The sequence below is a fragment of the Cupressus sempervirens genome, chromosome 2 (genome assembly GCF_028749045.1).
Source record: "Cupressus sempervirens isolate cs-2001-9-10 chromosome 2, ASM2874904v1, whole genome shotgun sequence".
In the NCBI taxonomy this organism is placed as follows: domain Eukaryota; kingdom Viridiplantae; phylum Streptophyta; class Pinopsida; order Cupressales; family Cupressaceae; genus Cupressus; species Cupressus sempervirens.
In genome coordinates, this window is record NC_143119.1 from 411,686,190 (window position 1) to 411,830,368 (window position 144,179).

A 144,179-nucleotide genomic window follows, 5' to 3' on the forward strand; every position below is an offset into this window, starting at 1 on the left:
GGCTTACATCCACGATTAGTTATATGGTATGGTTTGGGTGTTATTGAGGCTTCTTGGTTGGGTTTTTATGGAGGAGATCATACTTGCACAATTTACTTCTAGAGGTGTGTGTAGAAGGACATGATACAAGTTATGATTTACATGGTTTCTCTTTGGTCTTGGTTATCTTCTTGGATGTTCAGTTTTGCTTACATTGGATTTCAGGTTGGTTAGAGATTGTTATCACTATTTTGTGCTCATGTATGTCATTTGAAAGATGACATGGTTATTTCTTTATCTCTTTCCTCTGTTGGTTGTGGAGATCTTGGGAGACTGTTGGAGATTTTTTATGAGAGTTGTTCTTGCAGGTTATTAGCTTATGTGTTGTAGATGCCCTTGAGACTACATAGATTCACTTCTTTGAGATGTTGTGAGTGGATTGGTTATAGATTTGGCATTATCTTTTGTAGTGGGAACTTCTTGGTATATATGTGGTAGGTATTTCTCTTGAGGCTTGTAATTACAAGTTATAGATTAGATATGTTGATGATGTGAGATTCACTTGGTATACCTTTGGAGGTATCAATAGTTGGAGGGGTTTGGCACTTGTTGTGAGTGTTATTTTATCTATGGATATTTTGACAACTATGGATACATGTGATTACCTTTGGATCAGTCTTTTTGTGCTTGGAATTTCAATTGGTATAGGATTTTATGATCTTCTAATGCGATAGGTTGGGTGGTTTTCTCTTTGGATGGCTTCTATGTATGTATAGTGGTAGTGGCATAATGGGAGGTAAGATCATTCTTGTTTGAGATGCTAGATACTTTGATTTTGTTGCATGTACCAGGATGGAGCACATGGTGTACTTTCATCCATGATGGTGGATGTGCTAGGAGGGATTATTCCCTTTTTCATTTATGTGGCTACATATTGACCCTATGCAATGTATACAACAAGTGAGAAATTGTTGAGATAATGGGTATTGTACACATTGCATAATATTGATATATTGTATTATTTTATTTTACTATGTAATACTAAATCTAGATGCACATGCAACATTGAAAGATTCCCATGGGATATACTTGATGAGTTGTATTGTAACATTGTGCTAATATTAATATTGATGGAGAGAGCAAAACTAGGTGTGGGTGCCTTTGCTCAATGGCCAAGTTATTAGACTAAGCATTTGTAGCATCAATTGCCAGAAAAAATAAATTTCACCAATATGGTCATGACAAGGGGATACTAGGTAATCATTAGCATTGTTAGGGTTTTAGATAGGATTCTATCCATCACATACAGACACAAAGGAAAAAAATTCAAGCAAATTGGTGGGGATAAGGGCACATAGTAGATGTTTGCACCCACTTCAAAGCAATTTGACATCACCCGTATTTTTTCTTCCACACCAATGGTACAGTCGGTTCGACAAAATGATATTACCCACATTTTTTCTTCTACACTAGTGGTCCATCCAAATAGATCTATCTAGCATGGTTTCTCTTTTCAGAAATGTTCTTTTGTATCAAGAAAATTGAACAAGGGTGAACTAGAGCACAGAGATTGCAAATCAATCTTTAAGGGTAAAGCAATAGTTCAACCAGCAAAACCCTTTTTCCTTGATCCACAATTTCATGATCATCACTCAAGATTGAAGCCTCAAGGTGAAGTTAGTAAGAAATCTGCATGCAGCAAGCCTTGGAATGAAGCATCAACATTTGAAAAAGGTGAATCATCTAAAAAAAACCCTAATCATTTCACGTATTGCCAACAAATTTAAAAAACATTTGAGCAGGAGAAAATGCTTTCTCAAAACTTGGTTCATGATTCAAATGCAGTAATTAGAAGAGGCCCTCAATTCAAAGGAAAAAAGAAATTTAGGACATAGAGAAACACCCTTCATGGGCCTATTCATAAGCAACCCATTTTTGATATTTGTGAGGGGGCACCTCCTGGTTCGCCATTACAAATTCAAGGCATTTTGTTACCTACCCATAACAAGGAGGTTAAAGGTGGGCTAGAGATTCCAGTTGTTATGGACTCTACAAGAGCCCCCACTATTCCAAAGTAGATATGGCAAAAGAAAGAATAGGGTAATGTAGACCAGTTGCAAAATCATAGGCATGGACCAAACCAATTGCAAGTTAGTTTTTCCTGTCACCTGTTGCAGTATTCGATTGGAATACTCTATCAATTGACTCTTATAGGTAACTTCTCTTCATCTTCCTTGTCATTTTTGGACATTAAGGATTGGGCATTTTCCACTTGGCCCAGGTTAAAGGATATTTTCTTCACCGACTTGGAATTCAAGTTTCTTATTGCCTTATTTGTGACTAAGGAAGAAAGAAATGTTCTCCACAAATAAAAAGGTTGGTTCTATCAAGGGTTAGGTTTTCACACTATGATATGGGTTCCTAATTTTAATCCTTATGATTCATCCGTTTAGTTTTTTCCACATTGGATTTTTTTTCCTCTTTTGTTGCTTGAGTACCATGACCTGGAGATAATTGAAATTTTAGCTAACAAGTTGGGAATTTTATTAAAGCATGGCCTCATTCCCTTTGAGTGCCCACAATTGGAAGTTAGAGTTTGTTTGTTGATTGATAAGTGCAAACCTTTCCCTACTTCAATATCTCTCACATCTCAATGGGGTGAATGGTGTCAGTTAGTCAAGAGACAAGATGCAGACATAGTTTAAAAATTTCAACATAGACTTGGTCATTTCAATACCCATTGCCAAATATGTGATCTTGATGATATGGTAATCTGCTCGGATTATTTGTCTGATCCAATAAGATGTTCTTAGAAACTCAAAGCATATGAATAGGTATCTCAAGCTATCTTTGTACAAATGGGCAAGCAAGAGTCTTTTGCAATAGCTAGTCAAATGAAAATGTCAAAATTTGTGCACATTCTCAAATGGATTATGGAATTTTTCTTGCAGGTGTATGTTCACCCAAAAATATTACTAATAGCTTCACCTAATTCTCACACATTTTCAGCTTCTTTCTCAATTCAATCTATCATTTTCCATAATAGGAGATTTTCACTACCTATATGCCCCATTGGACTTTTGACTTTTCATCTAGCATCTGCAAAATTGAAGTCTTGCCAAGTAGGAGATCAAATTATCTCAATGATAGCCACTTCTATCATATTTGGAATTGAAAGAGAAGAAGGCATTGTAGATGATAAGTATAATTCACCTATGATTGATAATCTTCTTAGAGAATTTTAGTATTGGAATAGTCTAGTTCAGGTTCAGCCTCCTATTGACAAAATGTCTTTTGATGAAAGTGATGTTTCAATTGTGGATGTACAAAAAGAAACTATACACATGAATACCACTCAAGGGATGCGACAAAGTAATTTAGAAGTGTATGAAGTTTTAGCTTTGGAGGATTCCTTGGGGTTGGAAAATTGTGTTTACCAGCAAGTGCAGAAATTAGTTGATTACTTGTTTCCTCAATTTCCCTACTATTAGATTGAGAATTCACATATATCAAAGGATTTTGAATCCATTAATGAAGGATGGGTATTAATAAGAAGCAATCACTATCAATAATGCAAACCCCATCATAAGCTATTGATATCCCCAAAATGCAAAAGTCTTGAGGCAAGCTAAAGGGCTCTAAGACTAGGACAAAAATAGCAATTGGAATACAAACTACTTTGGATGGCAGATTTTTTGTTATCAAAAGATCAACAAGGAGAACAAGGTGTTCTCCTTGTCCAAAATAAATAAATTCATGGAATGTCGAAGGAATTAATGCTTCTAACAAGAGACATGTAATTAAACAAGTTGTTGATTCTATGTAGGCAAACATAGTCATGCTACAGGAGACCAAGTTATCTCAGGATACATTTGAAAAAACCATTGCTAAATGGCATAAGTGGAAGTCTCTACATGTTCTAGGAATTGGAGCTTCTAGTGGTCTTTCAATTCTATGGAACTCCCTAAAAATTGTTGGACAACTCATCCATCAAGACAACAATTAGCAGATACTGAAAAAAATTCTTCTTTTGACATTACTTGTATTTTGATTAATGTTTATGGCTCATCTTCATCACTAGACAAAGCTTGTTTGTGGGAAAATATTACACACTTCGTTTAGACTCAAGATTCTCAAAATATTATTCTTGGAGGTGAATTTAATGCATTGTTGTCTCAAGAGGAGAAAATCAGGGGTATTGTTCCTCCTCTTAATACTCTACAAGATTTTAATTGTTTTGTAGATAATAATAATCTCATGGATATCCATCTAACAAATAGATCTTTCACTTGGGAAAATAAAGGATCTTGGTTTTTACATATTGTTTCTTGTTTGGATAAGTTCCTTTCATCACAAGACTAGAAGTTGATGAGCACGGACATTTCATCAGATATTCTTTCATTGCTAGGTTCGAACCACTTTGCAATATTATAAACTCTCACAAAAATAGATAAAGGCATTGATAATCATTTCCATTCTTCTTTCAAGTTTGAAAGAATGTGGCTTCATCACCCACAATTCTTGCTTCATATTCAGTAATGGTGGAATGGGGCACCACATGGTGAAGGATTCAAGATGCATCAATTTGCTATGAAACTAAAAATTATTAAAACCCAAATCAGACAATGGAATCAACAAGTGTTCAAGAATGTCTTTACACAAAAAAAAGAAGTCAAATAGCAGTTAGAAGAAGTTTATAACTATAACATTCAAAATGGTATGAATGAAGATACTTATGTAAAGCAAAAAAATCTTTAGTAAGAATGGGAAGAATTGTACAATAGAGAGGAAACTTATTGGAGACAAAATTCAAGAGAGTTATGGCTCCAAGAAGTGACAAAAACACAAAATATTTTCATGCATCAACCAAACAAAAGAGAGTCTCTAAAAGGATTTTCCAAATCAAAGATGTTGGTTTAGGAAATCTTATCACAAATGAAAATCTCATTCAGAATAAAGGGGTAAAATTCTTTAAGAATCTCCTTGCACCTGATATATCGCCTTCTCCTAGTGATTCACAAGTAAATGAGGTCCTAGAGTCCATACCAAATATGGTATCATCTCATGAAAATGACATGTTGATGACATCTTTCACCATCCAATAAATTTTTAAGGTGGTTTTTTCCTTTCCTCTAGATAAAGCTCCTAGGCCAGATGGATTTTCTACTCTATTTTACCAAAGCTTCTGGGATATCACTAGTTGGGATATACTAGCTACTGTAGAGGAGTCTAGGAAGAGAAAGAGTAGGTTAAAGTATTTCAATACTACAAATATCTCAATAATCCCAAAGATCAAAGATCCACAAACATTTTCTAACTTTAGGCCAATTTCTTTATGTAATTTGTCTTATAAGATCATAAATAAGGCTATTTACTTAAGATTGCAGCATCTAATCCCACTCATCATTTCACCGGAGCAAGGTGGATTTGTCTCGGGAAGAGAAACTATGGAAGGAGCTTTAGTGGCACATGAGGTTCTTCATTCTATAAATTCAAACTAGTCATCAAATTTTGTAATCAAATTAGATATGATGAAAGCATATGATAGATTTTGTTGGAAGTTTTTGTTTCAAGTGTTAAAAAAAATGGGGTTTTCTAAAGGATGGAGTAAATGGATTAAGGCATGCATTTTGGGTGCTTGGTTTTCAGTCCTAGTAAATGGAAAGAAAACGAGTTTTTTCTCATCAACCCAAGGAGTTAGGTAGAGAGATCCACTATCTCCAGTTCTTTTCATCATCATGGCTGAAGCATTTAACGAGACCATTACACATCAACATGAGATAAGTGGCATGGTGCAAATATTTTGGGTAAATATCTATTTATCACACATTCCTTGTTTGCAAATGATACATTATTATTTGGATTGTCAAAAGTTCAAGAGGCTCAAAAAATAAAACATGTACTCAAACTTTATTCAGAGGTGTTAGGGAAAACCATCAATGTACAAAAGTCAAAAATCTATTTTTTTAACACTAACAAAGTGATATTTGACAAAATAAATTAGATTTTGTGGATTTCTTACCATCCATATACTTGGAAATTCTTTTTTTTATGGGATCAAATAAATCTTGCTATTGGTCTTCAGTCCTTCAACGTATTTAGAGAAGAATAGTTACTTGGAAAGCTAGATGGTTGTCATTGGCAGGTAATATGAATTATTCACAAAAAAACCACTTATTTCCCTTCAAGATATAGCACATATCCTAACACTTGGAGGGGCAAGAGTGCATGATTTAACTAAAAGAAATGAAGCTTTTGGTGGCAAATTAGTCTGGCAAATGTACAGTATGCCTCATTCCACATGGTGCAAGATTATGCAACAAAAATATCTAGATAACAATGATTCGACAAGAGTTATCTCTATCTTAGATCCTCCAAAAGGGCCTGTTATTTAGGATTTCATGATTGCTTCACGGGATATTGTAGTAAAATTATATTACTTGGGAAGTGAATAATGGTAGTAGGGTAAGTTTTTAGAGGGACTCTTGGAATGGTCGACCTCCTTTATCAAACATCATGATATATCAAACTATCATTAGGGTTTCATTAAATCATTAGGGTACACAACTCAATCAATATGTAGCTAATGTATGTGAAAATTCAGGCAAAGTAAATTGGAAAAGTCCAGATGAGTTACCTTTGACATCTTAGGAAATTACCCAATTCAAAGAAATTTTGGCTTCTAAACAAGTCTTCATATTTGGATTTGAAGATAAGATTATTTGGGCTCCAGCTAAGGATGGCCAATATTCAGTGAAAGAGGGTTATAAAATCTTATAGAAAAATGAAACAAACAAAGTTTCTAGTAGAGCATTTTCATTTTATTGGAATCATGTTGTGCTTCCAAAGGTAGATTTCTTTGCATGGCTTGCATTAAAGCATAGGATCTTGACTAGTGATGGATTGAGTAGATTGCACATTGACCCATCATTTAACTACATTTTTTGTAATGAGTGTGAAGAATTAGTGGATCACCTTCTTATAACATGTCCATTTTCTAGTCAATGTTGGAGTTACATAATGAATAAGTTAAATTATAGTACTCCTCTACAAAATAATTTATGGGACATTTTTCAATCTTGGCCAGTCCTTTACCCGAATTCGTTATTTGCAAATCTTTGGAAGTGTATACTAGCATCAGTTATGTGGGCTATCTGGTGGGAACAAAATAAGAACATTTTAATAAAAGAGGTACCTATAATAGACAAAGTTTAGGAGGGTATTGAGAGAGCAATACCAGAAGTGACTAACACAATTCTGAGAAATTGTAAATTAATCCTGTTGTTACTTCATGGAAATCTAAAGTGATTCAGAATTGGAGGCAGTTAATCATTCCCAATGGTTTGAAAATTAATAACATAACATCATCTTCTATGTCTTGAAGGAAGGTTTATTGGAGATCCCCATCTGTGGGATACTGGAAATTGAATTTTGATGGGGCATCTAGAGGAAACCCAAGAAATTCTAATTTGGAGGCATGCATTAGAGACCCTCATGGAACAATAGTGGCAATTACAACTTCCCCTTTACCTACTAGTACAAATAACATGGTAGAAATTCAAGCTTTACTCATTGGCCTCATTCTAGCTAAGCAAGGTAATTATTGAATGTTGCATATTGAAGGAGATTCATCAGTAATTATAGATGCTTTTATACGGAGAAAAGTATACTCATAGAAATTAAAGTATAACCTCAATCAAGTCTGGAGGCTACTAGACGAATGCCAAGATGTTTGCATCTCACATACATTTTGGGAAGGTAACCAAGTGTTGATTATCTAACAAATTTGGGTTGTGATGGGTTGTTATTTTCATCACTACATCCATTCTCTATGATTGAAAAGTATGATGTTCTTAAACAATTAATAGAAGTTGATAAGATTGCTTGCTTGTGTCCACATCATTACTCTGAGCATGATCTGGTATAGTCAGTATATGTTGAATTTATTAATCAAGGGGATTATTGTTTGTGTTTCATGTGAAATATTTGGGTAATTATGCTTATGTTTGGAAGTACAGAATGCAAACCTTTCAGAGGACACATCTCATGTGATTTTCACATGGCTTTTCTGGTTGAGAACTAAATGTAGATTATCATCTCAAATTAGGTTTATAAAAATAGGGATTCATCATATCCACTAATAAATGCTTTCATCATCGCATACTTCTCCAAATTATTTAGCTTTCTCTAATCAACACTTTCCTCATTTTATATGAAAATGTCAAAAGTAATTGATGTCTCTGCTTCCTATGAATTGTGTCACAAACAACATCGTGTTTTGCTACCAAAGAATTATCACATATGGATTCCTCTGAGACTTGATGAAAATGTGTTATCATCTTATGTAGATGATGTTTGCTCAATTTGATGTTTATTGTCCATTCCCCTACAGTTCAAAGAGCCATCAAAAAATTTACTGAGAAGAATTCCTAGTTTCTTCAGCACCGCATTTCTTATATCCTTCAAACATGGTTTTCATCTTCCTCTCCAATGCTATGGATTTAATGCAATCTCCTCTACTTCTTTAGTCGCTAGCTCACAAGGTAATACAACCTCATTTTATTGTTGATAATAAACTATCTATAGCTATGCAAAACTATGATCTTTGGAGTGGCATGACTCTAGTGGGGGATTTATTTTCACATTCATGGTTGCTTTTCAAGCATGAATGCTTTGTTATGTTTGAAGCCCTTAAAAAGGAAATTGACATGTGTAGCTCTTGCCAAATGAAATGTGTGTTGCAAGCTACTTCTTGTGCTTTAGGCTTTTAGCTAGAAGAGAGAGTAAAGAAAGTTAGGTATGCCTTCTTAGATTTGCAAAGGTTTTCTAACTTGCTTCACAGTCAGGGTCCAAGTATGGGGACTTTGATTTTCCAAACTGATGAAAGGAATGCCTAGGATTCTCTATTTGAACTAGCACTACCGTCCTCCTATAACACAATACAAGTTGGGTCCAAATGGTCCCCCAAATCATCACAGGTGACATGTTCTAGTTGGGATCCTAAGAGCGCTCGTGGTTAGGGTTGGGCTTCAACAGAATGCACAACGGCATGCATGCAAGTTGTCATAGATTGTGGACATAACCATGATAGGGTGGACATGAATGATAAGATAAACAGGGGTTCTCATGGATGTGATGATATGGAGGAGTGAATAGTGAAATGTGTTTGGTTTTTTTTTTTTTGATGGATAATTTGTAATTTTGAACATCAGATGTGATGGTAATTAGTTTTTGAAATTTGAAAGCATACTCTTGCTAGGTAGTTGATACTTCTTAATGTATTTATGTAACATTTTCAATAGTGTTCAAAAATGCAACTTTGGAAACTATATCGATGTAAATAAAAGGGATGATGTTGGGTTTTCTTATTGATTCTTTCCTAATTAACCTATTTGAATTAGATTTATATATAAATATTATAGTGGTTTTCCACTTTTGCCTTAAAAAAAACAAAAAAAACATTGTGATAATATTTCATGTAATTATTTAATATTGGGGAAAAGAATTAAATTTGCAATATTAAATGTGGGGTCAATGGGTTAGGTAGCACATGGTTTATGCAATGTCACTTGGTGGTTTTGTGGGACTTTCTATTGTATAAGCAGCCACAAGGGTAGTTGTTGGAGTGGAGAAGATAGAAGGAAAAAAGGGAAAGAGTCAAGCAAGACAAGGCTTGACAACTTAGCCAAGGGAGAATTTGTGACGGTTGGAAGCATGATATGGGATGTGTGGATTCATGCTTGTTTACATAGATTGCTAGGTAGTGGCTATGACATTGAAGGCTTCCATGATTATATTGCAATAATATTTTTTGTTGAATAATACATGGTGATGGATGCTTTTGGAGGCTGGGTTTTCCCCTCAATGAGGGTTTCCCAGGGTATATCTTGTGTCACAATTTTTTTGGGTATGTTGTCTATTCTCTTGCATGTGGATTTCAATTGAATATTTATTTCAGATTTATTATGGGTTATGTGGAAATGGTTACATTCTTTATTGCAAGTTTCCTTACACTTTGGTAATAGATAATGTCTTCACTTCTTTTAAAGATTGAACTATAGTATATAATTATTGATCACAAAATAGATATTTCATATTGGTATAATTTGATTTATCATCATAAAAAAGCAATAGGTTTACCTCCTTGACTCAACACTACTCCAATTGCATTTTTACCTCCATCACAATCAACTTGGAATGCATTAGTGAAATCTGATAATTCCAATACTAGTTGCTCAGTAAATTTCTATATTAATAATTCAAAAATATTATTAGCTCCATGTGTCCACTTGAAACCTTCTAGATCCCTTCTCATAGTCTCTATCATAGGTTACAAATTGAAGTAAAATTCCTAATAAGATTCCTTTAAAACCCACCCAATCCATTAAATGATATGACTTATCCAACTCTCTCAAGTGTGGGCCATTCAAAAATCACTTTAACCTTCTTAGGGTCCATCTTTAATCCTTCAGTTTTCAATCACAAATCAAAGATACATTGTGTCCTTATGAAAGTATACTTTTTTATGTTAGCCAACAACATCTCTTCAATCTCTACAAAACCTATCTTAGGTGCACACAATTATCATCCTTCCTCTTATAGTTAGGTGAACCCACAATAGTGGGTTACACTTTTTTGCCTAAATAAACACCGAACTATCCATTTTTAAAAAACTTTTACTTTTGGATGCATATTTCCATTAAATGGTTACAAATTTTAAGATGAAGTAAATTAGAGCCTTTTAAGATTATCTCTGTAGATTATATATATATATATATATATATATATATATATATATACCACAAAAGTACTAAATATCCTAATATCATCCAGGTAAACAATCAAAAACTTACCAAAGAATTTATTTAGTACCTCATTCATTATCCCCATAAAGGTACTAAGTGTGTTAGTTAGACCAAAATGCATAATTGAACACAAATAAAAACCCTCATTAGTCTTGAAATTAGAATTCTATTCATCGTCTTCTATGATATTATAGTACAATTCTCTTTTATAGGATCTTTGACTAAATCATATAAGTTAAATCCACCATCATGCATTCTTACCTATCATACTACTATGGTCTACCCAACAAGATATGAAAACAATCCATTTACATAGTATCACAAAGAACTTAATCATGATAAGTCCCAATATTCCACTTCACAAAAAACTATTCACTTAATCAAAATTTATGGTCATCCTTTATCCATACAATTTGATACGACTTAGGGTGCTTCATCCTTGGAAATCATCATTTGTAACCATCTCCTCTAATGCTAAGTTATTTGAACTCCCACTATCAATGATGAATTTGCAATACTTTCCTACAACTTTAAATCTTTTCTTAAATAAAATATTCCTCATTACTAGTTCTTGATATGCTTCTTTATTACACAAGGCTCTTTTCACCATTAAGGATTCTCCATCCTCAGGTTGGTTCAAAGATTCACGTTAATCTTCCTTCATAAATGCATTTCTTCTTCTATGACTAGTAGTCTTCTTGCTTGAATTTCCTTGAATACATTCGAATTCTCTATGATAATATTTTCCACACTTGAAACAAGTTCCTTTAAACCAGTTTATATCCTTTCTTCTATAATTAATACCTCGCGAGTAACCACCTCCTCTTTATCAATATGAGGTATCTTCTTTCATTCCAATTTACCTCTATTTTGTCCCAAATAAGATCTACCTCCTCCTCCAAAGTATATTTTTCTCAAATGATCTTCCTCTTTGAGACCTACCACATCTTCCTCTTGGTGTATTCTCTTTCCTCTTGTTCAACATTTTTATTCTCTTTGGGAAAATTGATATGATTCCTCAATAATTTCCATTTCAACAAAAGTAATCTCATCTTGAATAGATTCCCATATATAATTTATGTACTTTTCAATCTTTTCAAATTCACCATCCTTATATCCAAATCTTATATCGATCCTATATATATCTTTAATATATTCCTTTACAATAGTCTCCTACTACTTTAGGTTCTACAATTTCCTCATCAACCTAAGTTGATAGTCTCATGGTAAAATCTTGGATTTTAACTTATTCACCATCTTATCCCACAATTTTATATTCTCCTTTACTCTCTTTTTCCTATCAACTAAATATGTTCCCACCATAAAAATGCACATCCTTTCAACCTGATATTGGCATGCTTCACGTATTTGTCAATATTAGTGCTTTCATATTCAAAATATTGCTTCGTATCAATGATCCAATCAAGTATTTCATTGAAATTAAACTTTCTACCATAATCAGGAGGGTCAAGATGAGGTTTGGAATTCACTCTAGTTAGGGCCCTAATAAATCTTTCATAGCATTTCTCTAGTACAAGTTCTTCACCCTTAACCACAACTTCTTCAACTTTATCATCACTCACATCCTCTATATGTCTACCCCTTCTTTGGGACATTTCCACAAATTAAAGTCTAGCTATGATTTTTCTTAACATGTCCATTACTATTGGATATGCATCTCTCCTTCTGTGAACTATATTGCAACCCTCTATAATTGTAGGTCAAATATTTACTCTATCATCCTACAATAAATTAACTAGGGCTTTACAACTTCATATTCACAACAACAAAAAAATCCATAGGGAACACAACCTTAGCTATGATACCACTTTGTGCAGTCACAGATGGAGAAACCTCAATGATATCTATCCAAGCATACAAAAAGAGTAAACATAATGGAAACGATAAGAAATTGGAGAGAACAATACAAGATTAGTCTTTTATTCACTAAAAATCAATTATAATTATTTGGCGAATCTCCTTCAATTTTTTCAAGAAAAATAGGTCTTATTACTTAGGAATCTTCAGTTAGAGAGCTTAAATCCACTATCCAACTTCTAATTGTCAGAATTCTTCCTCTAAAGATATATTAAATTGTTTGTGTAGGTATCACAAAAAATAAGTCATCCCAAGAAAGAATCATAGTTTCCAAGAATAGGAAATGTATTACAACATATAGGATTGGGCCTAAATCATAAGGACCAAGTTACATAAATTTTTTATGAACTTATGATCCAATATTTAGGTCCAAACATGATCTTGAAACATTTATATATGTTCCACTAATTATCGTTGATCTTAAATTTCTATTGTAAATCTAAATTCCATGAGTAGGTCCAAGAAATGGCATAAACACAAACACTCTAGAATGAATAAAAAATAACTCAAGAAATAAGGAAACCGATGAGTTATGATCCTAGGAAGATTTCCATGATTAGGTTATGATAAGAAACCCAAGTTTATGAATTCTAACTCAAACAAATGATTTCTCACCCAACCGATCTGTCATATTGTACAAGCCAAAATGAAAGAACAAACTAGGAAAACAATTTTTTTTGGTTGATGTAAGATTTCTCTGGACCCAAGGTTCTCTTGTATCACTCCATATTATGCAATTTATCCCTTCAAATATTCATCAAAAAGTAAAATTTATCTATTAAAATATAATAAATACCATTGAAGATAATGAAAATTTATAAAAAAAAGCTTACAATGGAACATTCTTCTATTCCTTCACCAGTACAAGTTGATACACCATCTCCCACCCCTCAAGAGAACCTATGAGAAGATAAAAAGGGTAATTAGACTTAAAATCATATTTTGTCAAAAATTAAAGATTTATTGATTTTAAAATTGGAACGTTTAAAGGGCCTAGTGTACCATTTGTTCAACCCTCTCCTCCTGGCATTCTAATTCATTATATTGAATATTGTTTATGATGTGCACAAGAAAACCTTAGTAATCATGAGAAACATATATTATCTACTATTTTTACATCTTTTATGCCTTAATTTTACCAAGGTAGCATTCTTCCAACCGTATTCATGTTGATTTGATTATTCAACCTAAATGAAAGAAGCATAGACAAAATCTTGTGAATCTTCCTTTTTGCATGTATCATCAATATCATAACCATTTTAGTAATTAATGAAAAGATTCTTTTTAATAAATTTATAAACTCATTCATAATGACATCATGCATACAACACATAAAAATTATTTGTATTTTAATAATGATGTTTTAAATAACATTTATATTTCTATTATGTTTCTCCAAACTATGTGGCATTGTTAGCCTCTCCTCTAGGGGGCTCATTGTAATTCATGGTGTTACACTTTTAGATGCAATCATACTTTTTGAGAAACATAATATTCCTTCTCATATATATATTTTAATGGTATTATTTCAAATTCTCATCATTAGAAGGACCCATTTCCCTTATTTAAGTGGTATTGATTTATCATGTGATTTTCTCTCCTACATAGAATTATTTATTTTGATTAGGGAATTTGTCTTACATAAGAGGTTTGTGTCCTTGATCATAACCTCTTCTTTGTTTAAAATTGTATGTCAAAATAAAAAATCATTTTTAAAAGATAATTGGTGGGGGTTGGAGGGGGAATGGTGGGAGTGGCTAAAGTGTGTAATACTTCAACAAGAATCCCTTTTATGTTTATTACGTGATATCTATTAATAACTATCTCCTCTCCTCACAAGAATCATGTAATATTTATCTTTGATGATACCTATTCTTATAGAAGTTGTATTCGTGTCCCTTTGCTTTTCCTTGAGATGCCAAAATAGTTCTATTTTTTCATCTTTATGGGGGGCATATAAGGACTCCTTGTTTCCAACATTTTTACTTAACTCAAAACTTTGAGTCTACTAGTATAGTAGACTACTGTATTTGTTAGACCATTTGAGCTTTCCTCTTCATAAATTTTATGGGTTGAATAGCATAATATAAGATGTTAGACTATTTGACCCTTCCTTTGCACAAACTTTATGGGTTGACTAATATAATAAAAGATGCTAGATCATTTGACCCCTCATTTTCACAAACTTTGTGGTTTGACTAGGATAAAAAAAAGGTTCAAGACTTTTATGGGTTGAATAGCTTTTTAGATGATCAATTCTCTTTGCACCAAACACTCTTGATTTTTTGTCCTCTCTTTCATGGATCAGCTAGCATAACATAAATGCTATCTTGTGTCATCATGATTTCCTTTCTCTTTCCTCCGTTATCTTATACTTAACACACTTATCTCTTTTAATGGATTATGAAGTTTTGTTTTGTCTTTGATGTGTGCTATTTCCCTTTACATGTGATCACTTGTGCTTTTGTAATAGATTTCTAAGTTTGATACTAATAGTTGAGATATTTTCTTTCTTAAGACCTTTCAAATAGCTGACTTGGAACCTTAGTAAGGTTTAGTCTTTTGAATTTTTTTAGTTATCCTTGTATGTGGGTATATCAGTTAATTTCTTAGGATTTGGGGGATTTTTACCTTGAAGTTTTGCTAAAGTGGGAGCTAAACATGCCATCCTAAAATTGCACCACTACATATTCATCATTTAACAAAGCACTATTTTATAACATAATTAAGATCCTACATTAATTTATAGTAATCCTACCTTAATTTTACTTTTGAATCCAACACATCCTTCACAATTAAGACTCATGGTCCAAATTTTAATGACTTTTGGAGGTAATAGGTTGAGGTCGACATAATCAGTGACATTTGTCTTGAAATTTGAATCATGTAATGGTCTTCATGGTTGAGTGGAAAATCCAAATTATTGTCACCCATCTTTTATTTTTGAGCTCTAAAATACTTGTGAGGGTTATATAAGAAACCTACCTCTCCTCATTTGGAGATTACATGAAATGACCTCAAGTGGAATTTAATTTCTCTTATACAATTTCACATCTCAATATAGAGAAAACAAAATAAAGAATATCATAGTTCAATTATCCATTTAGAGGAATTCAACCATCGATGTCTTCAAGTATTCAAAGCATTCATCTTCTTCTTCTTCACTTTCATTTTGGAAAGCTTCAACACCTTCATATGATTTAATTTAAGGTTTTTGTGTGGAATGGATCTATTTCATTGAATCTTTTGATCATATTCAAAGGGAATCTATCAACGTATAAGATACTTTATGCTTCAGGTCCAACTTCTACTTGATAGAATCACACTTCCTTTTGTTGATTCCTCAAATAGGATTTGACTAAGGAAAACCCGCCTCTAAAAAAAATTCCTCTATTTTTGTGTAGAAGAAAATATGACACCAATTTTAGAAAAGGATTCAATTAGATCAGGAACTTGGCTATAGTTTGCAACTAAAACTATTAGAAAGTGCATAGAATGGGATGACCTAATCAACCTAGTGTTAGGACTATGAAAACCAAGCTTCCATAGTCCCTATGTTGTTGCTTAAAATTTGGAATAAGAGTGAGTTAAATTATCTGGTTATCAAATCTAGCCCTGCTATTAGTTTTCTAATTCTCATCATCTAATGGATATAGAAACTCATCTTTTCTTTCTTTCTATCCCTAGCTCTTGTACTTATAAATGTTGTTTGCACAATCAAGTCTTGATTAAAGTGAGGTTTCATTGCACCCACACAACCCTTAAGCCTTCTTTATCCTAGTGAGTTATGTTCCTCCCAATGCAATATAGTTGATAGGCCCAAGCTCACTAGTTTATCCATTTGAACTAGTGAACTATTTTTCTATGTTACAATACCATAGAGTATTCCTCATATTATCATGGTTATTGTATACAAGATAATATTTCCTTATATTTTTCTGGTTATGTGGAGTTAAATTAGGTTGAAGATATTGATTTAAGAAGATCAACCAATATATAGTTTTTTTACTTTAAATGGTGGTAGGTTGGATGAGAAAGTGATTGGCTATGGTTTCTTTATTCACTATAGAGGTAGTCTATATAAGAAAAATGAGTGTATAGAAACCAATCATTTGTGTACATAATTCATTTGATTGAAACCATTATATTAAGATATTGTGCTAAATTGTGTGTTACTATTTATCATGATTGTTAGAGTGTGATTTTTCTGGCAAAGAACACAACCTTTTATGCAAGGAATACATAGATAAATGTGAAACATCAATTTGTTAAATATATGGTCACATATGGAAGGTAGAAATTAGATAAAATTCAAACTTTTGTGAATGTTGAAGAGGCTAAAACCACAATTGTGAGCATAGAGAAATTTAGATGGTGTTTAGTTTATGGGTCTTTCAAACCTTATAAATTCAACTCGAGGTGGTTATGTTTCATTTGGCTTTAATAAAGTATTTTATAACAAAAAAAATAAAGGATTAAGAAGTCTCAATCTTGAAAATGCCTATTTATTTATCACCTGTTTAACAAAAAAAAAATTTAATAATATAATTTTAAGAATTTATTCAGTAAAAATAGGTTGTGGAATTTTGATTTAGCATCATACGACATGTGTCAATTCTTTATGAAGTGATGTAAGATGTAATATGTAGTTAAAATGTCCATATTAAAACAATTTGGAGAACTCTATTTAAAAGGATTGCATGACATAATTTTATGACGTATATGAGCCAAGAATAAAGGATTTGTGGAAACTCAACCAGTTATAATAAGATTTATTATTTGTCATGAATTTCCTAATTTTAACTATGAAATAATAAAACATTGGGATTTCTATTAGGTGTACAAAAATAGTTAGTTACAAGAGTTGTAAGAACATATAAGAATATACAAAGTTTAGTCCAAGTGAAAATGTCTAAAGGTAGCATTGGAAACTAGATACCAAACTGTTGGAAATATTCAAGACTATGCTAGGTTACTGAGAGGGGAGGTGTAAATCAGTAACCTCTAAAAACTTTATAAATTTCAGCACTTAATTATAATGTTCCAATTTCACTTAGTTCATCATATATGATCTAATTGCATACATGAAAAACTAAAAACATAAAAGCATTCATAACACTTGAACACAATGAATTGGTGACCCAGAAACCTTCCAAATAGAAAGTAAAACTAGGGTGGGGATGATACCCACAAACTTCAATACTACAGCATAAAGTTGGTTATTTAAGGCTTACATTGATCATTTCTGATGATCTGCCTTGTTAGGAGCAATTAGGACTACTAGGTCCACCTTTTTAGAGGATTTACAAACACACAATGAAGTATGCACTCAGTAAAGAGATTTAAGTAAGATTGTTAAGTCTACCTTGTTAAAGGATTTTGACTGGTCCACCTATTAGGATGAAATGGTAGATCTTTGACTTACAACTAAATTGTTGATACAGATTCCTTGATGTACTAATCACCTTTCTGTGATAGTTTTGGCTCTGCTGCTCCTTTTCTAATATGGCCTTCACAATTCACTTTTTACATGTTGCTTATTCACATTCACATTCTTACACACTTATGTTCATGACATTTCATGTTTGGATATGATACAATACATTACATATATACCAATCCAATTTACATAATTAAAAATTTGATCATCATAAAAGTTAACACCAATATTACAAAGTCGGGCCATATGAAGACACTCAAGTTCTAAAGACTGACTTGGTGAAGTTCTGATACTCGATGCCCACTTTCATTACTCGACATTGTCGTGCACTCGTTAGAAGTAGAAGCTTAGTCCATACTAATCACCTCAAAGTAGTCTTGAACTCTATCTACACCGGTGACTCAGTAGATACTATGTAACTCAACATAAACTGGATTACTTGTTTACCATGACTGTACTCAGTAAACATTGACTTCGCATTACATGATCTACTAGCTCAGTAGAAACTACAATGCTCGGTAACCATTGAAGTGCTCAAGTTGAATTGCTAGACTTCATGCTGACTGAATATACTTGGTAACCACTGGAAGTAGTCTAGAAGACTCGATAGATACTATAATGCTCGATTACTGTTGAATTACATGGAAAACATTGTAGACTATTCAATGAGCTTGGTAGCCATACAAAATCTAAATAAGTGTATGTCACTAATAACAAACTTGACTAATATGTCAACAATCTCCCCCTTTGGCATTAGTGACAAAAATAATTATCAACCAAAAACTTATATACATCACCATGTGATACTAGCTCAGTAGGGTATATTGTTTTTGAGATTTTTCAAATTTTATCTTTGTAAGTATATATAGTATACTATACAATATATCTACAAATTTTGCTCTGTTATATGCATTCTCTCCCTTTGCATGTTTCTCCCCCATATAGTATACTAAATGTTTCTCCATATATAACATACTATGTGTCTCTCCCCCTTTTTGACAGTAATGCCAAATATTTATTCAAAACTTATCTAAATAGAGACACCAAAATGAGATAGAAAACCAGAATGTACTTTAAGAATAACTGCCAAGGTTTTATCCCAATTTTCTTGCAAAATCTTGCATGTATGTAGAGCAATTTGTACTTCTATAGATAGTTGTATCATATGATTTGCAATAGAGAAGTTGTTGTCATGGATCAAGGTTTTTGAGTAAACAATATGTTTCTGCATTGTGTCCATGATAGGAAGGATCATATTCCAAATATCTATCAATGTTGACCAGATCCTTGCTTCTTCTATCAACAACTTTGCTTGCATGTCTTACAAAAATCTAATCTTCATCTAATCTGCAGAGCTTGAACTAGAGTCAAGTTGCAACTGCTGAGCACTGGTTTTCAGATCCTCATCAATTTTTGACAGTTTGCCCTTTATTTCCATTGTGAACTTGGAAACTTCACATAACTTCCCAAAAAGTGATGTCACATTAGAGCAGGATGATTCAAGATTGGTCAAAATTGATGAAAGCTCAACTTGATAAATAGCAATTTGCTGAGCAATGTGCTCCAACACTTTATTGTCAAATTTCTTTTCAACTTTCTCAATTAGCTTATCTTGTCCACTAGTGTCCTCATTGAACTTTTGGATTGCTTCTACTAATTGAAATAAAATAGGTTGAGAAGAATCTACCTCAATACCTATTGCCTCAGACAAATTTTTTTTAGCATCATCTAGAATCTTATATTCTCTATCTCTTTCCTCTCTATCATGCCCAAAAATATAAGGGGCAAAACACACACAATTTTTTTTCTTTTTCTATAATCTAATTTACTAAGTTTAACAAATTTAAACACAACTAAGACCTAGATAAAACTACAAAGTAACAACACGACCCTCCTAACAGTGTCTTGACATCCATTCAAGTTTAAAATTAATGATTATGAAAGGGATCATCAAACTATGGCTTCCATTCTTAAATTGATTAATAAATTTAACAATCAGATCTCAAGTTATAAAAGAATATATCACATTGTTACTTATATATATACTATCAACAAAAGTTAATGGGCTATGAATCTATATCATTCAGATAACATTAGATATTAAAGTTTTAATCAAGTAAATTATTAAGTAATAATATAATTAGGTCGTTGGATAATCATAAGTCTAATTATTTCAAAACATCCAAATAAAAGATCTTCTAGTTAATATATCTTTTCGACCATAATTAAACATGTAAAATTTAATTCTAATCCAAATTTATTTAAATCTATGAGTTATTAGAAATGAACATTTCTAATGTAATAACCATATAATTTAAAACTAAATATAACTAAATAATAAAGAAAAATTAGACTAACATTATCTATCGTCAAATACTGCATTAATATTATAATGCCAAATTAATCTTCTTCGCCACTAACTAATGAGATAAATAAATTACACTTTAAATTATACTACACTAAAAGAATTAATTACATTTCTAATAAAACATTCATAAAAGAAAACTAACTAAAATTTAAACTAAACTCGATTAATAAGAACTAACTACAACATGCTAATACTAAAGCTAAAGGATAAAACTACACTAGCTTAGGTATCTCTCTTTTTATTTTAAATATAATTATAAATTAAAAGTATACTATTACCTTAACAAATTAATTAAATAAAAAAAACTAAACTATCTAATATCCTAAGACAAGATACTACCCTATACTAGCACCAATTTAAATATTAAGTTCAAAGCTTTAACTAAACATATATATATATATATATATTTATTTATTTATTTATTTATTTTATTTTTAAAACCATATTAACTTACACAAACCATAAAAACATTACTTAATTTAAAAGCAGGCTACACTGTCTAATCTCCCTAACATTTAACTAAGCAACTTCTAACTAACAATCCCCTAACTACCCCTTAACTAACCAAGCACTTGAAAATGGGACAAGTGGACTGCCCCATCCACTTTCCCCCATTCTCCCATGCATGCACACACTACCCTAGGATGCTTGGCACACTATCCATGGAGTTGGAGTGCTGCCCCAAACTGTCCACCTCAAAGGAATGATGGAGATCCTAAAATAATTAAGGGAGTGGCAAAAAATTTATGTAAAACTTTGTTCGGGGGGAAGGTTGACCTTCCCACTTGCCTTGGACATCCATCAAGGATGTGACATGCTGCCCCAAGGCTCCAATTCGTAGCCCAGTATAGTCCCCCAGGGAAGTACGCCAGGGATGGTGGAGAGGTAAAAAGAATAAAAGAGTCTTGGTATGATAACAACCTACACACCATTAATGCCCTTTCTCCCATTCAAATTTCCATACCCCATGGTCAAGGTAAGATGTTGACAAGAATTTTGCTGGCTAAGGGGGAAGTGAACTAATTTCTTTGTCTTGAGAAATATGACTAGCCCTCCTTACAAATTTATGTTTGTATAGTCCTAGAAGCCTATGGTTACAAGGGTTAATAGCAATCAAGTCTAGTGGTTAGATTAGGATAGCTATAAGGGGGGGGGGGGGCGGGGGGGGGGGGGGGGGGGGGGTGGTGTGGTGGCGGGGTTAGTAAATGCATAAATTTTTCTTGTTGAGGGGTGTCACAAGGGTTTACATTCAAATGTTTTAAATCTTAAATGTATTCAATTTATATTCCCTTTTTAAAAAAAAAGATTTAATAATGATCTCTTTTTTTTGTTTGAAAATACAAAAAGGATAACTCAGAGAATATTCTTTATAACTTAGGGGAATTAATTTTTTTCCCATACATTTTCCAGAGAGGTTTTTACTTCTGGGAATGCACTTTTTTTTGTGAAGCCAATTTTGTCTAAGTGTTGACATGTCTCTGCTTTAATTTATTTTTGTGATATACTAAGAGTGATCTCTAACCTAATGACAACATTGATTCCTTTTTACAATATACCATTACAAGGATGTGTGTTATGGTTAGTCCTTTCTTTCTTTTCTCCTAAAATTTATGTTTTAACAATCATCATATGCAAGGTGTATGTTCCTTTATATTCAGGATTCAAGGTGATGCATAATTCTTGATCAAATTGATTTTGACAATTATGAAACTTAACAAGGAGAGAGATAACTTAGTGATTGCAATGTAGGAATTTCATTTCATCTTAATGCGTAAACATCGAATTGGAAACCTTAATATATCAAATAGCTTCTCATTAACATAATTGAAAACTTGAACATTTATAATTCAAGGCATTATCTATCATTCTATTTTCTCACATCCATATGCAAAGTTTGAAACCACATAAAAACAATGCAAGGAGATTTTCATCATCTTTTTTTTTCTCTATTATTCATCCTAGTTCAAAGCTCCATCGGGAAAGAACCAGTAAGAAAACCCGATGTCTTTGCCAATACATCAAAATTCAAATACATTTTACATAATATTACAATTCAAATGAAATCTCTTCTAAAACCTTCACAAGTGCATTCTTCCAATATCTTCAATTCTTCAAGGAAAACAAGGAGAAGACAAGAGTTGACCCAAGGTGAAACATCACAACATTAAGAACACAACAAGCATACACCCCAACCCAATTTTACACAATAGAACCAAACATAGGACCTGACTTGGGGGGAGGTGGATTTTCCCAATGGGAGACATCAATCACCATGCCATAACATAGCCCTTTTGGGGCTAAAACTTCAAGAACTTTCGTTCTTCTACAAGGCCCTTTCGAGGCTATTACCACAAGGATTTTCGTTCCTTTCCATATTCAAGAATTCACAATATCAAACAAAGCATGTGATGACAAGTAGGGGCCCATACACCCTACCCTCTTTCCCTCCTTTCACCATGAAAGGAGACTCTTCACCATTGAGGTCCAACTAAGGCCCTACCCCCGTACATGGCCACTTCTTCCCTATCCAAGGGCGAGTAATGCCAAAAAAATCCCCATGAAATCCCCTCATAAACAAATCATCAAGGCAAGCATAAGAATGCATCAAGAACAAACAAAAATCTCCCCAAATCCATCCCAACACACAAGCAAGCAAAAACAAGAACCACACAATACTTTATGCAAGATTCAAGCATGGGCAACATGAAGAACAAAACCAAAAGAGTGAAGAAATCCTACCTTCACAAAGAGTTATGGTAAAATGGTAAGTTGAGAAGAGTTTTTCCCCTTCTTCCTTCAATCTTCAAACTTTCTCTAAAAGTAGAGATTGGGTAACAACCCCAAAACTACTCCAAAATTCCTCTAAGTATGATCCTTAACTCAACTAGACTTCAAGTAACCTCAAGATGGAGTTTGAGTCCAACTCAAGTAGATGACAATCCATTTTCGCAATCAACCAAAAGTAGGGTTTTTGAGTGACCCTAAAAGTCAACCAAGGAGGCTAAAGGGGTGGAAAGTACTCCCAACCCATAACCTTATCCACAGGGTACTTAAATTTGATGATTTTAAGCCTTAAAGACTTAATAGGAACAAATAAAAGCTAGGAGAATAATAAAATCAAATAACAACCTTTTAAAGAAGACAATGCAAAGATAGCACAAATTAACAAGGGGTTTTAGTTCCGTCTTTCCATTTGGTTTCTTGGCTACATATCCTACACACTCATTGCACACATCAGTAGGTTCAAGAAATCACATGCATTAGGAAATTTATGTATCATAAAAATCATATAAATTAAAACATCCATTTTTCTAATAATCAATTATTTATCTAATTCTACTCATACTTTCGACTGTTAAAATTGTATAATAAAAAATGTTAGTTTTGCATTCATTTACTTCATCATCATACATGTTCATAAAGCATTAAATGACGAAATCAAATATCTGAAAGTAAAGCATCACACATCATAAATAGCATAATAATGTTTAGTGCATCAAATAATGTTCTAACATATCAAGTCATGAGTATCAAAATCACAATGTATCATCGATGCTAGGATGGGTCGGGGCAAGGCCTCAAACTCTCTTAATTTTTGTTGTTTTTCCTTTTCCTAGAGGAGTTCACCAATTATTTGCATTTGGTCTGCAGAAAGATTATAAATGTCCCATTTGGGAATTACTATTTCCTCATCTAAATCTATGTCCTCCTCTGTCTTCTTTCCTTTTCCCAAAAATTTTGTACTCGGTTGAGCCTTAGGTTCAACTGTCCTTGTACTTAATGCTTTTGTGTCCGAAATGGAAATGATAGTTGATATATTAGGACTTGTAGTGAAAATTGATATAGTACTAACTAATGGAATACTAACAGGAGTGCTTGTGGAATCCAAAACTAAAGAAGTCATAACTGAAGTATCCAAAACTAAAGTAGACAAAATTGTAGTATCCAAAATTGAAGTACTTATTGTTGAAGAACTCAAAATTGTAGAAGACACTACATCCATTAGTGATGACATCAATTCGGTAGCTGAAGAAGAGGGAGGCTATAGCTTGGTAGATGAAGTGGTAGTCACTTTTGTCAATGATGTACTGAGTTGAGTGGGGGCGAAGAGTGATTGGACATTTGAAGTATTTGTAGTTGTCACAATCAAACTTGTTGAAGCTGTCTCCAAGCTTGATGAGGCTACTGGTTTGGCTGGAGAGTGAGGAAGTGAGGTAATGACTGCATCAACTATCTTAACTGGGTTAGTCTCCTCATCATCTTGCTTTGCTTCCTTGGTAGCTTCTTCCACTATATCTTCTTTATCTTCCTTCATGAATTCTTCATAATCAATTGTGATAAATTGAGTTGATTCTTCATCATTTTCTTCATCCTTGTCACTGTCATCATCATCATCTTTAATTTCAATTAGGTTTTCACTAGGCTTGTGAAGATGACAGACATTTCTCCAAGTGTTTGTGGCATTCTTCACAACATATTCAATGTCTTTCATCAAAACTAAACAAGTATTGAATTTGAGTGTCATTATGTTTTCATTGTCCTTCAATGACTTGTTCACCTCAGCATCTGACATGCTTGGTATCAATTGTCTCAAGGTTTGTGCATAAATATCTTTGATAGTTTGTTTGGTATTCTCCCATCTTATCTTGATTTTGTCTAATAAGACACTGAGAATCTGTTATGCTAGCTGATAAGGTGAGTATTTCCATTGGCCCATTTTATCCATGACCAGGTCTTCAATCTGTTTTTGCTCAGCCTCTGTTCTGGTCTCATATTTGAGAGCTTTGAAGTTGGTTACACCAACTCCTTCTCTCCATACCTTGAGTCTATCTTGGAATGTGGGAGGAGGTTGGCTAAATATGATATCACTACCTTCCTTGTCTGCCTTCTTCCTTGTCCTTCTTGTAAAAACTATAGTGGATGGCTTAGGTGGCTTGGTGATGATCACCTTGCCTTTCTTCTTCACAGGCTCTTCTTCCTTTTTAGACTCATCATCATCCTCTGCTTCTTCTACATCTTCACCTTTTCCCTCAGTTAACATAAGAGGTGTGCTTGATTTTAGTTTAGCTATCCTCCTTTTTCCTTTGTTAACTGTCTGAGGGAGCTTTATTTCTAGCTCTATTCTTGCCTCAGCGTCATCTTAAGTTCCAAAGTATGGTGCCTTTGGATCAACAGGTTCATTGACTAGGGCTTTAATAATATCCTTTGTTTCATCAATATTTACCTCATAAGGAAGAGGTTTCACCCACACAACTCTAGGCTTCACTTCCTGGATGTATACTCTATCACTATCTACCATAAAGCATACATCATCTTTGTAATCTTCAACTAGCTTCTTAGATATCCTGAACCTATTGTTCATTTTCTCTTTGAAAGCATTGAAGTAGTTTTCCATAATGCTAACATAATTCTCACCCATTTATGTAATGTATTCATTAATTTGGTACAATACAAGCACATCTTTTCTCCATACTACCATGCCTTTGGAAGGGAAGAACTTCTAAACATAGAAGAACAAACAGGTCAATAGTGAACCAACTTTATAGGGGTTGTTCTTAGATCTCCTGATACTTTCCATGTTCTTGTTGAATTGCTTTAGCAACAGATCTGCAAGATCATAAGACAAATTGTTCTTTACCACTTTATATGCCAAATGAATAGCTTTACAGGACACACTGTTGAGATGGCTCAAACTGTATATCTTATGTGCTATCACATGAATCCCGAATTTCGACTCTGTATCTATCACACTACTAATTTTCATGCCTCTGTCATCCCACTCAGCTAGGGTTTTCTTTTCCAATTCCACCTAACCTAGGGTTTTCGTAGTTTTAGCCTTGGCAAGCATAGGAAGGCTAGTAATATGATGAATCATTTTCTTTGTGATCACAACTGGTTGCTCAAGCCATAATTGACCATTATGCACCCAACTTAGAATGTACCTAATCCATTTGATTTGAAAATCTTGGGGCATATGTGGAATATGCATTAAACCTTTTTCTTCCAAATGCTTATGCTCGGGTTTAAAAATTCCATCAACACATAATTCACCTAGGGCATCATCCATCTCTAGAGTACCAATTTCTTGAATAGAACACTTAAAATGAGTTCGAATATCATTAATAAAGAGTACCTTAGGAGGGATTTGTGATTGAGCTCGGCTTGGGTCAAGGGTTGCAATCACATGCACAAATTTGAAATCCGACACTTTCCACTCAACTCCTTGGACCAACATCTTAGACCCTTTCTTTTCTTTGCTACTACTCCTTGATGCCATGTTACTCAATAAACTATGAGAACCTTGATAACTTTGCTGGAAATTTTCTTAAGGTCACTTGATCTTACTGTAATTCACTTCTTTGCAATAGCACTTAGATTTCACGGTGAAAAATAAATTCAATTTCATGATTTTGTTAAAACCTTGCCATCAATGCTCAGTACAAAGGTAGCTGAGTTAACATCTTGCTTGACAAGTTGTCATCCACTATTTTGCTGATTACTCGGTGAAGGCTTTGTGACTCGGTAACAATGTGTGTCTTGTTACTTCCGACCTTGCTCAGTAGAGTCCATGACCCGACCTTATTCAGTAGAGAAGATAACTCAGTGATTACTGATATCAATCTCTCTCAGTGATCCCTTTGTATCTTAAATACGAATTTGGATCTTTGTCACCTTTTAATTGGAACTATTTGGATGTGATCTTGATAACCCAGTTCCAATTATTCTTTGAAAACTTAGTTGGAAATGGTGGAGTCACTCACTTCTTGAGTGACATGACCATCATTGCTTGGACTAGCATTCTTAGTAGACTTTGGAATCCATTGTTGTCTCATCTGCTTTCGGATGTTGTCAGCTTTTGCTTTCTTTTCATCTTCAATTCTACCTATATTCATGCAGTTCTTGGCTAGATGACCAAGTTCGATACAGTGAAACATATTATGGTGGTATATTTTCTCCTTATGTGATGTTTAACACAATTCATGCCAATGTGTCCAAATTCTCCACAGTAATGACATCTACACAAGTGTTGTAGTCCCAACCAATTATTGCTTTCACAATTTGCTCTACTAGATTGAATGACTTAGTTCTGCATTCTGATGCCTTGTGACCTTGTTTCTTGCATTTGTGACACTTGCCCTCAAATTTTGGTTTCTCTTTGCATTCATTAGCCCTATGACCATGATGACTGCAATTGTATCATTTTCTATTGAATTTTGCTTTTCCATTACCCCAACATTTTTTTGATGTATGACCTATCTTACCATAGTGATTGCAAGTAGGTTTTTGATTCTTTTGAGCACCTTGTTTGGAGGATTCACCTTCTTCTAAGTATCTAATTCTTTCTTTACCCTTTTGTCTATAGAGATTCTGCTCATTCACTTGATCCAATTGATTCATGTTTGCTTGGGATCTCATTATCCTTTCATTGATTTGCTTTTTAGAATTTAGATCATTCCTCAATCTTTCATTGATTTGTCTTTCAAAATTTAAATCATTCCTTATCTTTTCATTTTCAAATCTTAAGCTAATGATTTCTTCATTTGAATTGAAGAGTTGATCAATAAGGTCTGCTTGCTGAAGGGATTGATTTTGAATTTCATTATTCCTTCCATCCATTTCTTCTTTTATCTTGTTTCTTTGTTTCAAGATTTCACATAATCTTGTTGACTGAATTTCTTGTTCTCTTTTTAGTTTCCTTACTTCTTCTTGTAGGGAACCATTCTTTTCTAGGAGTTCTTTGATTGCATCATTTGCTTCATCTAGGCTGCTTGAAGGGAAAAAGTCTTCAATTCTTTCTTCAATGTACTGATGATCATTCATCTGATTTGCAAGTTCCTTCCTTCTTTTTAGAGATTGGGAAAGATGCTCCTTTTCTATAGATACTATGTAACTCTGCATAAACTAGATTACTTGTTTACCATGACTGTACTTGGTAAACACTGACTTCACATTATGTGATCTGCTAGCTCGGTAGAAACTGCAATGCTTGGTAACCACTGAAGTGCTAGGGTTGAATTGCTAGACTTCACACTAACTGAATACACTTGATAACCACTAGAATTAGTCCAGAAGACTCAGTAGATACTATAATGCTCAATGACTACTGAATTACATGGAAAACACTGTAGACTATTCAATGAGCTTAGTAGCCATACAAAATCTGAATAAGTGTGTGTCACTAATAACAAACTTGACTAATATGTCAGCACAAACTTGTGGGGGGTTTCAAACATGGTATCATAAACCACAAATATTTTCTAACTTGCTCACTTATCTATTAATTAAGAACTTGAGGAGTTGTAATTATGGATAAGTATTGTAAGAACCAGAATCTTATAAAAAAATTGATCTTCATGTTGGTGCAAATCCTATGAAGACTTTCTTTGCAATCATATAATTTAGTATTTTATTTGGTTTTACAATATATATCATAGGTTTTGGAGTGTGGGTGGTTTCTCTCTAGATGACTATTTTTTAAACATAAATCTACTACTAACTCTTCTAAATTAATTGTGCTATTATATGTATTTCTCTATTTTTCTTTAATAGTTTAGATTAGATTTAAAAGTTCTATGTTCACTTCTCTCAAGTTTGATGTCACAAGTTGATTTTTTTATTCCCTTCTTGCTTTTAAGTTTGGATAAAATAAAGGAGTTAAAGAAAATTGTTGTCAATATTGTACACATTGATTTCTTTAAGAACTATGAAAATAGCACATGAATGTATACAAGTGAATGGTGAATATGAGGATGCTAAGGATGATAAAATATCTTGGGATGCAAAGTTGTATATCATTTCTTTATATAGTTATGTTGATAATTTTAGTTTCATTTAAGGATTTTATTTTATTGCTAGGAAAAATAAAAAATATCTTAGGGGATATTGGTGCTCAATTATTACCTTTTGAGCTAGTAGCATATATAGTACCTAGTTACATATAGATAGCCTTTGATAGTTTACACATGTATAATTATAAATAGTGGGTAAGTGCACTAAGATGGTGTGCAAAAAAGGGTATAAGTGGCACCTTTTTTTTCCTAAAATTAGATAAACCTAATCTTGGAAGAGTCATTTGAGTCTCATGCACTCAAAATGAGAAAATGTGTGAAACACAAAATTGTAGTACTTTGAATCTAGTTTCTAAACTTTTTTTTAAAAGACAATGGATAGGATCAAGAGGATCAAACCATCAGTGCACAAAAAAATTGTTCCTATTTTTTGCTAAAAAACATAACATAGATATTTCCATGTGCTCCACAAAAATTATAGTTATATTTAATATTTTTCAAGACCCTTTGGTAGGATGATAGGTAAGATTGAGATCTAGAAGTTGTGCATTCTTTCATAATTTTTTGACAAGTAGTTTTTTTTTTCTATTAATTTTTGAAGTGACCCCATCCTAAAATTCTAGTACCTCTTCGTGCATTGGGAATAACTTGCATCAACATGATGCAAAATCAACACTTTTTAAAAAGTGTATAGAATCAAATGTAGAACAATAATATGTAATTTATTTTTCATTTGATTAAGTAGATCATAAGTTATTAAAAAATGGTAGACGTATGTTTGAGAGGACTATCAAGACACTTATAAAGAAAAATTAACTTCACAATGCTAATGTTGTCCAAAGTTTAAAAAGATACACATGGTTAGAAAGGTAAGAAAATGTGTGAGATTATGGTGGTAATTTTTGAGACACCCACTTCACCATTTTCAAACTTGATGAAGTCAAAGATGAGAATTGATTGTAGAAGATGAATAAACATTTAAGCAATGAAAATGGAGTGAAAACATCAACCCAAGATTTTGGGTCATTTAAAAGGCCTATTAGCTAGCCTAAATGTGATTGTGCTTTTATTTTAACAAAACGTGATTGTGTTATGTATAGTAAAACAAAATAGTCATACTATCCATAAAGCAATTTCGTTATGAGTAAGTAATAACACAATTGAGTTATGAGTAAGTAAAAATGTGATCATGTTATGACTCGTTAATGAGCCAAGCCAATTTTGAAATTTGATGAAAAATATACATAATGCAATCATGTTATGTGTAATTTTGACTTTTTCTTTCATGGTTTCCATTTTTTTTGCACACCATCTTGGTGCACACACCCTAGAAATAAAACACACATGGTTGTATTTAGAGACACATTACAAATTATCACATATGACTTTAAGTTTTCTTTAATGAGTAATTTAAATGCATTTGTACATAGTCTAGTTGGTGCTAAGATATATGCACATAAATAATTCATATATTGCAATACTAATAATAAGTTGATAGAGTTAAGAGAACTTAATAACATACACAATTCTTTCTTTAGTGAGTGTGATTTGTATGAATGCATGAAATTTACAACTTGCAGTGCATAGAGTAGGAAACAGGCATATAGATCAATGTTCTTTAGGCAAGACAAACAATGATAATGCATATGCAATGAACCTGAATATGCAATAAACACACTTAGTAATAGATTTATTGCACACAAGTAGAGTACTTTAACAACAAAAAACCTGAATAAAAACTAGAAGAAAAAGTCTACGAGAAGCCATGATAAATGATGTAACAAATAATGCACAATCTAAGGGTGGAATGGTGAATGGCTGGATAGGGATCAAATATATAACAACGACCAACAAAATTCTAATTAAAATAAAATAATAAAGAAAAATGCAAGGTAGATTTGTAGCCCTTAATTACATCTAAAAAAATGTAAATGAATTAGAAATATTGTAACTAAAACCTTCACGTAGAAGAGAATCCTTTAAAAAAAATTATAAAAGGTGTAGGAATGTAAGTACATCAAGAACTATAAAGAACTAAAAAGTGCCCTTAGCTAAACAGTCTAGAATAGGTAATTAAATCAAAAGATATTTAAATATGATTTAGAGGAAAATGAGCATCAACCAAAAATAATAAATGCTAAAACTAAATGAATTTAAGAAATAAACTTAGATTCGGTGAGGGGAAATTGATGTTGAAGGCATAAGGTATTGATTCACTACACAACATAGTAACACAGGGACACGTCCCCCACCCCCTTCCTTTTTGCCTGACATCCCGGAGAATTGGACACACCAGGGACTTGGGGACTCCATTCCCCCATCCCCAACGACGCCACTAGATTCTCCCACCTTTGCCAAGGATGGGGGTGACGTCCTAGCGCTAACTATTTGTTGATTCAACTATTTATGTTCAATGTTCAATGTTCCAATTCAATGCAATGTTCAAGTATTTACTCTCTTACATCTTTATATCTTATATTCAATACATCTTTTCAGAATGAGCACTTTAAGTGCCATATGTATAGTATATACAACCCCTCTGTCCCCTGCCATCATCCCCCCATGATCCCCAAATTAAGACCCCTCTATCCCGCCATCCTGGAAACTTGATCCCCCATTCTGTTGTCCCCCATTCTCCAAGGCAACGTAACTATGCCACACAATTCTAATGTTTGGACCTTAGTGTCTTAGACTTTATAGATTGATTTTGATTTTCTCTAGTTCAAATTTATGCTTGCAAAAATGATCCTTGTGAGTGTCAAAATGATTTTGTATGCATAATTGAACACATATGCACACAAAAAATTGTTAGAAACTAATTACTTGAATATGTTCACCTTGATATTATGATTTTTTTAAACCTAAGCATTTATAATGTTTACAAATGCCTTTAGAGAGCATTTTGAATTGTGAGGCTCATATTCTTCTTAATCAATTTTTTAATGGAACAACTTTATGGTTTTGAGTGCAGTGAAGTGTAAGATAATGCCACAAACAAATAATGTAGAATAAATTCTGCTTTAAGCTATTTGATCAAGATAATCTTTAATACATTCTCGTATTCATATATGATTTCAAAATTAATGAATATCCTTCTAGACAAAAAAATAACACATACATCAATACAATGTGTGTTAGATCAACTTACAATGTCTAATAGAAAAAGTTGACGTGACTTATTTTGAATTTGAATGTTAAAAATTCAACATTGAAAGTTTAAATGAATGAATATCTTTAGAGAAAATAATATAGCACATAAATAAACATAAAAGTGTTTTAGATTTACTTGCACTGTTCAATAAGAAAAAAGTAGACAAGATATAGTTTGGATTTGAATTTAAAAATTTAAAATTCAGAGATTCTAACTTGACAGGTTCACTCACCTTAGTATTCTCTCAACACATATCAACATCATCAAGACCTCAAACTCAATGATGCAACTTTATTTATATTAAATCTCTCTATCTACCCAAAGAACTTACTAGAATCTCAATATTTTAAAACAATTGTAAAAATGAATTATATCAACTTTACACATCTTCCATCTAGAATAATACAAATGAGACTAGAAATCAAAATCAATTTTTTTAATGAATAATCCTTTCTATTAAATCAAAATATAAAGTATATATTCACAAAAGAAAAAAAAAATACTAGTTAACAATATATACTAGAAAAAAAATAGTATAATATAGATTATTAAAGAAAAAGGTGAAAATGTCATGGATGTGTTCTTTCCTTGTTGGCATTCTATGAATAAAATATTATTATAAAATATAAATATAAATTAACCTTACATAAACTAACACTAAGACAAACTTGTACCATGATGTCACGGTCATTCCTAAGGCTCCGTTTGGTTGCTGGCATAGGAATATAAAATTAGAATAGAAAAATGGAATGGGAATGGAAATGAGGAATGGGAATAGAAATAGGCAATTCCAATCATGTTTGGTGCACTTGGAATTCGACTGAGAATATGTTAATCTATTGTTTGGTTGTACAAAAATAGAATAGGAATAAGGTTAAGTTTTGTATTTTTAAAAACATTTTTCCTAATTTTTTTTTTAATTTATTATTTTTTTAGTTAATTCATTTTCATTTTCATTTTTTTAAACAAATAGATATAATTTAAAAAAATGTTATTAAAAAAAATTTAACAAAAAAAATTCAAAAAGTAAAAGTAAAAAAAAAAAATTCAAAATAAAAAAATCCAAATTTGTTTTTTTTTTTTAAATTTTGAAAAAAAAAAATTTTAAAAAAATTTAAAAATATTTTTTTAATGGAAAATCGGAATGGGAATAGAAATGACCTATTCCAATAACAGATATTTTTTGGCATAGACATATGCTCATTTTAGGGGCAAAATTGAAATATGTCTTCCTATTCCCAATTCCGATTTAGCTTACCAAACAGCGAATATAAAACATATTCTAATTTCGTTTTCCTATTCCACTCATATTCCAGCAACCAAAGGGGGCCTTGGGGTATCCATGGAAGAAAGGAGAGCGTTGTCTATGGAGAGTCCCTCCCGCATAGCTACTCTAGTTGCCTCACAAAATCCTGCTCCCTTATCTGAGCGACAAAACACAAACGTGAGGCCAACAAGTCTCTGTCGTCCCATCATCTGCAATGCCAACACTGCGCAGATTTTGTGCAGAATATTTTATTCCACAAAGATAAATGGTTGGTCCTTTATCCATTTTCCAGGCCATGTCTGCTTGCCACCTGTCAACCGAACAACGAAAAGTAGATCGAATACGTGGCACAATTGGATCCGGTTGGTTGGTCATACTGTACATTCAGAGACCTCAGCTGCTCCATTATCAATTCCTCCTCATAAATCCCTACCGATACTAAATCTGACAGTTCGTCAATGTTGAAAAGCCCAATTGCAGTCTCCAATTTGGTAAATATTCCTCCTAAATAATCTCATTTCTGAGGCAATCCCCAACAGTTTCTTCATTTCTAAGGCATCCATCAACATTCGTCTCTTCTATTTTGAGAATTGGGCATTTCTTAGACAATCTCATTTCCAAGGCATTAATCAACAGTTTCTTCATCTATTTTGAGAATTGGGCATTTCTTAGACAACCTCAATTCCAAGGCATAAATCAATTGTTTCTCCATCTATTTTGAGAATTGGCAATTTCTTCTGGCAGGATGAAATATAATCAACCAAGCTGCAATAGTGAGGAGTCTGGACAATATACATCTCTTGACTTTTAATGTAAGGGTTCATGGGATGGGGTCGCACACTTTTAGCAATTATTGTCTTTAATTCTCTGTGAACCGTCAAGTCTATTCCCTTTAAAACAAAGCATAGATGTCAATCCCTGCTGTAGTCAACAGAATTCCACTGATATCTGTCCACAACAAGAACTGTTACCCACAGCAATGCCTTCCTTCCAAATTTTTTGGCGAAACATTAGTTAGGAACCCAACAGGTTTTACATCAACTAACAAAAATATAGTGTCCTTTGCTAGTCCTAGAAATGACGTTGAAGAGGATGACAAAGAACAGGAGGGAAAGCCGTCCGTCTCTCTTTCACTTGAGGATGTCAATCCTGTTGGGCTTGGTAGGAAATCAAGACAGGTGTTTGATGAAGTATGGAGAAAATTTTCTGAATTGGGTCAATTGTCTCGCACTCCAAGAACTGATGAAGAGTACAATTCAGTGCTCGTGGGAGGACCCATGTGTGAATTCACAATTCCTGGTGCACAAGACACCACTGTACTGGTTGTCGGAGCCACAAGTCGAATTGGTCGGGTTGTTGCCCGAAAGCTTATGCTGAGAGGCTACAAAGTCAAGGTATGATTCAACAATTGTAGTTGTATAGGGTTTTCTGCTTAATCATTACTAGTTATGCAATTTTGGAAGTTGGCCTAAGGCATTTTCTCAATTCAGGCCTTAGTGCGAAACGCAGATCCAGAAATACTAGAGATGCTTCCAAGATCAATAGGGATAGTGGTTGGTGATGTAGGTGAGCCGTCAACACTCAAAGATGCTGTAGAAGGTTGCAATAAAGTTATTTACTGTGCTACCGCACGCTCCACTCTTACTGGAGATCTTAATAGAGTGGATCATTTCGGTGTGTACAACTTGTCAAAAGCTTTCCAGGTTTGTATCTATGACACATTTTAATTTCATGAATCTGACAAATATTTGTTTCCTTAGTTCCGGGTTTTGTTTATTGTTTTCAAAATTTATTTTGTGTTGTTACCTAATAGTGAAGAGAACCCTTTTCTTAATTTCTTAAATTGATCAGTAAATTTTTCTCATGGGTATAGTCTTAGATGGCATGATCACAGGTTGTTTCTCCTTACAATAGTTGGCTTCTTCCACAGAGGTGGCATCTCTACCTAATTTAACATTAACATTTGTGCATTTAAGCATGTGATATGGCTCTAAGGGATTTGTACAGAGGTTTCCATAATTCCCCGTGATTTATCAAAGGAATCTGTCCACCTGACTTACATGCTAGGTTAGTCACTGGGCTAAGGTCTTAGAGAATACAAATATTGTCTTGGGTAATCACTATGGTTATACTCAAACATACCTTAAGGTGCCCCGTGCTGATATGCATTGCCATAAGTTTGATCCCCACCTTAAGGTGATTCCATGGCCACTACTACATGTCCATCCATGGGCATGAAATCTTGAACTCATCATTACTCACTAATCACCCTAAACCCACTGGGCACCCTTTTCTTAATCTTCAGGATTGCAACTACATTTTGCCAAATTCTTTTCACAAGTATGCACTACTGTTTCTTTCAGCGACAAAATTATAATCTTTGAAGCTATTAAATTTGCTTGGCCTTTTGCTATTGAAATCTATTCTTGGGAAACCTATCTTGATGTTTACTCTTGATATGATTTAACATTGTGGTCAAGAAATATGAGCATGTCAGGCAATCACTAATTGAAAAAACAACCATAGTCTATGTGCTTTACATATCCTTCGAGCTTGCAGTGAAATATGCTGTTTGGTTTCGATAGCAAATCCCAGAATTTCTAAACTTGGCAATGAGTAACCACTATATGGCATCTGATTGTGCAGGACTATAACCATAGGTTAGCCCAACTAAGAGCTGGGCGAAGCAGTAAAAGCAAACTTACAATTGCCAAGTTTAACCGTCCAGAAGCACTGGAAGGTTGGGAGGTGGAGCAAGGAAGATATTCTATTGATACATTTGCTTCCAAATATGATGGAGGCATGGATGCAACCTTTGAGTGTAAGGAGACTGGAAATGCAGTATTCTCAGGTTGGCTTACATACTCTGTACTTTGGGTTTCCCAATTTGCAGCATGGCTATCATGACGATTTTGTTGTGCATTCATAAAACTCCTCATTTCAAATCAGTTTGAAGATGTACATGAACTATTTTATTAAGATGTGCATGAAAGAGAGGCTTGCGACAGCAATGCATTTTCATTAATGAGTTTCTGAAATAAGAAATTCAAATGTGCATTTCAGCCAGCATGAGAAACATTATTTTTATCATTGTTATGAACTCAGCTTATGAGTAAAAACTTTGTCTATCATATAGGTTTTAATGTATATATATTTGTAAGAATCCCAACCAGTTCTAACTTGAGAAACACCAATCACTTTACCTTTTTAGATGTTTGACATTTTGTCAAACACTTTGCATGAAACCTTTATCTCACTGTCTTTTACTTGCTTGAAATGATTTAAAATGAAGTTTAAATGCTTGCAAAAGATTACTAGGAAATCAAGGTAAAGAATTGGAGACCAATGCAATCCTGTAAATGTAGAAATTCAACGTGGATCCTTGTTGATCCCAAATGCAGCCTTATCATATCCAAACACTGCTTTAATACAGGAAGCTGCAGCTCACATAAGCATCTCCTAGTGACGTCAATATTCCAAGTGTTGGCAGTAGGGATCACTCCCTATCAGATCGCTACAACAGTGATCGCAAATGCTGCCCAGTAGAGACGATAGCAGCTTCAAATTAACCCTCCAGTAGCTCTGAAAAACCACTATAAATTTGTAATGTTGGACACCCAGCAGTATGGCAAATATCTCCAACAATCTTCAACTTCAGCAGTATAAAACCCTTCTCTTGAATGCTAATTTCAGATCATATGCATTCCAAATTGACATACAACAGCATCAATTTGGTGGCTAAACAAAATCAAAATTCAAACACAAATCACTGTATGTTGCAACAGCTCAAAGTGCAAACCATATGGAGAAATCAGTCCTCCCCCAGCTTCCAATGCTGAAACCCTCAAAACCTTCACCAAATTCATAAAAGAAAAATAACAAGAGATGAATAAATCAAAGCTAGAGCCTTTCTTTTATAACAATTAAAGTCAAAATCTTCTTCAACACACCAATGGCCAATAGCTTCTTCCATACACTTTTCACTTAAATGCGAACTTTTCTTTTGGATTCAAATTTTAATTTGTAATAATAAAAAATGATAACCATTTACTCCAAAACTTTAATTAATTCCTTGGCACAGACTTCCATGGATTAATTAAATAAATGACCCCTTCCAATGATGACTCAACCCTCAACTTAAGTGAAATTATGAAGTTGAAATATAACTTTATAAGAAGTCATTTAATGATTTAATAATAATTTGGCCACTAAATTAATAATAACTCCCAAAATACTTATCCTTTGAATATGTTGTCTAAAGTGTCATGCCTATTATTTTTTCATGTGACCAAATGCACTTTCCTAAAATAGAAAGGGTCTCTTTCAACCATCACCAGACTTGTCATAAATAGTAGGTGCATGAAACTAAGCCCAAATGGAGTCCAATCTGTGTCAAAAGAAGACCAAACTGGAACATACTAAATTGTGAAGAAGAAAAGACCCTCCCATAGCCTATGAGGATCACAATAATAGGCTACTCCCTCAAACTTTGGTGCTAGCAAAAATGGGGACATTACAATACTGTAACTTGTTCACTGAAGTGAACAGTTGAAACCAATTATTCTTTTCTGGAAATCATCTACTTTTGACTGGTAGTCCAGGATGCAATGGGAGTGTGTACCCCTAGGGCAAATTGGCCCCTTTTTAACAACTTGGATTCATTTTATTCTTGTTGGAACAACACAACTACCTTTTTATAGGTTTTTTGAAAGTAACAATTTGCCAAATAAAGTTTCAATATGTAAGGACAAGAATGGAATGCACAACTGATTCTTGGCTGTCATGAAAGTTTCTGACTACATTTTGTTGTTCATGTGAACTGCTGTTCATAGTTTTCTGGATACAAGAAAGTTCTTAAACACATTCTTTGCATGAAGAAGACATTCATATTATTCATAAGTACCTTGAAATTAAGACACTTGGATGGCACATAGATCTGTTTAACTAAGGAAGAACTCAGACACAATGCTGTAACTGCAACTTGGAACTTGTACTTAAGCTTGGAAAATAAATAAATATATAAATTCATCAATAATTTAGACAATATATAGGTCCATTTTTTACAATAGTTGCAGATGAAAGAGATAATAGTGTCATATGATGATTTAGTATCACTAAAATAATCTCTAATCCCTCAAATATTCTCCAACTTATAACATGCTCATAATCATTAACCTCAATCTTGATGGAAAATCGTTTTTCTCAGGAATGAATGCATCAGCAAGTATGTTCTCCTGCAATGCTTCCACTTTTATTGCTTCCCTCTCTATTTTTAGATCTTTGTTGGTAAAATGGGATGTGCATCCTTGGAAATCTAATTAGAATATGGATTATGTCAACCACGTCCATTCTGTCAAGAGCCTTCTTTCCCTACCTTTTTGATGCATTGAACTAAAATAAGTAGTACATGAAAACAAGGTCATGGATGTGCTTTTGGGTCAAGTTGTTTGTCTTCGTGGTTTGAATACTCTCCTAGAAGTTCCAATTGTACATGGAGCGAAAGCATGAATGATACAAAGCATGGATGAGTAGCCTTTGGAGATAACTTGTTCAAGAATTATAATATCCCCACCACAAATATGCAAATAGTACATTTATAACTTTGTAATTTTGAAAGTAATTTATTAAAACTAAAGAATTGTATGATTAAAGGACCTTGTTTTGTATTCAACTGCAACCTGCCTTCACAAGCCTCTGGAAAATAATTCCAAGCACTTTGATTTTTGTTCGATTATTCTTGAAGTGCTTGGGCAAGATGAAGTAACTTTGTTGTTAAATTTAAAACTTATGAGTTACTTGAACTAAAGAAATGTGATTAACTACAGAAATTGTCGATGAAGTAGAAGAGGAAAGAGATAATTCAGCTCTTCATATGAATCCATTTGCATCAGGATCTTCTCATAATGGAGCCCAAACCTAAAGGTTTTTTCTCAAATAATTTCGATATGAACATTGCCCAACTTGGACCGGGATGCTTGGAAAGATCATATCTAGAAGCTCTCAACGAATTGGGGGCTTCTTAGTGGCTCTAAATGATGGTGATGCTCCTGTTGGTCAGCTGGATTTTATGCCATTTTGGTCTTGTTATATTTCATAAGTTTTCTATTTTATTTGAAACTTTGAGGCCTTGGTGCTGCCTGATGGTGCAGTTATTTAGATGTAGTTTTAGTATGCTTTTCTATAATACTGGTAATAATGTAAAGGTCTGCGTGCCTGCTATGGCTTTTATTAGCTATAATGGTTTAACTGCAGATATTGGTGAGAAGTATGGGCAGGGGACTAATAAGTCTTTTAGCGATACCGATACTTTGCTTATGGTTATGATAGTGTTAAATGGGATCTATGGGTTAAGGTTTTTGATAGATCATCTTTTTTATTGTATATTGGGCTATTATATAGTAGGGTGAGGTTTTATGCTTCTGTCCATGTTCTGCCTGCTATTTTTCTATGTTGGTTGTACTGGATATTGTTAGCTGAACTGAACTTGTGAGGGATCAAGGTCATTTCCCAGCTAATTCAATCAAAAACACCGTCCAACATTTAGACAGCACTTCTTCTTGCTCATGACCACTTCATCTCTAAAAGGAGGTCCACTTATTGCAATACTGGACTCCAATCACAATTAACTTTGTTTCTTCTGATCCCTCTTTTTTCTCAATCTTGCAGGACTTTCTAACTTGTATCCTTTGGGATTTATTGCAAATTTCATTTTGTACATAAAAATGATAAGTCACTGCTAATTAAATGCATGATAGATAACCAATTGATAAATAACATTGCAGAACATGCTGAGAAAAGAAAGGAATACGTATTTCATTCTTTATCAAATAACTTCTTGTTGAAGAAATGAAGTGCAAGTGCCCAGACTTATTTCTAAATACAAGACTGTCTTAGGGAAATCTGGGTGCTTCTTTCTTGTTTACAACGGTAATTAATCCAAATAATCAAAGGGGGGTCACCTTTGGAAGTTCTATTTAATGAGAGATCCAGTAACTTTGTAGTTGATTCGATCCTCACTATCACTAAAATAATTGGTTTCTCCATTACAAACAATTGTAACTTGGTTCATTCATGTTTCTATTTAGAACTATCTCGGTAGTCCTTTAGTTTTTAATTTCTTTACAATTGTTCAATGGCATGGTAAATGGATACAATTATAAATTTTCAATTGTTTACTTATCGAATGAATTCCTTGCTATCTCAATTGCCACACAATATCATGACTTAAGTGATGACACCTTCACTAAAAGAGTATTTTCCTTATCAGATTACTCTATTACTTTATAAATATAAATGTCATTTGCAGGATTTGTGTATACCAGAACGGGATATGTGGAGATAACAAAGAAGCTTTCTCTTCCCTTGGGTTTTACGCTTGACAGGTACAAATGTGTGTTATTCAAATTGGATGCTTTTCCTTTTATGGACTATTCATTATAGTATACATGTAAGGAACATGAGGAAAAATCATTACAGATTATAGTAATTATAAAAGTGAGATTAATTGTTAACACTTCTATAAATACATTTATGATCTAACTAGCCAATTAACAGATTCGAAATGGTACGAACAATTTCAGAGCAACTTCTGTATCTGTATATGTTTCTTAAAGAAACTTTTAGCCCCTTAAGTTATATCTTTCCTTGAGGTATTTTTTTGAAGTATCTAATTTCAGAAATAAATTCTTTAAAGTTGATAGGAAATGATTTCGACATAGACTAACTTAAAATATATACCAGTGCATTGCCAATTTCCTTTGAACATTTAATAACTGTAAACTTTTTCTATACTTGTTGTTGACAGATATGAAGGCCTATTATTCTCTGTTGGTGGAGATGGAAAGGCATATACTGTAATACTAGAAACTGGGCCAGCTGGGGATACGTCTCAAAGCAAACTATACTTCACACGGTTTGCAACACGTATAGGCTATGGCAGGGTAAACAACTTTTGGTTTTTGAAATTCAGTGAATTATTACAGCACATACACATATTAATATAATTTAATTGTGATCACAAAATTTCTGAAGATTAAAAACAGTGAACACAAATTACTGAAATTGGTTGCTACTTATTGTCATGCAGTATAGGCTACCTTTCTCCACTTTCCGGCCTGTGAAACCTGATGATCCTGGATTGGATCCATTCCTTGTACATACGATGAGAATTCGCTTTGAGCCAAGAAAGCAGGCAATCCTTTTTTCTGGTTCATGTATTATTTACATTGTTTGTGTCTTATTTCACATTAACAAATAAAAAGCACTTGAAAAGATTTGTATGTGGCCAGACTGCAACTGAATAGGACTTGCTTTTATTTATAACTTGACAGATTATGATTTCTTTCATTGGTAAAATGTAACAGAGAGCAACTACTACAACTTCAAAACAAGGATTACTGGACGGTAACAACTTCAAGATGATTCTAGAGTACATAAAAGCTCTGCCAGTAAGTTTGACTACTATATAACTCTTCTGTATGTTTGACCCGTATAAACATCATAGCAAAGAAAGAAGCCCTTTTTAAGTTTTTTGAGATAGTGCTCTGTCGTTGACTTATTTCTTGCTTAAATTCACATCATAAATGTTTCTGTGAAATTTATTATGGAAAGCTATTTTTATATAATCTTGGATAAATGAATCAGCACAATTTTCAGGACGACTAATTTTTTTTGTCATTGGAACTTTAATATTTTGGTGTTTGAGATGCTAGCTGACAAGATTGTTGCATATCTCCTTTTGATGGGTATATCTCTCCGTTGTATAGAAAATAAGAATCCTTGAAATTCTAGAACGAAAATCCCATTTATACAACATCTTGGAAGGGCTTAAATTAAACAAGGATATAAATGTTGATGGAAATTCATCTTTCCTCCTCAGCCTTCTTGCTAGAATGTAGGATGATTTCCATTCAAATTGACTTACCGACCTTGAATTGTTTGTGTCTTCTCATCATCACCCATGCCATAGAGCACATGTCTTCAAACCATTGCTCATGTATCAAAGTTTTCAAAAATATGATGAGGGCCACAATTATATTAACCAAGAGATTGAAAGATTTTTAGAAAGAATGGATGTAATTATGAACAGATCTTCTAAGCTATTGAGCCAATGCAAGCAATCAAGGTGTATGAGCAATCTTGCATCAACAAAAAATGTTTCCGTTTGCATTTGTATGCAGGTTTTTTATAATTTTCCAACCATCATATGTTCACAGGTTTTTTATAAAGGTGCTTATGATTTTTAGGCTCATTCATAGGCGTATTGGAGTTTTTAGTTTGTGGCAACCATTTAAACTTTGCAGCCACACTTTTAAATATCCAAGCTCACTGGTTCAAAAAAATTTGTGGTTTGAATTTCTTACAGATCCATTTCACATTCTTAGTTACATTTGATTTATAAGATTCCCTTCTACATGTATCACAATTAGATAGTCTATCTTGTATCACAATTAGATAGTCTATCTTGCATCAAGTTTTCTGCCATCTTGTGGCTGATACAAATGATTTTAGAGGCTAAGGATCACTTTATAAACATCATTCCTGAGCAATGTAAAGTAGCATTCTCGATGGATCAAATTGAGAGATTTTAACCTAGAGCTAAGGCTCATAGTTTAGTTTGATAGCATATCAATAGGATTTTATTGTAATATCATACGGTTTTGTGGTTTACAACATATTTGCACCCATATATATCTTTGAAGGTTTAGGCCTTTTGTTGTAAGCCCATACTAACAAACTGTAATGTATTTCATTATTGCTGATCAACAAAGGCCTATCATTGTTTATTTGATATATATTGAGTTCCATTGTATGCTTGTACTTGATTGCATAGTTGGACCCTTTAGCTGTACCAAATGGTATCAAGGCATGACTTTGAATGTTGAGAAAAGATTATGAGAGACAACCAAGTTTCTTTCTTGTAAATAGATTATTGAATTTTTGGCTGTCCACATTGAAAGGTTTTAAATAAAGCAAGACATTAAGGTAGTTTGCAGGGGAGTTTGCAGATATATCGCCGAATTAAAGGATGTTTGCATAAGGTCCAAAGTCAAGGTTCCTCCTTGAAGAATGGGTAGAGGCCAAGCTGTTGCTAATATTGTTGGAAGAACAGAGAAAATGTACTTATCTGGTTAGATGCTAAACATGATAGAAGAAGAGGTCATAAATCTATAAATAAGGAAAGTGATGACAAGGAAATTGAATGAAGAGAGAATGAACAAGTTATCTAACAAGTTGTGGAAGACCTAGAAAAAGAATAAACAAATCAATTGAAGATGTTGAGAGCTATTTTTGACAGAAGTAAAAAATCTAGGATTGACATTGCTAATTAATTTTGTTAGTTTGAATCCAAAGAAATTGATTCATTGAATAAATAATCTTGAAGCAGCCCAGGGCCCTTGCTAGTTTAATGGTTTATCCCTCTGTTTTGGGGTTTTTCTTTGGGCTTGTGTAGTGGGGAGGGGGTTGGTTGGGTGTTAGGGTTTCTCTATTGGTTCTCCTCCATTCCCTCTCTCTTTCTTTCTTTTTTATGTTTCCTTTTGTTGTTATTGTTGTCTTTTCTCGGGCATTGTTTAGTGTCCTTGTTGTGGGCTGGCATCTTGTTTGTTGTTTGGCAATCCCTTAGAGCCTCTTTCTGGTCTTTTCTTGGACATTGATAAATTTATATTATCTTATCTTTAAGAATATTTTGAGTATGAAGAGATTGTAGGTCCTAGGAGTGTCAGATTTTCTAATACCTAAGTAAAAGGACATCTTAATATTTTGGTGATAGAAGTAAAATTGGAAGAAATTTGTGAGGTAATGCAAAGATATATAGATGGGATAAGATATTTATAAAGTTGAAGAACCAATTAATACTTTCTGATTATCAATTAGAATTGTTGAAATTATTGTAAATTTTGAGACAAAAGGAGAAGACTATGAATAAATATACGATAGATGCCCTTGATAAAATAGTCTCCCCACTTGTACTGTTGATCCATACAATACATTCTAAGTAGGTCTTTGAAAATTTGACCAACATTGTCTATTTGGCCATTTATTTTAGGATAATAGGCCAAGCTAATTTCAAGTTGAGTTCCTAAAGTAGAAAAGAGGCTATGGAAAAACCTAGACATCATTTAGGCATCTCTATTAGAGATGATCTTCTCAGGTATACCATGAAGCCTAAAGACCTCTTGCACAAATTTGTGAGCTACTAGAGGAGCTCCGTTTGTGAAATTTCCAAGAATAAAATGTGCCACTTTGATGAGTTTGTCTACTACAAGGATTGCATTATGTTTGTTTTGTGACATGGGTAGACCTTGAACAAAGTCCATATTGATCACCTGCCACTTTCATGCTAGAATGGTACGAGGATGAAGTAATCTGACAGGGTGATGATGTTTAGCCTTGACTCACTAACATTCTAGACAATTGCCCACAAATTTGGCTTCATCTCTTTTCATGTATGTCCAAAAGTATAAGGGTCTAACATCATATAAGAGTTTAGTAACTCTTGGATATCTGGAATAGGGAGCCGAATGAACTTCTTTCCATACTAGGTTCCTTAACTCTGCAACACCCCCTAAATCTGAGCAATCCATCTAGTTCAAAATAGATTCCATCATATCTATGACCTTGAGGATACGTCTGCATTGCTTCTTTAACTTGGTTATAATATTTGTCATTCATAGAGTTCAATAGGATTTGATGTTTAAAATTTGTTTGGAATCTGGATCGAAGCTATTGATGAGATATGTCAATTGTGGCTTAAACCATTTTCGACCTAGTTTTCTTTTCCTTTAATGTAGCTGATTTTGAAGTCATAGTCAAATATCAACTCCAACCACCTTCTTTGTTGGCCATTGAGGTTTTCTTGGATGAATATGTATTTCAACCCTAGGTGGTCTGATCTTAGCTCAAATGTTTTTCTCATAAATAGTGCACCACTTTTGCAAAGCATGCACTATAGTGGCTAACTCTAGATCGTGAGGTGCATAGTTTACTTCATAATTTTTGAGTTTCCATGATTCATATGCAATTACTTGGTCATCTTGCATTAATACCACTCCTTACCATTCTCCTGATACATCAATCACTACAAGAAATCATCCTTCTGGATCCGTTATTTTCAAGATTGGTGTCGAGGTCAATTTCTCCTAAAGTAATTCAAAAGCTTGCTGGCATTTTCTAGATCATTCAAACCTTTTCCCTTTACATTGCAAGGAAATAATAGGGTAAGTGATATGTGAGCAGTTAAGGACAAGTTTCCAATAATATCCTGCTAGCCCCATAAAAATTGACCCCTTGAACTGTTGGCAATTTGGCTAAGAGGAGAATATGGAAATGCATTGAGGTTGTAATTTATTGCAACATTTCATTTGTATAAAGTCAGCATATCATGAAGGCAAAGTTTTGGCTTGAAGACTTAGAAAATTGTCCAAGTATCACAGAGTTTAACTATTAGAACAGCCACCTTTTTGGTTTGCGAAGATCTTAGACAATGAATTAGAACACACGCACTTGATGCCAACAAGAACAGGTTATGACGATCCTACATGCAAGAGTGCAAGTCATTATGATCAGTACGGACGAAGTTATTATTGTTTTACTAGTTAGAGTAGTATACAAGCAAAACATGACAGAGTTAAGGAAAGTGGTATTTTAAGTTAAGAAATTGTTTTGTTTACCAAAACAATTACTTAACCAATAAGGGACGGCATCCTAGATTTTAACCCTAAGTGAGTAAAATGTAGTTTTGCATTTTGGGACACGTGTGAAGATATGAAGGCGGATAGGACAAAATAACTTGGTATAAAGGATATACTTTTAGATGCAAAGTTGTGTAATGTTTTGTGATGTCTTTGGACATTGTTATGCTATTGTATTGTGATGTGAACTTGATGTTAGAGAAGAGAAAGACAGTATATGCGAAGATATGTATGGTAAGCTTCAAAGGACAAATCAGATATAGAAGATATCAACATTGTCAAAAGGTTTTTGTATCTACACCTTTTATGTATAGAATATCATTGTAATTGCATGTTTGGGCAGTGGGCTCATCTTGCAAACTTTTTTATTGTATTATTACAACTCCTAACAGGGTTGAGGTTTCTAACAAGGACAAAGACACTATACAGATGTAATAGACTCCTAACAGGGTCGATATCTTTCACAAGATACTTTTGATTAGTGGATAATTTTGTGGGTACCATACCCATCGGGGTTTTCCCATGGCTAGGGTTTCCCTAGTTAACAAATAATGGTGTCCTGAGTTGCATTGTGTTATTGCTATGTTTACTTTTCAGTATAATCACATGTGCATGTTTTAAGGTTATAAAAGTTATCCATAGTGGGGCAAAAGTTTTTGAAATATAGGTTCACTTCCTCCCCCCCCCCCCCCTCCCCTCTCAGTACTTCCTATTTCTAACAATTGGTATTAGAGCATTGTCACTCAGAAAAGGCCTAGCAACTTGAGCAAGATCTCTATGGATATGGTCAATTGAAGAAGAATTTAGATGAAGCTCTTGTAGAATTTGATGTGATTATTGAAGATAGAGATAGTCTGAAGAAGAAATACAAAGAGGCAAAAACTTACATTCAGAAGTTGAGAAGGAGATTGAATATGCCAACTCACAGAGGAATGAGTCAAATGATCAGATCAATGATAGTGATGTAGTTTCAAGGCTTAACAAGGAGAATGAAATCGTGAACCATGAGCTTGAGATTACCAATATTAAATTGAGTTTGAAGGATGATGACAAGAAGATTGAATTAGATTTGAGGTTTGAGAATGCAAATTTGAAATCCAAACTTGCCAAGGTGACACTAAGTTTGAGACTTCAAAGCTACAATATGCAGAACTCGAGATATATAATACTATTGTGAAAGGAGAACTTACATAGACAAAGCAACATCTTTAGAATTTGTATTCGAGTACTGAGAAACTTGATGAACAAATCATAGCACAAAGACCTAGTTATGACAAGACTGGTATTGGTTACTATGAAGGAGAATCATCAAAAAGATCTGAAGATACCGAGGAACCAAATCTTGTGATCTAACAACCTAAACAACCACAAGAAGATCTGAACAAGGTTGAGACTAATCAATCTGAAGATGTACCAAAACAACTTCAGCAACCTAAAGGAGTAAGAAGGCAATTCATTGGAAAATGTTTCGCATGCAATGAAATTGGTCATATGAAGGACTGTACAGGTAAGTATACTAACCCTATTTTTGGTTATTGTTATAATTGTTATGCTTATGGACATAGAGCTAGTGAATGTAGAAGACCTAGATTTAATAATATGTATCAAGGTACTAACCCTGTAGCTAGTAGACCTATTTGTGCAAATAATGTCATAAGAAATGGAGTTGTATTATAAGTGCAACAACTTTGGACATTTTTCTAGAGATTGCAGATCACAGATAAATCAGTTAGAACCTACATATGGAAACAATCTGATAACATGTCAGATTTGTAACAACATGGGTCATACAACAAGATTTTCTAGGATGAACAATATGAGAATGCCAAACAACATGAGGACACCTAACTTTAGAAAGAATATAAACAATCTCAGAAGCAATGAGAATGGCAATGATAGACAAGAAGAGAATGTGAAAGAACATGTAGAAAACTTTAAGGAAATATTTGTTAAAGCTAAGCCACCAACAAGAACACAAATTTGGGTAGAGAAGACAAGTTACACACATGAAAACAAGTTGAAGTTAGTGATAGTTGCTGATAAACCTCTATCTAATATTTGAGCAATTTATTTCATAGAAGATAAAGGGGAATTAACATCAAAAAATTATTTAACCCCTGTATGATTGAATTAAGGCTTGCGCGGTTAAGAGGAGGTAGATATGGATGAAAGGAAGCTACACCTAAGTGCACATACAATTCTGAGCTCATATATGAGTGCACGAACAAAAAGTTCTTTGGTAAATGAAAACTGCTTTTTGAAGCCTACGTACTTGCGCAATTAATGAAGAAGTAAATTGGAAAGGATGTAAAAGTTGAAATTGATTGTTTGAGTACCATTTGATCGAGTAAAGAGTTAAGGAGCACAAAAAGACAAATTGAGAGCGAATTACCAATAGTTTGGAGAATTTGTCAAAGCATTTTATCTTGATTTTGCAGAAAGCCCTACATCGTGAATTAAAGGTATTTACACTCTTGCGCAATTAATTTGTGAAGTAAGGTTAAGATTGTAAACTGTTGAAATAGAAGAATCTTTGGTTCACAATGTTGAGGAAGTCTCAAGACCTAAGTTGAAATTAAACCCTATTCAACCATTGGATAATGACCTTGCAACTGCATTTTTACAAATTCCTGATGACGTACTCTATTTGGAAGACATTAGGAGTTTTACATGTAAGTTTGAGATAGTAGGAGAAAACAACATATCAAATGAATTTGACAAGGTTTACAAACAAGACATGTCATTCAAGGATGGATTTGAACATTTAGGTCAGAATTATGTAGTGAAGTATATGTTCTACCATGAATTTGACAATGAAGATTGGACCAAGATTATCCTAAGCAGAATTCATGATGAGAAATTTTGGATAGGAGACAATGTAATTGATATTTCAGAAAATTTGATTCATGAGGTAACTGGTTTAAGCAATGAAGGATCAATTCCATTGAATGAGAAAAATGTCAAGAAGATTGTAATTGAAAATACCCAATCAACTTACAATGGAAGAGGCATAATCATAAGTAAGATTAAACAAGATGATGCATGATTTGTAAGTAGGATTATTGCTATAAAGTTATGTTCCGGTTCTAGACATGATGAGTTAGCAGTTGGATTTGCTCATGCAGCATACAAACTATGTGTTGAGAAAACCAAAGTGAATGTGTGAAATCCTGTTAATTCAATTGATAGACAATTTGGAGAGGATAAAGAAAACAAGGAATGGATGGTTTAGATTTCAATCTTTGATCACTTACATGTTTTTCCATCTTTTGAAGAGATTTCCATTCATGCCCATAGCTGATTGAAATAATGATAAGTGTAAAATGGATAAAATCACACTTGCATAGGAGATACCTTTTTGACAAGATTGAGAGCAGCGCATCACTTTTTTTGACAACATTTTAGTTTGAGATGAAACAAAGAACAAGAATCCCAAAATCAATGGTTGAGAACTATAAAGCTGAGATATGCTTTATGGTAGATACTGATTTGACATATATGGAGGTAGTCACACCTAGAGTACTATATGTTGACCCTCTTGGTTATGAAGTTATAGAAGAGGCAATTGAAGGACATGCACAAACAATTCTTAAATCAGAATCAGATCCTAACAATGAAAGATTTGAAAGTTGTGAGGAAAACATGTCGTTAGCATTTCAAGCTAAGATTGAGAAGTCTGCAAGGAAGAAGGTAGATGGTACAATGAAGAAAATCATGGAAGAAGCACAAATGACCCCACAAGAGTTTGCATCAATAAAGTAGACAGTATCAGGAATGAAATAGTAAACAGTATTTTATTTATTCCACCTTTGTCAGTTGAAGGTCCCAGCTCTGCACCTACACCTCAATTTGTTTCAGCACCTGCAGTTTTTGTGGATCAGCCCAGAGAAGAGGAAGATGTAAGTATTACACGTTCAGTCATCCACACCCACCAACTCAAGGAGGTCAGTGAGGTTGGTAGAAGTCAAACAAGAGTTAGTAGAAACCCCCAAACCTAAGAGAATGAAAGAAATGGCTACTGGATCAGGAAAGAGCGTTACCGGGAGACCCGTCTCCCCCCTAAAAGTCGCGTCTTGGAGACTGAGACGCGTCTCGGAGACTTTTCGCATCTTCGGAGACTCAAAAAAGGTTGGAGACTTCATGACGAAGTCTCCTGAAGTCTCCCCGTCTCCTAAACCAAAAAGTGAAGTCTCCCCGAAGTCTCTTGATAAAATATAAATGTAAAATATAATATTAAATAATTTTATATATTTTAGCCCTCATTTTAATGTTTATAATGCAAAAATTAAGACCATTGACAATTTAAATGATTAAATCATTTAAAATATTTTATTTAATAAATTAATAACTTTAAAAACATTAGAAACACTTTAAAAAAATTATTTTTATTCGACAATTTAAATGGTTAAATCATTTAAAATATTTTTGGAGAGATGATTTTTTGGAGAGCATGATAGCTGAAGACCTTGAGATGGATGATCACAACCTTGTGGAGTAGATGATAGTACCATCGACATACTAATACTAGATATATTTCTGTTTTTTGTTTATTGTACAAAGTGTTCATTTTTGTTTGCATATCGGCAATTCAGCATCAAACTATACTTTTTTGAATTTAAAATTTGAATATGTAATGATAATCTCAGCGATTATCAATCTAATATGATGGTGATCATATGCAATATTCGAAAACCAAATATGTCTATGAGATACAATATTGTGATCATGTGAGTTTTGAAATCTTTGACTCTATGAGTCTATTTTAATTTTTAATGTGACATTACTATTATTATTTACTTTAGTCTTACAGTATTATTATTTTCAAATTTTGTATTTACTTTTAGTATTAGACTCTTTAAACTATTAAAATTTTTTTTTAAAAAATTTGCCGTCTCCAAGTACCCCCGTCTCCTATTTGAAAAATTGCCGTACCGGTACCAGTACCAGTCCCGGAGACCTCAAGGTCTCCCCGTCTCCCAGTGACCTTGGGAAAGAGAAATAAAGTCATTGCTACATGTGAAAGCAGAAAAAATGAGAGGTCAAATTGCTACTCTTGAAGTTCTACTACAACAAAAACAAGAAAAAGGAGAAAGCAGCAGGAAAAAAGCTTCATGGAAGCCAAGAATTGAGAATCTAAACGATTCCATATTGATTGAGAGAAATATTAAGAAGCTCAAGCAATTCTATGACAAATACCCCTCTATGAACAAAGAAACTTCAATGTGACAGTAATTCAATATATGATAAAATTCAAGAAACCACTTCTCACAATTCATGGTGAATTACCTAAAGAATTATATGATAGATTGAACAAGGAGAGGATGAGGATAAAGAAAGAAGAGACCTTGAGAGAAGAAGTTGTGAAGAGATGCTTCAACGTGAAGAATGATGCACAAATGGAAAGAATAATGCATTTACTTAATCTACATATGTGAGATAAGATGAGAGTTGTACCGTCTTAAAATAGACGCACTTGCCTTTTAAGATTATTGAGCTCCCTCCTCTTCATGATTCCCTCTTCAGACCATGGATATGCTCATGGTCGCTCTCTTTTCCTCTTCTCTCTTCCATATTTCCACCTTCTCTTTGGTATCTGCTTTGGCTCTGTGGCACCCAAGACCTGTCCTCCTGGACCAGCTCGACCTAGTCCTCCCAGGTTGACATAGTCTTGGACTAGGTCGACCCAAGTCAACCTAGTCCCCGACAATTTTTGATCTTGGGGCCTGAAAGTTGTTGAGGTTTTAATTAGTTAATAACTATTATCCAATCAGGCTGTATTGTTTTCCCGCTCAAAAACGCATATATAAGGAGACTTGGAGGCTTCATTTTCATCTCTTTCATATCTCATGAACATCAAGCATCTCATTCTCAAGCTCTGCTCTCTAGCGAAGATTCTTTGCCTTTTTCATTGAAGGAGTTCAAGTATTCAATCATTTTTCAAGCATTCAAGCAAGGAGATGTCACTAGCATTGAAGAATCCTTTGTGAGCATTTCCTCTTCAAGATATAGCATATTGTTGGACATCAAGGGGGAGATTTACATTGAAGTATTCATCTTCTTCATTGACACATATCCATATCCATGACGCCATGACAAAGTTATGATAGATCCATTGCAAAGTGTGGAGGTGTCCTACATCCCTAATTCAAGATCTACATTACATACACACAAGCAAGGTGAATCCTAACATTTATCTTGTCCTTTACAATCATTTACATTTGCATTTCTCATTTTGATGCAGTACAAGGCAGGAGAACCCCCAAAGGAGATGCCCTAACCCCAACAAATAACCACACAATAGAAGAATAACAATAACACAGAGATTTAGATCCAAAATAATGCCAATTCTCATAATATAATCATAAGATTTATATCCAACATAACAATAATTTAAGACTACACAAGACCCTCTACTTATGCCCAACTAAGCCACAAGTCAGGCTAGCAAGTTACAAATTAAATAAACCCTGACATTAAATATATAATTAAGCCACAGGTCGGCCTACAACAGATATTAAATACCAAATGTCTTAGAAGGCTTATAACACTCATTAAATACACCTAAGACAAGTAACCAAGACCCAAATAGGTCCACACAAACTCCCACGATCGCTCCACGTCATGATCACACTCCTCATGCATTAAATGTTCCAAGATGATTGATTAAATCTGCAAGAACTTTGTCTCGCAAGCCACACTGCCAAGTGTCAACAAAACCAGCCAAGCATGACTGAGTTTCCTCAAGCTTCGCCAACCTCCTTCAGGTGTCGAGCAACCAACACACACCGAGAAACACAGTATAAGCCGAGCAGCAGTGTAGATGTCGAGCAAGCCTTCAGTGACCGAGCACCTTGGCCAATACTACACCTAGTAACGACCGAACACCACTCCTTTTGTGATCGAGTCGTCAACTCCAAAGCTAAAATCCCTCCAACATGTAGGATTGCTAACTACCCTAGTATGCTCTTGCATTACATTTACGGTTAACTCCTTAACCTCGGGCTTGACCATGGAAAGCCCTTATCAAACCCCAACCCTCAAACCTTTCTTTTCTGTGGTGATTTGCAAGTTGGGAGCAAAAGGAATTACAGATCTAGAACCTACAATTCACAAGCTTTTTGGAGTCGTTAGTTTTGGAGCCCCGGACTATGTCAACTTGGTTGTAGGACATCCTTCCATGTCGATCTAGTCCTTCTGTCTCGGATTTTGGGGAGATTTCTGGGTTTTTTTCCTTTCGTTGTTTCATTCCAGGATATGCAAACGGAAATTCAAAAGAGATTCAGATCTGAAAGTTATTGAGCGAAAACACACCTTCCTCTACGCATTTCAAGTTGAGTCTTTTACATTTCATTTCATTTCATACCTTCACCTTAGATTTACATCTTAATTGGGCTAATTGTATTCACATAGCATTTAGATTTACATTTCCTAAGCAATTAGTTCAATTTCACATTCACATTATCCCATCAAGGGCCTAAGAGAGTGTATTTCTTGGTATTGCATTTCTTTTTACAACCTAGATTTAGTATTAGCACCCTTCTTCATTTGGGTCCTAGCTAATCTAATTAGGATCATAAGTGGAATCATACTTAGAAATTCCCCTCTTTCCCTCACACACACATATTTGAATGACTCAGTGCCCCGTAAAGTGGAGGCCTACATCCTATTAAAGTGCTTCTATTTTACCACTGAACAAGAGTAATAGGAATTAGGAGGATTAAAAGATGAGGTCATAAGAGATATTGAAATACTTAAGGATTAGATTCTTAGTGAGCCTAACTGCAGAGCCTATATAGAAGAAGTTCGAATTGAAATTGCAACACCTCCATCTACTATAGAACCATCAAGGGCATTGGAGACAATTGTTCGTATGACTTTAGAGAAGACTTCAGAAGACAAGATAATGGAAAACACATCTGAAATTAGTCAAGAGGAAGGAAACACAATGTTAGGGGGAGCAACAAAATCTTAAGTTCGTATTCCTACAAAGACAAAAGCAAAGACAGAAAAATACATTGTAAAGACAGAAGCAAGAGAAACCAAGGAGGCAGAGGTAAATGTTGAAGAAGTCAGCGAACCACCACAAAATACCATAAATGTTGATACTATGAATATTGATAGCACACATATAACAGTTGATGAGAGCAGTGATCTATTCAAGGATCAAGCATACATTGTTGACAATTTGGATGCAAAGAATTTGGTTGATTGTCCAAGTTTTTATGATGAGAAGGAAGAAAAGGATAAGAAGGATGAAGAAAATCTATCTACATTGGTTCTTAAAAGTATAGATCCAAAGTTGCAAATTGATTTGAAAATCATAGTACAAGAAACTTCTCATTTTACACCTCAACTGAAACATACTGAAACAGAGGAAGAAACAATTGTCAGTCAGTAGGTAGATGAGTCAGAAATACAAAAGGACACTACTGATAATCAGCCCTTGCAGCAATTAGAGAAATAGAATGACAGTCAGAATGTGTTACTCCAATCAAGGATACAAGCAGAGAAGCACCTAGTTCGTCTAAATCACCATTAGAATCCTTGATAGCTAGCATGATGAGCAATACACTGTTGGCAGCAGCAGAGGATCCTGAGATCGAAATGGTTAGTCAGTTATCAGCATTAGCTACCAACGAGATTGTAGAGAAGAGAAAAGGATTCAAAGGCACCCAAGAGATTCTTGGGAAGATGACAGGAAAAATGGAAAGCCTGATGAATATTCAGATCAGTGAGAGCAATCCACAAAAGAAGGCAGCCAAAGCGTTAGAAGAATTTGACAGTCGTTATAAAACTTTGGTTGAAGTTGCTACAGTCAAGGCACAAGATGAGCATGATGAAAACCTTTTCAGCAAGATATGTCAAAATGTGAAGGACGACTTAGCAAACTTGGACACTTGCATCAAAGAGTTGAGAAGATGTGTGCATGAGGGGAAGGAGCTATATGAGAAATGTGCTTTGTCACATAATTATATCCAGACCTTCATAACTAAGATCAAAGAAAAAGAAGATCAATTGAAAAATGTGGTAAGTGAGATCAGAAATGCAGATGCTCAAGTCATTGACTTGGAGCAAAGAATCGGCAACATTTGTGATGAGCGCAGATTGTTGGAACAATCCAAGGAGCAGATATTGCAGAGATTCTCTTTACTAAGAGAACATTTGCCATTAAAGATTGACCCAGTAAAGAGGCAACTTGATGATTGTTTGAAGGCGAAGATATCTTATGAACATTTTGATTATCCTGACTTCCAAGCTGCAGAATTGGCATCTTGTGGACTTTGCACACTCATCACTGTCTCAGATTCACTCAAAGATGCATGGAACAAAGGTTTGACAAGCTTGAAGAGAAGTTTTGTTGATTGCATCTCATTGCTAAATAATTCATCAGCATAGAAAAGAAGTAAAATCAAAATTTTGACTTGTATCTAATTTTTGACTGACCTTTGTCATTGATGTCAAAGGGGAGCGATGTATGGAAAATTGTATGTATAAGGAGAAATAAGGTAGAGAATACACTAAGGGGGAGTATGAGTATGTATAATGTAAAGAAGGTATATAATAGAAATGGTCCACATTTCGAAAATTTTGTATGGCCACGTGAAGAACTTCACAATTTTGAAATTTTGTATTTTGGGACTTGGCCAATTTCTCCATATGTTGTCATCAATGCCAAAGGGAGAGACTGTTGGCAATTTGGCTAAGAGGAGAATATGGAAATGCATTGAAATTGTCATTTATGGCAATATGTCATCTATATAAAGTCAACATATCATGAAGATAGAGTATTGGCTTGAAGACTTAGAAAATTGTATAAGTATCATAGAGTTTAACTGTTAGGACAGACACCTTTTTGGTTTGTGAAGATCTTATGAGGATCCTACATGCAAGAGTGCAAGTCATTATGATCAGTACGGATAGAGTTATTAGTGTTTTATTAGTTGTAGTATTATACAGGCAGAACAGGGTAGAGTTAAGGAAAGTGGTATTTTAATTTAAGGAACTGTTTTGTTTACCAAAACAACTACTTATCCAATTAGGGATGACATCCTAGATGTTAACCCTAAGTGAGATTAGGGATGACATCCTAGATGTTAACCCTAAGTGAGAAAAGTATAGTTTTGCATTTTGGGACACGTGTGAAGATATGAAGGCCGACAGGACAAAATAACTTATTATAAAGGACAAAGTTTTGGAGTTGTGTAATGTTTTGTGATGTCTTTGCACATTGTTATGCTATTATATTGTGATGGGAACTTGATGTTTAGAGAAGAGAGACAATATATGCAAAGATATGTACAATGAGCTTCAAAGGACAAATCAGATATAGAAGATATCACCATTGTCAAAAGGCTTTTGTATCTCCACCTTTTAAGTACAAAATATCATTGTAATTGCATGTTTGGGCAGTGGGCTCATCTTGCATACTTTTGTATTGCATTATTACAACTCCTAACAGGGTTGAGGCTTTTAATAAGGACAACGACACTATATGGATGTAGTAGACTCCTAACAGGGTCAATATCTTTCACAAGATAGTTTGATTAGTCGAGGATCATTTTGTGAGTACCATCCCCACCGGGGTTTTCTCTTGGCCAGGTTTTCCTTAGTTAACAAATAATGATGTTATGAGTTGCATTATCATGTTATTGCTATGTTTACTTTTCAGCATAATCACATGTGCATGTTTTAAGGTTATAAAATATATCCATAGTTGGGAAATATGAAATATTTTGTGAAATAGTGATTCACCCCCGTCCACCCACCCCCCCCCTGCCCTAGTATTTCTTATTTCTAACATTAACATTCCCAAGTGCAAGCCAATCTTCTATTGCCACAATTTTTGATGGATCCAGTGCTATTCCATTCTTGGAAATTATGCGTCCTAAGTATTGAATCTCTTTCTGGAAGTAAGTAGATTTGGATAATTTCCCAAATAATTGATATTCCTATACTCATTGGAGAACAAAGTGGAGATGTTGCTGATGCTCTTCCTCATCTTTCGAATATATTAATATATCATCAAGGAACATCAGAAATAACTTATCTAAACAATTATGAAACATACTGTTCATAAGATCTATGAAAGTGGTGGGACCGTTGGTTAATTCAAAAGAAATGTAATCACTTAATGACCATAAGTTGTTCGAAATGTTGATTTATGAATATCCTCATCTTTTAGCCTTGGTGATAACTTACTCACAAATCTATTTTGGAGAAGACTACTGCTTCACGCATTTGATTGAAAAGATCATCTATGCAAGGTAAAGGATACTTACTCCAGATAGTTACTTTATTCAACATTCTGTAATCGATGCAAAGCCGAAGGGATTTATCTATTTTCTTTACAAATATCACCAGCGCTCCCCAAGGTGAAAAACTAGGTCTAATCAAACCTTTGTATAGTAATTCTCGTAGTTGAGCTTTTAATTTAACTAGCTCTATAGTAGTCATTCTATAAGGTGCTTTGGAGATAGGTTCTGCTCCGGTACTAGATCTATGAAAAAATCAAACACCCATTTTGGAGGGCAACCTGGCAATTCCTCAGGAAATGCATCTTTGAAATCTCGAAGGTAGGGGTATTTATCTTCAAAACTTCTTTATTTCCTAATTTTATTTGTTTCTAATGTTGAATAACAGGTAGTTATCACGATATGTGACTTTTGTCAGTTCTTCAATTTCTTTTGTCTTGGCTACAAAAAGATGGTACCCCTTTTGTCTCATCGTGGCTTAATTGAGATGCAGTAAGTTATTGTAACTTAACATCTTGTCTAATTCCTTGGATACTCAATGCATTGCCCAAATCATCAAAATATTCAACTATCTTGGAGAAATAATCCAATCTAGCCCTATGTTTCCACAACCATTTCATGCCCAAAATTATGCCATATGACCCTAGGGGTGCGATATTCAATATTACTTCTTTTGCAAAATTTGGAAGTTCTACTCTAGCCTCAAACAAACACTTCCAACCAAGCTTTGGACTGATTTGCATACTCAATAGTCTAAGAATTTTTTTATAAATCTGGTCCTTTTTGGAAATCAACTAAGGATTTTAGGGGACATAAAAAAAATTGTAGCTCTCGTATTTATCAAGATGGATACAGGATTACCATAAAGCATGCTTGTCACTTCCTTTGGGGCAATCTAAAAATCTGTTTGTCTGTTGTCCACTGCAGCATGGATCCCTTGTTGAAAGGTTGTCTACTGATTTGGAAGAGGATTCCTTTGCATTTGTCCATCTTGGTTTCTGGTCGAACATTGATTGGCATAATGCCCTTCAACACAGGTAAAACATCCCCCTAAAAGGCCCTTCTTTTCAGTTGTCTTTGATGTTGAATCAACAATATCTTTAGCTCCAACTGGTCCCTTATTATTATTATGGTTATCTTGTTTGTTCCCTTTATATTTCTTATCTTCCTTTTAGTAGGTCTCCTCCTTGTTCATTTACCGTTTAAAGGATTGGGAAGTTTGGGGCCATTTCCCTTTTCCAGGACTCTTTTCCTTGCTGGAATTGTCCTTTAACTTATGTTCTTGTCGCACCACTTTCTCATAAGTCTCTATTGTATTAGCTAGGGCTAACACATCCACTGGCCCCCTATTTTGTTATTTAAGCCCATGATGTACTTCCATAATCAATAAGTTTATTGTCTTGAATATGGAATATATTTCAGCAGCCTATTGATTTTTTTGGTATATTCATGTATTGACATATCCCCCTACTTAAGATCTTAGAATTCTGATAATTTTCACTCACAGAAGAGTTGAGGCAGCCATCTCTACCTAAATAGACCAAATTTTGACCATGTGACATTGGCTCATTTAAGTTTCTATTCTGCCTTCTTACTCTCCCACCAACTGGCTGCATCCCTAGTTAACTGGTAGGACCCCCACACAACCTTTTGAACCTTAGCATAATTCCTGATCTCAAAATACTTTTACATCCGAGTGAGCCATGCTTCAGCAACATCACCAAGCACAGACCCATCATATTGGGGAAGTTTAAGCTTTTTTATGCCTTAAGATATGATTCCTATTCTGGGATCGCATTATGAACTATGAGCTTCACCATGGCATTGCTTATCTTTGTCAAAGGCTGATTGGTAAGATTGGTCAACTCTGGTTCTAGCTCTAGATTCAGAGCCTTCCTGTTCAAACTCCTCTATATTGTTTATTTTCTCTTCCAAGTTACTAAATCTAGTTTGAGCTTCTCTTAGCATTGTTGTTCGGCAAAAAGGATAGATAGTTACTGGTGCGGACATGGTTGTGTCGTTTCATTGGCATCATTTTAGACATTATAAATGTCGTGAACACTTGTGTATTTTGGCATCATTATCATTGTTTGATATATCATTGTTGTGTACGGAAAGCTTTTGATAATGAATAGTATTTTGCATTGGTTATATGTTTCTTTTCTGTTCACCTACAGGCTGAACATTTGGCATTGTTCCTAGTTTGAATTTAGAATTAGTATGGAAGGACGAAGATAAATGGGAAGAACAATACAAGACAACCGGAAGATGAATGACGATGGTGAAACAAATTTTTTTGAAGGAGAACATGACGCAACGCAAAACTTTCATACGAAGAGAAGCCGCAAAGAACAAGGTTACAACAGACAATGTGTCGGATGATATGCACGTGAGCCCAGCTACGAATAAATTTTTGGACCAACTTCCTCGTTTGATCATGCAAGCCTAAGTAGTGCAGAAGAGACGCCGAGAGGAAGCAGAATGCGAGGAACGTCATCATGAGATCCTCAAAAAATTCTATGAGGAGAGAGACGCACAATGTGGGAAAACCAAACCATGAGCTGTTGCACCGTAGTGTCAAGAGCACTCAGAAGTCTATAATTCTTCTCGCATAAGTGGACATATTTATGTATACAGTGTAAATAAATAAAAGAGTGTTTTGTTTGTTTTGTTTTATAATGGTATATGTCAAATGCCCAATCTTTTAAATAAGAATAGGAACTTGAGGGAAGAAATCAACAAATTACAAACTGTGCGTGGCGAAGCCGAACGACAGCAGAGAATAAGACAATTCTCCAGGGAATAGACTGAGGGGCAGCCGGAGGAATCACCTAGTGTGGTGGTCATAGCAAGGCTCATAGGAACCAACGAAGGGTGCCATAGTTCACTAAAACGGCAGGGATGGACCAACGAGGAGTTGCTCGAAGAAACACGACATAGATTAGCAATGCTTGAGGAGACAAAGGAGCAAATTTTACATTCATCACGTACACCACTACGAGAGGGAACCTGTGAAGAAGTAGGAGAGGAGGCGAGGCCAACAGAAGACACTGGGGCAAGAGGAAGTGTCAGAGTGGCATTGCATAGTGGTCAGAGTAACCCACCGGGACCAACTTCGAATAGTTCAACGACACAATCTAGTGGTAATCAAAGGGCAAAAAACACAATGTCTCAAAAGCAAAAACTCCTGAGGTTCATAGGTGATGGGAAGGAAGATCCCGTGCGACATTGTCGTATGTGTGAAACAATATGGATCGCCAACTCGATCATGGATGTGGATGAATGGTTGAACCAGTTTCCTACCAGCCTATGGGGAGTGGTGGTGGATTCGTTCTCTGACATGGACAGGGCAAAGATCTCCACATGGGATGATTTGAAGAAAGAATTCTAAGCAGAATTTTGACTACTCCGGGATGACAACGAGGTTGTAGCAGAAATCTACAACTGTAAACAAGGGAAGAAGGATACGGTTCGAGCCTATAATTGAAGGCTTAAAGATCTTCTTAGCCGGATGGGTACTCAACCAATAGATGAACTAAAGAAACGCTGGTTTGTAGAAGGCCTTCACAGGGCATTGAGAAGAAAAATGAAGATAGTTCCACCCACATCATACACAGATGCATACGACCGTGCCCTAAATTTAGAAAGTGAAAGAAAAACAACAAAGAAGAAGAAGAGAAAGAGAAGTAAATCTTCATCCTCCTCCAAGAGCAATGAATCCTCTAACAAGGGAAGCAGGACAAACAGCAAGGAGGAGCCCAACAAGAAAGTACAAGCACTCCAAAATGACTTAGAGCAGATACGAAAGGAATTCAAATCCATGATAGGAACCAGTGGCCGCATGGAGGAAGGAGAAATCTAATGTACGGATTGCAAAATGAAAGGTCATTCAAAGGGCGCATGCCCCAAAAAGGCAATGTGTGCTATCTGTTAGGTCCTAGGTCATTCTACAAAGGAATGTCAATTCAACATGCAGACTAGAAGCCAACAGATACTGTTCACACAGGAACAACCATCCACTTCTGGCACAAACAGTGAGACCTAGCAAAACAATAATGCCACATCCGGCGGCTACTAGAACAACCGCCAAAGAGGACGGGGTGGGAACGATAATAGAAATCAAATACAATATGATTCCAAGGGAAGGCCCATAATCCAATGCCGGGCATGTAACCAATGGGGCCACTTTGCTAGAGAGTGTTCGAAGAACGACCTCCATAAAAATTATGTTGATGGTGTGGTCCAGGGGACTACGAAGATGCTAACTACCTAAAACAAGTAAAACTCATTAACATTGACGAGGAAAAGGTTCTAGTTGTCACCTACATCCAGGCTAAGCAGGCCACCTATCCTGACCCCTGCACGGAGAAGCAAAGGCTGCGGGAGGCATGGGAAGATGTAGAAAAAACAATGAAGGCTACGAAGGATATGAAAGATGCTATTCCTCAGCGATCAGAGGGAGAGAACAACTTGGTCAATTAGATCCTGCAAATGGAGGTGCTCGTTAGAGTTCAAGACCTATTACAAGCAGTACTGCAACTAAGGACAGCATTATTGAATACCCATGCAAACCCAACAAAGGAACAACCAACGGTATCGGGAGGGTCGGTGATAGACCCCATGTTGTTGACAGTAAGCAATGGCTATCACCTGACGGTGGTTGAGATGGGAATCCTCGGAGCCATCCTGATTGTAGATGGTGGGTCCAGGGTGAATGTTCTTCTCAAGGAGATGTGGAGGAAATTGGGAAAGCCTATCTTGTGGCCGTCCACATTCAACCTACTCAGTGTCGACTAGCAGGGGATAAAACCTCTAGGGACCTTGGTGGCTCAACAAGTAATTATTGGGACACAACCATTTGTGTTGGATTTCGTAGTAATCCCCTTGAAGAAAAAGGGATATGACGCCGTTCTTGGAAGAGGATAACTGGTGGCCACGAAAGTAAATCACAACTGGAAGAAGAATATCTTGTCAATGGAAAGTGGAGGGCGAAAGTTTGTGATTGATCTCCGAACTCAAATGGTAAGTGAAGAAATGACATCGTCATCAAAGTCTGAGTTAGATGGAGAGCACCAGAGTGATGAGGAATGGATCCGAACGACTAAGGTGTTTTAGAATTGGAGTGTTCAGGAGATGAGACCAGCTCACTGAATGGACTTTTTCATTAACTGATGGAAGACTATGAATTCTTCCATATGTATACGCTTGGCATCGAGGAACCCAAAGATGGGGAGGTATTCCCACCATGGTTTGTGGAATACAGAGAAGGAAACACGGAGATCAATGAGAGTCCCATCCATTGCTTTGAAGGAAAAGAGATAAGATATGAAGAGTCGTCCGTAGAGGTTACTAATCTTGGAGACGCAGAGAATCCAAGGAACATACTTGTGGGAGACGACTGGAACCCAGTACTGAAGGCCACAAGATTCAAAATCTTTCTAGAGTACAAAGATGTATTTGCATGGACTTACAAGGATTTAAAGGGAATCCCACCGGAAATGTGTCCACTGCATATAGTTAGTACCTAGAGCCATACTTGTGCGGAAGCACCCGTACAAAATGAACAAAAACTACGTAGCCCGTGTAGATGAGGAAATACAATGAATGCTGGAAGCCTACATAATATTCAAAGTGCAAACAAGTGAGTGGGTGTCGCCAATTGTGATATCGATGAAGAAGGACCAGATCCAAATCCGGATGTGTGGACTTTCGGTGCCTCAACGCGGTCACAATAAAAGATCCTTTCCCAATTCCGTTCACCGACACGATTCAGGAAGAAGTGGCTAGACACGAGATGTATTCCTTCATGGATGGATTCTCTGGCTATAACTAGATCTCCATTACCGAGGAAGACAAACTGAAAACTACTTTTGTGGTGGAGGATGGAGTGTATGCATACAACCGAATGCCCTTCGGATTGTGTAACACCTACCATGTTTTAGAGGATCATTTTGCACATATTTGAAAAAATGTCAGTATGCAACTTTTGCCATTTTTGGATGATTGGTCTGTTAAGAATTTAACCTTGATAATCCTCAGGTCTAATGGTGCAAATCGTACCTGACTCTTCTCCCTATATAAACTCAATGAATGGCATTTGTAATTATTTATACATGCTCTATAGGTGTCAGCGATCTGGAAGTAATTGGTTTTAGTTTGGTTAGATCTAACTAACAATTGTCTTATGGTCGTCGACTTAGGGATATTTAATTACTTGTTATATGCCAAGGGTTATGTCCCTTAAGGGACATACCCTCTAAAGAGGATATATAGGCAGGTTATGATTGCAGTTTAGAGACACACAGAAAACTTATAGTCTGATCTCCAAGCAGTCGTATTCCCACGAGTTCCAAGAAGAAGTTTATATCATTCAAGTTTGTGATTACAATTCGGATCTGTAGTTGTCATCTATATCTGCCCATATATATCTAAACATAGAGTTTGAATCAAGGTTAATTCTAAGTCCAACTAAGTTCTGATCTTAAAGTTTGATTTATATCTCAGAATCTGCAGAACTGTACATGGTATCAGAGCCTTGTTATTAGATCTAGGGCTCTGCAAATTTTCAATTATCAGACCTGTTTATATTCAAAAGTTGTCTTCTATTTCCAAAGGCATATACATTCAGGTTCTAAGAACATAAGCCCTCAAGTTCTCCTTGGTGAATCAGATGCAAACCTAGTTCAAGCTGAGGAGGATTCAAGATGGAATTTACACCACATTTACAGGGATACTGATGTATGCTATTCTGTTGAAGGAGCATTACTTTCATCATTGTCGAGTTGTGCAAATTATGAGTTTGGTTCTGTGCATTTCGTTCTGAATTGGAATTGTGTGAGCAATGCGCCAAGATTCTCTACAGTATTGGAGTCCTTCCAGTTGTACCGAATAGGTTTAAACAGAGAGAATTGACAGATCATGTATTGGAAGCACGGGTCGAGAAAGATCTTTACATCGCTGGAATTTTTTTTGAAGTCTGGAAACACAGGTTTTCTATCGTTGTTCACTGGGTTCTAAAGAAGAATTGACTGGCATCAACATCAATCTAACATTAGTTTATGAGTGTTGTGGACATTTCCTGGACTTATTTTGTGCAGAGTATCAAGCTATTGATGTGAGTTGTAATGGAATGTTTTGAGACCACGTGACTTTAATAGATGAAACTGCTGGTTATTTCTACTATTGTACTATTGCACAATACTCTGCGAAAAACGTTCACAACTCACGGCAAGTAGAAAGCAGTTAATAGTTTGAAAATAGAAGTGGGAGAAATAAACTACACAGGGATCTCATCTCTCTTCGACATCAGATACTGAAAGGAGTTTATTTCAGATACTTTAGGAACTGGTGACTCGTAGCAAGCCATATATTTGGAGATTTTATAGTTCTCCCACATTTCTAGGTCAGCTATAATAGTGAAAACTTCTGAAGCGTGTCAAGAGGAAGGAAACTAGGGGTATCCTACAAACTGTATTAACAAATTAATCCAGCTGTGTGCAGATTAAGACGGGTTTTTCTTTCCAGTGACAAAATAAATTCAATGAAAATCTCAAGAACAAAATCTTCTCCAGGGAGTTTAATGATTCGATCAATGGTCAACAGCTAAGAGATCTGCAAAAAGAAAAAGATATCGGGAAATGGTTGTACATAATTAGATTATAGTTGGGAGTCCTTGATATCTCTTAATGGTCTTCTTCCTACGTTGGAAGAATTGGATGCATGGCTATCCAAATTGGATTAGTCCAACTGGAGAGTCTTGAATTGGGCATTGCAACCTTCCATGATCACAATAGTCTAGCACAGGTTAATAGAGCATCTGTGTGAAGAGGTGTGGTTAATAGTTGCTACTTGTCTCAGTGAAATCCTCAAAATAACAGCTCCTATTGCTCCTTATGATGATAACATATTGAAGTAGGTTCTTCAACTGGTAGTGGACAGCATGTGTGGACTTTATTTAAAGATATGGAGCACAGCAATAAGAATACACACCATCTGTAGAAATGATACTGATTGTTACGTCTGATGAGAAATTTATTGTCACAAATTAGTGAAAGACTACAGTTCCACTATGTTTACAACATGGAAGCAGATAGTGATTTCCAGATAAGGTCATTGTGATATGTGTTGTGCAATCTATTTTTGAGTCAATAGTGTTTGGTTGCTGAAACTTGAAAAGTTTTTGGCTGCTTGGACACGACAATATTTTGTGGGATTTTTGTAAGCTACTTGTTGGCTCCATCTCCAAAACACATTAATCAAGGTATTTCTGATCTTCGCTCAAGTCCAAGAGGGAGTGTTAATGATTGTGGACTTAGAAAAGATGCATTCTATATAACCTTATGACTCTTCAGATTATTAGTATTGGTTCTCTTAGAAAGGAGGGAATAAAGTGACATCATGTTGTGACACTAAGATCATGGATATTAGCATGGTATGCCTTTCTAACAAAAGGAGAAGCTAAATGATCCACAATGGCGAATCTTGACTCAGAAGGAGTAGACCTTGCTTTATTTATTCCCGAGTAATAAAGAATTTGTAGCAAAAATCATTAGTATCATCTTATAAGAAGGTTATACGTCAGAGAGAGTACCTAGAAGATCGAGTTGACTCCCCAGGATCTAGGTTATGCTAACTCAAACTGAGTGTACCATGTCAAGATGGTGTATACTCATAAAGTACAAAAGCTTTCATCAAAGTTATGATGGAAAGATAAGTATCTATTGTACTTGAGCTCTTCTTTTACCTTATGTCTATAATATCTTTCATTTCTATTTTTATATATAAGAAGAATATATGCCTTGATTTTTTTCTTTTCTGAAAGAATGTTCTTGTAGGAAAGAATTTTGGATTTAGAGGGAGTCTGACATCTCATCAAGGCAACCTTGAATAAGGAGCTCGAAAGATTTAATATCCAATGGGAGTATTGAAAATCTAAAGTGAGCAACCATTTGATGGGCCTACCTTTATAAAGATCATGGTGTGGAAGCATTTCCTAGCATCAGTTTGTACTTGTAATAACATAAAAGAATCTTCCAGCACAAATTTGCTGTGATAGCAAATGATTTTATGGTGTTTTAAATCAGTAGAGGACTACTTGCAAATCTTGAATAGATTCAAGATTGTGTTGTGAAAGAGACATTTCGATGTCTATAAATCACAACTTGGATAAAGAGAGAATTTAATTATTCTCTAGACTTCATCCTTAAGTATTGGAAGTTAGAAAGCAGATATTCTTATCAAACCTCTTTGAGAGTGATCATCTTAAGAAAGATCCAGGTATGATTGAATTGTTTTGTATTCTTATAATTTATATTATTGTCAGGATATTGACTGTTATGGGGCTTCACCATTTGTGTTTGTTACTTAAGAGGTGATGATCTCTGAAATAATGAACACTTGTATAAAGACATTATAAGAGGTGACGATCTCTAAGATAATGTTTTGACTAGTAGAGAACTACTGGCAAATTTGGATGAATTTAAGATCATGTTGTGATAGAGGCATTTCTATGTCTATGAATCACAACTTGGATAAAGGGAGAATTTAATTATTCTCTGGATTTTATCCACTATACAGGTAGATCTTAATTCAGAATCATGTTGTGTGCCTATGAGTCACAACTTGGGTAAAGGGAGAATTTAATTATTCTCAAGTTCAGGTAATACTTCATATCACAAGCCTTGTCAAACACCCTATGTTACAAGCCTAGGTGATTTGATAGTTTGTATTACGAATGATGCTTAGTGATTTGATCACAAGCTCCGGTGACAACTTATATTACAAGATTTGTAATATGATGTGTTTTCAGGTATCATTTGTATAATGATACATCATGCTTGAAATTCAGAAAGGTATAGAGTGTATATCTATGCTTAATCATCTCTATTGATGTTGCTAGATATGTCTCTATCACTTATCAAGTTAAGAAGTGTTAATTCCTTGTAATTTTGACAAGACAAGTGTTCTGATTTTCAGATCTGTCTGATCTGGATGCATGAGTTCCCTTAAGTATTGGTCACTAGAACATATTGTCCCCTCTAGGCAGTTCAGCATTTTCGTTGTGGCTTTTATAAGCCTTCTTATTTGCTAATGTGGTTAGTTAGTTACTAATCATTAGTAACTCTTGGAATGGACACCAATTTTGAGGAAACAATTATGTTGTTAAATAGGCCAAACTAGAGAGGGACATGTCCATTCAGTAGATTTCACTGTAAGATTCAGATGAGTTTTAGATCGTATTGTGACATTGACATTGCTATATTCATGGGTCACAAATTGGATAAAGGAAGAATCTTAGAATTCTCCAAGTTTATCTTGTATTCTAGTAGATCTTAAATTCAAGATCTAGTTGTGATTTAGAAATACCAGTTTCTATGAGTCACAACATGTGTCTTATCACTAGTAGCAGTGATTTGTCATATCATAGGCTTAGTAATATGACTTTGTATCATGTGTTCTATGATACTACATACTAAGAAGAGATAGACAGATATAGAGTATTAATTCTTGCTTAAACATTTGTATTGATGTTGCTAGATATGATATCTCTCTTTAGGATTATCAGGTTAAGAGGGAGTGTTAAGAATTTAACCGTGATAATCCTCAGGTCTAATGGTGCAGATTGTACCTTGCTCTTCTCCCTATATAAACTCAATGAATGGAATTTGTAATTATTTATACATGCTCTATAGGTGTCGACGATCTGGAAGTAATTGGTTTTAGTTTGGTTAGATCTAACTAACAATTGTCTTATGGTCGTCGACTTAGGGATATTTAATTACTTGTTATATGCCAAGGGTTATGTCCCTTAAGGGACATACCCTCTAAAGAGGATATATAGGCGGGTTATGATTGCAGTTTGGAGACACACAGAAAACTTATATTCTGATCTCCAAGTAGTCGTATTCCCACGGGTTCCAAGAAGAAGTTTATATCATTCAAGTTTGTGATTACAATTCGGATCTGTAGTTGTCATCTATATCTGCCCATATATATCTGAACATAGAGTTTGAATCAAGGTTAATTCTAAGTCCAACTAAGTTTTGATCTTAAAGTTTGATTTATATCTCAGAATCTGCAGAACTGTACATGGTCTATTTTCAATGGACAAGACAACCACTTGAAGGGACTTCAAGAATGTATGAAGAGGTGTCGATGGGCAAGGTTGGTATTGAATCCAAAGAAATGTCGGTTCATGGTTCCTCAAGGAAAGCTACTTGGGCACATTGTTTGCAAGACAAGATTAAAGACCGACCCTAATAAAGTAAGGGTGATAGTGGAAATGGAAGCCCCAACTAATGTATCTAGAGTCAAGTCCTTTCTCGGGCACATTGGGTACTATAGACAGTTTATAAAGAATTATGCCTGAATTGCTCTACCCCTGGACAAGTTGACACGGAAAGGAGAACCATACATCTGGACTTCCGAGCAAGAGACTGCCTTCATAGAAAAAAAGAATAAATTGTTGAGAGCGCCCATATTGGCATATCCAAACTGGGACAGGGAGTTCCACGTCCACGTGGATGCATCAAACTTTTCCATAGGTGCAACATTGGCGCAGACTGGTGATCATGGTCTCGATCACCCAGTGTATTTCGCAAGTCAGCTAGTGTCAAAAGCTGAGAGGAATTATAGCACCACTGAAAGGGAGGCTCTTGGGATGGTGTACTCAGTACAAAAGTTCAGACATTACCTATTGGTTACACCATTTACCTTTTACATGGATCACCAGGCATTGATGTACCTAGTGAACAAACTAATCATCCAAGCTAGAATTAGTAGATGGTTGTTTCCACTATAAGAACTCACCTTCACCATCATTGTGCGACTTAGGGAAAGTCATGTCATTGCCGACCAGCTCAAACGAATCAAGTCTGGGGAGCCATCGGAAGGGGTCAATGATGATTTTCCAAATGCACACTTATTTAGAATCTTCATTCTTCTAGGATGGTACAAGTGTATAGGGGAGTATCTATCAACAACTCAATTTTTGAGAGAGATGCTGCTAGGAAAACGACAGAAGCTAGTTTTAAGGAGCCGAACCTTTCAACTAATAAATGGTCTTCTCTATAAGATGGGTCCCGATCAAGTACTATGGTGATGTGTAATGGAAGAAGAAGTGCAAAGTGTTCTAAGGGACCACATGGGACCTGACACAATAGCACGAAAGGTTCTGCTTGTCAGGTTATGGTGGCCCACACTTTACAATGATGCACGGGAATGTGTGTTGAGCTGTGATACATGCTAGAGAGCTGACAAACCACTCAAGATGGATTTCATGCCATTAAACCCATCCCATGCCCAGGAATTGTTTAAGTGTTGGGGACTAGACTTCGTCGGTCCACTGAAGGCGAGTGGGGCTCGGCGCTGCCGATACATAGTGGTAGCCACAGAGTATTTAACAAAGTGGGTAGAGGCACAGACACTACTTGATAATTCTGTAATCAATATGGCTAAGTTCCTATATGAACAAATCATCACACAGTATGGCATACCTATTCAATTGACAAGTGATAGAGTGAGTCACTTTGTCAACCACGTGATTAGATTATTGACAACGAAATTAAAAAAAATTCATTTGTTGTCAAGTCCCTACTACCCACGAGCCAATGGCCAGGCAGAAGCCACAAATTAAATTGTGGTGGCCATCATATAAAAATCATGTGGCGTCGAACAAGCAGATTGGGAGGAAAAGTTGCCTTCCACGGTGTGGGCCTACCGCACCACATTCAAAGTCACAACGGGACAAACGCTGTTCCAGTTGATGTTTGGCCAAGAAGCTATGGTACCAGCCGAATTTATGGTCCCAAGTTTGCAAATTGCAATTGACAATAGACCGAGAGATATGGAGAGTTTATTTGAACGCTTATATCAAATGAACAAATTGGATGAACGCAAATTAACAGTGCAATGGGCGATAGAGGTGGCGCAGACCCATTGAAAAGCATGGCACGAAAAGCTATTGAAAAGGACAAGGTTCCAGCCAGGCCAACTCGTGCTTTGGTACAACGGCTGCAACGAGATAAAACCAGGGAAATTCAAGGCTAGATGGCTCAGACTATATAAAGTGAGGGAAGTCGGCAACAATGGATCCATAAAACTATAGACCTTGGACGAGCATGAAATTCCCGACAGCATCAATGGATTGAAGTTAAAAATTTATCAAGAATGACAGGGAGGTGAAGTAAGAAATCATCACAAAATTAGACTAGAAAAAATTTGAGTTTGCGACGTCCTGCAGACATATGGCCATGGACATCGTCCCGCGGAACGATAGCGATGTCTTGTGGACGTGACGTCCTGTGGACACATGGTCGTGGACATCTTCTTGCAGACATGTCGTTCTGTGGGCCCCAGCTAGGGATAAATAGGTAGCGTCATAGTTGGAAAACTCGCCAAAGGAAAAAACTCGCCAAGCCTCGCAAAAGTTTAATCGGGAAAAACTCGGCGATTTAAAAAAAAAACTCGGGAACCTAAAAAACCGCTGAAATTTAATTAAAAATACATTTATTTTGCAAAATTTAATGAGAAGATGCATCTAATAAGTTAATTAAAAACAATACAAAAGAAACAAACAGAGTTTAGATATATATAAATGCATAGTGCGTACAAAATTGCATTCTTATGCGAAATGCTCATGGTAGGAAGCAAAATAGTAAATAGTTTCAATCTGTCAAACTAGAAGTAAATACTAAAAGTCTAAATACATCAATACAATCACATCTTCCTCTTTCCACTTGCACTAGCAGGAAAGTGAGGGGGTCTAGTCCTAGAAGAAGTGCCCCGCACTGGGATAGAGCGTGAGCTGCGTGACTGTGAACTCTGTGGCTGTGCCCCTTCACTCGACATCCCTACTGATTGGCTTGGCATCCTAGAAGAGGATGCATCTCCTCCTAATGGTAATGCCTCATCCTCTGAGCCTGAATCATCATCGTCCTCGTCCTCATCCTCAATGTCATCCATAGTGAATTGAAAATCAGTGTTAGCCTCCCCCTCCATGGCCTGCCTCTCCAAATCAGCGATCTCATCTAGTGTAAACAATGGATCTAGCTCCTGTGCTGTCAAATTAGAATAAGGATCTATCTCATCTAGATCAAGTGGACCAGGTAGTTCTAAGAGATGTGCATTTTTTATGTGCAACTTAAGATTATAGTGCACATAAACAAGGTCATTAAGCCGTTTTTGAGTCATTCTGTTTCTTTTCTTTGTGTGAATGGACTCAAATAAGCTCCAATTGTGCTCACAATGGGATGAGCTACAAGGTTGGGATAGGACTCCGAGAGAAAATTTCCTTAAATTAGGGGTATTGCCACCCCAACTTGCCCACCAAGAATCTGCAAAACAAAATAAAAAAAGTTATAAAGCAATAAAAAAAAATCAGAAGCACAACTTATCAATTAGCAAAAGTTTTAAAGTTTGACGCTTTACCTGGTGCTTGAGTAGATCTTGCTCTCTCTGCTAGCATATAAGAGAACAAAGGACCCCTCTATTCCACATAGATTTGTTGTTCGGTCACAATAAAGTCTCTCTCCTCTTCACTTGATATCATTCTCTCAATGCATTTAGAGAGACCTTCCATGACCTCTCCATTAGGATTTGAGTAGGAATCATCAGCCCTAAAACAAATAGAAAATGATATCAAGTCTTACTACACAACCTTAAAAAGTAAAATAAAATAAAGTCTTAGTAAAATCCCAACTTCAAGGACAATCAATTGTCATAGTACCTGAATTTGGGGTTGAGGAAGTAGCATGCTGCATGAATAGGTTGGTGGAGCATATTGTTCCACCTCCTATCAATTATTTCCAAGGTCACCGGGAGACGGGGAGACTTTGAGGTCTCCGATACTGGTACTGGTACCGGTACGACAATTTTTCAAATAAGAGACGGGGGTACTTGGAGAAGGCAAATTTTTTTTTTATTTTTTTTTTAAAATAAATTTTTAATAGTTTAAACTTAAAGAGTCTAATACTAAAAGTAAATACAACATTCCAAAATTTCAAAATAGTAATACCGTAAGACTAAAAGACTAAAGTAAATAATAAATTAATAATACTAGTGTTGTCACATTAAAAATTAAAATAGATTCATAGAGTCAAACTGTCAAAGATTATAATAATAATAAGTGGTCAGATACAGAAGTACATTACTGAAATAGATTTTAAAACCTGAAAAATTGGCATTGCTACAAAAAATTTGTGAAAATTATTGAATTATTCAACATCAATGCATGCATAGAGACACACTTAGGATTTCTATTTTCTAACTAAGAGTTAGGATTGCTTAGTTTAAAAGGGAGTAAATCATTTTGTAATAGTGTTTTTTTTCCAGTTACACAGATTCAACTAACAAAGATTCCTATATTGGTACTAGGATATTGCCAACAGCAGATAAACAGGTACGAATAACAAATACGACTTATACATCAAACTGAAACATGATATCCTCTTGAAAAAACAGAAATATGGGACCAAATACATTCATGTTAACATACATAAAACCTCTAGTCTATCACTGTTATCGCTCAGTCTTTATCAGCAAATAGATGCTTGGTTTTCATGAGGAATAATACTATTATCAAGCATTTGCATATCAGATTTCTGTAACATACGTAATACTATCTTCTAATGCACTAACAACAGTTTTTGCACCCTAATTCCTCAGCCGCATAAATTTATGTGATTTGGGATCTTTACTGCAATCCTGTACAGCTTCCAATATGTTGTCTTAGACTTGTATCGTGTTCTTGTAGGTCACGTACATCACCAAGCAGTTTTTACGGAATTCATATAGTACCTTAGATTTTTGCACTAAAAACATTTAAATGAGGGCTAAAATATATAAAATTATTTAATATTATATTTTACATCTATATTTTATCAGGAGACTTCGGGGAGACTTCACTTTTTGGATTAGGAGACGGGGAGACTTCAGGAGACTTCGTCATGAAGTCTCCAACCTTTTTTGAGGTCTCCGGAGACGCGAAAAGTCTCCGAGACGCGTCTCGGTCTCCGAGACGCCACTTTTAGGGGGGAGACGGGTCTCCTGGTAACCATGATTATTTCCCAAATGGGGTCAAATTTGAGACTGTCCCCATGATAGTAACTTCTAACAGCCTCTTTCACCCTATCCATGGCCTTATAAAGACCTCCCAGTGGGGATTGCTGCCCATCACATATGTGCAAGACTAGAACCAGGGGCAAAGACATCTACATTTGAAATTTGAAAAATACAAATTAGTTAATAACATAGTAAGTTATGAATTGATAATGAAACTTGAATAAACTAAAAATATAATGTTTTGATTTTTGAAGTTACCTCCAGAATCTCCTTAGCCTTTGCAAAAAAGCTATCATCAAAGACTATCCGTGCCACAGCCTCTCCTTCGGGCTTCTTTGAGTAAGGTGAAGCAACCCAATCAGCACACACAAACATTTGCTTCAAAGCCAATATGTGGTCAAAAATACTTTGCAACGTAAAGAAGACCGTTGCAAACCTTGTTATAGCAGGTCTCATCAAATCTTTGCCTTTAGTGGCTTTTCTCATCAAATTGAGAACCCATGGGTGATTATAGATATATTTGGTGACTCGCCTAGCATCTTCCACAACTGACTCACCCAATCAAGTTTTCCTATATCCTCCAAAAGAAGGTCAAGGACATGTGCTGCACAAGGTGACCAAAAAAGTGTGGGATGCCTCTCTTGGAGGATTCTACCTAAAAGATTAGCAAAAAATCAATAATCAGTTACAAACTTTTCATATTTAGTATTTACAAATTACATCAAATCTAAATTGAATAATACCATAGCATTACATTCATGATTCATATTGATTCGAATATAAAAAATTAAATTTACCTGCTGCCACATATGCTGCTGCATTATTTGTGATTATTTGCACCACATTTTCTATTCCCACCTCCATGACAACATTCTCCAACATTAAAGCCAATGTGGTTGCATTTTTCACTTTGTTGGAGGCATCAACAAATTTCCAAAAGACCACATCATCTTTGCAAGCAACCAAGAAATTAATAATGTTTCTACTTCTTCCATCTATCCACCCATCAGATAAAATGGTGCAGCCATACTTCTTCCACTCTTTCTTTTGGTCTTCTATCAATAATGTTGCCCTACCAACCGCTTTGTCAAGCAACCTACAAAATTTAGGTGTAATATTAAATAAAGTGTAAGTGTTAGTAAAAAATAGGAAATAAGTTATAACAATTAAGATTTAAAATATAACAATGAACTAAAGTGAATCACAATTATTTACAATTACTAAATAGTAAAATACTAACCTTCCACTCATATCCTTGCAATTAGGCAGCTTGTACCCTTTGCCTGATATTGTCATTGCATTCACCAGATTGACCCTATAGGGACTATCAACGACATTCATTGAGATATTGTTGAAAAACCAAAAATCAGATGCTGCAATATTAGTTTGCTCATGCACCTCCTTAAACCATGCAATGCCCTCTAATGATGGTTGTGCTCCAAGTGTGTTCCTGGGCACAAAATAACCCCCTATCCTTGATGGGGATGGTGATGAAGAAGTAGGAGATGTAGAAGAAGTGGAATCGGTAAAAGAGAAATTTTGTTTGCGGATCTGTGGGCCACGAAGAGATCCTAGTATGTTCTCAAGTGCTTCTTCTTCCTCTTGCAAATCAAAAGGAGCTCCTTTAGATTCAGCTATGGCTGCCCTCATAACTAATTTTTTCCTCTCCCTATTCAATTTTTTCTCTTCAGCAGCTGCAAGTAGGGCATTGATGAATCTTTTTTTTTCATCAGTTACCTTGAGACAAGGATTTGAATCATGTTTCTTTATGCCTGCAAGGTGGTATTTGAGGCGGTTTATGTCTCCAGAAATAATTCTCTCAAATAGAATGCATATCACTTTCCCAACATCATTTGGAGCTTCATAGGCATATCGCCATGTCTTATCTCTTGCATTTTTAGGCCAAATGCCTAAATACACATAAATTTATAGAAAAATGAATAAACAAAGTTAGAACTTAGAGTTAGAACTTAGAAGCTAGAAGTTTAGAACAACCAGGGTTTCAACTTTCAAATGATTTGAAATCATTTACAAACAACAACAAAAACAATAAAAACTTTGCTTAAAACTATAAAAAGTTTTCAAACAATGATAAGATGAACATACCTGGAAAGAAATTTGTCTTCTAAATCCGGTTAGAATCCTCCAAAATCCACTCCAATCTGCCTTGAATCACTTTCAATCAACTAAAACCTTCTTTGCTCCACACAAATGAAAGAAACAATGCATTTTGACCTATTTAGGCGTCACTAGCCGCGGGTTCCCTGAATTGCGAGTTTTTAACATTAACTCGTCGAGTTTTTGGCTAAAATCGGCGAGTTTTTGGACTCACGCCGAGTTTTTTGACAGGTGAGTTTTTGGGCGATTTACTTGCCGTCCCAAAATACTCGCCGAGTAACCGGCAAGTCTTCCATCTATGAGTAGCGTCGCGAGCAATGGGGAATAAAAGCCGACGATGGTAAATAAAACTCGCCGAGTAACCGGCGAGTCTTCCATCTATGAGTAGCGTCGCGAGCAATGGGGAATAAAAGCCGACGATGGTAAAGATAAAAACACTCATCCAATCAAACCTGATAGGGAAGAGCAGGCCCACGAGAAAGGAGAGTAGGTCTACATCCGCAACGAAGGAGAGCAGGTCTGTGGGAAAGGAAATAAGGATGTCCGTGGGGAAGATGTTGTAGCATTGTAGCCATTGTTACTCGAAAAGAAGTAAAGCCACAGGTAGGATAGAGAGTTTTCCGGAAAAAGAAGTTATAAGAAGAGTATCTGTTGAAGGAGAAAAGGAAGAAGCTACTTTCTGGGGGAAAGGAATCATATTTCAAAGCATAGCGTTCGCGGGAAGAAAAGAATATCCGCAGGGAAGTAAAGGACAGCAAGGACATTCAACGTGGGAATCATTGTTGCCGGAAAAGCACTGCCATGGAAGACACAAAGAGAGAGCAAATCCTAACCATTTCTTTTGGTTACATTAAAAGACAAAACAAGAGATTGTTACTATGGAGTATGCAAGGAAAAGAAAGCAGTGGAAAAATCAGTTGAAGGCAAATATGGAAAAGAATGCGAAAGTGTTGGCTTCTGGAGTCCGAGTTGCAGGGCCGACAACATCCAATAGTAAGAAGCAGAAAGTGAAGGCCGACCTGTCACACCTCATAGTTCAATTTGATTCAACTTTGAAGGGTTGAATGGTAGTGAGTGCCTGAAATGGTGGCAAGAGACTGCGGATACAAATTTAATCAAACAAATTCTGATACAAGCGCTGTCCATTGGGCCATACAACTTCTGGTATTCCCCATTCGGCTGTTTGAATCGATCTTAAGAACTAGAAGAAATGTACAAGAAGAACAACAAAACAGGTACATTTTTTTACAAGTACCGTATGACAATCTCTTTCAAATTGTGAGATTTCAGTAGGGTTTTTTGGCATTCCTGGTCAAGGAGGTCGTAAAGTGGAGACCAAGAATCACAAGTTGTCACAAGAACGTAAGGAGTATTGGGTGAAATTGGTGGGCCGCGATGTCACACTAGAGGAAATGGAGTTTTTGGTGAAGGGTGCCAAGAGCCGAGGACTATGGAGAGATTTCATTTGAGAGGGCCATTTGAGATGTATTATGGATGTAATTAAAAGCAGGTTGACGGGGGCAAGTAGGGCCTCAGATATAGCCTTGCCGCAGATTACATTCATGAATGATACCGTGTATGATTGGGCCACGGTCCTCACTAATAGGATGGAGGAGTTTATGACATTATAGCATTCGACATTTTTCATGCCACATCATGCCATCGACTTGCTTTTGGAAGCGGTCCTTCATCAAGTTCCAGTCGATGACTTTGAAGTTCCATTGAGGGGGAAGTTGGCGCCAGGAGAACCCCTAGTATTCTACAATAGACATTTAGATACGGGTGGAACCGCGGCCAGTCAAAAGAAAGTATTGTAGGGATTGGAGGCAAACATGGCCACAGACAGTGGAAGGGAGGAAACCACAGAGAGCAGTGGGGCCGATTCCAAGGAAGAGAGTACCTCGGTAGAAGTTGGCAGTGACACATCAATCGGCGGATCCACATTTTTCACCCCTCCCTAGTTGCCAACTTCGGCACACTTGACAGCCACTACCTCGCTCATTCCTCTGTTTGGCCAAAGACATGTGCCAATTATCATGACTCCACCGATAGCCATGACGGATGTTATGACTTTACCAATGCCCACGACAGATGTTATGACTCCATAGACGGCCACGGCCAATTTTATGACTCCACAGAATGTTTCACCCGATCCAATTGCACCAGCAACAGAGATAGTAGAGATGCAAGTGCCAGAGCCTGAACCTCGGGTTCACCTAGATGTGATTGGCTCTAATGCTATGGTCACCATATCTTCCTCTTTGTTGGTTGAGACCCAACCGACCCAGCCAGTACAACCAACATTGACAGCACAACCAACATAGCCAGTTGAGAGTATGGAGACGACACAGGCAGCACAACCCAAGAAGATTGAGGTGATGGACAAAGCCAGTGCATTCCTACGATAGCAGTTTCGACTCATTCTTGTAGAGGTCAGTCCCTCCATTCAGTCCCCAAGGCATGGAGAGGTATCCCTAGGAGAAGCTACCATATTAGAGCCACAGGAGGTGAGAGTACCATAGTTCGAGGATGCGCCCGGAGAGGAGGAGGTGACATTGGATGTGGACGTGGCTACCGCAAAAGAGGCAGAGATAGATACCGAGAGGGAGTGGAATATCGACAATTTGGGAAAAGAGGATTATGGGTCAGATGAGGATAGATGCAAGGCATACATCAAAGCTATGCAAGTTGTGATGGAGAAAGGACGCATTATTGCATATCAGGCTTTGACTTGTAGGAAGGAGTTACATTTGATCCAAGCCTATATTCAGGGAGTTTTTCCTAAGTGTTTTCGCTTCTGCTTTGAGGTCAGGGGATGACCAACAATGGAAACACCAGAGATGTTGGTTGCTTGGGCTACAGAGCCTGAGTTGGGACCATGCAACACTCCTATGGAGAAGCTGGTACACGAGATAGTGGGAGTATATAAAGGCATCTACTATGCTCATAGGTGTGCAGAGGCAGATAGAGCATCAGAGAGAATCGTAGCTGAGAGGTCTATGACAGTTGAAAGGGAAACTAGGGTGAAGTTAGTTGCTGAATTGGTTAGCCAATAGGTAGCATGGGCAGCCGAGTGCACAATGTTTTTGCAAGACAAGGAGAAGGTCGAACAAAAATTATAGGCGGTCGAGCAAGAATTGCAGACAGCTAAGGTCCAGGCCATGGGCACAGTGCTTCTTTTGAAGGAGGCTGTGGAGGTTAACACACAGACGTAGAAAAAAATAACGCATCCATATTGATCAAGTGTATGAGTTGCGTCGATAGCAAAGCACTTCAGGGACGCAACCTCCTCCCTAGTCTATATTATTTCTATGTTGTATGTTGTTGTCTCCTATTCTTGTTAGTTTTTGAGTAGCTAGGAGACGACATTTCTTTTTTTGGGTGGATGATGTTGTCCGGCAAAAAGGGTAGTTAGACAATTACTGGTGCAAACACGGTTGTGTCATTTCACTGGCACCGTTTTAGACATTATAAATGTCGTGAACACTTATGTATTTTGGCATCATTATCATTGTTGTGTACGAAAAGCATTTGATAATGAATAATAGTATTTTGCATTGATTATATGTTTCTTTTCTGTTCAGCTACGGGCTGAACAAGCATTAACAGTAACTGATCAAGTTTGCTTGAGGTTCAAATTAGGTGGCCCATCTTGGATTTCTACCATTTTGTATAACCTAAAATAATAAAAGCCTTTATTTACTTTATTACTATTATTTCATACAACAATATTACAAAACATACATGATAGCTAAGCACAGTGATGAAATATTTACACACAACAAGATTGGTCCTTTTATTCATAAAAAAAATACGTCCCTTTATAGGGTCACAACAAAATTGTGTCTCCATTTTTGCATAGTTTGTGGTGTCCTTTCTAGGAACTCCCTTTACATTCCTATTCACCTTCACTTTCTGTGATGGGCTCTTCTTGACCCTCATAATCAGAGGTATAAGTTTGAAGCCTAGGGTTGCTACCCATGGAGTGGAAGATGGTGTTAGAGTAGTTGGAATAGGAATTTGCAATACGTTGCATTCTCGCTTATAAGGTGATGTTTCCTGTGTCCAAAGTTTCAGTTTCAGTTTTAGGCTGTGAAGATTGTTTATGTTCAGCCAATAGAGCAGCTTTAACTTCTACCCTTATTTCAGGAGTCCACACCCTTCTCTGGCATTTGATTCGGGTGATGGAAGCTGCCAAGGTTTTATCATCAGCTAGTGTCGCTACTTAGGAATAATCAAAGTCTTTATATAATGCACTAGCGAACTTGATAGTCAAAGGCTCTCAGACTCTTTTCTATTTGGTTCTAATCATGATCAGCATCTTGGAAGAATCCACAATTTCAAAGTCAGTTTTAGTTCCAGTTTAAGGTTTAGGTTAGCCTAGGTTGAGTGTTGAACCTAGCGCTCTGATACCATATGCAACAAGACAAACCTGTAACAAAGATTTACTGTTATAACTAATATCTCAAATAGATAACAGCTAGTTTTCATTGAAACAACAAGAAGATTCAATAAGTTCTACTTCTCTACTTGCAAGCAATTATGATAAGAACTGAAAGAAAAAAATGTACATTATATTTAGATACACAAGAGATCTGTCTTTCTTCTTTTTAAATTGTAATACTGAATTGTAGTACTGAAATAAAATACTACATAAGACGAGGAAGAAAAAACCTTACTAGAATTCTTGAGTTGGAACATATCTCTTGAAGACTTGTTTGCAGCTAGTAGAATATCACTGAGGCATTTGTCCACCCAACCATGGATCATGACTTGATCCCTCTTATCCACTTCATTCTTGAAGTAAGCTCGACTCTTTGCAAGGGATGGTGGATGGCTGTGTCAAGTATCTAGGATCTAGTGTAAGATGACCTACAACTCAGCCAATCATACTCTATAGCCAATCTACCAACTTGTATGATACCTGACTACGGTTGTTTCTGGTGATCTTATTCTGACTATCGTCCAGTTATCCACCTTGGCCAAAGCTTTACTTGGATTATTGTCAACTTCTCGCCCTTCCCACTTGCACATAACTCTCCTTCTCCTAACTGGAAACAAAAAGAGGTACACTCTAGACCTTCTAAGCTTGGTCTCAATCTTAATTTTCAGTACTTGGTTCGGGTCAGCTTAGGCTAGTCTCATGTCATGGGAAGCCCTGAGGTCTTTTGGGACACACAAAGATGGGTATAATATGTTTTTAAAGCTCATTGCATTGAGTGTGAAAGTCTCAACCTTATGTTTCTTTCTTGACTGTACATGTTGCCAACCAGCTTTGCACACAATTGTTCTATAGTTTTAGAGAAGACATGCATGCTCTGTTTCGATTCTTTGTTCTCTAGAGCATGAAATATCCACTTCCTAACATAATCTATATAAATGCACTTAAGAATACTAGTCTTTATAATAACTTATTCGCCACCATCCTGCCTTATTCATGAAAGAAAAATTGACAAGATGGTAGCTTGGAAGAAATATTTTCTTGGCTATATTTTAAATTTAGAATAAATAGAAGGGAAGATTAGCCCCTATCGTTCTTTAGAACTATATTTCAGAAACTGTTGCTATAAGGTGAATTTTGGACAGAACTCAAATTTCAAAATAGAATTCCATCTCCCATGTTCTTAGTTCTGGCTTGTATATAATAATGTACTTATTTGCGCTTAAGAAGAAGATTTTAGACAGTTTTAAAGAAACAAAAAAAGTGTTAAGGACAATATTCAGAAAGGATATAAACTGTCATGGTTAACTAGTGCAGTTCAAAGATTAACCTAACCTACTTGCATGAATTGCATTAATACCCGTTCTCCTCGTGCTCAACTTACAGTTTGGCTGCATTTCATTACTCTCTAAACCTTGTACAATATAAGTTGTTCATGCATTACTATGGTTCAAGAATGATAAAAAGACATTCATTAATTTTTCTAAAGTCTAGAATGTTAGAGATGAGCCTGTCTTTTTCTAAGAGCCTCACATAAACAAATAAGATGCATAACTACGTTATAAATAAGGTTGGGCCCACTACTTTATTATATGGCTCTTCCAACTTGAAGTTTAATATTAACAACACTTTCCTGAAGTGGAAAGATTTCTCTGAATAAGTGCTAGAAGGATGTCCTCAAACACAAATGAAACATCTTCCAGCTTCTATCGCCGTCAGTGTTGCTTCCTTCCTTTACACAGTTGATTAACAGAATTATGGTAGAGTATTACATACCCTACAAGTTACCAGATCTATGGCATTGATATCACTCTTTGTACTATACTACAAAGGATTCATTGATACGTAAAGATAGTTAAACAACTAAGAACATTCCATTGCCAAACTTTTCTTCTCCTTTCTACTTCACAACTGTACTTCCACTAAGAAAACCGCAAATAAGAGTGCCCATCTTTTTTCCTGCTTCATACTTCCTACAATGCATTCTTATCTATCAGTTCATCCTTGTAGCAAGGACATGGACAATCCTTTTTGTCGGATGATGTGAGGTGGCCCGGATGCTTGGCCACTCACCCATCATGTTCTTGCAAATGCCTCTTCTTCATCAACCTTAGCGATGATTATAATGGTAGCTTCCTATAATCAAATGGCTTCCTGGCCAAATGTTAATTGAGCGCATAAAAGTATTGACACATCTTAAGTTGAAGATTAAATTAAATGAACACATAAATTCAGGCTGAAACATAATATAAGGTTTGGTATTAATATTAAATTCAATTTTGTTTTAAAATAACTCTAATTTGTTCTAAGTTCTAACAACAAATGTAACGTGACCCAAGTAAAGGTGAAGTAGGTAGAAAGGATTATTTTTCAACGAAATGTAATAACTTGAGAAATTCCTCAACCTTAAAAGGTAGTAAGGTGGTAAAAGAGAAAAAAAGATTTTGATAAATGTGTTTCAAGTTTGCCTAGGAAAGGGAAGACATAAATCAACATTTCTACATCCTAAGGACCTTTGCCACCTAGACACACTGACTCTATGATGTCAGATCTTTCCAACCCTTGGATTATCTTTGGACACAACCATTCAGCATCCCTCTTTCCCGGTGGTACCTTTTCCCTTTCATAATTGGCCATGATACTCTTGTGTCCAATTCTAGAACAAGTAGTTAGACCAATTGCAATCAAACTAAATATTAATACTTTTCAGATATATAACAAAATTTAGTTATACTCAATTAGAATAATTACAACATGAATTACATCATTGGATCATTCAATTTCATAGACAACAAGAACTATCAATTTTACTTACTAGAATATCATTAAATGAAATCCTTTGTTTCAATCTGAAACCATTGAGGTAAATAGTAAGACTTTCTCTTGCACTTAAAACCATCTAGGGCACAATACAAACAAAACCACTAGTTTGCATTTACAAAACCACTTAGGGCATCAAAGCTATTCTTTGAGCAATAAAAAACCTCTTAGGGCATCAACAATATGCAGAAAGAAATATCGAAGATCAAGAAAAAGGGTTGTGACAACAGAGCATGTCTCCCTTCCACTAGAGCATCCAAGGGCAAGGACCACCCCCTAGCTACGCAGACCCCAAACACATGGTTGTTAAGTCACACCACCCACGCGTGGGACATTACGGGAGAGTTCCAAGTCCTTTGCAGAGTATCAGCAAGCTCAAGAAGCAGTGTCATTGAAAGCTTGTTTGGTCAAACATTGGAACCAACTAGAATTTATTGTGATGATTAAAGTTGTGAGAATGCCTCCCTTTCTGGGAGGGCCCCTATGTTGAGAGGGAGCCTTTGCATCAATTGCTCTTATCATATGCTATATAGAGAAATATGAGGTGAAAACCCTTGTAATGTCTATTTCTTTATGAGAGAGAAATATGAGGTGGAAATCCATGTAATCTATAGTTCTTTGTGACAAAGATATATGAGGTGAAATCCCTTGTAGTGTATACTTCTCTATGCGAGAGAAATATGAGGTGAAAGCCCTTGAGACATTTTCCTTTTCCACACATGGGAGTAGCCGTGGTGGACGTCATGTTGAGAGATTCCATGATGATATAACATTGAGTGAATCCTTGACGAGCACTTGTGTATATGCTTCTTTCCATACATTGGAGTGGCCATAGTGGACATCATGTTGAGAGATTCCATAACGACATCATGTTGAGTGACTTCATGATGTGAGCTTGTGTATATGTTTCTTTCCACACATGGGAGTAGCCATGGTGGATGTCATGTTGAGTGATTCCACAATATTATCATGTTGAGAGATTATGTGATAAAAATCTTTTCCACAAATGGGTGTAGCCGTTTTGGGTATCATGTTGAGAGATTCCATGGCATGGATATCTAGAAAGATACCTCCCTAGCTAAGAGGGAGTGTTGGAGATATCGCATTAGGAGCTATATCTCTTTCCTATATCTAATATATATAAATAATGTATTTTTTATTGAAGACGGCGAAGGGTTCTCACTTTGAAGGGACAAGACAATGAATAATCTTCACTTTGTAACAACAAGACAACATAGAGTCAAGGCAATTTTATATGTTCTTTCTAGAGGAATTCACTTGGTGAGAGATAGTTTGGATTAATGTCCTTTGGTTCTCAACATTGATACAAATGCATTATTTATTATTGTTTGCAAATTATAGGAGTGTTGTTAATCATCACTTTAGTTGGAGCCTTATTTTTGGGCAAATTATATTTTAAACCTCTTCTTATTCATCAATAAAGTGATATTTTTATGGCTGGGTTTTTTTCTCCCTCAAGTTGGAGCATTTCCCTAGTATAATATGTTGTGTCCTAGCTTCATTGTTTTTTATCGTTGTTCATCTTATTTTTTATTATAGAACCCAACAATGCCCACTCCCATTTCTACTAAAGGGAAGTAAAAAAGACTCAAAGAAAAACCAATGTTGCTGATTTGTTTAATTTGTTGGTCCGTCATTTGTACCACCTAGAGAAACTAAACTACTTGCCACCTTTTTGATAAGAGTACTTCAAAGTGAGTATTTTGATGGAGGATATGAGACAAATTGATGGATGGATGCTTTATCATCATGGATGGGTGGACTTATACCAAACATCGACCACTCATCAATCTTATTGTCACTATCATAGCAATTTCTTATTTTCTTAGAGCTGTACATTTTTGGGGGAAAAGGAAGGATGAAACCTTCCAATTTCAGATTTTGAGAGATGCTATAAAAGACGTTGGATCTGCTAATGTTGTACAAGTAGTCACTCATTCATCCATGGTCTGTACTCATTCAACCACGGTGTGTCAGTGGCTTGCATTTTCCAATCTTTGTAGTCCAATCTTTCGTAGATCAGAGGTGACCATGGATAGAGCTACATTAGCTCAAAATGACCCTATTGGATGGTGGATGTGGCATGGTAGGGATGCACTAGAGCTTAGAAAACTTGTCATTTCTCTTCTTTTATAGGTTGCCAATTCCTCTGCTGCAGAGAGGAATTAGTCCACATATAGCTTCATCCAATTAGTCAAGAGGAACATTGTTACCTCTAGATGATTGGAGAAGTTAGTGGTTGTTCACAATGTATTGTGGCTACAAGATCAACAGACTAATGAGTAATGTCAAACTCTGGTCTAACGTTGGCATGTCAATCCCATAGAAGATATGTAGTTTGAGGAGGATGACACACCTCTAGGATTTTTTGCAGATCCATTGGATGAGGAAGATCCTCACCCTACGAAGATTCTGTTCTGATTTTCATTTAGATTCTTATACCTACCATGTGCTGATTATGGACAGCCATGTATTTTCTTATTTCTTGACATTATGATTATTACGGACAGCTGATTATGGAGTTGGACCTCTATGTTTACTATTTAATAGTTTAGTTATAGATTTGTAGTATGTCTCATTTCAATATTTCATGTCATTTCATGCATGAACTGTGGAGCCTTTGGGCATTTTTGCTATACGTGTGCCATATTTTGACGATGGAAGTATTTGAATTCTGTTAACTTTCTATGCATCAAGCTTCTAAAATCTCTATGGTAATTGGTTTATCAATGCCATGATATACATCTCTCTCTCTCTCTCTCTCTCTCTCTCTCTCTCTCTCTCTCTATATATATATATATATATATATATATATATATATATATATTCCCCCTTTTTAAATAACTGCCCCCTACTGTCCCCTAAAAATTGGCCCTAAACTGTACATATTTCGAAAATACATACCCCTCCCCTAAATAGTCCTTGTCCCTGAAACTCCGGGAGCATAGCAGATCATAGATTAACTCCAAGTAGAATTTAGATTTAAATTATTAACTCTTACACATTTCACAAGTCACAGCTAACACTAAATGTAATTTAATTTTAAGTACCCGCTTAGAGTAACCTAATACACCTCTTTTTAAGATAAACAACTCACAAGGGTTCTAAATATATACAATTATTGTGGATTATTTGATCCTCACCAATTAACAAACAAAACAGCTTGACAGCGGGGTTAATGGTTTTACATTTGGGCAATTAATGCCATCTACAAAGTGGTAGTGTTCATAAACATCAAAGCTCTCAGGAAAAAAAATGTGTTCCCACATTTTGGGTGACTTGGCCTTGGGAGAAGCTGCTTTCTCAGTGATCTTCTTTTGTATCAGCAATTGATGAATGTTTGGCAGCACTTTAGCATGGGCAATTGTGACACAATTTCAAAGCTTAACCCTACATATAATCATAAATAAATTTCAGCCCAAGGTTTACAGCAATATTTTGAAGGTCAAGAGTCAAAGAAAAAAATGCATTGGAAATGGCATGTGTCATTTGGAAACAGTTAGAATTACTTTGAAATCATTCTCCAATGCACTTGGAATTGTTTAGGTACACCCTGGTTTAGTTCCAAGTAGTTCCACTTCAAAAGATTTGTTCCTTGACTGAATCCCCAAATGAGTCAATTCCAATCTCTATTCTGGACATGTTCCATACTTCAATTATTAAAGTTTTAGAGAAATTTGGTAACTTAGGATAGACGTATTTGTTTGTGTAATTTTTATTTTTCCTATTTTGCTAGGTTTTTCCTACACTTTTAATAATCTCGCTTAGGTTAATAAAGCATGTCTTATTAGGTGAATGGTTGTGAGGTGTCACCTTCCTACATGTGAGCATCCATTAGCTATCTTGGGAAGATACTTTGTTATCTTTAGTCTGATAGATGGTTGCTCCTCATTGGTTGGTGTTGCCACCTCCTCCCTCTTCTTAGCCTATATAAGCATGCTACCTGGCTTGTATTTGCATATCTTATTTTTGCATCCTCTTAATGTTATTTTGCTTCTAGCATTTGTATTACTCTCTTGGAGACTAACTTTGTGTTGCTATTTTGATTTTGTATCATTTGCATTCATAGTTTAGATATTTATTCTTTACACTAGTTTTCTGGGTTATTAATCTTTTTAGATTCTAACATGGTATCAGAGCTTTTCTATGTGCAAGAGTAGATTTTAGTTTCCTTATTTGAGAGATTCAGGGGGGACTAATAAATTTTATTGTAGTTTTTTGAAAAACGAAGTATGCTCTTCTCTTGCATCTTTGGATGATCTTGAGAATCAGAAAAGTTTTGACAAAAATGGTTTTTCTTTGGGGTTTCAATCTCAAATCTGACAACCAACTTGCATATTTGGAGTTTTCGATCAGTATTGTAGGTTCCAGCATGCCATTGATGGACTTAGGAAGCTGATCCAGCATTTGCATGTCATATTTTGGTTGCTGGGGTCGTTTCTTGATTTTTGAAGCCGTTTTTTACTGTTAAAGGTGTCTGATTTACACTACAGCAACATCTTTTGTACATCAACAAGAAAAACGCTTTCTGGGTTTTGTTCACAGTCCCAAAAAACCATCTGGGTATCTCTTAGATTTTGCATGCAATCTATATATTTTGCAAGATCGAGCGTGGAAAGATACAGCTGTACCCCTCTCCGTTGGCAGTCGCAAATTTGAACGTAGTTTTCAAATGTCTCGTTCTTGCTCATATGGACTCCGATTTTGACGATTCTTGTTATGGCCTTGGCTATTTTTTTGTGCTCTATCCACTAGTAGAGTTGTTTTTTTATTTTCATGCATAAATTTTTCAGAAATTGCAGATTCTTGGTTGTAACTGTGCACAATTCTCGTTTTGAAAACTTCGAAGAATCATAACTTTCTCATACGACCTCGTATCGAGGCGATTCTTTTTTTGAAAGTGCATGATTTTTCGAGTAGATCACAGTGGTGCTATTTGTTTCCTTGATTATTGTGCCTAAGTTTCACTTTCAGCATATGCTCTTCATGAGGGTTTGTAATGCATTGAAATCAAGACCACTAAGTATTTCTTTCTAGTGGTAGTTGTAAACGCACTAAAATAAAGTGCCAAATTATATTTCTTTTGGGGGGGGTTCTTTGATTGAGTAAAAAGGGGGGGGGGGGGGGGGGCATTGTCGTGGCTGGGTTCTCTTCTTTTTAGCATTTCTTCTTTGCATTTCTTCATCATGGATCAAACAAATATGCCCATCCTAACTCCATACAATTACTTTGAGTGGAAATCATGCATGATAATTCACTTAAGGAAAGCGGGATTAAATAGGATAATTATGGTACTTGAAACTGAACTTGATAAAGATGAAGATAAGCCTAAGTGGTTTAACAAATGTGGTGAGGCATATGGAACATTGTGTTTTTCTATTTCTCCTGACTTGCTATTTCACATTGAGTCTTTGGATACACCAAATGAAGTATGGACAAAGCTAGAAACTCTATTTGGCACACAAGATTCAATGAGGGGTCATATGTTGGAAAATGAATTAATTAGTCTAAGTCCAGGCAATTTCAACACAATCCAAGATTTCTTCACCAAATTGAAATCACTAAGGCTGCAGTTAAAATAATGTGGAATTGAAAAGAAAGATGAACAACTGATTCTTAGCATTCTCTCTAAGCTAAGTTCAGAATATTCTGTGTTTGTCTCTACCTTCTATGCTACTAAGGGTGCACTTGGTACTCAATTCACCATGCCATCTCTAGATGATTTTTCTGTCAATCTCACTCAAGAACAGGACAAGCTAATCCAGATGGGCACTCTTAAGTCCTCTAAGTCACATGCCTTAGCTGCCAACCAAGGCACAAAAGAACAAAAATGACAAAGTAGAAACAACAATAGTAAGGATGAGAAACAAAATAATAGTGACGAAAAGAAGGATCAGATACCAATTGCTTCAAAAGCAACTATTGATACCTCATCCTCTAAGGGCGATAAGCCTAAGAAAGAAAAGGTTAAATGTGCCTATTGTAAAAGACCCGGTCATGATGAACATAAATGTTTGAAGAAACAAATTGATCACTTGACATACATTCTTGAGAAGAATAATATTAGTGTTCCTGAGTCTATCAAACAAATTTTTAATGAAGAGTCTAACAAGGCAAAAGAAAACGACAAGGGGAAAGGAAAGGGCAAGGCTCTTGTTGCAGTTGCTTCCTCACCATCCACTTGGGTTCTTGATTCGGGTGCTTCGCACCACATGGCTTCATCTAAGGAAGAACTTGCATCCTTGGAGCCATGTACTATGCCTTCTATTTTGATAGGTGATGACACTCTTATTGAGGTGTGTGGGAGAGGGTCTGTTGATGTGGGGGATGGCACATTCCATGATGTTCTTTGTGTACCCTCATTATCAACCAATCTCCTATCAATATACCAGATCACTCACACAGGTTCAGGCAAGTGGGTTGAGTTCACTTCTGATTCAGTGGAGATACGTGAGTTGCATAGTGATTCTATAGTTGTAGTTGGGAGAGCAGATCATCAGTCACGACTTTATGTTTTCTCACTTTGTTCCTGATCCTTCTTCATCTGTTTTGCTCACTCACTCTAATGATGTGAGTAAATTATGGCATGAGCAGTTTGGCCATCTTAACTTCCGCTATTTGCATCAGCTCAACCAACAAAGCATGGTCACGGGGTTGCCTTCAGTTCAATTCTCAGGAGGTGTTTGCCAAGGTTGCATTCTTGGTAAGCATCCTAAGGAAAAGTTTGACAAAAGTAAGGCATGGAGAGCTTCACAGATACTAGAGTTAGTTCACAGTGATTTGGCTGGTCCATTTCAACATCCTTCTTTCAGTAGGGCCTGATATGTCCTCACATTCATTAATGACCTTTCTCGATATACATGGGTGTACTTTCTCAAACAGAAGTCAGAGGTATTTGATCATTTTCAAGACTTCAAAATTTTTGTAGAAAAGCAATCTGGGAAAGCCATCAAGGTTTTGCGCACAGACAATGGTGGTGAGTATGTCAACCATCGGTTTGAAAGATTTTGCACTTCAGAGGGGATTGATTTATAGTATTCAGTTCCATACAATCCTCAGCAAAATGGTGTTGCAGAACAGAAGAATAGATCCTTGAAGGAAATGGTAAACTGTATGATTCACTCTAGATCTCTTGCACCACAGTATTGGGCAGAAGCCATTAACTGTGCTTGCTATATCCAGAACCGTGTTCCTCACCGAGCCTTGAAGGGAGTTACTCCTTTTGAAGCTTGGAGCGGTCGGAAACCATCAGTTAAGCACTTTTGAGTTTTTGGCTCCCCTGCATGGGCCCACAGTCCTACAGAGAAACGTAAGGCCTTGGATCTGCAAAGCAGACCTTGCACATTTATAGGTTATCCTGATGGTGTGAAGGGTTATCGGTTGCTCCACCCTACTACACATGAGTTATTCATTGAGAGGAGTGTTCAGTTTGAGGAGGGATCTTCAAGCTCGCTTTCTATCACTTCTCCAACTCGTTCTACCTTGACATTAGAGTCACTTGGAATACATGACAGATCTTCTGATGAGTTAGATTCGCCTGAACAGTCTTCTACCTCTACTTCTGATGCAGAAAGTGATTCAGAGAACTCACCTCCTTCTTCTCCTAGTCATCATTTAGAGGTTAATGATTCCCCTCCAGATTCTCCATCTTCCTGTCCACTTTGGGCTAGACAGACATTGCAGTCTGCAGGTGATTGGGTTGGGGATCCATTAGACACCAGGAAAACTCATTCACAATTCCAGGATGCTCCACATGTCTTCATTGCTACTGCCTCAGATCCACAGTCCTTTCATGAGGCTTTTGGTATTCCTGAGTGGGATACAGCTATGCAGGAAGAGTATAGTTCCTTGATGAGGAACCACACTTGGGATCTTGTCCCTCTTTCTAAAGGAAGAAAACTTGTTCGATGTAAGTGGATCTATCAGAAAAAATTTGCAACAGATGGGTCAGTTGACAAACATAAGGCTCACTTGGTCGCCAAAGGATTTTCCCAAGCTCCTGGGATTGACTACTCTGAGACTTTTGCGCCAGTTGCCTGAATGAATTCCATTCGAATTGTTCTTGCCATTATTGCAGCTAATCGTTGGGAAGTACATCAGGTGGATGTGAAGAGTGCTTTTCTTCATGGTGACCTTCATGAGGAGATCTATATGGAGCAGCGACAGGGCTTCCTTCAGGATTCTTCACTTGTGTGCCATCTTCGGAAGTCTCTCTATGGCCTCAAATAGGCTCCTTGGGCCTGGTATGCCAAGATGGACTCCTTCCTTCTATCAGTTGGGTTCACTCGGTGCCATTCTGATCCTAATGTCTACATTTTGCAACAGGGTGATTCACTTCTATTTTTGGTTTTGTATGTTGATGACTTGCTGATCACAAGAAGTTCTTCACCCACCATTAAGGCTGTCAAAGTGGCCCTTCAGGACAGTTTTTTGATGACTGACTTGGGCTTGTTACATTACTTTCTCAGGATTGAGATCCTTCAGTCTCTTTCTGGGATCACCATCACATAGTCCAAGTATGCTCTAGATTTACTCTTGAGGTTTCATATGGCTGATTGTAAGCTTGCTCTGACTCCCTTCCTTTCTGGTGTCAAACTTGAGGCTCAATGTTCTTCTCCACTTGTTGATGGCACTTTGTACTGCCAACTTGTTGGGAGTCTCATTTATCTGACTCATACGAGACTTGACATCTCCTATGCTGTAGGCATGGTCTCTCGATTCATGCAGGAGCCCCATGAGCTGCATTGGAAAGCAGCCAAGTGGATCCTTCACTACATTCAGGGTTCTCATAGTTGTGGGATTCACTACGCAGCAGGTATTGAGCTTGATTTGGTGGGCTACACAGATTCAGATTAGGCAGGTGATTTTGAGGATCGCAAGTCTACTTTAGGGTATAGCTTCTCACTTGGGTCAGGTCCTGTTTGTTGGTCGAGCAAAAAGAAGTCTACTATTGCTCTATCTTCTACTGAGGCTGAGTATTGAGGGGCTATAAATGCCGCCACTGAGGCCATTTGGCTTCAACATCTTCTCACTGAGTTTGGTATCCAGATTAGACGACCATCAGTCATATTTTGTGACAACCAAAGTGCCATTTAGATCTCACGAAATCCGGTTCATCATCAGCGGACCAAACACATAGAGGTCCACATGCACTACATCTGGGAGCTCATCCATGGTCATGTCATTGACCTTCGCTATTGTCTGACTTTCGAGCAAGTCGCCAATATCTTCACCAAACCCTTCACTGAGAGCAAGTTTCTTCATTTGCGAGCTTTGTTGGGGGTGCGGGATGCTTTATCTTTTGGGGGGGCCTCTTCCTCTCACTCGGAGTCCTGACTTTTTTTGGGGGGGTCTCTTTTCTCTCTCTTTTGGGAAATCTTATGTACATGGGTACCTCATCAGGTTTGACTTGTCGGGACCCATTTCCACATCCACCTAAGCTTCGCTTATGGGGGGGTGTTAGTGTAGTTTTTATTTTTCCTATTTTGCTAGGTTTTTCCTACACTTTTAATAATCTCGCTTAGGTTAATAAAGCATGTCTTATTAGGTGAATGGTTGTGAGGTGTCACCTTTCTACATGTGAGCATCCATTAGCTATCTTGGGAAAATACTTTGTTATCTTTAGTCCGATAGATGGTTGCTCCTCATTGGTTGGTGTTGCCACCTCCTCCCTCTTCCTAGCCTATATAAGCATGCTACCTGGCTTGTATTTGCATATCTTATTTTTGCATCCTCTTAATGCTATTTTGCTTCTAGCATTTTCATTACTCTCTTGGAGACTAACTCTGTGTTGCTATTTTGATTTTGTATCATTTGCATTCATAGTTTAGATATTTATTCTTTGCACTAGTTTTCTGGGTTATTAATCTTTTCAGATTCTAACAGTATTTAGGATATCTTTGTTTGTTATCTTTCTTTAAAAGTTCTTACTGTACTTATCTCATTCTGCCATACTTTATTTAAATTTTTATGTCACTTTACTCTTAAAACCCTGATTATCTTACCAAAACTACTCCCTACCCTTTTTCACTTCCAGTTTTTTGACACATTTCACATTAGTAGCAGCTTTTCCCTAGATAGTCCACCCTCGGTGGCATCTTAAGCATTATATAACTGGACTCTGCAATCCTAACTCTCTTGCTTGAGACCCTGATGATGAATCATTGAGCGAGATTGAAAATTTGGATGCAAAAATTTAAGTTAAAGTTTTCTCAAAATATTTACAAATAACACTGATTATAGAATGTGAAAACTGGAAACCTAATGCTCCTAATTCCATAGAATACAAACACTTGCCTAAGTAAGCAATGCTATATGCTGGATGCCTTATGATGAAAGTTGAAACAAAACAGTTTACTAATCTTGTAAACATCATCAGTTAAGTAAGACTCACAAATAAATCCAATCTTGATGTCTTAAGCTTGTTTTTTTAGCAGCTGGCATTCCCTGATATTTATTATTTATATATGCTTGCAGAGTGGACAAGAAACGGATTTTGTTTTAGTATCATGTGCAGGAGCCGGTATTGAACCTACTATAAGAGAGAAGGTTGTTAAAGCCAAGCAGGTTAGTATTGTACTAAAATATCTCTTCATCTGTCAAACTGTTTTAAGATATATAAAGCACAAAAAATTATTGCACCAAGGAAACTTTAAACCTTATGTAATCTCTTGGAATTTGAAAGGCTGGAGAACATGCACTGAGAATATCTGGTCTTGGGTACACAATCATTCGTCCAGGCCCATTACAGGTTTGATTTTCTGCCATGTTAATTATTGGTGAAGTTGAAAGCCACTTTGGTACATGGAAGATAGTGTGCATTTATGGCAATCATTCCTATTAATCAAATTGATTTTCTATGCAAATACACAAATACAAAAGAATGGTCTCAATCCAGGAGGGCCACATTTGGATTACTTGCATATCCATTCTCAATTGTTTGAAGGTAATATAAAATACATTTAGCAAGTTGTTTGTAATTCTTGTAGGAAGAACCTGGAGGACAGCGTGCACTTGTTTTTGATCAGGGAAACAGGATATCCCAGGTCAGATACATCATACTATAAAAGCTTGTAGTCTCTTGTATTATTTTCAGTTCCAGTTTCCTCTCTCAAGATTATACATTAGGTTAACTTTTGTGATCACAGGGGATAAGTTGCGCGGATGTAGCAGATATTTGTGTAAAGGCCTTGCATGATTCAACAGCAAGGAATAAGAGCTTTGATGTGAGTATCTGTCATATATATCATTCAATAGCTATTTTAGTCTGTGTTAATATGTTTTTAAAATTAAATGCATGGTTTGCCTTGTTCTCAGGTCTGCTATGAATATGTTGCAGAGCAGGGTCAAGGGCTTTATGAACTGGTGAGCATTAGAAAGAAGAATGGACATCGTATCTGACCTATGTCTTAAAAAACATACTTCAATTATTTTTCAATAATTCTTAACATCAACTGATATTCTTGTAACAGGTTGCTCATTTACCAGACAAATCAAACAACTATTTGACCCCAGCTCTTGCTGTTCTAGAAAAAAATACTTGATGTTTATGAACTGGTGAGCATTAGGAAGAAGAATGGACATCGTATCTGACCCATGTCTTAAAAAACATACTTTGATTATTTTTCAATAATTCTTAACATCAACTGATATGCTTGTAACAGGTTGCTCATTTACCAGACAAATCAAACAACTATTTGACCCCAGCTCTTGCTGTTCTAGAAAAAAATACTTGATGTTTGAACAGACAGGCAACTCTAACCATTCATCAAGATACTAATATATCTTCAAGAGTAATACTAGTTTGGCATGTATAGATTTCTTAGGACATTCATTCAACTTCTCTTCAGCTAGGTATGTGCCAAGATTTTGATGTTATAAATGTTTCTCATAGAAGATGTCTCTATATTCCTTTGGTGTTGCTCATTTTATCAATGTCCAACCAGCATAACTCTTCTATTCCATTTCTCGTCATCTAAGTTCAACGTTGTGCAGGTGGTTTTCAGAAATCTCTTGTGTGTTGATTCCAAGTTGAGCCTGCTTCAATGCATTTGTTCCCTCTGAAAAGATTGTAACACAAGTGTATTCAAGGTTTTATTTATTTCAAAACTTGCCCAATATAACTAAAGATTATATTGCCAATGACTCTTTGCTTTATGTGTATGAATGGATCTATCAACAATAGAGAAACAAATTACTCATTTTTTCTGGCCAATAAACAATATAGAATAGTCAAATTAGTAACTACCAACTTCAAAATGGTGGTAACTGATATGATGCAAATTTTGAGTGATGTTCTAAAAACTATTATATATATTTATTTATTTTCTAATTTCAAATCAGCTTTTGAATTTTGTTTTGACTATCAAGACAGGATCATCTTTTCTGAATTTCACTAATTGAATCAAACATGGTTGTGTGGAATTGAAACTGTGACTGCGTTTGCCTAAATTTGTTGCAATATGCTATCTCGAACTAAATGTTTTAATAATTCCTTGGTTTATCAGTCCCCATGTTGGGATTCAGACCAGATTAAATAACATCAAACAGAAGACATAAACAGTGACGATAAAAAATAGACAGAGCATAAAGAATTATATGATTCACAATTAAAGGCTAAATCAATGGAAAGCATGGCATTAGCTTCTAATCGCTGTTACATCATAATACGAACTCTGCACCCATCATTTTATAAAATTGTTTAGTTCATATATGAAGAGACATCAAGGGAATGAAAAGGCAAGGAGGAGAAGAAATGTCAAATGACCACTGGACATACACATACAATAATATCCCACTTGAAGGCCAACCAATATAGCCATACACGATGATGTCCCTCATTTTCCACTCTTATTGTTACATTATACAGAAGCCCAGATAAGCTTTGCAAGACTAAGATTTTAACAAACTTTGTTCCAGAATATCCATGTCAGAATCAATAGAACTTAACAGTTGTTCAACATTTTGAATCATGATAGTTGTCTTGGTTATCGTAGCTAATTTATCCACCCTTACACCAAACAATGCAATCTTAACTCTCTCATGCTTGATTGTTCCAACAACACTTTTCTGTACCATGTCCTGAACCTCACCCTAGTCATGCAGTCTTACCCCTAGCAATTTAGCAACTTGCACATTTTTTGACATTGAAATTCATTGGATTCTGGGGCAAACTTGAATACAAGCATCTACAGTCGACCTTTATTGCCTCCAGCTTTGACATCCTCAATGCTAACTGGATACCTCAAAGAACTTATCCTTTTAACTCCTTAGAAATAAATAGGAAAATAAAATTTATCTTACAAGGAAAGAAAATATATTGAAACAACATGACAGAAATAACTGTCTTCCATTTCCTTGAACATGAATAAGAAATTCCATTAACTATAAGAAGTTATCAACGAATTTCACTGCAATCTGATTTTAACTAATTCGTTGCATTACTTTAATAGCGTACAAAGTTCAATAAGGAATGTGACATTAACTTTCATATGAAGGAAACTAAAATTATATTACTAAGAAATGCAACAACATAATTAACTACCAAGGAATAATTCTTAAAACCTCAACCTGTAGGTTCAATATTTGTTTGAACATTTTTAAGGTTCCAACCACCATTGGGTGAAAGAGTATCATCAGAGGTATTTTCCACCCAACCTTTGATCTTATGATCATGAACTAGTGATCACCCACACAACTTCCACATGAAAGTGGCCTGACCCTTCTCAAGGGAATGTGAACACGACATGAATTTCTTGTCATCCAAAACTTGGGTTTAAAACTCGCATCTATCATAGATAGCCAACTTATAGACATCTCTACCTATCATGTTGACCTTCCTAGCTAGACATTGTCCTATTGGTTCTAGTGATTGATGGTTACTACCTGTAGCATGGTACCACCTTGGCCAAGGTTTTAAGGTACAAGAACAATAACCTGCATAGTCAATGTCACCGGTAGACTTGTTAGGAATCATAAGGACCCCTTAATTGGATATCCACATCTTGATGGACTCATTGTTCATATGTGAGTGTAATTAATTGGTATTTTGTTGTCTTAGAGTTTTGTAGACCCTATATTTCACTCGATCAGATAGTGTCTAAGGCAAAAAGTAGAATAAGACTCATGACAGATGATCAGATGTCACTGTTATAAAAAAAACAGAATTCACTAAATCAAATTGATGTATCGCATGGCCTCAAGAGAGGGTTGGATATCATGCCATAGTTCTGTGGTTCATTCAAGGTCTTCTCCTAAGAAAATTATCCAATAACTTAAGGTAGAGATGAATGAGATGCTTATTCAATTCCAACAGAATAGAAGATTATTCCAGGCAATGGAAGATACAAAGATTATAGATACATAATGAGACAAGATTTAGTTCTATATGCTCATAATCAATAGTGCACAAAGGAAAGCATGCAATTCCATAAGGATATTGGTTCGACCCTATGGGATTAAGCACCAAAACTTTTATCTCTAAAGGCTTAATATACACGATGTCCACCGCAATTAGATCAGGCATAACTTTCAATCATCCCCTTTTAACATATGGTTTAATGTCCTTTTCTATTTCATAAAAATAATGTGAAAGAATGTATTCAAAAGATCCTTCCTCTAATGTAATAAAACATGAATGCATATAATCAAATGATTATTTCCTTATCATGAACAGCAAATATGAATGGATAGGATCAAACGATCTTCTTTATTAACAACAAATACAATTGCATAGGGTCAAATAATCCTTTTATTTTTTCATGTGAACATATAAATGCATTTGATTAAATAATCCTTTCCACGTTACAACAAATATAAATGCATATGATTAAGAAACAACAGTAAGAAAAGCGAATTTTATGCCTACAAACCAAGATCAATGTCCAAAGTCTCTTTGAGTGCAACACACACACTACACACAATAATGCCCTCATTTTTCTATATATTATTTCCTGATGCGTCGTTAGCCCTTCTTTCACCATGAACCCATGGCTAACCAGTGCTTTACAAGGATCAATGTGAGATTTGGCCTAAGCACTTTCAGTTGTAGGCCAATCAAAATGATTTAGTAGAGTTTCCAAGATACTATTTATAGTAAGTCAACATGGCTTTGTGCCTTTGGCATTTTAGTATTGGACTTGGAGTGGCTCATTGGGAACTTTCCAATGAGCTATCACCCATGTTCATCCAAGTTCAATCGGTTGTTTATTTTAAGGCTAAAAGATTCAATAACTATTTAATAAGTGACGATTAAATTAAGACACATAGTAATAGGTCACTTTATTATTAAACGGGCATTTTATTCTCATAAGTGGAAAAAAGGATATTTCGAATAAAAGAATAAAAGATAAAGAGACAAGAAGGGGAAGTTGAAGAATCACTTCATTAGGCATGAAAAGAGGAAAGCTTAATTCATTTCAACATGCTTGGATTATGCTTTGATTTCTGCTTTCTTTTGGAGAATTTGGGAAACTTCTAGCTTTCAATCTGAAATCTGAGGATAGGAACTTCCAGGCTTTCGAAAGGGATTAGACAACCCAATTCATCCCTTGTGGTTGATTCACAATAGAGTTCATATTGTGCCTTTGGTTCTTTCCTAGTTTTCCAATTTGAGTTCATATTGTGCCTTTGGTTCTTTCCTAATTTTCCAATTTGACTATTACCTTTGTATTTAAGATTGGATTATGTTAGTGTATTGTTGTATATTAAAATGTACAAATATTTTTGAGAATATTTTATTTGAAATTTTGATGGCATTTTGCTAGTTAAATTTGAAAACATTTTTGAATATATGTGTGAGAAATTTGAAAAAATATCTAGACTAGGATATTCTAATGGTATCAAAGTTGGCTTTCCTACCAACTTCTGAAGTTTTATCAGAGACAAATTTGTCAAAACTGGTTTTACTACTAGTCGAGAGGGTAATATTGAGGAAATCATTTTTGTTTCCTGTAAAAATTGAAATTGAAGATATGTTATTTAAAGTATGTAATGGTTTTTGGAAGCAAAAATCCCTACAACTCAATATTCTGTAATAAGAGATGTTTATAACTTTGTTTAAAACGAGTATTGTAGAACATTATGATTGGTGATTAAAAATTCTTATTTTTGAATGAAGACTCTGTGAAGTTATTGAGATTTCTAGTATATTTATCGACACATTATGTATACACTTGTTGCTTTTACATGTCATAAGTGGTGCTATTAATATTTTTCAAACAAGAAAATAAAGGCAAGCAAAAGTTGTATATGACCATCCATATATGAATTGGAACTCTATTATGATGCACATAAAGATTTAATTATTTGGGCAGTGACATTCTATATTGTCGTGAGACACTTGAGGCATACAAGTTAACAACACAAACTTGGTATATTTTTGGAAAAAAAAAGGTTGCATGTTTCTTATTAGTTGATGGACTTTTCCATTAGGGCACAAACCACTAGATTTGTCTCACGCAACTAGAAAGTCTTAGTATTATCGATGTCGGAAATGAATTGCTTGCTGACAAAAAATCTCAATTGGTGAAGTGCACTTTTCAAATGTATTTTGTTTCCAAATAAAAAATTCACAACAACCCTATCTTGCCAATAAAATCAGATTACACATTAATGTTATAAATCTTGTTTATTTGAAGGTAGAGAGAGTCATGGGTTTATAGATGAGTTGAACTAGTCAATGCTTACCCCATGTTCGCATGGAATTGCTTAGGTCTCTTTTCTGCTTAGAAATAACTAGTAAATGCATCTCCTTGTAATTTTATAATTAGCATAAAAGGATAATCCTAAATCTTCTCCTATTTTCATGGAATAGTTGTTGCTTATTTGTAATGCCCCACCTAGAGATCCTTAGAAACAAGGATAAACATAGAAGAACATTGTTTTTTTGTTAAATTAAAGCAACGATGCAAGTATACAATAATCAAAGGATCACAATGGAATACTTAACTAATCAACCAATCAAAGATCCCCAAGCATTCATCACCTACAAACACACATATTACCAATTACATACATTAAGCATACAAGATTCATTCTCAGATACAAGTAACATTCATTTTAAAACCTAGAGTAAAAATTCCTAAATGATTAAACATATTGTTTAATTATGGTTAATGTGATGGGAGATCCAAGGACAAGGCTCCCAAATGCACTCAATAACCAATCTGTCAAAGATCTAGGAATATGCCGGACCCAAAGGGGTATCCAAAACTACAACTTGCATCTTCTCGAAGTGCGTGGAGACATCCACTATTTTCCATGGAATACTTAACTAATCAACCAATCAAAGATCCCCAAGTGTTCATCTCTTACAAACACACATATTACCAATTACATACATTAAGCATACAAGATTCATTCTTAGATACAAGCAACATTCATTATGATATTCATTTAAAATCCCAGAGTACAAATTCCTAAATGATTAAACATATTGTTTAATTTCGATTAACTTGATGGGAGACCCAAGGACAAGGCTCCCAAATGCACTCAATAACCAATCTGTCAAAGATCTAGGAATATGTAGGACTCAAAAGGGTATCCAAAAGTATAGCTTGCATCTTCTCAAAGTGTGTGGAGACATCCACTATTTTCCATACAAAAAACCAACCTGGATTCTTGTACGAACCAAGATTGACCTTTGTATGAGCAATTCCCATAGACTAGACGAATCAATGCCAGACTCATATGAGATCAACAAACTCTGTTACGAAACTATGATATGCCATACGAGAGAATGCATGTCTCATATGACAAAATGCTCAGTCGTACAAGAGAATGCATTCCAATAAAACATCAAGAGGACAACACTTTGAAAAAGCATAAAAGAAGCATGAAATAAGATAAAACCTCCACACCAGGGTGCATCGGATCCACGAAAATTGAGGAGTGATCACTCAAGAGAATGGAGAGGAATCTAATAGCATAACATACTAAATCAAGAAGTAAGTCTCTACTTAAACCACAACAAACAACATCATCATAATCAAGAGTACTTCTAACATCAACTCTATAAAACACATCTCAAATTCATAGCAATAAGCACCAAGTAAAACATGTGAATCGAGTACTGTGTACTCCATAAGATAACATACCTCAAGATATATAAGAGACATCAAGGTACATAATAAAATATGACATCATGATAAATAAATGCATCAAGTAAACCTACTAAACACCATCACATAACATGTTATAAAATGCATCAAAGCAAAGCATAAACCACAAGGAAACATACTCTAGAAACTTGAAGAATCAAGTGAATAGCAAGCTCTACCCTCAAGATTGGAAGCAAACCATCTTCATACACTAGTCTCCAGCAATGGTATAGGTAGCTATGCCTCGCAAATACATGATTCCCTTAGGCCCACACCTGTCGTGCTGATGGAGATAGTGACTTGAGCACAATTACATAAGGCAATCTATATGCTCATGAAGACAATGTAATACATTAGGTCACTGGTTAGACCAACTATATGATAACTATGTAGGGACTCTAGTGGAGTGAAAATTGCTTAGCATCAAAAAGCCCAAGTTATATGTGGTGTGGAACTCAACTCTTAATGGAGGCCATCACATCATGCCCTTGCAATAGTTTCTTTAGAAGATTGCATAACTTGTAGACACCACACCCTCGCATCAACTCCCTCAGGACCCCTAGAGACATACATGTGTTCATTTATCTTATCATTAAGTTTTATTACCCATTTATAAATTTTGGTTATCACTTGTTTAAACCTCTTCATGTGACCTTATCAGCCACTTTTCGGCCAAGGTACACAAGAGAAGCCACTCCACACATCTACCCTACATACATATGCACATCACATGATGTGTGCCTATAGGTAATGCAAGTTCTCAACTCAACCCCCAAATGAGCAATCCTTCAACCAGTCTATATCCAGGATCTCAGGTCTTGCAAGATGTTGTCATATGCACATGCATGCTCGTGTGTGAGCACAACCAACTTCACGAATATTATCAAATAATACAAATGCAACGGTTGGCTATTAGAATGCAACAAATGATACAATAACAGTGAAATCACTTAACGAGGCATCATGTTGGGAGTATGGATTCATCACAAATCCCAATAAGGTAATAAATCACCAAGTATCACAAACTCACTCAACTAGCCTGAATCTAGGAGTCCAATTTCAATACAATTCCCAATGTTCATGAACTAAAAGCATAATGTGGAGGAAAACATGGGATGTAATCCATTTCCACAAACTAATAAAATGTTGTCAAAATCTTAACAAAATATTGGTGGCTCGCAAAGTGAGGCAAGGGTGAAATGTCCAAAATTCTAACCTTTTAGAAATCAATAAAACTGGAAATCCATTTCTAAAATGTGGTCAAAGGACCAAGGCTCTAATGAAATTCACAAAATAGGTTTAAAATCATCATCTAATAATTCTAGGAAGAACCACAAGTCCACCAAAATCAATATGAAAACATGACTTTGGATTGGGAGATAAAATACCTCAAAATATCCTCTATAATTACTTTGATTCACTAGTAGATTTAACCCTAAATTTTGACCTAAAATTTTGACCAACAAATTTAAATGGCTTGGTTGGTCGTCATTATAAAGGAAACTTTTGTTTTTTTAAAAATACATGCTCGTGTTGGTCGCAATTGCGACCAATTCTTTTTATTTTGTTTTGGTTGCAATTGCGACCAACATGTCAACATAAAGACAAAAAGAAAAGTGGCATTTCATTCGAGTGCATTTCACTTGAGCAGCAAGTCAGCTGAGTGCATTTCCCTCCACTTGAGCACCATACTAGTCGAGTGCATCATTTCGTGGATAATTGAGTATTTCTAGTGCATTCTTCATCACTTGATTGGGGATTGATTGGGGGAAGGCATAGTTTGAGGAAGCCCTAGTTGTGAAGCCCTAGTGCCTGCGTAATTCCCTTCAAATTGGATGTCTACATTTTTTGCAGTCACTTGCTATTGCTGGCATCCATTGGCTTATAGTTCATGTTCTGTGGTTGGTATTAGTCTGAAGCAAAACAAAGTCATCTCCAGGTTCAAGGTATTCAAGGTATATTGCAATCAATAAATTGAATAGGGCATGATATGGTAGTTGTCCACTTTTCAAATTTGACAATTCGAGTAGATGATAAATCTAGCACCCCTGTTTCATTTCATACTTTGTTGTAAGTTCACTGTGAAATAGTAGCTTGCATTGCAAGTTTAATTTTTTTGATAACTAGCATTGGCATATTTGGTGACAACAATTCCTTATTTTGATATTTGTGTTTGCATTTCCAAGTTGAAGAAGTTGTGTATTATAAATCACCAAGGAAATTCGTAATATTTAGCATTAGAATTGTATGAGCCAGTTGGGGTTCTTTACACTATTGTTCTTCTATAATTTTTTTCATTATGTGCCTTATGCGCTAATATGTCCTCATCAATTCCTTACTCCACTCATCTTCCAGCCAGATTTGACCCCAAAACCAAATTCCCTTGACATTTAGCAATATCTAGGTCCTCAAATCTCAAATGGCGTCAACAAATAATTTTTGCATTAGGTGCCATTTGAAGTTCTTAATGCCTCCTCCATGGTCCAATGTCTCTTTTAGAAATTATCTTGTTTATAATGGAATGGACAACCAATTTAAAGTTAAAACATTTGTAGTCAAACTCTTTGTTTCCTATTAATATAGAGAAGTTAAATGCAGAAAACAAGGCAATTTAGCATGTGCCCCCTAAATGATTTTAGATCCATACAATGTATATCATGTGATGGTGATGTTCAACTTTCCTTCAGTTTTACTAAATAGCTTAATGCTCCTAATGCTCATAGAGATAAGCATACTGTCACTTTTGAAACCTTTCCACCATGCTACCTAAAGAATTTACATCTCTAACATGAAAAGCTTTGAGGATACTGCTCATCCAGGGGAAATGAACCCCGTAATATATATCTATGATGTTGAGAAAAAGTTGAGTTTGTATCACTAGTTAGACCCACTGAAGTAACTTAATTGATAACTCACAAACAACAGATAGGATTATGCTCAAGATATCAGTTCCACAAAGGCAAAAAAAATAAAATCCCATGCTTGTTCAACCTTTAGAGGACTTTCAAATTCTCTGATTTCTACAAAAAAGATGACTTGAAAGGAATCCTTCATTCTCAGAAGCGTGCTAAGTAGAGAACTTGGTATAAGGATTTTACAACCTGAAGATAAAATACATATCCAAATTCTACCATTGGAAGAGCTTGATCCAAACTATTGTAGTATGATGTATCTACTATAATGATCTACTTTTGTTGAGGCTCAGCATAATGGTAAGTCAAGGGTGTGGTGTCCTTGGTCAGGGCTAATTGTCATATAGATTCTATCTGCAAGATAATAGCATTTTCAATATAAAAAGCAAACATTATATATATGTGTGTGTGTGTGTACACATATACATATATATATACATATACATATATATATATACATATACACATATATTTATATATATATACATATATACACACACACATATATACATATACATATACATATATATACATACATACATATATATACATATACATATATACATATACATACATATATATATATATATACATATATATATATACATATATATCTATATATACATATATATATATTATACATATATGTATACATATATATGTATATATACATATATATGTATACATCTATATACATGTATACATATATACATGTATACATATATATGTATACATATAAATGTATATATATATATATATATATACATGTATGTATATATATATATATATATACATGTATGTACACACACATATATATATATGTGTGTATATACATGTATACATATATATATATATATATGTATATATAGATATAATATATATATATATATGTATGTATATATATATATATATGTATGTATATATTTATCTATATCCATATATATATATATATAGATATATGTATACATATATATATATATATATATATATATATATATATCTATATGTATACATATATCTATATATATATATACATATATATATATGTATACATATACATATATATATATATATATATATATACATATATATATGTATACATATACATATATATATATATATATATATATATATATATATATATGTATATGTATACATATATATATATGTATATATATATATGTATATATATGTATACATATGTATACATATATCTATATATATATATATATACATATATCTATATATATATATACATATATCTATATAAAGGTTCAAGACAACAAAACATCAAATTTATGCTTTCTATTCTGTTTAGCAACTAGAAAGAAATAAGCACCATAGATATTATTGTTAAGTTTCAGGATTTGCACCCTTTACCGAACTGAAAAATGTTCAGTAACTTTTACTTAACATGGGATTCACTTCACTATATGGGACTAGACAGTGAGATGAAACCTCCAGATTCTAGGCCAGCTCCTATTGAATCTCTCGGTGATAACCTCTTAAAACTTAAAGAAAACTTGAGGGAAAAGGGAAAGAAAGTACTGAAAACAAAAACCTAAACCTAAAGTTTAAATTAAGTAGGTGATACACCAAAAGGGGTATGGAAATGTAACCCACATGCAACAAAGAGGATTACACAGCTTTATGAAATGCAGATGAAGCACAACTTCCTGTAAAGGCTTGCACACATGATTTATAATAAGGTTTTCCACTGAAACTACAGAAAGAAAGATAAACTAATACCTCCCTTTGACTAATTTCACCTAAAAACACATGTTATAACTTGCAAACAAACTTACTGTTCTACATAGAGGTGCTGAAATGAGACAAAAAAAACAAGGAATAATGAAACATTCACAAGTTAACCTATCCAATCATTTAAAATGCACACAGAAATTGTAGAAAGGAAAATGGCTCACTAATAACTTCACCAAGCATAATCACACTGCTGCAACCTATTTTATATCTCCAGAAATGAATTACAGACTCTGTAGAATGAAGTCTATGACTCAGAGAAAAGCCACAAAACCTTCATCCACACAAATCAAAACCTCTAAAATGAGTTGAAAAACTCATACTTAACATCTTTTTCCAACTGCATTTTACCAAAAGCCATAAATGCTGGGTCAGATTCAACCCCAAAGGCCAACTTGAGTCCTTGACAAGACTTCAAAAAGGTGTATCAAATAGCCCAAAAGGCATGGTCTGATAATATCACCAACTACTCCTCATAAATGTAGCCCCAAAACTCCTGCCAGACTCCAAAAGTCCTCCAAAAGCAATAATTTCTTGCCCCCAAGTCTTATCATACATGACTCAACACTTAATCATAATGATCTGCAAAATATATGTCTCCCAACCCTTTTAAAAGGAAAATAAATATTATCTCCTTGCATAATAACATCTACTAAATGATTTATATTTTAAAAATATAAAGCATCTAATATTTATTAACTTATTATAATATAATTTATTTATTATCTATTCATTTCTTTTATTTTAATAAATATTAGTTATACATAAAATATTAAGTGATAAAAATAATCACTTAATGTTTTATTAGAATAACTAATATTTGTTAAAATAAGATAAAATAAATAAATAAGTTATATTATAATAAACTATTAGATGAAAGGAAACGTATTTATCTTGACCTTTTTAAAAAAAAATAAAAAAAGCATAACCTTGCAATGATAAAAAAATGTCGAGCATGGGTGATAAAAGACCTTGGCAAAAAATTTGCAACTATGAGAAATAAAAACAATGGAAAACTCCCCTTCAATATCTCGGACTCCAAATATTATGCAAAAGAACAAAGGACAGGAGATATTATTCGACTACCCTAGAAGGTTTTCATTTTGTCATTTCTTACTTTTCTTGTTTGGAGTTCTGGAAGGTTGGAGGATGAGGGTTTCTGGTTTGAAGGAGCCGCCATGCCTAAATTCTTTGCTTAGTCTTTGAATCATCATTACTTGCTGCGACTATGCACCTTTTGTCGTAGTCATGGAGGTAAGAAGCTAGACCATGCTGAATCTAGATTTATCTGGTGCCGCTGTGAATGATAATGAGGTCTATAGCTATTTTTTGGATTTTAATTTGTTTCCATATCACATGGTCCGCAATGAATTTTGACTGTTGCTTTTGGTGAGAACCCGAAATGGTTGCTTTCCTGAATTTGCCATGGGTATTTATTGAGTCTAAATTTGTTATTGTCACTCATCCTTTTGGAGTTTTGGAAGGTAAAACGACCATGGATCCCTCTGTTTTCTTGTTGGGACACCCATTTACTGAACTCGAGTTTGAGCATTTTCTGGGCATTTTGTCATCCAGAACATTGAGTCTTCTGATTATGACCACCATGAAATCATTTTGCTTGTTGTTTGGGCGCCTTTTACTGAACTGGAAAACATTCATGAAAAAAAAAAAAAAGGTTTATGGCTGCCGACTAGTGTTTACTGTTGCTTGGATGTCAAAAACGTGAGTTCATCATTTCTTGCTTGGTCTTGGACGCCCCTTCACTTCTATTTGTTGTAGATCCAGTCATGGTTTACGGGCTGTTATTTCTTTTCTCTGCTAGGTTCACATCATTGTGATGTTGGTATGCAATATAGAGGCTTTTCCTTTGATAGCTGGGTTTTATCTTATGAAAGTTGTAATATCTTTGGCACCATATTTGTCTTTTCATCATATTGTTGTTGTAGAGATGAAGCTTGAGATTTTATTGTTGAATTTGCTGGTCGGAGTTTGAAAATATGTTATCATTACTTAAAACAAAAACTGAGAGTTTGTTTCGTTGCTTTTCATTTCTTTTCAGAAGGAGTTTCGCTGTGAGTATAGTTGTCTTTCCTGCACCAGACCATCCAAGAATGAATGAACTTATTTGTGATTCTTCCTTATTCACCTCAAACTGAAAATAAATCTTTGATCCATCTTTAACCATTCCTGGTCACTATAGATGCCTTTTTGTAGATTCTCTTGCTATTTTTAATTAAAAGAGAGACAGTGCCCACTTCTAATTTAGCTGCCAGTTGCCCACCATATGGGTAGAAAAACTACTTTTCCACCATTGGAGAAGTATTGAGCTCATTTAACTTGAAGGCCTTAAAGTAAAATTCCCTGCTGGGTACCTTCATGGGCTACCAATATATGGATCCACTGAGGCTCACTTATTATGTACAACAACTTCTCCTTCTTTACAACCATTGATGTTGAAAATGGAATCTCTAGTACCTCTTTCATCACCTTAATTGCAGTGAACTCCCAGTTTACAAAATTCTCTGAAAGCTTCCAGCTATAAGTACCATAAATGATGGGAAATCAAACTTCCAGATCAAAGCCAAAACATAAGCTGAATACAAACATAAATGACTTGTTGTTTCTGCAATTTATATTTGAGGTACTTGTCATTTTTGCTGAAAATGATATGCAAACAACATTCCTCAGTATCCCTGTTATTTACTACACTCTGTCTTCTAATTTGAAGCTGTAACTGTCCATCCTCTTAAAGATTTTTTGCATTATTCAGATTGATACTACCCTTTCATTTTTCCTTTTGTTGAGTTAAAATCCAAAACTCGGATTCTATTTTGCTTGTTGCACATGTTCGTAATAACTTCATAATACAGATTTGTTAGTCTATTCATCTTTTCTATTTTGTTGCATATCTTATGAGGTTCGAGCACGGGCTCGTGACACTCACAAATGGTTTTATTTCTTTCAGCACTAAATGCCAATATCATTGCTTGTTTTCTTTCATGAAGGGAATCATTGACAGGTAGAATATGTAGTCCTAGAGATATGTAGTCATTTCTTAGATCCCTCGGGATCTAACATCAGTTGCTTTATGTTTTTTTGTAGCTGCTGGAGAGCGTGGAGCTCGGAGCTGGACAAGTGCGACAGGAAAAGAAACCATAACTAGTCAAAGCAACATGCAATGACTGGTTATCTCTATTCCTATTTCTTTCATGTATATATTTATCTGTTAGTGTATTTCTTGATGAAAGAAAAATTAATCAGTTATCCTCACGACTTGTGTGAGATTTTCTCCATTCAGCACATTAATTCATTTCATATTGTAAAAAAAAATGAGAATTGTACATATCAACGATGATCTATACAATGAACATTTGTATCTCTTTTGCGCATGGTTTCATAAATGATTGCAAAATGATAAAAATGAATACTTTCTTTTGCAATGTTTTCTGTGATGCACTTGAAATAAAAATTCAGCATGTGTTAAAATTTGGTAACAATTACTTTCATGTACTATCTAAGGTATCTAGTGTTAAATAAATAGGCATCATATGCATACATACATACATCTGTATACTCATGCATACATTCATTCATGCAACTTATATAAAATAATAAGTAGAGGGATACACATTAATGTACTATTCTTATGTAATATTATAACATAAGATATTGTCAAAATAAAAGGAAAATGAATTTTTATCTATAATGATAGCACTTCAAATGACAATAATCTTAAGAAAAATGTACATCCTAAGATGTGGGACAATCAATATGAGCAAAATCAAGTCTAGAAAATTCCCTATCATACATGATAAAAAAGTTCTGCTACAAAATATTACCAAGAATAGAGAAAATAGTAAGAGAAGAGACACCCTATAATGTTAGGCACTTGTCATTAACAACATTGATGAAATAGTTTAAAGGAGGAGAATTAAATATTGTGCCACCCTTTAAAATAATTGTAAGCTTTGGTAATTAGAGTGTGGCAATACCTGAGACATTGAATCATAGATCAAATTAGCTCTGTACAAGTCTTATTCTCAGATACAACAGTCATTCTAAATGCTGCAAGGATTATCTAGTATGTAGGCTCTACAATATAGGTCAAGGTGGTGTCAAAATCAATGATAGTTCTCCCATTTCCCTAAACATTAATACTCCAAACCTTGGGATGGATGGGAAGAAGAACCCCATCAAAAAAACATTTCTTTATCCCAATGTAGTAAAAGGTTTCTATAAATATGTTCCTTAGAAAAGGAGAGTAGCTCATCGATTTCTTCAATGACTACCTCAATGGTGTCTGTCCCAATATAAATTAACTTGTGTGGGGGGAGAAATAGTGTAGTCCACCAAGTAGTAAGAAGTTTTATTCCAACAAGTTTACCAAGTTGTGAGGTGAATAAAATAGGCCCTTTCCCCAACCCCATTACATAATATATTCCAACAAATGCTTAACCTATAAAACTAGGTCCTCATATTTTAATCACACAGCTAAATGCCACATTGGGGATTCTGGTACTCTCCCCTAAGCTTGTATTGAGTGTTTCAGTCTCCATAGAGAAGATTCCAGTTCTATTAGGGAGATTTTCATAGATATGGTAAAACATGCATGAACTATGGATCCTTGTGCAATTACATGAAGAATTCGAGAGAGGAGAAACTAGTTGACAGACTGGTGCATAGTCATGTACTGGCGTAAAACTTGATGAATGCCCTGCAAAGAAGGTTGATCCAAGATTTATATGGAATTTCCCTTTACAAGTAGATCACTAATGGGTAAGTATATTTATTAAACTAATAGGAGTTATATTGGCTTTTGTATATATTCTATATCAAATCTTAGGCTTATATTTATTTGTACATAATCGATGGTGCATTTTATCAAATCAACTTGGTTGATTACCTTTTAACTTGAAGGAGTCTATGCAGTAGGAAATGGGCCATTCACAAAGTTTTAATTGAGATTTGTGGAACTTTTCTAGAAGAGCTTGCTCTGTGCTAGGTAGTAAGTATTATGCAATTAATATGGAATTATTTTTTCCTTTATAGTGCTTCTCCTCTACTAAACTCTGTGTTAAATTCAAGGAGTGCATGATGCTTGGTGTATGTTTTAGGCAAAATGGTGATTCCTTGTTTCAAAGTATAATTTATTCAAAAGCTTGCTCAGCCCAATTTATAGAAGAATTGTCTCTGTACTATTTAGTAAGTATAATTTTTAGTTGATATGAGATTTATACTTTATAAGTTTATTGTCTTTCTTATATTACTGCCTATAATGAATTCTTCTTAAGTATTTTATTGTCATCATAGATGCATTTTTCACATGAAGTCAACTACCTTATATCGTAATAAATTGAACTCCATTTTAATATGAATTTGATAATTCAGATGACCTCCATCAACTTCTCTTAAGTGTATACATTTGCACTATCTTCATAAGGTTTAAAATAGAAAAAGATAGAAATGAGAGCTCAAAGACCTCCAAAGCCTCCAACAACTATGAGGTAATTATTTAAAGCTTCACTAAAAGATTGAAGCACATATCGAATTTGAATGCTTTTATTATCATATTTGAGAATTTGCAAAGTAGAGTTCACATAAAGCAACAAAATTAAAGCTTAAGAAATTAACAATCTCATATATATCTAGAAGTTACAATCTTTATAAATAATGTAAAGAAATGAAGTAAATTAGTTAACTCTCTTCTCTTGCTGAACAAACTAACTACTTCTCTTTTTACAAAAATGATTTGACAACTATGAATTAGGGCCAAAAAAATGTATTGAATGTTGTCGAAAGTTTATAGTTGTCAACTTGTCATAATGGTAAGAAGATACTAATTAACCTTTCCTAGGACCTCACAAGGCTCACTAATAAGCCTTCTTAGGGTTTACTCCAAGACCCCACACTAGGATAATTCTTTACTTAATCCTCCTATTCTTTCCAAGGATATGTCTACCAATTTCCTACTTCAATATTCCACTTTAACAAGATGCAAGACTCAAAGCATCAAGTTTCATTCAACTCAACAAGGACTTCACTAGTGTTGTAGTAAGATGGAGGGATCCCATACAAGTCTATTTGATTAGGTTCACAGTGTTCTTTCTCACAAAATTCCATGGTTTCTTACCGATCTCCTCAAACCCTTATTTTAGGGCTAGTAGCCTTTTGCCCTAATTAGGTGTCCAAATTTTCCATTTTGAAAATATTTCAAAAAAAACTCAAGAAGATACCAATTAAGTTATGGTTTTAGAGAGCTTGAATATTTTCAAGGTTTTAGTTCTTCAACCCCTCCGTACAACTCATTTCTATAAAATAGCCTACTTACAAGGGTTTTAAGACTTTACTTGTTCACGAGCCTTACAAAGATTCAAAAGGAACACAAAAAGATTCAAATCCTTCTTAGTTGTTGGAAACTATACCTTTAGATATTTCTATACATACTCCAATCCTTGATTGGCACAAACAAATCAAACTACTTCTCTGTCCAAACCCTATAACCATCAAGTCATCTTGTTAGGTATGCCTGAATCCACCTAGGGATTAATTCCAAAAATAGAAGATCATTTCATAGTGACCCCAAGTTATTTATATTTCCCTAATAGATTCCTAAAGGTTGTTGTGTTCCAATAATTAGAAATCAAATTAGAGCAATTTCTATGATAACTACTAATGCAGAGGAAGGGTGGTTGCTATTAAATACACAATAATAGTTGTAAACTCAAGAGACTTATATACTTATGCCTATCGACAACTTCAAATTCTTCAAGGAATTAACTTGTTTAAGTCTATCACAATATTTCTAGATGCTGACTTAGTTTCTTAAACACCCAATTAACTAGCACGAGGATCTTTAAGACTCTAAGACAATACCATACTTCTATAAATTTGGCTCAAATACACAATACCCTACCTGTCAATCTTGCTGCATGCTTGGAATTGGGACAACTTTGGTTTTTCTCAAAAATTTTGACAATCTAAAGACACTTCCTAATACCCTTTTTAAAGAGTTTTATAACATAGCAAAGGATTATATATGGTTTCCATAGACCAATAGGATTATACATAACTGTACCCCACATCTTTGCATGACAATTCACCAATTTAATAAGGGACATCACACCTGCTATCCTTACCTCTCCAAACTCACACCAGAGTCGTGAGATGACTACAAATGATCAAATTTGATAAATGATTCACCTCTCGAGCCCTGCAACACCACAATCCCTAAATCTTGACTCAAACCTGATTTGACTAGAGTTCCCTAAAACTCTTACCTCCACACATTGGGAACTAGAACATTTATGTTGAAAAAAATACCAGATCTGAAGAATGCCAGTTAGTTTGTTTCTTTTTGGGATCATATTGATAATATAACATATGTTTTGACTTTATGGTACTCATTTTTGTGTTAATGCTCTATAGATAAAGGTGAAGCATCGTGCAAGAAAAAATCTTGCCATCGCAAAAAAGCTGCCAACAAAAGATTCTAGCATGAGGATTCTTCTTCTGAGGAGGTTAGTCATTTTGTTGTGGATAATTATCTATAGAACATAATCATGTTTCAGTGGAATCACAAGCTTATGGAATTTTGATGTTCATGAAATGAAACAAAAAAATTGGTTCTCTCTAAATGATGAAGACATTCATTGTACTTTTCTAGCATAACATTAATAGACATATATTTTTTAATCTTTAAATATTTCTATACTATCATGACATTTTTCATTTTATAAATTTTTTTTGTACTTTTTGAAAGAGACATAATAAATTTGTGTTTAATATTATTCAAAGTGCATTACAGGAAACACATAAAAAACCAAGTGCTTTGGGAAAGAATAACTCAGTTGTAGTGAAGAATGGTTCAATTGTAGCTTTAAAAAATGGTAAAGAAGAATCAAGTGAGGACGAGTCTTCTGATGAGGTACTCCATGGTTAAGCCAATTCTTCAATACATAATAAAGCAACTAAATTTCATAAAAAAAAATTTTGATAGTTGATTTGTTTAAATATTGCCCATCAAAAATTACTTAGTACATCTCATCTTTTTTCTGCACAGGAGCTTGCAGTTCTGAAGAATTTGATAGTGAAGAAGCTGAAGAAGATATTGTACCAAAGATATATTTGGTGTTATTTTTTAAGTGAAAATGTGACTGGAAATTTTGTATATTGTCATATTTCACATGTAGAAAGGACAAATTGTAAATAGAGGTGAAGCCGTATGGATTTAAGTTTCTTCATTATTTATAATGCTCTCGATTCCTCCTTTGTAGCTATAAAAATACTTGTTTATTTTCACCTTTACAGATACTCTTTATTAGGTTCTTGAAGATTCCAAAATATCTTGGGCTGACCCCACTCCAACATGTAGGCAAGTTTCTCGGCCGAACCATCCTTTGTTCCTAGACCATCCTTTGCATTTGTCTATAAAGAAATGGGCACCCCTGAGCTAAACTATTTAGATTGCCAAGGGCATAGAATTGCAGGGCTTAAAATCCCTTCCGGTTCACCTTGGAGGTTTATTAGTTTGGAAAGACAATGAAATATGTCCTAACTCCTACTTGGTTCATAGACCTAACTCCTTTTCTTTTTCTCCAAGTTTTGGCTTTATTACTATGGCAAAGCAAGGGGTGTTTTTCCACTTGAGGGTCTTCAAAAACTCCTTCTCTCTAACCATCATCACACTAGATGCATGTTGGATCTCCTTCCTATCTTTTGGCAATGGTCTCATGGTGTATTCCTTCCCATTTTTGGAGATGATGTAAACATTGCTCCTTCCATCATGCTTATAATTGAAATCAAATTTCTAGGGCCTACATAAAAATAGGTGACAAGCATCCATTTTTGCAAAATCATAGAAAATCTTGTTTTTGTACTCCCCTATTTGAAATTGAACATGAACTTGTTCATTTACTATGATCTACTGCTCCTTATTTAGCCATGAAACCTTATAAGGGTTAGGATGAGGAAAATTCTTCAATCCAAACTTATCTACCATTTCTACTGAGGCTATATTATCAGTTGAACTGAAATCTACAATAACTTTGTAGACCTTACCTCTTATCTTGTAGAGAGTTCTGAATAATGTCTTTCTTTGGGGAGGTTCTTGCTCTGTGATAGTCTTCAACAGGGTTCTATTTAACATTAGAGAATCTCCTCTCTCTCGATCAACACTTCCTCTTGCCCCTTGGTCACTTTGTGCATCCTCCTCTTGAGCCAAATGGACTCTCCTATTCCCTTCTTGGCTCCTGTTGCCCATTTTCTTAGGAAGTGCTTGTATGTAGCAAGTGCAATATGTAGAGGTAGAGTTATGGAAGGTCAACTAAGTATTTGTTTCTTTTCATTTTTTATATTTCTTTATTTCTTTATCAATCTATCTCTCTCTCTATACCTCTTTCTATCTGTCTCGCTTTAGTATTCATTTCTATATGTGTCTTTCTCTTACTACTCCATTTATAGGTTGCAAACAAATCATCCTTCTTCCACCAATGAGTCATTCCATTCAAGAAAGACCATGTTTGACAATATCAATTCACAAAAAAATAGGGAGACAATTGCTAGACTTTGGTCTAACTTAAAAAGAAAAGGTGATGGAAAATGTTATTGTCCTTGCAAAAATTGTAAAGGCTTAATGACTCGAAGATATCTAATCAAAACAGCTAAGCAACATTGTAGGCAACATGGTTACATTGAAGGGGGAAACAAATATCGTCCATTGGTATGTATTTTAATTATTTGAAAATTACATAAGAATAGATTTGATGATGACACCATGGTCATGGCTAATATAAGGTCATCATTTTCATATAGATCAACGTCCCTGAGTTTCACGTTATGGACCATGACAATTAAGAGAGTGTGGATTTCCAAATGAGGGAACAAGGAGGTGTGAATATTGAGGTAGAAGGTAATGATACCATGGAAGAAGACCACGATGATGAAGATCACAATGATCAAGATGATCAAGATGATCATGATGATTAAGATGATGATGATGATGATGATGATGTTGATGCAGAGCTTGATGTACCTATACTTGAGAAGGCAAACGAGTCCCTATATGAAGGCTCCGAAGCAACTCTTGTTGCTGCTGTATTGTTGTTGGTGAACTTGAAGGTTATGAATGGTTTATCTAATGTAGAAATGATACGTATGTTAAGGTATGTCTTCTTCTTTCATTATTTTAATCGTACTTACCTTACAATTAACATTGAGTTCATGTAGCAATTAATATTCTTGAAATTAAAAAATTATATTGTTGGTCATAGGTTGATAGGTGAGAGTTTGTTACCACCATCAAACATTCTACCTTGCTCGTACTAAGAATTATCTGCCATCATGAAAGATATTGGAATGGAGTATCAAAAAATACATGCATGTCTGAATGATCATATTATATATCATAAATAGTATGAATTTCCAACACAATGCCCTATTTTTCATACTAGTAGATATCAATTAGATCGATTAACAGAAAAGGTTTCTTGCAAGGTTCTTTGGCATATTCCCATTATTCCACATCTGCAACTATTATTCAGGTGCAATAGCTTGGCACAATTTATGGATTACCATGCATGCAATAGAAGTCAAGATGGCATTATGCGAATGCCTGCAGATGGTTTGACATTTAAGGAAATAGAGGAAAAATGGCCACACTTTAAAGAAAAACCTTGTAATCTCAAGCTTTCATTGGCAGCAGACGGTGTCAATCCTTTTGGAGAGATGAGATCTACTTACTCAGTGTGGCCTATTTTTATTATCAACAATAACATACCTCCTTGGTTGTCCATAAAGAGAGAGCACATAATGTTGACACTGATTGTTCTAGGTATTTTTTGATTTAATGGTCATCTAAATTAATTTATTATTACTAATCCATCAAAATGGTCATAATAATTATGTAATGTTTTTGTTCATTCAACTAGGTAAGTACCAAGTTAAAGATATTAATGTATATATTGAACCTCTTATCGATGAGTTGATGGTGTTATGGAATGGAGTTACTATGTATGACATCTGTAGACCAATAGGAAAAAGACAATTTCAATTTCATGCAATGCTTGTATGGACAATACATCATGCCCCTGAGCTAACACATTTTTGTGGTATGTTCTCTTCTTAACACCTCTTTTTTGGTATGTTATAGTGACAACACAAAGTTAACACATTTAATCCAATTATACATGATCTTGTAGGTGTTTAGACAAAGGGAAAATTTTCATATCCAGTTTGTGGTCCAAAGACAAAATCTTGTCATTCAAAAAGTTTAAGAAAGCAGGTGTTCGATGAGAATAGACACTTTTTGCACAGAAATCATAAGTACTAAATTACGAAAAAATATCTTTTCAATGGGAAAGAAGAGACTACATCAAAGTTATAGAGAATGACACCTCAGCTATGGAAGTTAGCATACAATGAAATAAATCGTTGAGGTAATGTCATTCCATGTGATGGTTTTTGTTTCAAATTTATATTTCGATAATGTGTTTTGTTTACTAATGATGTAATTGATGCTTTTGAAGGTCATCAAGGCATCAATGACCAACTTCCAAAAGGACTAAAATTTTATCCTACACAATTTACTAGGTTGCCATACTATGAGAAACTCCCAATTGTGCATTTGTTTGATCCTATGCATATTGGAAAGAATATAACAGAGACATTATGGAGAATCTTGGATGGAGGGCATGACAAAGATCAAATTGTCAAAACTTGTAGTGATATTGAAGAATCTAACTGTGCAATAAAAAATGGCATTTGATCAAATAACAATGGAGACCAGATTGATACAAGTGCCCTTAGTTGGTTATTGTTAGAGCAACAGAGCAATGCTATAAAAGAAGTCATAAATAAATGCAATTTTCCATAGGATTTGCTACAAACATAAACAATCTCATATCAAAGAAAAGTGAATTTGGGCCAGGGTTGAAAACACATGATTGGCATACATTTATTAAGGTAATTCATGTTATTTTGTATTCACTATATATGTGTATACTGCATGTAGTTTTAATTGCATTCTTTTATAAAATATTGACAAGACCATTTTACAAATATTGCAGTACATTCTACCTCTATCTCTCCTACACCACTTTGCCAACAATGTCAAATAGGTTATATATGATCTTGAAAAATACATGAGGTGGTTGTCATCTAAAGAAATCAATAAAGAAGATATAAAATATTAGAAGAGAAAAATTCCTCTTCTTATGTGTGAAATGAAAAAGTGTCTACCTCCAAATTTTTTCAATGCACAAGAACACTACCTCATACATCAAGTTGAGGAGATTGAATCGTGTGGACCTATACCAACTAGATCAATGTGGATGGTTGAGAGGCACTTGAAATTTTTGAACAATAGAGAGCACATCCTAAGGGTTCTATGGTGGAGGGATATATGGTATACCAGACCATGGTGTACATTAGTGAATATCTTCCTAAGTTTGCAACAAAGATCCATTTAGATCATATTTGAGATCCCAACTCAATTAACAAATTTGAAGGGGAGTACTTGATGGGAAAAGGTAGATCGAGGAAAGTGAGAGGTAAATCTAAGATGTTATTGTAGTTAATTAATTCTTATAAATCTTCAATATAAGTTAATATAATTGGTGTAATTTTTTTGATATAGGTGGTCAAGAGTGGGATGCAATACATTTGTATATTGCAAACAATCTTGATTGGATGATAGTATGGATTGAACGATGTCAAAAAATGGTTGATCATTAACATGGGAAGGTGTTGCTTCATTGGTTACAGAAGCTCATCATAATGGAGATTCCAATATTACGCCGATGGTAGTTGATCTAGTAAAGGGTTTAAGAGGTGGAGAGGTATGTATAAATTTATTAATGATCATAACTTGACGTATGTTTTGTATCAACTCACAATGAAAATAATTTACACACGCTTCAAAAATTATAGGTCAAGCACCACAAAGCTATGTACTATCATGGCCATAAATTTTGCATTAAAAAGTTGGATGACACAAAGAAAACTTGTGATTCTGGGATAACTACAGTTTTCAAGGTCACCAATATATCATCTAGAAATGACATACATCCTCAACAATCTCAAAATCAATACTATGGCATCTTGGATGATATAATTGAGTGTGACTTTAACTCCTTTAAATTAGTTCTATTCATCGTCAAATGGTACAAGTTATGACTAAATCAAAATGATCCAGATAGAACGGTTATTCAACATGATAATGGATTTACAATGATTAATACAAGGTTGTTTGAGCCAGTTGGAGATGATGCCTATGTTCTTCCAAGCCAATGTGATCAAGTGTTTTACTCAAAGGTTCCACATAAATAGGGTTGGTCATTTGTTGTTAGACATGATAGAGGCCACGAGGATGCTGCTCCCATCCATTCTTCAGCAAGGGTAAGCCTTATTGAAATTGTAAAAATTAGATAGTTGAAAAATGTTATATTATTACATTATTTTATTTACAATTTTTGAGTTTTTATGATAGTTTTACTAATATTCCTCTCACAATCTGATGTTCAAGATAAGGGAAAAGCACCTGCAGTAACTATAGAGCCACTAGCTACCCCTTCTGATAACAATATTGTAGAAACTCCCAATGTAACAATAATGTTGAAGAAAAAAGTTTAAAAAATTAATTTAGAAATAATGAGAACTTTGGATGAAGCAAATATTCCATCCGAGCAGATGATGAAGAGGCTATCTAATTTGAGAGTGCAAGCTCGTCATTATGACGTAAGCAATAATGAATCTTTAGTTATAACAAAAGTTCAATAAAGATTTATATTTTATAATATTTTATGTTATGAAGTAAAATATTTAATATGTCTTCTTCTTACAAGATTTTTTGGCAACTGATCCAAAACTTGGTCAAGGACAACACAGTGAGGGTGGTAGTAGCAGAGCTCTGACTACCACTAGTAAAATAATCTTTTACTTGACAAGTTACAAGGAATTTTTTATTTCAAACATTCAAAAACTTCTTGAGTTAACTCTTACTTTTATTATTTTAGAATATCTTTGCTAACGATGTATTGTTTAGGTCATCAAGTACAGGAGACTCCTAGGAGGTTGATGGATGTCCATACGAGATTGCCAACTACAATGTTGGCAACAAGGGGACATCCAACTAGCTTGTTTTGCTATATTTGGTTTTGTGTTAATTATGAGTTGATAACTTGTACTTTTATCTTGGGTGCATCACATAGTGGATTATTTTTTTTTGTGGTAGGAGATGCACCGTCTGCTATGCTAGAGACAGATCATAGTGCAAGCATTGGTGATAACTCACCATCATTTCTTGGAGCTACACGTTTTTCTAGCATGAGAGCTATGCAGATGTCGTTGTTGATTGAAAATGATGAATTGATGCCTTTAAAATGTCCTAAGATTCCAGGTACTTTAAATTATTTTTTTAATATTGTAATATGCATTTACCTATTCATAAGAAGCTTTGGATTGATTATCCCATGACATTTTTTGTAGGAAATGATACATTTTATAGGAAGCTTTATGATCTCACACTACAAATATTTGGGCCCACCATATGTACAAGGTGGAACATCATAAGTGAACTAATTTTATCCCACTATTTTTTTTTCATATCATTAATTGGTGCAACATTTTTCCTTTCATTTGGGTCTTTTCTTTTACTAGCTATATCTAACAATTTTGTGTTTTTTTCTTAAAAGGTGGAACTTTCAAGATAAAAAATTAAAAGATCAGCTCATCAAATATTTAGAGCATGAGTTTGGTAATAATATTTTTGATCATAAGAAAATGTTACAAAAAGCTTGCAAACATCTTAAGGTTGTGAGGGACTCATATAGAAAGAGTCTCATCTTAAACCCGAAGTACAAGCGTCCTCCCTTTATTATAGTGAGAGAATGGAATGAGTTCATTTTGGATGCAAAGGAGAAAGGGGCAGATGATCGAAGAGAAACTACATCAACAAGTGTGAGAAGGTATGCAATAGTATTAACTACTAGTACATTAATGTAATAATGCACTAATTAGTATTAATCTTTATATCTATATCATCTAACATATTTCAAACTTTTCATAGGTTGTAGGACACATCAAAGGCAACAAAGGCCAGGCTGGAAAAGGTTGGGTAGCATAAACTTGGATCTGGGGGATATTCTAAAATCAAAGCATGAGTTGTAAGTAGCAATAAATGAATTGCAGAGAAAAAATATTTATAAAATGAAAATAATTTTGTTAATTAAGAAAAAATGCAAATAAAATGCAGGGTGCAGATTTTAATCCAGAGGCCATGGAAGAACACAAAAGAATTGCCTTCAAGCAAGGCTTTGTAGCTGTGGCTGAATGCCTATGGCAAGCTTCCATTGCCTGAACCGAATAGTCTCCTACATCATGTGCATAGGTAAATATGCCAAAAAAATATTAGAAATTGAACACTTGAGCAATAATCTATTTGATAATAATGTGCATGACATTGTAATGCAGCCTGTTAATCGTGACATAGATCATACGCCGCATCATGAAGGCCTTGATGTGCCTCATACTATCCATGGAGGTGCTCATTTGCTATTTAAAACTAATTATGTAATTATTAATACAATTTAACATCTTTAATTGAACTTGGTGTAACCTTTTTGTGTATATTTTAGAGGATATAGATCAATATCATGTCGTGCTGATGAACAAGTATCGGAGGATGTTTAGACTGATTAGTAGGTAGCTCATATCGCACATTCAGGTAAAGAAAATCTATGTTTTTTTCTTTTAAATTAAATTTTTGATTTATAGTTCTTTTACTTAAATGAAAACTCATAATTCACTAATATAAAATGGTGTGAATTTAACTCATGAAGTACTTGTTATTGCAGTGGACCCCCCTTTGGTGCAACAACCTCATGTTGTTCCTCAATGGATGAGGAGGAGACATGTGCTAGAACCAATAGAGGAGGGGGATGATGAGGACAATGATATTCTTCTTAGAAATTTCATGAAAAAAAAAATAGCAAGAAAGCCAAAAAGAAATGATTGTTGTGTGTTAATGAATTTTATATGTTAATGACTTATTCATGAATGTTGGGTGTTAATGAATATTGTGTTAATGAATTATTCATGAATGGCTTACTCTTGAATGTTGCGTGTTAATGAATTTTGTGTTAATGAATTATTCATGAATGTTGTGTGTTAATGAATTTTATGTGTTAATGAATGTTATCATGTGATTATAATGATTGAATGTTATATTTCAAAAATGGATGAATGAATGAATGTTATTAAATGTTAATGGGGAATTTAGAGTAATGTTACGGGGGGGAAGGGGCCAAATGAGCTTCCACCTTCACATGGTTGGCCTTGTTTAGTAGAGAATATTAAACTATTCTCGAAACCAAGTGAAGCTCAAACTTTAAAGATAAGCTTATAGTTAATAGTGACAACTAATTAGCAAGTCTGAATGAAGTTCTTCATTACAAGTACCTTTTTAGTTTTTAAAGCATGCTGTCATGTTTTAATAATGTGTATTTTTTTTCTTAAGTCATAGTATTCTTTTACTATAAGAACATAATTTATGACTTGTTTTCTAAACTAAAAGTATTAAATAGTCAAAATTGTTTTATTTTTGATGCTCAATTTTCATATTAATGTGAGATGTTTTAAAATGACCATCTAAGAACTGTACAATATCTGATTTAAAAAACCCTACATGTTTGAAATGTGGTGCTCTTTCTAATACATTTGCTGTCAATGCATTCCAGACAAAGGCTAGTCATGATAAAGATTTTAAAGAAACATTACAAGCTCTTAGGGGAAGCCAATGTGATGTGTCATATGAAGCAACTAAAATCTTGGTGCATATCTTTGTTTGTTCTAGAAATATATATATTTTTCATTCACCGGTATCAACTAGGTCAGCATCCAATTTCAATTTAAGTTGAAAATTGAGTAAAACTTTGGAGCTAATCAGTTCCAATGAAGACGTTAAAAAAAATAGCTGATTGCTGCTGATATTAGGTTATCAATCTATTGAATATATTATACATGAATATATAGAGGAGTTGGAAAATCTGCCTGAGACCAAAATACTTGATTTGTTTCACATAAACTATGCTCCTGTTGTCATTGTAAGCAATATACTCAACAGTTTACATTAGTTTTTTTAATTTGTTAGCATTTAGATCGACATCCACTTTTTAGGCTTTTCTTGAATTATATTCTTTGTTTGACAACTGGATTTATGATGTATCTACTACACATGAGCAATTTAGCTTCAAATGTATACAATCTTATTTATAATTTCCTAAATTTGATATTCTTTGTTAGGAAGAAAATGTTAGTAAGAGCTCAAAGTGATGCATTCAAATATCGCATTGATGAATCTAATACCTTCAATCCAAATCATGTAACTCACCTGTCTTGGAGACCCAGGTTTGAGACTGAATTGAATACATAAAATGGTTCTAAATATGCATCATATTTGTTAGAAAATGTATCTTTTAATTAGGTTAAATATTAATTTGTTGTTTGCATGATATTTGGGTGTTATAATTTCTTTGTGTTTGAGAGAAGACTTTTTGTACATGAATTTCCTCAGGAATGAAAAATGGCCAGAAATATGAACCTTATGTTGATTTTTTCCACGATAAGTTTAACAAACAGGTGGGTGGTCATAGAACTGCCACAATGCTCATGTATTTATCGAATGTGATCAAGGGGGGTGAGACTATTTTTCCCTATTTGGAGGTTAGTTTCTTTGCATCAAACACCCACTTTATGTGGTTAATCCATATCATAAAATGTAAGTGAGCTCTTACAAATATTATTCATTTATCTTTGTTGGATAGTTAGGAAAGTGATGGCCAATTAAAAGATAATTTTTGGTCAAAATGTGCCAAAGGTGGATATTCAGGTATAAATACTTTGGAATTTTTTTTTTCTCCAAATTAACATTGACTAAGCATTCATGTTTGCATTTAATAATCTTAAGGGTGAAAGATGAAGTAAAGCTTATATTCTTTATTTTTATCAATATAATTTATTTTCTAATTCATAGTCAAAACTAAAATGATCTATGAGATTAATACAGTGAAGTCAAGAAAAGGTGATGTTATTCTGTTCTTCAGTCTTCTTCCAAATGGGATAGTTGATGAAAATAGTCTATATGGAAGTTGTCCTATTATAGAAGGAGAGAATTGGTTTGCTACAAAATGGATGCATGTGAAGGCATATGACTTCATTAAAATGGGCACTTTTGATGAATGCATTGATGAAAATGATGATTGTGCTAAGTGGGTTGCTGTTGGGGAATGCATGAACAACTCCACCTATATGATTGGCTCTCCATATTCTAATTGGATACAAATTTACCCCCTACCTCAACATCTTTCATTTCCTAAATATTCCAACATGTACAACAAAGTCAAGAAAGATCGTTAGAAACAAACTAGTACACAACTTCTAGTCCACATCAATAATAGTTAGACAACCCACCCACCATTTGGGGAGGTGAGTGAGAGTCTACATACTATTTTTTTCCACCTTTGGATAATTTCAAGCCTTAAGTTAATTAGGGTCCCAACTACAAAAGGAATCTGGATTCAAGAGAGAGTCAACAACAATAATTTCTAGATATTGACAATCTTTTATCTCAACAATCAAGTCTCGATGTGAATTAGGAGGAACAACATTTAGAGAAGGTTGCACATGGCTAGAGTGGACCACATCAACAAAAAGAGGTGGGGTCGGATCCATTAGGCCACAAAAGGCTAGTTCAATAGAACCATAACATTGGGCAGAGTCATCATTACCCTATGGAGAGTCATTAGAGGAAGAGTTAGATGCACAAATAGTCAAATAATTATCATTTATGTCCCTCCAAAAAGTGACAATGCCTCTTTGACATGCAAAATGATAATCTATAACCAAATATCCTATGGAGAAGCATTGATGACTCCAAAAGGGGAGGTCCTCATAATCTAGTAGTTGAGCCCATGACCTATCCCCTACCATGAGAACTTGCTCCCAAAGGAGAGGATTGGAGATGCCAATGTCAACTAGAATGTGAGGAAATGTAGGATGACTTGTAATACCCCTCTATTAGTATAAGTAATTTGGGACATTTTGGAATATAATATTTGTCTTAACAAATAACACATGAGACTGAATCAATGAAGGAATTGTAAGGGTGTATTAAATTATATGTTTAGCTTTAAGAATTTCAATCTATATGACATCTATGTACTTGACAAGTTCCTAAAAGGTTCTATATATAGGGTCTTGATTTAATTAATGCATCAACTAAATTATTAATAGTTAGAAGTATCTCTATCCTTAATGTACTAGTTGGGATTTATTATAATGCTTAGAACTTATTTTGCATCATACATTGATCGTAGTATGTTGTTTAAATGCATCGTTAAAAGTGTACCTTGATTCATATTTATTCAATATCATGTTTTCAATACCTTGAATCATGCTTTATATGTTGGTTAGAATTCTAATTCAATATCACACTTGAACACATTGCTTATGAATAAGTATGATTTGGTGTTAAGACAACCCAACTAAAAGATTATGCTTATGTACATATATGTATGCTTATTTTATTTGGTGTGACTTTTGGATGAGGGGAGACAATCGTAGTCACTTCTTTAGGAGATATACATGATATCGCACTCCTCCTTCCTTGCATATATATATATATATATATATATATTTGTGTGTGTGTTGTATTTTGTTGTCTAATGATGTAGGTGTGTGCAGGTACTAGGCATCGACTCCACTCGGATACACATGTCTGAGCATGCCTCAAAATCCTTGAACCAATTTTTGTTAAAAGGGAGATAGAACCATGATCCATATAGGTGCCCTAACCCTAGTATTCTTGACTAGGGAGTTATCTAGCTTTTGGTGAACTTTTGAGATTTTTCCTCTAATTTGATATTGCAATACTTGATTTTACAATGGTGGTTTTATGTATGGATGCAATCTTAAGTTGATACTTGGATGCATTAATGGAACTATTGTTGATAAGCATATATTTTCTATTTGATAATTTAGTTCTAATGTTACTTTAGTCCACAAGTTGGCAGCCAATTTTTCAACATAATTACCAAGTACATAAATTACACAAAATGACAATTAGATAGAACATCAAAATTATGATTGTTTTGAATTATTTTGGTCTACCTTGTGCTACAGTAAGACTCTACACAATCTGTTTTACAGTTGATTGGGAGCAGGCTAGCTCTGATTGGTCTATTGGTGAGTATTACATTATTAACCAGGCAATATGTTATTTAGATCTCAATAATTCAGTATCCACTTCTGATAAAAATTATTGTTTATAACATCTTCTTGTATTTATGTTGTACAGGTCTATATTGCAACATGTTCATTAGGGGTTAGTAGAATTCCATGGGTTATAATGTCTAAGGTTAGTTCTCATTAGAAAATTGCATTGAGTTTTCTTTTTATGTAGTTTGCTGAGGTTAGTTTTCTATTATGTTTGTCTTTTATGTAAATTGCATTGAGTTGGTAAAATATTGATTGAAGTGAAAGATGCTCTATGACTTTGTGTTGATATCTTGGATTAATTTTCAGCTTGACTTTAGTTTTGGGTTGAATGTTTCAATAAAGGACCACTTCTATTGGTGGATGAAGTGTAGTGAATTCTATGATAAATTTTGGGAGTAGTAGTTGGAAGGTGATGTAAATGATTAGAATAAGGTAGTGTAACACTGGAGAATAAAAAATCAGCCAAATTCTTTCTAACCTAAATTTGTAAAGATGCATATGAAGTAAACTATTTTCATTAATAGGGAACTTCCAAGAATCACTTATAATTTCATAATGTATGTACCTAGAATGGAAATGACCGTGTCCATTGCAAATGATCATCAAGCAACTTAATTGGGCATAAAAATTATTCATGTGATACATATTAGTGACAGAATTGTTGGAATGACTCACAACATGTTGCAAGTGTGTTGTATATAGAACAACAACATTCTAATTGGTTTTAGAGGCGTTACCTTAATCAATTGGAATGTGTATCTTTTCCAACTATTGAAATTGTTGTTTCTTATAAGTTGCAAATGAATGGTATTCTACAAGTCATATTTTGAAATTTCTGCCAACAAGGCTTCAAATAAATTGGTTTGAAGTCATCACAAGATTGTTCTAGATAGGAGATTCAAGCAATTTCCTTATTGTAGTAGATGGTGATCTCAACTCCCATCGCTCTTGCTATTTAACAAGAATGTTTGAGCAACATTTTAGAGTTGGGCCTTAGAGACTAGGATTAGTGTATATTATAGATTGAAGTGATTTTTCTATGTGAAACCATAATTAGTAGAAGGAAATAGGTGTTGAAAACATTCTACCAAGAAAGAGAATAGAAGACCTAGTAACATGGTTGAAAGGGAGAGAATCTAAAGACACTCGGGCAATAAAGAGGTGCTATAAGTTGAATGATTGAAAGTAGGTGCTAACAAATTAGTTATAAGAGACAACGACCTCTTTCATAACTGAGCATTCAAATTTAAAATTATGGAGAAATATTAGAGTAACATCCTCTAATCTACCCATTTAAGTTATAGATAGAACATCAAATCTAAAATTGAGCATGGTGAACCATCATATCCATGTGGAATGTATAGTGTTTAATGTGTATCGAATGGATGAGTGAATTATACATACGCATATGATTGGGATTTACAAACACTGAGGTAGCCAACCACCTCTTAGAACTTCGTAGTCATCCCTAGTACTATTATGAATATATTTTCCCTTGAAATCTTCAAGAAAGGTAAATGGAATGTGTGAGCAACTATTGGATTGGTCAAGTTTTCCACATAGAGGTATTATTTTATGATATATATTTTTTTATGTCAAGGACATGGTGAGGGGTCCTTTAGGTGGGTTTGAAGGTAAGTGGAGGCTTAGTTTGATGATGCCCTAGTTTGAGGCTTAATAGTGAGGGTTTGTGAGTTAATGCATAAAATGAGTATGGCTAAGTAAACCAGTGCAAGAATATGTGGTTTGGCAATAAATTGAGACATTGTGCACAATTTAAGAACTTGGTTGCAAGATGAAAGGAAACTTTCTTTGTAAAAGTGGCCTAATTGGAACTCTTGAAAGGGGTAGCAAGGTTTGGTCTGAGGTATTGGTTCAAAATAAATGTTGTTAAATTTGATATATGTTGTATAAATTTTTAAAGGGTATCTAAAACCCTAATGTGTTTGGAGAGTTGTTTGGGAGAACTTGAAAATAAGCTGAAAAAATAGTTTGGCAAAGCTAGTAGATTAGTTTCTCTATTTCACAAGTAGTCAATTTGCACCTCTGTAGAATAGTGATTTGATTCAAATTTTGGATGAATGAAGTTGTACATTATTGATTTATTTTTGGGAGGTTTCTATATTTTATTCTTGAAATCTATTGGTATAGCTTTCTTCCTTTGTGATTTGTTATTTTGATGCATCACATAGTATGCTGTCAAAATTTTGTGATCTATGTATCAAAATTTTCTTATCTAGCTCAGTATCTTCAATATAGATAATAATTCAAATATTTAAGGTCTTTAATGTAGATCTATAGAGTATGACTACCAAATTTATTTTGAATTTGAATACTCTTGAAATTGTTTGCATATATTTTATCTGTGTCAACATTTTCTATGATCCATTATCACCTTGTCTTTTCTAGATCATTGTTTCAATAATGCATTATAGAGTATGATCCATGTTCTTACAATCCATCATCAGGATTATTATCATTTTTTAAATTCATTATATTGATGGGTGTTTGAACTCTTTGAAAATCTTTATTATAGACCAAGAAAGTAAGACTATCTAATTTGTTTTCAGATTTAGTTATTTTTATCATTTTTTCCTATCAATATTTTAGATGATGTTCTATGATCTACCATCACAACTTTTGTTTTCTCTAACTTCCTATCTTGATCATGATAGATAATGGAGTATGCGCCATTACCATAATGTCTTGTTAATAACTCATAAATATTGATGCAAAAGAGATTTATGAAGTCATATCAAAATCTTTGAAATTCATTAAATTTTGAGAAAAATAGTGTACACTAAGTAAACTACTTATAAACAGAATCTTTATTCGCTTTGAATTTTCATTTTTTGAGTTGATTATGTATTTTTGTAAACTCAGAATTAGAAATCATACCTTTATCTATCATCTTAAATTTTCTCTTTTGTAGCTCATTATCTTGTCCGATCCATTATAAACCTGACCACACTCATATGAAAAAGTCTTAATTTGTATCTTAAATTGGAAAGCTTTTAGACTTGATTGCAAGTATCTCCAAAATTATATTTATGATCTAGCATGACTTTTTGTTTCTTTTCAAGATCACTATACTAAATGATACATCATGGAAATTCTCTTTTTCACTAATTCACTGTCTAGATTATAGATTCTAAAATATGAATTGCAAAGTTGATGCAAAAATGTTATACATGGTCAAAGTGAACTGTCCTCATTCTATTCATTTTGTTTTGATGTTTATTTTATAGGAAGAGTATTTGGGGTCATTCAATATGATGACATTCTAACTTGTGTCTTTTCAAAACTTGTTTAAACTAACCAGGTAAAAATGAAGCTTAAAGGCCACCAAAAGAAAAATTTAGGCTTGGCATTTTCACACACTTTGAATGTATTGGTATCTTCTGGGGCCAATGCCTAGGTTTGTCTTCATTTTGTATATCCATTGCCATCTCATTTTGTACATAAACATGTTTATAGATTCAAATTACTAAATGTTTGGTCAATGTTCTGGCAGCTCTATTTTTGGAGCATTGATAGATGGGAGAAGTGAAAGTTAAATTTTTTACAAGTGTAGACAAGAAGATCATTGCCACTGGTTGGGGATACAAGAGTACGGTTCCATAATGATCAAGTTCTCTTGTTGGTTGTTCACGAGAGCTAGCTTGCTATTTATGATGCTTCTAAGTTTGACTGTTTGCATTATGTAAGTCTTTGTTAGTAATTTAGAATTCAAATTTAGTAAGTGATAATGATATAAACTACCTTCTCTATATGAGTGTAAACTAATATCACATTTGTTTGTACTGCAGTGGACACCTCATGATTCTCTATCTACTCCCATTTCAAGTGCAGTATATTCATGCGACAACCTTCTTGTATTTTATGATTTAACTCAAAATGTATCCTTTGATTATTCATGTAGTGTCTATCCTCTAGTAATTGCATCACATCCATCTAACTCAAATTAGTTTGCTCTTGGAATGATTGACAGAGGAGTTTATGTCATTCAACCTTTAGAATCAACAGGAAAGTGGGGTGTGGGACCTCCTCCAAATAATGGTACGATTGGATCAAATCCAACATTAAGCAATCAAGTTTTAGAACTAGCTCCAAGGTAGTTCATCATATTAGAACATGGAAAATGGTGCCTTGTACTATCTTTTTATGTTTATCACTTACCTATTTGCAACTCCACAATCGATATTGATGATAGTCTCTTGCCCTCACTATTCTCCTTTTGATATATCAGTCTTGCAACCTATATATATATCTTCAAGAGCATGGTGCTTCTTTGTGCATAAATTTGAGCTTTTAGAGAAAATCATTCACTTATGAACATTCCATCAAAGATGATGTATACTGAGGAATTATGGCTTTTCTAGCTATTAAGTGGAAGTTCCACATTTTTTGAACATTCAAATAACGTTACTTTTATTGATGTAGCTGAACTACGAGTGCCTTTTGTGTTCTTGAAAAATGGTAAGCTTTCAACTTTTGTGAAGCCATTACAGATGCAAATGAACTACAACTGGTGAGGTGTCAATTTTAAGGCAATTTTTATTTCTATAGTACAATTCAATTGCTAGAAATAGGCTCAATGATTGATTGCATTTTAATATTATGTCCTAGATGCTCAATAGATCTGTGTCACCGTTTGTGATACCAAAACCTGTTTTGGTAAAATCTCATTTTTCTATCAAAACTCAATTTTTTTCAAAAACTAAAAATACCTTTTTATAGATCTCAAATTCAATATCATCATTATATAAATTTTTGGGTGTTTTGATTAGTTATAATATGTTATAATCTCAAAGTATTATAAGTCGATATTTTAACATTTCAGAAGATGCTCCCTCAAAAAAAGATAAAAAATAGTAAATCATATCAAAAAAATTAAAAAATTATAATTATCTCTAGAGGAGAGAATCCTCTTCACAAATATGTAATTTTTTTTCAAGAAGGTATAGATTTGATAGGAAAGTTTTGACGGGAGGAAAAAACTATTGGATTCTGATAAGGTCAAACTTGAATACTTATAACAAAGAAAATATACATCAAAAATAATTATTTCTTTTTTTGTGCACTAGCTATACATGTCATCTATAAGATATTTTCAAATCAGAACAAAAAAAGATGATTTGCATATACTTGTTTGACGAGAACTACACCCTATATTTTTTATAGTTAAAAAAGGGAATTCAAAATAAAATAAAATAAATAAATTCCTACTCAAAAAAATTATAAAAATTATAGGCATAAAATTCATCCAATTCTACACATTTCATCAGTTTACATCATCTTCATATTTTAAACACAAATACCATTTTTTTGTCACTAATGTTGAACTGTCACATTTTGATATCAAGTTTCTTTATAAAAGGTGACACAGGTTTGTGCTTTTAACCTTGCCAAGGAATTGATCAATAAGCAACCAAATAAGGGGTTATAGTTATATATGTACTCTTATGATGATGTGATTGGGACTGTAAGTTTTTTTGTCATGTTTATCTATTATAAAAATAGAGATTAGTTAGTGTTATTGGCTTTCATTCCTGCTAAATAATTCTTTCCTAATTTTATTTTTCCCTGCAGTCTTCACAAGCAACGGTGTCTCAAGAACCAAAATTTAGATGGGTTGTGCCAATTATTTCAAAGGCTTTGCTCTCATAAGAGCATTTTAAACTGCTCAAAATTTGATTTGAAAGCACAATTGCTCAGTGGAGACTTAGGATATCATGCACATTTCTTCCTCCTTCCCATTGTTTTGTATGAAATAAATCATGTGATATGAATGAAACAATGGTGTGGAGGTAGAAATGTGCATGATACCTTGAGTCTCACACTGAGCAATTATGCTTTAGAATCCAATTTTGTGCAGTTTAGAAGGCTCCTATGAGAGAAAAGCCTTCCAATAATTGGCACAGCTCGTCTAAATTTCTACCAATTTTGACAACAGTTGAAAGGGAGCTTGGTCACAATTTCAATGGTGGTTGGTCATTTTTACCATCAAATGTTTGGCTTCACCATCGAAAAGTCAGGGGGTGTACATCAAAATTTTGACCAGTGATTGACGCAAATGAGGAAATAAGAATTCAGGCTAGATTGAGGAAATCGACAAAAGTCGCATCGGTAAGTCGACCTTTTTTGAGTCAAAATTTTGATGCATAATTACTGTGACAAAAAATTGATTGAAAAAGATTGACGACAGGTTTAGTCATCTATTCAACCAACTCTAGTCGCAATTTTAACCTTTTCTTGTCAAAATTTAGGGCTAAATTTACTAGTGATTCCATAATTCTACTCGTTGTAACAACGGCTACTAAATCAGATCCCTAACTAAGCCAAATAGAGAAACAGGAAAAAATTTGATGTCCCACAAAATGAGGTGATGCCAAAAACACTAAAAAATCAAACACCTTGGAATTCGATGAAATTAAAAACCTATTTCACAAATATGCCCAAACTAAGGAAAATAAAATAAAATTCAACTTCCAAGCACACATGCAAAATTTGGTAGCATAACAGTGCCTAAACTTACATTTCTAAATTCCTACAACAAAGAAATGTTCATCTTTGTCCAACTGGGTGATGGAATTATGTAAAAACAAAGAGTAACACTATTTCTCCACTCTCTAATATTTAACAAGTGGAAGAACAAACTAAAATGGGGTAAAAATAATTAAAGTTTGGGAAAAACTAGGAATGGAGGGAAATAAATAAATACTCCACCGAATTGAATGAAACCTATATCATAATGAAGCAATCAAATCCAATGAGACCGATTGTGCAAATATCCATCGAGTCAAACTCTTGTGACGAGCAAAACAACAAAACAACCCAAAGAGAGTTTGAGCAATTTTGCTCCTCAAACATAAATGACAAAGTAAAAATGAGAAATAAAGTTCTCATTTGCCAATATAATCACTTTTCCAAAGTGAAATATAAATTGGGTTATTAAAATAACTTAATAACTAATTGGCCCATTTCCTAAATAAATTAGGCAATTCCAATCAAATTGGATTCCAACTATGATAAATTAGTTGGAAAATAAAATAAAATAAAATCAATTAATTAAAATATCTCTAAACTATTAAATCAACATTTGAATTAATATTTTTTTTGACAACCGCAAAACCCTAAATGCACAAACACACTTTCATGTCTAATCACATAATGCATTATGAATATGAATTTACCAATTATTGGAGGGTTATTAATGCCGATAAGCATTCTACAATGGAAAAATGGGTGGAGTGGAATGGTGTGAGTGTGTTAATGTTAACTTTTATTCTTCTAGGTTAAATTTGACAACCATCTACATGTCAAAAGTTTAAATCTTATTATAATTAGAATATACTTTTAAAAATAATTTAATAAATATTGCATAAAATATTTGTTTAAATTATAATATTTGGAAATATAAATCATCCATTTTTAAAGAAAAAAATAAATAAATTTAAGTTAGTAAAAAAAAAATGGATATAAAGGAAATATAAATAATTTTAGATGTAGTAAATTAAATTAATTATTATTTTGTAGTGGATATCTATCGGCATTTCTTTACATAGATTTATTTAAGATATCTATACTAGTTATAACAAATATACGAATACATCACTCATACAGGGACAACAATGGCTCAACATGAAAGACCAAGTCACTAACTCTATGTGTCACCATCAAGGATATAAGTCTAGTACAATAAACAAACTATATCAAGTGTAGATATGCAATAAATAATAGCCAAAGCAAAAAGTATGCATAATCACATAGTAAAGCATCTAATTAATTCTATTTAAATAATCAATTTGCTTCTTTGTATAACCCTACCACAATATAACACATGATCTCACCATCATAATTCTTCAGTATAAAATATACCAAAAAATACACAGTGAAACCACTTTTCATATCTCAAGGGCACTCATGGAACAACATCATGACACCATAATAATCCAAGTAACCACTAACACAAACCTTAGTGAAATCATCAAATACATCATAATCACATGAATTAGGCATAAACATAATCAATCATGCCGATGTAGTAACTTATATCAAATCACCCCAAGAGTGTAGACCACTCATGGGTCCCAACATGATCACTCACAAAGCAGGAACATCAATATTGTGTCCTTGAGGATGACTCATAGAAATCAAATGGGAGAGGGACTAGATATTTAATTAGAAATAAGCTGTTGAAAAAATGGGGTTTGAAATTATGCAGTGAATACATAGTAAAAATAAGACTAGAAGTCTTCACGTTTTTCTTCCCTCCATTTTCATATTTGCCTCCATTTTTTCTCCCACCAAAATTTATATACATTTGTTATTATAAATAAAAACATTACCCTCCATATGTTACCGTGTGTTAGTGTTTTTTCATATTTCACCATGTGTTGGTTCTGCATTCATATTTCACCATGTGTGGATGTTGCATCCATATTTCACTATGCTTGGGTGCAGTAAACTTGTGGAAAATGTTTCAGAGATTATATTTGGAGGTATGTAATTCATTTATTTTTTATTTTTCCAATATTTTTAATTTTATGACATTCATATGATATTTGTTAGGTTTCATTTATTTTAGTTTTGAAGTTGTCTTTCATCTTAATTTTTCTTTCACTAACTTATAAGTTTTCTCAATATTTCTTATCTTTTTTGGTGTTTAGAGGAATTGATAATAGGTATTAGGATTGATTGTTTCAGTTTATATACAATCTTTTTAGATTAGAGCACAATTTATTTTTGTATGATTGCTAAGCTTTCCCATAATTTCTTGTATATTGCAAACTCTTAGGTTGGAAAATATGTACATAACTATAGATTCGTCATCCCAACAGATTTATTTAATCTACATTGTTTCTTAGATTTAAAGTTCCATGTATAAATGCTACCTAGGATTTAATGAGCTGGCATGTTATTGTCCGATAGCCATCTGCAACAGGGCTTTAAATTGTATGCCTTGGTTTTCTAAGAGGGATCAAAAGCTCTCGACCAAAGTGATTGCAAATCAAAAGGGGTTTCACATGAATCACTAGCCATGCTGAAATAGTATTGACATGCCATGTCCCCTTATTGGAATTAGATTAAATTATAAACAATTGTAATTAAATAAAAACAAAATGATGCTTTATCTAGACATTTAAAAATATCAAAAGGAAACTGCCATTAGCTTGAGCATTGCACATAATGACCATTGCAAAATCTTTTACACAAAACCTATAGTACTTGAAACAATTGAACAACCTTGAATACCATGTTCTCATTATTGCATGATTTTGATAGTTGACTGCTCTTTCTCATGATCTCATCAAGGGAACACAACCTCTTGAGAAGATCCAGACATCCTATTTTGGTATATAATTTGATTTAGTAGTTTATTATTTCTTAAACATGGTTAGGAATAACACATATAATGTGTGGGAGTTTATTTTTGTCATATTTTATCCATGGTAGTATTTCCTTTACATAGCATTGATACAAAAACTTGATGTGTAAATTTAATTTGGTTTACCTCAAATTTTAGTGAGCATCAAGTTCTTAATCAAGTAACTATTACAACCTTAGCATTTAACTTAAGAACACAATTAGCACCTAAGGATTCTAGGCTACAAATAATGTGAAGCTAGTGCATTTATTCCATGTTCTTCTCTTGTGGAATGTGGTCATGATCATCAAATACTTCATTCGAGATGTTAAATCCTATTCATCAAATGATAGTCTCTTATGAATCGTGATTTTTTCTAATTCAAGATCAATATCGTCAAGATCAGTTGGTTGACCATCTTTGAAACTATTTAGTTTTTGTAAGGCACAAGTTCCTAAACTATTAATTTTTGCTTGAAATTTGAGTTGACTCGGCTTGAAGTATTTAAAATTCATAGAAAGCTATAATATTATTAAACTTCATTATTTTCTAGCAGCATTTGATTGTTAGCTTAATGCTTTTAAATTCTTAACCTCATTTTTTTCAATCCCTAGATGAAGGTTGTTGCAAACAAATAACAAATAATTCATATCTTAGTTGTATAAATGGTTGTGTTCCTTGAAGTGTAGATGTTCAAATACAATCCAAGAATTCAAAATAGGGAGGGTTGCATGGCTAGATTAGAATATGAGTTTCTATTCATAAATGTGATTGTGTTTCTTTACCAAAATATTCTCATTAGTATCCTGACATTGAATTAGTTGCCAAAGAAAAAATTATTGGTAAATTTACAATTAAATTTGTACTAAGAAAAAAAGGCTATAGTTAAAATGAAAAATTATGATTTCGTATAAAGCTACATATAAATATAAGCTTCTAGAATGAGATAGGTAAGCAAGACGGCCTAAAAAATGAAGTAGAATGAGATGTACAAGTGATAACATACAAATAATGCAGATTTAATAGTTGATTATTGGCAGCTTATTTTGTCCCAAATCTTATTTTGGGCTGATTTTTACTTCTGACAATTTATTGGAGTCAAATGATGTAGAGGATGATGAAACATAGCTATGCCAAGAGCCTTCTATCATGAAATTTAAATATTGTAAGTGTTTTGGAAATAAAGCCTTTCTTTTTAGCAAAGTTCTATTTTCATTGATTACTAAAGGATTTGATTAGAACAAATCAGTAGATCCCATAGAACACTTGCATGCAAGAGCCTATCATAGATGAGCAAAGGACAATATAAGGAAAGAGTTTGGCTTTGAAAATATGCAAGAATATATTATTAGACAAAAAGAATGAGTAAAATATATAATAGATCAATCCTTATAGAAAGAGATCATAAAACCTAAAAGGGAAACCCTAAGAGGTAAATGACATTTAATAATTAATATTTAATTATTAAATGAGAATGTATGTTCCTAATGTGGAATCTTAAGTAGGGAGGAAATTTAATTTAATAAATATAATTAAATGAATCCTTTACTATAACACCCCCCTTAAGATAAGCAACAATGTAGCTACAAAAATGCATGAAAAAAAGGAAAATACAATGCTAAAAGTGTAAATGGGTCTCAACAACATGGCCTGATGAGGTACCCAACACAACCAAATCTCTAAAAAATGGAGAAATAAGGAAAACCATGTGGGAAAAACCCTACTCCAAAAAGAGATAGAAGAATGCTATAAACAAAACAAGGAAGGAAAGACTCATCATTGAGACCCCCCAAGGACAACTTCCTTCACCCCAAGCATAGAAAAAAATTGGAGATACCACGAGGATGCAAAATATTTTAAAAAGATGTTGACAACTTGCTCTATAGTGGGAATATACTCCAAGATAAGAGATCCATCCTAGATCAAATGCCCAATGAAGTGCATATGAAGCTCAATGTGCTTGGTCTGCTAATTCTCAACTGGGTTGTGGAAAATGTGTATAGTACTTTAATTGTCATGACAAAGAAAGGTGGAACTATCAGGGGGAAATCCAAACTCTATCATCAATTGTCAAAGTCGTAAAACCTTCTAACTAGTTAGCACAATTTCCTTTTATTCTGCCTTTGTAGATGATAATGTGTGAGCATGTTGCTTCTTGCAAGACCATATGATAGGACAAGAACCAAGACAAAAAACAAAGCCATAAGTAGACCTCTGATCATCAATATCACTAGCTCAATCTAAGTCTGTATAACTAGCAATGTGAGGATCCCCTAATGTATAGTGAATTTCATAACATGTAGTACCCCGAATGTACCTCAAAATATGTTTGGCATCTTATTAATGACTCTCATGAGGATCATGTGAGAATCGAGAGACAAGACCAACCACAAAGAAAAGATCAAGATGTGTGTGCATCAAGAACACAAAACTACCCACAAGTTGTTTATATAAAGTGGAATCCACTATAGGAGTAGAGAAAGTGGTAGATAAAACAACACCCAACTAAAAAGGTGTGGAAGTAGGCTTGCAATCAAGCATGTTGAATCTTTGAATCATATCAAGAGCATACTTTTGTTGGAGTATGTCTCTCCCATCTAAAGACTAAACAACCTATAGGCCCAAAAAATAGTCTAGAAGTCCAAGGTCTATCATCTCAAACTACTCTCTCAAAGCTCATTGAGCAATTTGAATCATAGAGGGTGAGCTATCTATAATAATGAAACCATCAACATATGTCACATGTATCAATAAATCAACTCCATGATGTTGAATATACATTGTAGGATCGAAATGATAGCACATAAAGTGTGATGCAAGCAAGAAGGAATCCATCTTCTCATACCAAGCCCGACGAGCTTGTTTGAGACCATACAAGGACCTCTAAAGTCTACACACCATAGAAGAGTCTTGTACAAGACCCTAAGGCTTCTCCATATAAATCTCCTCATGTAGGTCTCTATGCAAAAGGGCACTCTTCACATCAATCTAAAATATTATCCATCCCTAAGAAGCTACAAGAGAGAGGACAAGGCAAACAGAGTTCATCTTGGCAATAGGAACAAAGGTATTAGAGCAATCAATACCCTCCACCTATGAAAAGCCCTTTGCAACAAGGTGTTCCTTGTACCTATCAATAGAACCATCTACAACATACTTAGTATGGTACACCCACCTACATTGAGCCAAATTTCTTCCTTTTCAAAGAGGACAATGATCCCAAGTGTGGTTCTTCGTTAAAGAAGAGCACTCCTCAGCCCTATCCTGACATGAGTGTCCTATCACTTATGAAAAAATATGTGGATCATTTGAAATGGCATGACTCAACAGTCTAATACCATATGTTTGAGCATTGTATGGTGAGAATCTAAAGGATCTCCTTCCATAGGTCCAGTTGTATCAACAATATCACAACCACACTTGGGCACTCATGGAACATCAGGGGGAGGAGGAGAAGGTGGATCATCATCAAGATCTTCCTCAAAGGAAAAATAATCTTGTAAAGAAATAAAGGAAGTACTAGGTAGTGATAGAGAATATAGTGATGGAGGCTTCATTAGAGGATAATGCTCATAAAACTAGACATCTCGCCAAAACAAGATGTCTCTGGAATTAGGATCAAACAACTTGTACACCTTCACATCCTTACAATAGCCAATAAATATAAGTTTTTGGTTCTTCCTCTCCATGAATTTCTTCTAAAAATTTGGAATAAATGCCCAAGCCTCACTACCAAAAATATGAAATCTAGAAACATTGAGCTTGACATGAGTCCAAACCTCCTCAGAAGTCAAATATCACAATGCCTTATGAAGCATCTAATTCTGAATATAGTTGGTATAATTGATAACCTCAGCCCAGAAAGGACTCATATCCTGAGACTGTATCATATAATTGGCCATCTGCCATAATATTTTGTTCTTTCTCTTAGCAACCCCATTCTTCTAGGGGTATGAGGAATTGTAAACTGATGATGTAAATTGTGCTTAGTGCAAAAATCTTTGAAAGACTAATTCACATATTCCCTATCATTGTTAGTGCATATATGTCTGATAGAAAGACTAGACTAATTCTCCACAAATGTCTTAAAGATGCAAAATGAATCAAAGACATCAAGCTTGTAATTTAAAAAGTAAACCCTTGTGTATCTAGAGAATTCATCTATGAAGGTAAGCACATATCGAGTATTTGGAATAGATGGAGTGGGGAATGACATAAGATCACTGTGTATCAACTCCAGTGGTGCCTTAACACGTGTGGATCTACCTCCCAAAAAAGGATATCTGTGATGTTTTCCAAGTGCACAACCTTGATAAATATCATTAGTACAAGAGATCTAAGGTAGCCTATTTACTAGCTCTTGTGTACTCATTTGTTGTAGATATCTTTCATTGACATGGCCAAAATACTCATGTCAAATTTTTCTCACTATGTCTACATGAGAAACAAGAGAGATACCTATATAATCAAAGTTCTCAAAGCCATCAAAATTGATATAAGAAAGACTAAAAACCATCACTCCCAGTAGCAATAATCAAATTAGAATAGTAGAGGTCTCAAATAACCACATCATTTGATGAGAACTTAACCATTTGAAAGGCTAACAAGAGGTTCATAGAAATGGTCAGAAGCAATAGAACATCCTGTAGGGAACCACCCTCCAAGAGATAGTGCCAGAACCTAAAACTAAAAGTTATGTGAAGTCGCCAATGAAAATCTATGTAGTAACACTATGAGTAAGTGAGGTAACCAAATTAGGTGAGTGTTTCATATGGTGTGAAGCACTTAAATCAATGATCCAACTAGTAGGAGAAGACAAAGCTCATGCAGAAAGAGCATGTCCTTTTCCTAAAGGAGGAGGTGGTGGCTTTGGAGAAGTAATACTATGCTCCTGCATGGCCTCCTTTAAAGCCTCAAGATGTTTCCAACAATTGGAAACTAGAAGACTAAGCTACGAAATACTAAGTTGTGCCTTCATTAAAATTATTTACAAGACTAAGTTGTGAACTACTACCTAGAGCTGTTCTAGACAATGTTCAAGATTTTCTTAAATAGGCAATTTTATGCCGCTCGAGAAGGTTCTAGACATTGAAACTTAATACCTAGGGCCGATAAACCGTAACAATACATATAGAGTTGGCCAAATACATCTTTGACAATTATTTTAGATATTTTGGGTAGCCCAACTTTGAAAGGCCATATCTCATGAACTGTTTCTTCAATTGGATATTATAACCACTTCTCAAAAATGTCAGCTCCTAATATATAGGCTTGGAATGGTGCTAGCACCCTTCTATCAAGTTTTGGAACCTCATCCGAGCACTCTAAGGCCTCTAATAGTGAACTTGGAGTTTTTTCTGTAAATTTTTTTCACCAAAAATTTGCAATGACTTCTTCGATACTTAAGCTTGAGTGATAAGATTTTTATGGTAGGCTTATAATTATAAAATGAACCTTCCTATAGAAAAGGAGAACATTCTGAGCTCATATGACAAACTTACTAAAAATAACAAGTTCCCATAAATAGTAACCACCCAGTTTACTTGTTCTTATTAAAATAGAAAAGACTAAAAATAAGGTTTTTTTGGGTGATGCAAGATTGCTCTTACACCTAGGATGCTCCTGCATCAGACACCCAGGGTAATTTGAGAAGTGACTTTGTCATGTCTCGGGTGTTCACAGGAAAACCAAGATGGTTAACCTCCTCTCTTGCTAGTCATGATGAATCCTCTACTGGCCTCCCTTTCCATTTGACTAGGTATTCCTCATAAGTTATGTTCCTTGTACTTTTTCCAACATGACTATCCAATATCTCGTCAATCTCCTTTATAACCAAACTAACTGCTAGAATACTCCACTACACTTCTACAACTTCATCTCCATCATGTCCTTCATAATACTCTATCAAATTTTAAATATTAAATACTAGTGAAATATTCAATTCAGTAGGAAACTCCACTTCATAAGAATTTCTAGAGTCATGCCTTTTCATTATCTTGCACGGTCCAAACTTCTTCATCTTCAACTTATTTTTTGTCCCTACTAGAAAATGTTTTTTCCTCAAATGAACCATGATTTCATCTCCAATCTATAATTCCTTATACCTCCTTTTCACATTTTCCTTAGCTTTATATTGTGTATTCATCTATATGAGATGTTTCCTCACCTCGTCATGGATGTTCTTCAAATGTTCAAAAAATTCTTCTGCTTTAGCACTACTTATCTCTCTTTTATCCAACTGCCTCAATTTTGAAGCATTTTTGGGACTATTCCCATATACAATCTAGGATGATGATTTACCAGTACTCCTATTGACATAATTATTATATGAAAATTTTGCCTATGGTAAAATCATATCCCATCCTTTCGGCTTGTCTCCAACCAAACATCTTAGCAAGTTTCTCATTCTATGATTCACAACTTTTGTCTTTCCATCAGTCTGTGGATGATGTGATGAACTGAACTTCAAATCTATCTTCAACTTCTTCCATAATGTATGCTAGAAATACCTAAAAAATTTGGTATCTCAATTTGAAACTATACTCTTTGGCAGACCATGTAGTCTCACCACTTCTCTAAAAACAACTCTGCCACATGAACAACATCACTAGTCTTCTTGCAAGGAATAAAATGTTCCATCTTTGAAAACTTGTCAACCAACACAAAAATAGAATCATTCCCATGCTGAGTCCTCGATAATTCAAGAAAAAATCCATGCTGACATCCTCCTACAGCTTCTCTGGTATAGGTAATGGTTGATATAACCCTGTATTTTGCTTTACTCCTTTTAGCATCTAACATACTCTGCAACTCTGTACAAACTTCTTCACATTTTGCTGCAAATTTGGCCAGTAATAATTCTCAACAACCAAAGAAATGGTCTTATCTCTTCCAAAATATCCAAGCCAATCCTCCACTATGCTTCTCCTTGATGAGATTCTCTCTCATTGACCTTTTGAGAATGCAAAACTAGCTTCCTTTGAACAACATACTAAGATGAACTTTTGAGAATGCAAAACTAGCTTCCTTTGAACAACATACTATCTTGGATCATGAAATCCAACCACCGTCTCCTATCAAGTGTAATAGGTTCTGTACAAGCCTTCCATGCTTCACCAAAATTAGGATCATCTGGATACAAAGTACTAAGTTCCTTGAACTCAACCACCTCTATTTGCGTTTTTGTCAACCAAAGTTCTCTTCTACTAAGAGCATCTATAACTCTGTTAGACTCCCAACTCTTGTGTTTCAATTTTTTTTTAAAACTCTACAAAAACTCAACCTACTTCAAATGCCTTTGATTCAATTTTCCTTGACTATTCAAACATTTCAAAGCTTGATGATCAGTATACAAAACAAAATCCTTAAGAAGAAGATAGTGTCTTGACTTCTTCAATGCTTGAATTATAGCATGAAATTCTTGATCATAAACATAATATTTTCTTTTGGCATCATTCAACTTCTCACTAAAATAAGCAATAGGTCTACCTTCTTGGCTCATAACAACTCCTATTGCAGTACCACTAACATCATAGTCCACTTGAAACACCTTGTTAAAATTAGGAAGTGCTAAAATAGGCTACTCAATAACTTTCTATTTCAATAGATTAAAACTCTTATCTACTCCTACAGTCCACTTAAACTCTTTCCTATCCCCTCTCATTATTTTAGTCAAGGGTGCACAAATACTGCTAAAACCTCTTATGAACTTTTTATAAAAAATGGCTAGTCCATGAAAAGATCTTACCTCTGTTGCACACTTTGGAGTAGGCCATTCAAGGATAGCCTTCAATTTCTCTGTGTCCATTTTGAGACCTTCTATTGAGACTACAAATCCCAGGTACACCAACTCCTTCTTCTGCACTTCTTTAGGTTTATCAACAATTTTTCTTCCCTCAACTTATCAAAAACTTTGAGAATATAGATCAAATGCTCCTCCAATGTCTTACTAAAGATCAAAATATCATCTAGGTAAACAATGACAAAATTACCTAAAAAATCCTTTAATTCCTTATTCATGAGCCTCATGAAAGTGTTAGGTGCATTAGTTAGCCCAAAAGGCATGACTAACCACTCGTATAGTCCTTCTTTGGTCTTGAAAGAAATCTTTCATTCATCACCTTCTTTGATATAAATATGATTGTAAGCACTGTTTACATCTATCTTGGTGAAATACTTAGCCCCACTCAAACAATCCATAATATCATCCATCCTTGGCAATAGAAATCTTGACTTGATTGTGATCTTGTTGATAGCACGAGAATCTGTTCACATCCTCCATTCTCCATTCTTATTTGGTGCTAAAATTGCTAGTACAACACATGGACTTTGCCTCTATTGAATCAACCCTTTTGTAACAACTCATGAACTTGCCTATTCAATCTTCACTTTCTACTAGTGTCATTACGTGCACTATGTTGTTTAGCAAACTGGCTCCTAGAACTAAATCCATTTGGTGATTGATCTTCCTCATTGGGGGTAATCCATCAAGTGCATTATCTGATACAATATCATAAAATTCTCCCAACATCTCTACAAATTTTGTACATACCTCCTCTACTTCTTCTTTACTATCTTTTGGAATATAGAAAAACACATATGCTTATGCTTCATACCTTTGAGAAACTCTTTGCCATAAATAAAACATATTCTAGCAACACTACATACCTTTTCTTCTTTATCCTTCAATG

General features: G+C 34.7%; 1 protein-coding gene across 2 annotated transcripts; it reads left to right on the forward strand.

The window, feature by feature from the left end:
* The first annotated feature begins 33,913 nt into the window (after nt 1-33,913).
* On the forward strand, nt 33,914-95,221 carry HCF173 (high chlorophyll fluorescence phenotype 173). Of its 2 annotated transcripts, XR_016359990.1 has the most exons (15): nt 33,914-35,071; nt 35,168-35,380; nt 36,324-36,528; nt 40,984-41,059; nt 41,482-41,617; nt 41,764-41,868; nt 42,041-42,124; nt 93,557-93,646; nt 93,765-93,830; nt 94,069-94,125; nt 94,228-94,305; nt 94,397-94,444; nt 94,552-94,636; nt 94,744-94,933; nt 95,075-95,221. XR_016359990.1 is itself a non-coding variant. In XM_089813927.1 (14 exons), exons 1-13 carry the CDS (start codon nt 34,586-34,588, stop codon nt 94,621-94,623), a joined length of 1,716 nt encoding a protein of 571 aa, XP_089670053.1. In that variant the 5' UTR covers nt 33,914-34,585; the 3' UTR covers nt 94,624-94,636; nt 94,744-95,221. The 2 variants fall into 2 exon arrangements, 1 of the variants encoding a protein (XP_089670053.1); XM_089813927.1 differs by having other exon boundaries at nt 94,744-95,221.
* The last annotated feature ends 48,958 nt before the right edge of the window (nt 95,222-144,179 follow it).

Coding starts and splice junctions, on each gene's coding strand:
- HCF173 (XM_089813927.1), top strand. CDS start 34,586: ATGTCAATCCCTGCTGTAGTCAACAGAATTCCACTGATATCTGTCCAC. Junction 41,060..41,481: donor TTGGGTTTTACGCTTGACAG/GTACAAATGTGT, acceptor TGTTGTTGACAG/ATATGAAGGCCTATTATTCT. Junction 94,445..94,551: donor GTCAAGGGCTTTATGAACTG/GTGAGCATTAGA, acceptor TTCTTGTAACAG/GTTGCTCATTTACCAGACAA.